The 140,384-nt window shown below is 48.9% G+C and overlaps 6 protein-coding genes and 1 pseudogene across 19 annotated transcripts in view; 3 read left to right on the top strand and 4 right to left on the bottom strand.

Annotated features, from left to right (window-relative positions):
- Window positions 1-7,154, top strand: part of SUN2 (Sad1 and UNC84 domain containing 2) — a 15,580-nt gene extending 8,426 nt beyond the window's left edge. For all 3 annotated transcript variants that reach the window (XM_070411142.1, XM_070411140.1, XM_070411141.1), the window contains 10 exons: window positions 475-729; window positions 1,088-1,165; window positions 1,619-1,662; window positions 2,156-2,321; window positions 2,628-2,849; window positions 3,120-3,204; window positions 3,589-3,704; window positions 3,804-3,971; window positions 4,327-4,419; window positions 5,618-7,154. In XM_070411142.1, coding sequence (XP_070267243.1) covers window positions 475-729; window positions 1,088-1,165; window positions 1,619-1,662; window positions 2,156-2,321; window positions 2,628-2,849; window positions 3,120-3,204; window positions 3,589-3,704; window positions 3,804-3,971; window positions 4,327-4,419; window positions 5,618-5,731 — 1,341 coding nt within the window. In that variant the 3' untranslated portion in view covers window positions 5,732-7,154. The remainder of the gene's footprint in view (window positions 1-474; window positions 730-1,087; window positions 1,166-1,618; window positions 1,663-2,155; window positions 2,322-2,627; window positions 2,850-3,119; window positions 3,205-3,588; window positions 3,705-3,803; window positions 3,972-4,326; window positions 4,420-5,617) is intronic.
- Window positions 7,155-8,262: 1,108 nt separating this feature from the next.
- Window positions 8,263-34,978, bottom strand: GTPBP1 (GTP binding protein 1). Its single transcript, XM_070411139.1, is given in 14 exon segments — window positions 8,263-10,746; window positions 11,545-11,745; window positions 12,304-12,482; window positions 13,034-13,169; window positions 13,903-14,085; window positions 14,211-14,355; window positions 15,974-15,996; window positions 15,998-16,089; window positions 17,210-17,333; window positions 20,729-21,077; window positions 21,623-21,803; window positions 28,185-28,296; window positions 31,420-32,409; window positions 34,754-34,978. Coding segments are annotated over 13 exon segments (2,010 nt in total). The 5' UTR covers window positions 31,612-32,409; window positions 34,754-34,978; the 3' UTR covers window positions 8,263-10,653.
- Window positions 34,979-35,454: 476 nt separating this feature from the next.
- JOSD1 (Josephin domain containing 1) lies at window positions 35,455-51,306 on the top strand. 5 transcript variants are annotated; one of them, XM_070411131.1, is made up of 6 exons: window positions 35,455-35,533; window positions 35,834-36,657; window positions 46,715-46,804; window positions 47,963-48,091; window positions 48,204-48,398; window positions 49,011-51,306. In XM_070411131.1, exons 2-6 carry the CDS (start codon window positions 36,473-36,475, stop codon window positions 49,108-49,110), a joined length of 699 nt encoding a protein of 232 aa, XP_070267232.1. In that variant the 5' UTR covers window positions 35,455-35,533; window positions 35,834-36,472; the 3' UTR covers window positions 49,111-51,306. The 5 variants fall into 5 exon arrangements, with proteins under 5 accessions (XP_070267232.1, XP_070267235.1, XP_070267234.1 ...); XM_070411133.1 differs by lacking the exon at window positions 35,455-35,533 and adding an exon at window positions 35,564-35,580; XM_070411134.1 differs by lacking the exon at window positions 46,715-46,804 and having other exon boundaries at window positions 49,011-51,072.
- On the bottom strand, window positions 51,276-53,216 carry TOMM22 (translocase of outer mitochondrial membrane 22). The gene is made up of 4 exons (XM_070411138.1): window positions 53,082-53,216; window positions 52,700-52,818; window positions 52,140-52,257; window positions 51,276-51,946 (listed from the first exon to the last, which is right to left on the bottom strand). The coding sequence occupies exons 1-4, from the start codon at window positions 53,196-53,198 to the stop codon at window positions 51,872-51,874; spliced, it is 429 nt and encodes a 142-aa protein (XP_070267239.1). The 5' UTR covers window positions 53,199-53,216; the 3' UTR covers window positions 51,276-51,871.
- Window positions 53,217-58,180: 4,964 nt separating this feature from the next.
- CBY1 (chibby 1, beta catenin antagonist) lies at window positions 58,181-65,402 on the bottom strand. Of its 4 annotated transcripts, XM_070407996.1 has the most exons (6): window positions 65,327-65,382; window positions 63,033-63,138; window positions 61,180-61,342; window positions 60,408-60,513; window positions 60,202-60,320; window positions 58,181-58,851 (listed from the first exon to the last, which is right to left on the bottom strand). In XM_070407996.1, the coding sequence occupies exons 3-6, from the start codon at window positions 61,255-61,257 to the stop codon at window positions 58,771-58,773; spliced, it is 384 nt and encodes a 127-aa protein (XP_070264097.1). In that variant the 5' UTR covers window positions 61,258-61,342; window positions 63,033-63,138; window positions 65,327-65,382; the 3' UTR covers window positions 58,181-58,770. The 4 variants fall into 4 exon arrangements, with proteins under 4 accessions (XP_070264097.1, XP_070264096.1, XP_070264099.1 ...); XM_070407995.1 differs by lacking the exon at window positions 63,033-63,138 and having other exon boundaries at window positions 65,327-65,402; XM_070407998.1 differs by lacking the exon at window positions 63,033-63,138 and having other exon boundaries at window positions 60,229-60,320; window positions 65,327-65,402.
- A 5,045-nt stretch (window positions 65,403-70,447) lies between these two features.
- On the top strand, window positions 70,448-128,472 carry FAM227A (family with sequence similarity 227 member A). 5 transcript variants are annotated; one of them, XM_070411127.1, is made up of 17 exons: window positions 70,448-70,523; window positions 75,156-75,225; window positions 75,946-76,022; window positions 77,915-78,061; window positions 81,613-81,714; window positions 82,603-82,707; window positions 89,362-89,485; window positions 97,079-97,186; window positions 98,954-99,033; window positions 103,160-103,244; window positions 103,772-103,878; window positions 106,177-106,334; window positions 107,508-107,660; window positions 110,380-110,520; window positions 119,224-119,325; window positions 124,725-124,780; window positions 126,650-126,735. In XM_070411127.1, exons 1-16 carry the CDS (start codon window positions 70,509-70,511, stop codon window positions 124,735-124,737), a joined length of 1,587 nt encoding a protein of 528 aa, XP_070267228.1. In that variant the 5' UTR covers window positions 70,448-70,508; the 3' UTR covers window positions 124,738-124,780; window positions 126,650-126,735. The 5 variants fall into 5 exon arrangements, with proteins under 5 accessions (XP_070267228.1, XP_070267226.1, XP_070267227.1 ...); XM_070411125.1 differs by lacking the exon at window positions 124,725-124,780 and having other exon boundaries at window positions 126,650-128,472; XM_070411126.1 differs by lacking the exons at window positions 97,079-97,186; window positions 124,725-124,780 and having other exon boundaries at window positions 126,650-128,472.
- Window positions 125,059-125,203, bottom strand: LOC139007906 (small nucleolar RNA SNORA48; annotated as a pseudogene).
- Window positions 128,473-140,384: the final 11,912 nt, after the last annotated feature.

Raw genomic sequence — 140,384 nt, 5'->3', positions numbered from 1 at the left:
TGACTTGTGTGCTATCTTCTCTGTGGGCGTCCAGTTCAAGAGGAAAAAGAAAGGCTTTCAGATTAGTGGTCTTTTAGCCGTAGTTACCGACGGAAGAAGTGGGAGCCATTGACAGTCAGCTGAGCCTCTGCCCCTCGCTCTGGCACACATGCACCGACCGAGGGAAGGGGGTGGGCTCACCCAGCCCCCAGTGGCCATCCATTCGGACCCTCTTCTGGGAGGGCCCTGTGTCCCCGTCTCCTGTCCCACGTGCACTCCTCCTTGGGGATCAGACCCCTCAGCCGCTGTGTGTCCCGTACCCTGTGCTGTGCTGTCACCACACCCACTGAACCCATTTAGCTGCTGCCACCTGTGGGGCAGAGACCGCCTGAGGGCCTCGGGCCCAGCAGTGTTCACGGGGTCTGAGCTCCTTCCCGGTCCAGGAAGCACTGTGGCTGCAGGCCTCTCCCCTCTGTGCTTCTCCCCCGCCTGCAGGCTGAGCAGCGCATTCTGTCCCGGGTGCATTCCCTGGAGCGGCGCCTGGAAGCCCTTGCCGCCGAGTTTTCCTCCGCGTGGCAGAAGGAGGCCATGCGCCTGGAACGCCTGGAGCTGCGGCAGGGGGCTGCCGGCGAGGGCGGGGGCCGCGGCCTGAGCCAGGAGGACACGCTGGAGCTCCTGGAGGGGCTGGTGAGCCGCCGAGAGGCCGCCCTGAAGGAGGACTTCCGCAGGGACACCGCTGCCCGGATCCAGGTGCGGGAGGAGCTGTGGTCTCCGCTCGAGCTGAGTGCGCGTGGGGGTGACACCGTGGGCGTGCGGGGGGAGGGGGAGACCCTGTGCACCCTGACGTGCGAGAGGCAGTCTCAGTTTCCTCCTCTTTCATACGACGCTCTCCTGTCTGCACCCACGCCCCTGCCCGGCTGGGAGCACGTGGATTACAGTGCCTGGCACCCCGTGGGTGTGCAGTGCTCCCAGGAAGCACTGTGGAGAGGCGGGAGCTGAGGGTGCCATCAAATAGGCCTGGATTGGGTTGCAGTCACACCACTTACTGGTGGTTAGGGGCCCTCTGAGCGCAGCTCCGTGAGACCCCGTCCTCCCGCTGTGCCCACAGGAAGAGCTGGTCACCCTGAGAGCAGAACACCAGCAGGACGCAGAAGACCTCTTCAAGAAGATTGTCCGGGCCTCCCAGGTGGGCTTGGGCACTGGGGCCACATGGGCCCTGACCCAACTCAACCTCCGTTCTAGGGCCAAGGGAGCACCTTGGCCGCCCGAAGGACCTGCGTAGACATGGGGTGGGGCGGGGGCGGGGTTGGGGGAGTCCCCTGACTTCTGCTTGAACTGAACCCACCTGGGCTGGAATGCTCTCCAGGGACACACTGGGAGCTGCTGGGACAGGAGGGGCACAGTCAGGTGGCCGTGGTGTTGGGGCTGGCGTGCTGAATGAGTGAGTGAGCGAGTGTATGAATGCCGAAGGGCACCAGATCGGGTGAGACCCGCACAAGGCCAGTTTGACATTTGCTGGAGCAGATGGGAGACCCTGGGGCAGGGAAGTGGTTAGGCAGACACCCCAAAGGGAACAGATCCCGAAAGGCAATTGCTCTGAGCTGACATCGCGCGTGTCTCTCCCTTGTGCCTGCAACAGGAGTCTGAGGACCGACTCCAGCAGCTGAAGTCCGAGTGGCACAGGTAACGGGCTGCCGTCTGGCCTAGGCCTGCCCCTCCCCCTGCCCTCTGCCTCCCACCCCAGGCAGGACTGGGGAGCAGCGCACCAGAGCCGAGTTCTGACTGTTTTAAGGAGAGGGAGGGCTGAAAGCCAGCTCAGGACCACGTGCTGAGGCCTGTGCTTGAGGGCAGTGGAGGCTGGGGTGGGCACGGCAAGAGACTGGGATTCGTGGGTTCACGTAGACACACCATCTTCTCTGCACACTCTCACACGCTGCCTCCCCTGCCCTGGACCTCTCTCTGCTCATGGGGGGGCGAGCGGCAGAGGCCGAGTGAACGATGGATCTGGGCTCAGGGAGGGAACGGGACAGGAATGAGCTCCCTGGGTCACAGCCAGGATCCCCCCGAGCAGGCCTTGCGTTGCCTGTGTCCGTGGGCACACCTCGCATCAGGAGCCAGTGAGGGGTCCTCTTGTTTTCCCCGCATCCAAGGCTCACCCTCCTCTCTCTGCAACTAGGATGACCCAGGAGTCCTTCCGGGAGAACTCCATGAAGGAGCTGGGGCGGCTGGAGGGCCAGCTGGCAGGCCTGCGCCAGGAGCTGGCAGCCCTGGCCCTGAAGCAGAGCTCGGTGGCGGACCAAGTGGGCCTCCTGCCGCAGCAGCTCCAGGCCGTGCGGGATGACGTGAGTCCGAGCCGTCCAGGTCCCTGTGAACACCCGCCCTCTGAGACCATCTGTCCTTGGCATCTGTAGGGGACAGTTTCCTGCCCCTGCAGCCTTAGCCCCACGAGCCCTGGCCCTGGACTTGACACAGATGTGTCTTCCTGTGTTGGGAACAGGGAGGGGTCATTCATAACTCTCTCATCTGTGTGGCCCGAGCAGGCACACGCTGGCCCTCCCCTCACAGGCCTGCACCCCTTCCCTGCTTCTCTCCCCAGCCAGACTCTGCCCTGCCGGCCTCCCACAGTGAGACCTCTTTTCGGTCCCTAGGTGGAGTCCCAGTTCCCTGCCTGGGTCAGTCAGTTCCTTCTCCAAGGTGGGGGGGCCCGCTCGGGGCTCCTTCAGCGAGAGGAGATGCAGGCTCGGCTGCAGGAGCTGGAGGGCAAGATCCTCAGCCACGTGGCCGAGATGCAGGGCAAGTCGGCGAGGGAGGCGGTGGCCAGCATGGGGCTGAGGCTGCAGAAGGAAGGCGTGATCGGGGTGACAGAGGAGGTGAGAAATTATGCCCTGGGACCCCCACTTGTACACACACTGCTTTCCTCCCCGGGAGCCACAGACCTGCATGTCCCCCACTGCCGGCTCCCTGTGTGTGCCATGCAGCAGGCGGAGTGTTGGCTTTGGGGCGGGTACGGGAGGGGGGAGCATGCCTGGGTGGCACGTGTGGCTGGACGCCAGGGTGGTGCAAGCACAGAAGGGCCCGGCAGGGGAGGTCCGAGGGTGGCCGTCTGCCTCCCGTCACCCCCGCTCTGGTGCCTGTTCTAGGAGGTGCACCGCATCGTCAACCAGGCCCTGAAGCGCTACAGTGAGGACCGCATCGGGATGGTGGACTACGCGCTGGAGTCCGGAGGTGTGTATGCCGCTCTCCTTCCGCAGCTGAGCCCTGGTCCCCGCACTGGCCGCTGGCATCTGCCGGAGCAGCCGTGTGCGAGGCAAGCAGGGCTCATCAGAAGTCACCCAACCCCGAACTCACCACAAAGGCCCGCGACGTGCCGGGCGCCATCCTTGGCTGGGATGAGGCTGTTCACAGCTGCCCTGGGGTCTGGGCTGGGTGTACAGGCTGGGCCTGGGCATCTGCCCTCCGTCCTCAGAGAGGACACGGGCAATAGTGGTCCCCCCTCGGGCGGCCTCAGCCCTTTAAGCCGGGTCCTTCTGGCTGCTGAGCTGGTTGTCTGGTCTCCCTCCCCTGCTCCCCAGGCCCCAGGCCCCCACACTCCTTTCTTTCCTGGGTCAGGGGCCAGTGTGATCAGCACCCGATGTTCCGAGACCTATGAGACCAAGACGGCCCTCCTCAGCCTCTTCGGCATCCCCCTGTGGTACCACTCCCAGTCGCCCCGCGTCATCCTCCAGGTAGGCACCAGGCGGGGACAGGAGTGTCCCGAGCAGTTGCCTGTGCAGCTGGGGCGGCTCTGTCCCCAGCCCTGCCCTGACCCGGCTCTTCCCTTCCAGCCAGATGTGCACCCAGGCAACTGCTGGGCCTTCCAGGGGCCCCAGGGCTTTGCCGTGGTCCGCCTCTCTGCCCGCATCCGCCCCACTGCTGTCACCTTAGAGCATGTGCCCAAGTCCTTGTCACCCAACAGCACCATCTCCAGTGCCCCCAAGGACTTTGCTGTCTTTGTGAGTATCTATCCCCCCTGTGCGGGCCCGAGGTGAGCTGCAGGAGGACCTGGGGGTCTTACTGAGGATAAAGTTGGGGGTCATTCTTTGGCTGGGGGCGGGGAGCAGATCTGGAAGAGATGGGGCCAGCGTGGGAAATGGGACTTCGATCCCAGTTGTCTCAGGCTACCAAGGGAAAAACAGGCCCAAGGAGTGAAGTGACTTGTCTGTCACAGACCCCACAGCGGCCTGTTTCCGGTGCTCAGGTCCCCTGCAGCCCACCAGGGGGAGGGGACAGTGGGCACGGAGGGAGGCACTCTCGGTGGCCAGGCGCATGTCCAGGAGCAGCTCTTGCCTCATCCTGTGCTCTTTCCAGGGGTTTGATGAAGACCTGCAGCAGGAGGGGACGCCTCTTGGCCAGTTCACCTACAACCAGGACGGGGAGCCCATCCAGACATTCTATTTTCAGGTACAGGATTCTGTTGTGCCAGCAGAGGTGGCACACTCACTTCCCTGCCCACTACCCGTGCCAGGCCCCGGGTTCAGACAGGAATCCACAGCGCCTGCCCTCCCGCAGCCCGAGGCATGGAACAGACTTCCCAGAAGTGCAGAGCCCCAGCTCCCCCAGGAGGCTGATTCCTTGGGACTGCTGGGGCCCAGGAACCTGCAGCCTCCCCCAGGGTGGGGAGCGGAGGACACTAGCGTGAGGTCGGGATGTGAGGCGAAGGGCCAGTGGCAGGAAGAGAGCCTGGACACCAGGCCAAAGAGTCTCAGCCCTCAGGGTGGGGTGGAAGGGGGTGGGCAGTGCTGTTTTAGGCAGAGAAGTGACAGTATGATGTGCAGTATAATATCACTGTGGCCGTGTACACGGTGAGTCCACGGGCGACAAGCCTGGAGACAGGGAGACAGTCGGGAAGTGGTTGTAGGAAAGCAAGCCAGAGTTGATGATCGGTGTTCACCCGGAGGATGGAGAGGTGGCGGACACAATAGGGAAGGGGAAGGTGGAGAGGGCAGCCAAGAGGCTAATGCAGACGGGGGCAGGCACCTGTCAGACGGTCCCGTGGAGCTGTCACCAGGCCTGACAGAGACTGAGCTGTGAGCTCCAGGCGATAACGAAGCCATGGAGTAGCCGGCGTTTCTCAGGGTGTGTGTAGACTGTGCCTTTAGGAGCGGGTGGGGGACAGGAGGCCGGAGGGGGAGAGGAAGAGCAGGAGACACTGTGCTGGGCATCGAAAGCTGGCTCAAAAACTGGCTTTTGGAGCATAGAAGACAGAGGCCTGATGGCAACTTGAGAAAGAAAAGAAATTCTGCTTCATTCAAAGAAAAGGGATTCTTTCCCAACATCAACACAGAGCAGCAAACTCCGTGAAGGCAGTGCTGCCGTCACCAAGAGCTCCTGTGGGTTGTCGGTTGGGATGAATTGGCCGGTGCTCAGCCACAGGCCTTCCTTCTGTGGCCCCGGGGGGTGGCCCCGGTGGGAGGCCTCTGGAGCCCCTTGGCCCACCAGCTGGACACTCCTGCAGGGTCTGAAGACAGGAGCTGAGAAGTCCAGGTCTCAGAGGCCCCAGGGCAGGGGGCCTGGCCCGAGGGGTGGCACCTCCCCGCCTGCCTGCTGCCAGTCAGGGCTGAGGGCTCCGGCACTCTTAACCTCTTTCTTCTCCACACAGGACCCCAAAATGGCCACATACCAGGTGGTGGAGCTGCGGATCCTGACTAACTGGGGCCACCCCGAGTACACCTGCATCTACCGCTTCAGGGTGCATGGGGAGCCCGCCCACTAGGCCCCCCTGCACTGCCGCCAGCCAGCGGGGAGGCCAGCCACGCCCCCTTCTCCGGGCGTCGGGGAGCAGCACCCCTGCACTTCCCCACATGCTTGATCAGCGCACTGACTTCCAGGAGCAGGAACCCTTGCCCAGTGGACATAGAATGTGCCGGGCTTTCCCAGCAGCGGCAGCTCCAGGGCTCAGCTGGCTCCAATCTTTCCATCCTTCGTTCTCACGCCAGGCACCAGGGTCTGCTTCCCCGCCTGGGAGGCTGTACATATGTAGCATATCATGTGGGACTGAGAGGCAGGAGAGGTGACACGTGGACATGTCCAGCAGCCGTGGGCAAGACCTGACTGACTGCCCCTTGCCCACGGCGGAGGGGCTGGCACCCAGGAAGCTCTGTTGGGAGGTGTGTGGTGTGTGATGCACATGCCAAAGCCACGGGGGCACAAGCTAGGGCTCGGGCAGGGAATTGAGGCCCCATGGGAGGAGGTTGCACGCAGTTCCGGTTGGGACGGGCTGCAGGCAGGAAGCTCCTGGGAGCGGGCGGCTGGGCTCTTGCCGAAGCCAGTTCCATCGACCCAGGGGAGCTTGGCCCACAGGGTCCTCCAAGGGCTTCTATACACTGTGCTTGTCCTGGCATGAGGTGGGCCGTGGGGCTTTTTGTACCTCAGGTCTGCTCCTGGGATCCTCGGAGGGGCCCCTCTGCTGGGGATACTAGTTGTTTCTGCTCGTCTGATGCGGGGATGGGGCCTGCCTGTCCCTAGCAAGTTTGCCACATCCCCCAGGTGCAGGGAGCCCAGACCTGCCCTCGGAGGCTGTGCGTCTGGGGCCAGCTGAAAGGGTGCAGGCAGAGGACCCCCTAGGCTCCCCTGGTGGCCCAGTGATGACAGGGTGATATTCAGGGTATCATGATGGGAGGACTGTCTGACTTGTGCCCCATCTCAATCCGGCCCCTGGGTCAGGGGCCCTCACCCTCAGCACCCCCTCAGGGCTCTTCCAGCTCTTGCTCAGTTGCTTCCTTTCTGGCTTTTTTCTATGGGGGGTGGGGGTGAGGGGAGGGCAGGGAGGGAGGCAGGTTTTTTTGCCTCAGCTGGCCCTGCTGTTATTATGTAAACACTTTTCAAGGTCATTTTTTAACTGAAAAGCTAAGGGCTTGATTCCTAGCCCCGTTCTGTGGGGTGCTGGGTGATTTCAGTTCCGTGTAACCCGGATGCCAAGAGGGGCTGCCATGCAGGCAGGCGCCCTCCCGAGGGCCGAGCCGGAGCTGGGCTGAAGGCCAGGCCCCAGGCCATCCTGTGCTCCTCCAGCACTGGCCCTGCACACCTCTGCCCCAGCTCTTCTGTCACAAATGCTGCACTATTGGGTTCTTACTTTTCTTATCTCGATTCTAATTTATACCTATGCAAAGAATAAATTGTGCCCAGGACTAATGGAATACGTGTTTGTTTGTTTGTGGGGAGAATACATGGTTTTTATCTGGCCATTGCACAGGGAATCTTCTTTTGGGAAAACGAGAATGAATTCTTGGCCATAGAAACCCAGGCCTCTCAGCTAAAACCCAGCTGTGGTGGGAGGTGGGGCCTGAGCAGGCCCTGCCCCAGTGATTCTGGGCTCAAGGATTGGCAGGAGAAAGTGGGGTGGCTTTAGCGGACCCTGACATCATATGAAGCATCTTCTAGAGCCACATGAGTAGAAGGTAGGAAGTTACCTGCTTAACTAGTGACCACATCTGCCTTCAGGGCTGCGTCCTCCTCCACAGGAGTTAGACATCTGCCCCTCGAGTCTGGGCTGGGCTGGGACACGGAAGTGGGTGCCCTGAAGAGCCAGAAGCTGCCAGCTCAGGTCCTGACCCTTCCCCTAAATACTCCCCAGTCAGTGTCTCTAACGAGCTGCTCAGAGGGCCAGGGGCAGTCCCCCAACCGGACCCTCCAACACACCTCATCTGACCATGACACCTGGCCCAGGGCCAGTCCCCATCACAGCTGAGAAAATAAAGGCAGGAACAAGTCAGTAGGAGGGGCTTGGGGGTCAAGTGCCACAGAGGGTGCCCGGTGGAGTGCAAATCCAGCCCAGAGGTTCTGGGCCAGTTCAGAACCCCTCAGCTTAGGGTCCCAGGAAAGAGCTAGTCCTACACAAGGCTCGTCCCCCACTGACTGCTCGCTTCTCTCCCGGTTCCACTCAACACCTGCTCTGCAACTAGCACCATTTTTCAACAAAGGAGACAGTCCTGAGCAGTACCAACGAGTCCCTGGAACTTACCACGGTCACAGGACGTAGGGCCTCTGCTCTCGCTCTCGGGCCAGGCACATACCCTCTGCCTGTCTGCACATGTTCAAATCCTACTGGCCCCTCACGGCACAACTCACACCATCTTCCCTGTGGTACATCCCTTGGCCCCAATCCAACGTGCACTCCCCGCCCATGTCACAGTCCTGCTGCCCTATGCTGTGCCGGAGGCCAGTCCGCAGAACAGTGGTGTGACGGGGTTAAGATGCCACCAACCCTACCACACACAGAAGGGTCAGGACTTGCCACGGAGATGATCAGATTAACAACTTTATTCTTCATCAACTACAAAAGGGCTGGTGTTTTGTTCCAAATGGAGAGTTGGTAGGCTGAGACCCACAGGGAACTGGGGTCATCCCCGTGGAGGACAGTGAAACGCTGCACTCGGTCTGCCCTGCTAGCAGGTGTGGCCGGTGGCCACACAGATCCAAACCAGCCTCCCGAGCATCTGAGGACAGAGGCCAGGTGGCGGCCACGGCTTTCTAACATCCAGTGGTTATGCTCACAGGGGCCGAGGAATTCCAACAAAACCAGGCACCACCTGCTCCAAGGTCTACCATGGCCACGCCCAGGGAAATACCAGTTTCACAGCACCCGCCGAGGGACAGAGCAGGGCGCTCAACCCTGGAGCCCTCTGATTACCAAGGATTCCGTGGGCAGCAGCCCTGCAAGCAGAATGAGCCAAAAAGCAAGAGGGAAACAGCCAGGAGACAAAGGAACAGGAGGGGCTGAAGGACGCAGCTGAGCGGGAATGGCTGGGCCAAGGGCCAGGGTGGGAACACCCCGCCTGCTGGTGGCACTGCTCCTCAGAGCTTGCATCCCCACCTAGAACAATGGCACCAACGCCACCTCCCTCAGACTATGACGTGAGGGAGACACGTGGCACAGCCCCAGCCACACCACAGACAGGTCGATGCCACCTCTCAAGCCTGTCCCCCAGCTCGGGGCCTCTGCTATGGACTTGGGGACCAGCGTGGGTATACGCAGCGTGCTGGGCACATGGGGCCTCACGTACATCCTCAATAAATTCTGACCCCCGGAGGCATTCACCTCTTGCTGTGGAGGAGGCAACTGAAGTCCAGAGAAGGCTGGCACCTTGTCCCGTGTCAGAGCTGGTGGGAGAGCGTGGGTGGTGAGGCCACGCCTGCCTCCCAGAATCTGGGCTCCCCCTCCCTGCCCTGCTCTCTAAGACTGGGGCTGGGGCAGGCAGGGCACCAGTGTTCTCAGTGGCAGCTCCTCCACCTATCAACGTGGACAAGCTTTCACGTTGTGTGCTGGTCTGGTCAGTCCGTGGCCATGGGCCAGTGGTAACTAGAAACAGCTGGGAGAGGGGAGTGAAGGACCAGCAGTCTGGGAGCAGGACAGAAGGGTTGGGGACAAAAGGGAGGCAAGGCTGAGGAAGGACCCAGCCAGCTGGGTGTCTGTCCTGGCCAGAAAGACACATCTCTGCCTGTTAGTGCACCCTAAACTGAGGGCTCCAGTCCACAGCTCAGCCAGGCTGGTTCAGGGCCCACGCTGCCTTCTGCCCCCCTCCCCGCCCCCGCCCCAGGCAGTGGTTTTTCCAGAAGGCTTCCTGCTCCACGGGGCCTGCACCTGCCTCCCCCTATCCCAACCGGGGCTTCCACACCTGGGGCTCAGGCCAATCCCTGTTGTGCTCCTGCAGCAGCCACGCTGGGGTGATGTGGCGGAGTTGTGGTGGGAAGGAGGGGTTCCCCTCCCAGCCTGGCTCAGAGGAACACCCCACACCACACCAAAAGGAGGTGCTAGTGAGCATGACCCTGAGCAGGCGACACCGTCTAGGTCATCAGTGCCCCAAGACCCAGTAAGATTCAAGGTCCAGGCAAGAGACAGCCCAGGAGGCTCAGCAGATGGCAGAGCAGGAGCTGCCCTGAGCAGCAGGCAAACAGGCTTGTCCCGGGAAGGAAAGCCACCAGCTGTCTTTGGGTCAGTGGAACGGGCCGGGGGGAAGGGCAGGGACGGCCCGACAACCCAATCGCCGCTCCCCTCCACTATCTACAGGTTACAATGTAAGAGCTTCTGGCATTCCTGTTTGGGGGTTTAAGGAGAAAGAGGGAGGGAAGAGAGGGAGCCAGTACTGTCAACCCTGCCAGAAGTCCCAAGTCCCAGGAGGAGGCTCCTGAGACGGAGCAGCAGCACTTATACCTGCAGCCCCCGCCCCGAGGCCAGCTCCAGAGAGGGCTCCGGGCACAGAGCAGCACTGGGAGGGAGGCCCTTCAGTTCCCGACAACCCCTAAAGGTTCTCACAGACACACACGACGGACAGCTCCTGGAGGCCGGGCCAGCCATGGAGGAGGAAAGGAAGAGAAGAAAGACTGCCAGGGCCCTGAGTGGCCATGCACACACCCACACACGCACGCACGCACGCACACGAGAGAGAGAAAATAAAAAGAATAAAAACTAAGGGCCCAGATGGACAAAAACTGAGTGAGGAAGAAGGCGGGCAAGCGGGTGGGAGATGGTAGTGCTCCGGAAGTCTGCCGTCGTCCTCGGCTATAAATTAGAGCCCCGGGAACCAGGGCTGGGGAATGATGAGGCTCTGGCTCTGGCCTGGGGAGGGTGGTGGCTGCTCTGGCCCATCGGATGGAGCGTGGCCAGAGCACGAGAATCCTTGGGTGGGAAGGAGAAATTCAGCAGCCAGTGGCAGGAGTCATGCAGGCCCCCTGGTTCTTCACCTTGTGGCGCTGGCCCCCTCGTCGCCGGCCCCCACTGCTGGGCTTGAGCTGAAAGAGAAAGGAGGAGCTTGAGAAGCAGCGGGCCACTGGGAGCTGGGTGGGAGGGGAGCAGGGTGGGGCGCAGATGAAGGGCAGGCAGTGTGGTCCCAGCCTCGCCTGAGCATGGCTCTGCTGGTCAGATGGAGCAAGGGCCTGCTCTGCCTGCCTGCGGGGCAGGTGGGTCACATGGCAAGGGTATGAGCTGGGAGGAGCACAAAGAAAGTAGGAACCAAGCCCTGCCACCACTGATGGTGGGAAGGGAAAGGGAATGGCGGAGCCAGAGGAAAGCGATGGGGAGAACAGAAAGAACAGGTGCAGCACAAGCTTCCTTCTCCAGAGGCGGGTCGGCTGGAGAAAGGCTCTGAGAGGGAGGAACCCGGGACAGAGCTGGCAGGGGTGCTGAGTGACAGCCACAGTGACACAGGGCCAAGGCCACCGGCCCCTCAGGAGGGGTCATGTTGGGGGAGGGGGCACAGGAGAGCCTCTAAGGCAGATTTTCAAACCCTTTGGACCTCGGTGCCCTCACCCACACACACAAATGCTATTTACTCTTACTAGGAACGGAAAACTCTGAAATGTGGGAAACTCTGAAATGCTCATCAGGACCAACTAAACTGCTTCTTTGTAGGCCGCACCTCCAAGTTTGAAAAACAGCGCCTTCGGAGGCCACAGCGCGTGCTCACAAAGCACCTGTGCTGGGGCTCTCACACGTCACCCCCACTGACTCTGTGACAGCCACACCCCATCACCCTGCCTGCACCCGCCCGAGGTGGTCAGGGGTCCAGGACGGCTGCGAGGCATGCTCACCGTTGGCTGGAGACTGCTGGATGCAGCTGACTGTGCAGCACCCAGAGAGCCCGCTTCGTCTCCAGGGGGAGGCACCCCTACGGCCGGCCCTCCAGGGGGGCCCCCATCTTCTCGTTTGGTCAGGGGGCCTTTTTTCGTTGACTGCATTTTAATCTGCTGAGGCTTGGAGTTCATTGGGGAGTTGTTGGTGGTCTGGAGGAGCTGCAGGAGCCAAGGGGTGAGGATGAGGCTGGAGCGGCAGGCAGTGCCATCAGCTGAGCGGCCGGCTCCCCCGCCCTCAGGGACTGCTCACTCCCAGCCTGGCTGGTCCTGGGGGGGCCCAGATGTTCTCTCCCCATCCAGAGCTCCATCCTGTCCCTGCTCTGGCTGTTCTTCCCGCAGCCAGGGATCCTTGGCCGCTCCCACTCAGCCCAGCTCCCAGATGGGGCCCTGCCTGCCTGAGCCTGGTGAGCTGAACTCCAGGCTCCCAGACAGGCTAAGACTCCTCAGAACATCAACTGCATCCCCAGCCCCAGGAACCAGAGTCTGGGGCAGGTTTTAACTTCAGGCCCCAGCAGTGACCATCCCGGCAGCCGGAAACATCGGACGTGTGGCTATCACCCAGGAGGAATGCCCTGGTCCAGCTCTCCCAAGGCAGGGGCTGGCTTTGGCCCAGCCAGTCAGGAGATCCCGCAAGGCCTCTCCAGAAGCACCTGCTGTGCTTGCGGGCCAGTGACCCCTGGTGTCTGCTGGGGGCAGGGGAGATCTGCCCAGCCATACCTTGGTGATGGTGCCCACGGCCTTGGTGCGGCCTTCCCGGAACACCAGCCGCTGGTCTATGTGCAGGTACTCGGGGGTCTTGATAAAGCGGAAGTGCACCGTGGCCTTGTCCCCGGTGCGTAGACAGTCCTTGTCCATGCTCAGAATGGTGGCCGTCTGCCTGATGCTCCCACAGTGCACTGCCAAGGGAGCCAGGTCAGACGCCTTGCGCCACCATGAGCCTCAGGGCAGGGGAGGCAGAGTGAAAGCATGAAATATGCTTGAGCTGCGCAGGCTAAGCCTGGGGAGGCCTAGGGGAGCCAAGTGAACGGAGGCTGCACTGAGATCTGGTCGTGCCTCGAACTCACCTACCTTTTCCGCCCGTTAGACCCCACCTGTCCCTGGGACCATGGTCCTTATTCCTGAATTCAGGGCACTATGTTTGCACGTGTCTCTCTAGCCTGCTGGCTTCCTGAGGGCAGGGCCCTTGCCTACCTGGCCTTTGTCCCCAGCACCTGGCAACACCTGGTTTCAGCGTGTCATTCAGCAGACACTGAGTAGGCACACAGCCGGCACTCGGTTTGTTTGCAGGATTGATAAACGCTACGGCTCGTGGGCGGAAAAGGGAGCATCACTAAGCAGGAAGGAGACCTCTTGGATGGAGCTGAAACTTGTGGGTTCGGGTCACTGGAGCACTTTGTAGAGAGCTAGAGTGGGGGGCTCCTGGCTGGCAGCCCCGTTAGACACCTACCCATGGCCTGGTAGCGTGGGCTAATCGTGGTGGGGTGGTGGAGGACGAGGATCTCGGCCTCAAATTCCCAGGATGCTTGGGGATTCAAACGCGGGGAAACCATCACCATGCCCTTCCGGATGGATGAGCGCTTAATCTGAAAGAAAGAGGAACCCCAGACTCAGGCACAATGTGCCTTCGGGCTGCAGCCCCTGGTTCCCAAGGACCAGCCGACCTTCTGGGAATGAGGACCGCCCCACTCGGCCCTGCCCTCACTGCAGCGGACCACAGGCCTTCTGGGCAGGTCTTAGCGCTCCGGGGAAGCGAAACACTGCTACTCAGGGTCATGCAGGAGCGGCATTTCAGCTGGGCCGTCAAGGATGGGTAAGAGCTAAGTGGGTGATGAGGGCGAAGGCAGGAAGCAATGGTGGGAGGAACAGGCGAGTATGATATGACTGTTGGAGGGATAGAGACAGCCTCATCTTGCTGGCTAACTTGGTTGGCGGAGAAGGTAGGTGATCCTAGAGCTGGCACTCACCCACTTCCTGGGGAAGGAGGTGGAATGGGAAGAGGAGTTGGCATGGACCCCAGTGGCCCTCAACACAGCAGGGAGATGCCTGTCTGACCTCACCACTGAGCTCAGCACACCCTCCTCAGGACTGGAGGGAGGAACAAGCTCAGGAGGCAGGCAGGCCTGGCTCAAGTCCCAGCTCTAGCACGTGCCACCTGTGCACTCCTGGGCATGGCACTCAGGCTGGCTCAGCTCCGTTTTCTCCTCTGTAGGTGAGGTCAGTAAGCCCTGGCTTGCAGAGCAGCCATGAGGATGGAGACGGCCCCGAGCCTAGTAAAACGCGGACTCTTAGGGGAGTTAGGGTATTATCGACACTCACCTTCTTCAGCGCAAAGGAGGCTGTCTGGCCCCCCCGCACCTCCTTGACAGGCATGCGCTTGCGGTGGATGGACTTCACAGCGATGGACAGGAAGTTCCCCAGAGGATCCGGGCCCAGCAGCAGTGTGTCATTCAGCTTGATCAGGCCCCTGAGTGTTGTCCCTGACACCACCGTCCCCACACCCTGCAGAGAAGACCCTGGCCCAATAAGTCTCTCCCCACTCAGCCCCTTTCCACCACACACTCCACCCAACCCCTGTGGGAAGTGCCCACCCAGCCTCCCACCCTGCTCGTCCGGCAGCCACGCACCGGCACAGAGTAAGTGTCATCAATCTGGAACTCCGCTGGCTCCTCCTCCCGGTAGCTGGTGCGGGGGGAGAGGAGGTTGAGGAACATCTTCAGCAGATCTAGGTTCTCGCCTGTAACGTTGGAGATCTGGAATATCGGGCACATCCTACACGGAGGGTGAATAAAAAGAAAGACAGGAGCTCAGGAGGCCAGCCTGGCCGACAGGATGGGAGCAGCAGGAGGGCTCCTGGGAGGGCCCCACTGCCCCGCATCCGCCTCCCAGGGCTCTTCCCCTCTGGCCCGACTCTAAGGCCTTCTCCTCTTACTCAGTTTTGTCTCTAACATCTGCCCCCTCCTCTCTGTCCCTCTACCACTGCCCCATTTCAGGCACTCGTACTGCTTCTTCCTAAAGTACACGCATGCTTGCTTAAGTCCTCAATCCCCTTCCCATTATGGAGAAAACAGCCTGCGTCCCTCCTCCCAACATCCTGAAGGTATATTTCTCTCAAATCCCTATATTCCAGCCAGACCAGAGGACTTACTTTCTTCTAAAAGCCTGGTTCTTTATGCTCCCCTGTATTTGTCCACTCTGATCCTCCTGCCTGAACTGCTTCCCTCTTATCCAACTACCAAATCCTCTCATCCTTCAGGGCACGCCTCCGTGCTGCGTCTTCCAGGAAACCCTTCCCAGATGGGCATTCACTCCTCTCAGCTCTTGAACTTTTTGTGCCTCTGTTACATGTAATTATGTCTGACTTGCCGTCATCTATCTCAAAGGCCTCTGTATCTCCATCCAGGGTTAATCAAACTCCTGGAGATCAGGAGTGATATATCCCCATGGCTCCTAGAATAGTACCTGCACAGAACAGGCTCCAGAAAAACTCAGTGAATTAAAATGGGGGCAGCTGCCCGGGCTGGTGTGGCTCAGTTGCTTGGGCGTCACCCTGTGCACCAGAGGTTGTGGGTTCGATTTCCGGTCAGGGCACATACCCAGGTTGCGGGCTTGATCCCGGGTAGGGGATGTGCACGAGGCAGCTAATGTTTCACTCTCACATCAATGTTTCTCTCTCTCCCTCTCCCTTACTATCTCTCTCTAAACACACACACACACACACATTAAAATAAGAAAATAATTTTAAGTAAGATAAAATGGGAGCAGCTGAAATGTACCCCCTCTGCTGGTCAAATGGTGGTACTGAAGACACTGTCAGGGCAGAACAGGCCAAATGCCAGGGACCTGGACTACAGACCAAGCCAGAAGACAGGTGGCTCTAAGCAGCCCAGAGACTCTGGGAGAAGGAACAGAGTTAACAAAGTTCAAAGAGCATCTCTGACCAAGGAGCTGACCACCTTGAAGACAAGGCTAGTGCCTGAGTCAACTCTGAAACCTCAATGCTGAGATGAAGAGCCTGGCACACACAGACATCCAAGTATATTTACAGAATCACAGGATATGTTAATGAGTAAAGGCCTAAAATGATTTGTGATTTCGAGAGCTTTTGAGGAACAACAGTATAAAAGTATAGAATCAGTTATAAAAATGGCAGCTTTCTATTACACAGGGGCCAGGCAGTTTCCAACCCTACGAGGGCCCTATGGAGAAGGGAACATCATTCCCATTTCACAGGCAAGGACACTGAGGTCTCGCTGGGATTCCAACCTCAGTGAGGCTAGCTCCTCAGAATCTGAGGCATCTGCCAGCCTGGGAGACCTTGTGCTGAGAGCACGAGTCCACTTCACCCCGTCTGTGCCCGCCCGGAAGTGAGTGCTCCCTACCCTGTTACCTCTCGGAGCTGAAGTTGGAGGCGGGTAACGATCACATCATCCTTGCTCTGCACCAGCACAGGGATCTTCCGGCAGCCTGGCGACTTCAGCAGGCGTTGTAACAGCTTCAGGGTTTCTTAAAGGGTGAAATGAACAGAATTAGGAGACACAGGCTTCTCTTTGGCCAGGCTTTTAGGGCAAGACAGGTCCACTCATCGCTGTTGCAAGCAGGAGACAGAGAATGTTAAATGCCACAATGCCTGGAGAAGCAAAAAAGAGGATCAAAACTTTGGGTGGATGCATGTTTGCTAGAGTAGAAACAGCACGGATGGGGCCTGTCTGCTGAGGTTACGAGTCTGAAACCATCGGATTTCTTTCATCTCTAGAAGACCCGCATCCTGTAAGTGATGGGAGAAGGCAAGTCGGGGGGAGGTGGGGGAGCGTCCACAGGGACAATGTTCTCAGAATGCTCTGCTTCCTTGGGGGGGAAAAGCATCTGACAAAAGGATCCCTAGCACATTCAGATGCCTGCAGAGGTCCTCATGAGGCCCCCCAAAGGACATCTCTCCATTTCTCTCCTACCATCTGCAGCCACGAGGGAGAAATGCATGAAGGCCTAGTCCTGCTCTTGTTTTGAAGCCTTTGGTGCTAAAACATTATCAGCCTGGCCGGTGTGGCTCAGTGGTTGAGTGTCAACCCCTGACCAAAAGGTTACCAGTTTGATTCCTGGTCAAGGCACATGCCCAGGCTGCAGGCCGATCCCCAGTAGGGAGCGTGCAGTTAACAGCCAATCTTTGATGTTTCTCTCTCATTGATGTTTCTATCTCTCTATCCCTCTCCCTTCCTCTCTTTGTAAAAGAAATCAATGAAAACATATTTAAAAAAACAAACAAACAAAAAACATTACCAGACCCTCTGCCCCAATGTTGCCACATACATCCAGCTTACATGGTAAAACCCAACCCCTTCTGTCTGAGGCCATCTGAAAAGAGGTACAAGACTAGAGGCCTCAAGAATCTTGCATTTGGAACCAGAAAGAACACAGTGCAGGGGGTAATTCTAGGCTATGCTCAGACCAAGAGCTGAACAGGGAGAAGGCAGAAGGTTCTGGGCTGATGGGAAACTCAGGCGAGGTCTGAGCACAAGATAAGGACGCTGAAGGCTCTGGGCTGAAGCCCTGGCAGCAGACCACCAAGGAGCCCAGGGGGTGGCAGCCCCAAACAGAGAGACTGCTGCTAGCTGGAGGCTTCACTTACCTTGCAAGATGTTAGCAGGACACATATCAATCTTGGTGACCACCACAAAAACAGGCACATTGAGTGCCAATGCCAAGCCCAGGTGCTCCTTGGTCATCCCCACGATGCCAGCATTGCTGCCCACCTGCCCCAACACAGAAAGAACTATCAGGGCAAGGGAGACAGAGGTTGTTGCTGGTGGCACAGAGACTTAACGACTGCTGACGGGAGAGCGCTCCCACCTCTGAGGCCATCAGAATTGGACACAGGGGCACAAGTCTCAGGCCAGGAACTAAACGGCTACAGATGAAAGCTGGGCTGGGCACAGATTGCTTTAACCCAATTCAACACTGTGGGCTATCAAAATCCGAGGAGACTTGGAAACAATAAAAGACAAGGCCACAGAGTACGGAATCTCGGAGTGAAGGTGAGGGAGGGTGAGTGGGAGGGAGATAATCAACCAAAGACCTTATATGCATATACGCATAACCCATGGACACAGATAATAAGGTGTCGAAGGCCTGGCATGGGATGGGGGCAGGGGCAGGCTGGAGGAGATCAACGGGGGGGGGGGGGGGGGGGGGGAGTGGACCTATGTAATACTTTCAACAATAAAGCTTTATTAAAAAAAAAAAAAAGACAAGCCCAGACAGTCTGGGAAAACAACTGTAGAGAGCTAGAGTGGGCGAACCTTTTGAGCTCGGCGTGTCAGCATTTTGAAAAACCCTAACCTAACTCTGGTGCTGTGTCACATATAGAAATTTTTTGATATTTGCAACCATAGTAAAACAAAGATTTATATTTAAATGCCATTTAACAAAGAAAAATCAACCAAAAAAAAATGAGTTTGCATGTCACTGCTGACACGTGTCATAGGTTCGTCATCACTGATCTAGGGTCATCAAAGTGAATTCAGTTTAACAACCCTGGCTCTCAGTGTCCCCATCTATAAACTGGTGGTGGTGGTGGGGTAATACCCATTTTAGAGGGTCACTTGAAGTTTAAATGTCATAACATGTCAGGGGTCCAGCACGCAACTAGCATGAGTAGGTGCTCAAGCAATGGCTGCTGTTATTACTGTTACTATTCCTTCCCATAATAATAAAGGTTTTTAAATATCACCACAGACGCTGGTTAAATGAATTAGGGCACATGTGCCAAAAAAGAGGAAACTCATCTACTGATGTGGGATAATCTCTAAGATGTTTTTAAGGGGAAAAGCAAGGTGTATATAGCACACCACCATTTAAAAAATGGTGACTGAGTTACTGTTGAAAAAAGCAGATGTATGACATTTGGGGAACATCTGAGAAATATAAACACTTCTGGACTAGATACTGGATGATTTAGGGAGCCCTCCTTCACCCTCTTGGCTGCAGGAACAGTAGGAGCCAGTTCTTACTTTTAGGAGCTGTGTGCTGAAGTACTTGGGGGTGAAGAGTCGAAATGTCTATAATCGACTTTTCAAATGCTTCAGGCAAAAAACAAAACCAAAAAAACCCACACATCCATCCATGTACAAATAAGTATAGCAAAATGTCAATTGTTGAACCTGAGTGGCAAGTTTACAGTATTCATTAGACTATTCTTTCAACTTTTCTGAATGCTTGAAATTGGAGGAAGAGAATATACACACTTTTGCTGGTATGATTACAAATATCTCTGGATACATAAGAAACTGGAAATATTACTTGACTCTTCGTGGAAACTGCACAGAGTGAGGAAGGGAGACTTTTCACTCTAAGCCTTTTGGTACCTTTTTACTTTTGTATCACATAAATGTGTTACTAAAATAAAATTAAATTAAAATTGTCATGAGATTTGATCATCATAGTTCACAGATGAGCCAACTACCAATGACACAGATGTCCCATACCTGTGCTTTCACCTACAACAAGATGCCGCCCCATCTTCCCTCCTAATTTTTCCTATTCCCTCCAACCTTTCCTATCCAACCCAGACTTGCTTTAGTTCTTCCCAACCTGGAAAAGAGAGAGCTCTATTGCTTTGCAGATCCCCCACCCTCCTGGAAATAGATTGCCATAGAATAATAATCAAATATTTCATTATTTTCTACAGAAAATTTTAATATTTGTATCTGGCCCAAAAGTCAGATAATATTTAACATTTCATATGAGTGAAGATGTTTCCAAAAATTGGCCTTTCTCACTGTAGCTCAGTTAGAAAAGTGTTCATTTTAAACTGACTGATATCTATACCTTTCTTTTTTTTAATTTAATATATTTTTATTGATTTCAGAGAGGAAGAGAGAGGGAGAGATGGAAACATCAATGATAAGAGAGGATCACTGAACAGCTGCCTCCGGCACACCCTGCACTGGGGATCAAGCCTGAAACCTGGGCATGTGCCCCTGACCGGAATCGAACCCAGGACCTTTCAGTCCGCAGGCTGACATTTTATCCACTGAGCCAAACCGGCCAGGGCTATACCTTTCTTAATACCACCCCCATGTGCCCTAAGGACCATCCATTGAAACCCCTTCTTAGAGAGCATGTTTCCCTAGCCCAGTCCAGGCTGGTAAGGCCCCTTGCAATGATCAAAGATACAGGAAATGAAACCACTCTGAGAGCCCAAGAACCCTGGGCAGAGAGCCCACAGAGTGTTCATCCAGATGCGCCGCCTCCCTTTAGTCTCGTCTGGGGAGACTTCGCCTGAGAGCCTGTGTTTGTGGGACAACCTGATGGCGCTTGCTCTGAACAGATGCTTGCGTTTACGACACTTATTAATGCAAGCAGCTGGAGGGACGGGGGCATGGGGCAGGGCCTCGAGGACTTGCGGACGGAACACACGCTTGCTGGTTCTGTCTGAGAAAGCTGTGAAGCTGCCACCAAGGTTGTGGGCCTCACAGATCCCCGCCTGTCCAGGGAGGAAGATCAAAGGGACCCAAATACAAGCTTAGCAACATGATCCAACACAGGCCTCTGCTGCCTTTCCTTTTCAGTTCCTCTACATAAATGAGCTGCTCAAAGATCCATTCCTACCGGGCTGTAAGCTCTCCGGAGCCCAGGCCGGCCCTGTCCGCTGCTGCCTCCCCAGGCCTGGCACGGTGTCAGGCACGCAGCATCCTCTCAACATGGACACTCATTCCAGGCTCCAGAAGAGGCCCCCTCTCAGGCGCCTCTTGACTGCTGTCTGTGCTCTCCTCCATTCCTTCCCCCGGACCCCCAATCTGAGGGTTCCACCTGGTGCCACCTCCTCAAAGTAGCCCAACCCCGGAAGAAAACGTTTCTAAAGGCAGTAAGTAACCCCCAGGAGAAACCCTCCCCTGTGTCTCTCCAAAAAATGAGAGGTCTGCAAATACCCTGGCTTTTCCTTAGGGGATCCCTTCCGAGCCTCACCTAGGAAATCAAGCTACATCCTTGAGATGACTGTAGAGCTCAGGGGACCCTGGCAAACTTGTCATCTTTACCCAGTGTCAAAGCCCCAAACCAACAGCTTCAGCCTCAGAACAATTTCAAACCCGTGCACAGCACCACACCCTCCACGTGCTGCTGAAGCCTGCCCAGGGGGCACACTTACCATGAGCATGCAGAAGTCAGGCAGGTGGCCCGTCATGCCGAAGACCGTGGTCTTCAGGTACTTCTCGTGGCCAGCCAAGTCAATGAAGGTGATCACTTTAGTGGATTTCTCACAAATCTTCGTCCACTCCAGGCTGCCCCCGTGGCTGTCTGGCTTGTTCACCACATTGCCTTCACTGTCAAAGCCCAGAATGTCGTTGCCCACACTGCTGGTGCGACCAGATTCGATCTCATGTTTGTGGCGGAAGAGTTTCTGGCGGGCAAAGCCTCGGCCATTGTCCAGCTCCCCGTGTGTCAGGACCCCCAGAAGCGTGCTTTTGCCAGCATCCACGTTGCCCACTACCGCTACCCTGCGGGTACATGAAGCCACACATCCACGTGAGAGTCAGTGGGTGAGTGAAGGGAAACCCACCAACGGTGTCTGTAGGGACAGGCTTGCTCCTGAGCCTCTCCAGCTCACTGCTCCTCCCACTCCTGGATAAGCACTGTGGGAACGTGCCTGGAGGTATTCTCCAGGGCGCAGGAAGGGTTATGCAGGAGGAGCTGGGCTCCCACCACAGTGGCTTTCTCCCTTAACTCCCACTCGCTTCCCCAAAGCTGCTGGAGAGGGGCCCCAGAGCCAAGACAGGCACAAAAGGCCTCCTCCATCACCCGGGTTTCTAGACTCACAGGCCGATAAGAAAGACAATGCAGCCCACAGAACGAATGGCTGGCCTCGCTCCCACTCTTCCCAAGTGGAAACAGTTAGGGATGGGGAAGTGCAGGAATAGAGAAAGGTGCTATGGTGTCTCTGGACACTCTCTCCATGACTCAAAGGGAAGGGGTGAAGCTGACACGCTAGGTGTCAGGGGCTCAATCACGACTCATGCTGCAGGGACTCCTGAGGCCTCCTCACCTGACCTCCAGGAAGTCATTGTCTCCCACTCGCTTCCGGACCAGGTAATCACGCACGCGGCCCCCCGCCTCCTGCCGTTCCCGCAGGAGGATGACGTCGGCCTCGATCTGCTCTGCCATGCTTTTCACTGTGGCGTAGGAGGCCTCCATGTCCGCTTCACTCAGCCCGTACTCAGTCCCATCTGGTGACAAGAGCCCAGACATCAGTGTTCCAACAAGCCAGACAGTCTAGCCCTAACCAAGGCCCCACCCTAGGTACCAGAGAACATGGCTCTCTCTATTTGACACTTTTAAAAACCTTGGGCACATGCGGAGTTAATAAATAATAGTGCCACAGGCCTCCCCATTAAGCAAGACACTCATTAATTCATTCAACAGTAATCACTGAGACTCTCCTGGGTTTCATGCTGAGTCCTGGGAATACAGGTGCCCTTAGCGAGCTCACAACCCAGTGGGAGAGACAGGAAATTAATTAATGGCAATACAGCTTGAATATTATACTACAGAACTGTACAAAGAGAATGTAAAGTTTGAGCAACTAGCACTGCCTGGGGAAGCGGAGGGCAGCTTTGCAGGGTGCTGCAGAGAAAGGAGGAAAGGTGTCCCAGGCAGAGAGGCTAAGCATGGAGCATTGCAGATCACAGCACATTCAGGGACCAGGAGCAGCTCGGTGTGCTGGGGAGCAGGATGGCAAGTGGCAGGAGACCACACAAGAGGTGGAAGCGGTTAAGCAGACAGACATTAGCAGCAAAACACGTGATGCACCAGGCAATGGGAAGCCTTGGGGGTTTAGGCAAGGGAGTAACATGACCCGATCGCTGCGGGTTAGAAGGATCTCTTGGGCAGCGGTAAAAAGTGTACACCGACAAGTGAGAGACCAGAAAGGGGAGCCCAGTTAGGAAGTCGTTCTCATAATCCCGGCAAGCAATAATGAGGACGGGAGACAAAGGGAAATGGGGAGAGTTAAGGATGATTTTAGAAATAGAATTTTGACTGAGGTAGCTCCAGTGAAATGTCCAGCAAGTAGATGGAAAAATGAGTCTGAGCTCAGGATGAGGAAGGGAGGAACCAATTAACCAATCATTTATTGAGAGTCTATTGATGACAATTCCCATCAGTGCTTTCCACTCAATGTCGTAACTTCCACAATAGCTCCTTCAGCTTCTCCTCCAGCCTCTGTCTCTGAGACACCCCTGAGCCTGCCCTAGGCTAGTCCGCCAGCAGGGGCCTAATCTCTTCTACTGCCTCCCAAACACCTTGAAGCACCTTCTCGCACCCTCTCTTCCTTTTCCTCCTCCTTCTCCCCGTATGGACAAGCTCAGTCATTCCTCAATTAGGAAAAGGAAACCCATCCTCACTTCCCCTGCTTGTCCTCTGTTCCTCCTTTACCACCGAGCATCTCAAAAAAGTAATTGAGACTTGCTGACTATCACCATCCTACCCGGAATCTTTTAACGCTAGAAAAAACTATGTAGTTGTCAAGTCATCAATGGCTTTCTAACCCCTCATCCGATGCCCCTTTCTCGACCACAACAGTATTTGCCACTGCTCGCCTCCCTCCACCCTGCGTGGCGAGCGCATGAACTCTCCTGATTCCCCTCTTGCTCTCTGGCTCCTTTCTCTGTCTATACTGTGGCTCTTCCTGCTCCTGTCCTTAAACGCCAGGCTTTTCCAGTAGCCAGTCAGGGGCCCTCTTCTCTATCCTCTGAGCATTCCCCTTGACTATCTCATACTGTGGCTTCAACTGTCATTTAAAAACCTACAAAATAGCCCTAGCCAGTTTGGCTCAGTGGATAGAGCACCAGCCTTCGGACTGAAAGGTCCCAGGTTCGATTCTGGCCAAGGGCACATACCTGGGTTGTGGGCTCAATCCCCATGAGGGGGTGTGCAAGAGGCAGCCAATCAATGATTATCTCTCATCATTGATGTTTCTAATTCTCTATTCCTCTCCCTTCCTCTCTAAAATCAATAAAAAAAATGTATAAAAAAAGTTATCTCCAATCTTTGCTCTCTTTCTGGACCAGGCTCCCCACCTAAATTATAAAAATAAATAAATAAATAAAAACCTACAAAATAAATAAATAACCCCTTTCATTTCTAGCCTTGTCCTCTTCTCAGGACTCTAGAATGAATTCCCAGTTGACTGGATGACTCTTAGAAGCCTGATGTCTAAAACAAACAACCCAAGCCCCTCCCTTTAAACAACAGCACAAAAACTAACACCATTAATAAATCACTTTAGTCCTCACTGCAACCCTCTGAGGTAAACAGAACCCAGAGAGGACTCAGAGCTGGCCGAGGGGCTGTGAGCTTAGGTCTTCTGATTCCAAACCCAGAGCTTTTCCTCTGGCCGGGGTTCCTCTTATGCCAGACCAGTTCCTCCTCTTGCCTTCCCTATTTCTGAAGACAGCACCATCCTCCCAGTCACCCCAACGGAATACTCATCACTCTGGTCCCGCTGATTCTAGCTTCCTACCTGCCCTTCTTGCTTTGTCCCTGCTCTACTCTTTTGGCCAACGCGCTGCCACAAGTCTGATTCAGGCCCTGATTCTACCTCAGTCACCACAACAGACCCCTAACTGGTCTTAGCAAATCCATCTCTGTTCCTCCAGCCCATCCTGCATGGACACAAGTCCGTGCTCCTAGACAAAGAAGCTCTAATGTTGTCACGCCCTCGCCAACGCCTGGGAATGGCTTCCCAGGCCCAGCAGGTTCAGTTTCAATTCCTTAGATGCCTCCCCACTGATTTCACCCCCGCCACCCCCTCAGTTCTGTCCCAGTGCAAGCAACCCAGTCACCATCCCTCCCATGTTCCCTGTACTTCTCCAGCTCCACACCTTTGCTTATGTATTTCCTCTCCTACAAAACCCACGAGCACATCTCCTACCTATCCAGCTCACTTAGGGCACTTCCACACACTGCGCCTTGTGGAACAGTGTTTTGGATGCACGTCTTCCCTCACTATCCATTAGCATCTCCAGGAAAGAAGTCAAACGCAAACATTCCCGGGATCCCCCAGGGATGCGTTTCCTACACGAAGTTCTCAGTGTTTACAAAATTCGAACCAAGTGCACAAAGAAGGAGCAGTTGGGCTGAGGAGTTTCTAAACGCAGGGCCAACTGAGCTCTGGACGTCTGGGTCAGAGAACTTGCTGGAAGTGTTCCTTGGAGAAAGCCTGCTAATCCTGCCATTCTTGCCAGATCCTCAAATTCTAGCCACTGTTTCTTGAGTCTGACCCAACGAAAAGCAATGTTTTCAGGTCCTGTGCCACACCTGGGAGCAATGACCAATACCACCTCGTCCAGCCAGAGCTCCGAGGTGGTCAAATGCCCGGTCACATTCCCCTCCTCCGCATGCACTGCAGTCCTCACGCGGCAGAAGCGGAGACAAAGGCCAAGGAGAAAAGCCGCAGCAGTCCAGTTACTAAAGGCCACATTCACCTACACCCGACCCTCAGTGCGACTTCAGTCCTGCCATCTGACTTACCCTTTCTACACGCACTCTCCTGCTCAACATGATGCAAGGTTCTCCGAACTTTCAGGATAAAAGCCTAAACTCTCTGGTATGGCACTCAAGGACTCTCCTGACTGGCACTGCCAGCCTCACACACTACACTCCTGCTTTACTGGCCCACCGTGGCCCACCACATGCTCCTCCATGGCCGCTGCCTCTTGCCTGCGGCTGCCTCTGCGTACACACACTGCCTTCATTCACCCAGAAAACTCCTGCTCATCCTTCAGAACCCACTCAAGGGTCACATCCTCTTTGAAGCTTTTCCTGACTCTCTACAAAGACTTCATACTCCTCCTCCTTTGTTCCCTGAACTTTTAATACAGAACCTGGCTCTTAGAAAGTTGTAACTTAATATCTGACAAATTAACAAGATTCTGCCCTCACCGGTTTGTCTCTGTGGATAGAGCATCGGCCTGCGGAATAAAGGGTCCTGGGTTCAATTCCGGTCAAGGGCATGTACTTTGGTTGTGTGCTCAATCCCCAGTAGGGGTTGTGCAGGAGGCAGCTGATCGATGTTTCTCTCCCACTGATGTTTCTAACTCTCTATCCCTCTGCCTTCCTCTCTGTAAAAATCAATGAAATATATATTTTAAAAAATTAACAAGATTCTTTTTGACAGCAATCTCATGGCAAATCAACTATACCTGGAACCCTTAAAAAAATTATTACTGCAACTATTAATAGTAGCTAATGTTTATATAATGCTCACTATGTGCCAAGTGTTAACCTTCACCATGACACTACTACTCTCCCCTTTTTAAGATAACTTAGAGCCAGGAGGCAAATTCAGACCTGCCAGACTCCAGACCCTGAACTAACTCCTGGGCCAGATCGCCCCTTTTATAAGATCCATCTTAGAGTACGAATGTGTACTTACAGAGCACATTCCTCTATGCTGCTTAGAATGTTTAATGCCAGTTTATTCATACAAAATGTCTCAGAGGGAGGGTGGGGAAGGATGTCATTATCCTCATTTTACAGGCAAAGGATGTGATAAACAGAGGTGTGGCGCCAGGCACACACAGGAAGCAGGTGCTGAAGCCGGCCCCTGGGGCCTTGCATCTGGTTTAGTCCTCTGTTTGATGTTCAGCTTGTTTAACTAGTTACGACCTCTAAATAATTCCAGCAGGAAGGAGTCACTGTGAATCTAATAACATCCAGTTGATAGATGCAAAGATAATGCCTGGGTGTGTAATGTGTTAATGAATGTTTGACATCACATGCTTTGCCATGAACGGGTTAATTAGTTGTCAGCCACCAGGGTACGGGAAAATTCACTAAGAGTCCACATTAAAGAACTGGGGGCAGAGGAAGGTGTGTTAGGGATCTGGGTCTTCAAAGAACATTCCCATCACTTGTCAAAACTGCTCTAGATGTGGTTTCTTCAGTTCCACAAGCAGGAAGTGGTCTCTGATGGTTCATCCTATCACAGCAGGCCTAGTGTGTACCTGCCACAAAGGTTTCAAAAAGCTAGCAATGACCTCCTAGTCACCAAATGAATGGCCTTTTCTGAACCCAACTCTCCTTGCTATCTCGCTAGCACTTGACAATGCTAACCAACTCCCCTTCCTGACATGCAAAGGGTGATAAGACCAAAACCAAGCGGTGGCAGCAAAGATGGAAAGGGAAGGATAGATAAGAAACACATTTCAAGCCGAAACCGGTTTGGCTCAGTGGATAGAGCGTCAGCCTGCAGACTGAAGGGTCCCAGGTTCGATTCCGGTCAGGGGTATGTACCTGGGTTGCGGGCACCTCCCCGGTGGGAGGTGTGCAGGAGGCAGCTGATCGATGTTTCTCTCTCATCGATGTTTCTGGCTCTCTATCTCTCTCCTTTCCTCTCTGTAGGATATCAATAAAATATATTTAAAAAAAAAAAAAAGAAAGAAACACATTTCAAAGGAAGGCACAGCAGTAACTGGAGATCGAGTCCTTCTTCTTTGTGTCACTTTTGACCATTTCCAAATACTATTCTCTACTGAGGTTATTTGTATATATGCTATCTTTCCTCCCTGGGACAGAGACCAGATTTTAGTATCCAAAACTACTTTGCAACAGTATCAAGCCCTTAGAAGATACTTAATAGGTATTAGCCAAATAAAGAATGATATTGAGATCTTCTCCATCTTAAACTCAGTCAACAAAGGAATTATTATCTGCCTTTACAAAGCCTACATTCACAAAGAGAGCTGTTCCTTTAATGAAGCACCAAGCCCTCCTGAGGCTTCCTGCAAAGATGACAGACCAGTTCTGGTTCAGGCTAAATTCATAATCATTATCAAGCCCAGCTGTCATTTCAGCATAATGCCATAATGAAGATAAAGTAAGTAGGCCTTGTATTGAAAGGATAGAGGAGGAATGACTCGGGGGGAAATACCCAAGATATAATGTGGGATTCTGTTATGGAAGCTGCCTTCCTCCAAAACAGCCCCATTACAACGGAATAAGCAGGCCGGAGTACAATAACCAGTTCCTTCCAGAACGCTACCACGTCTACATGTCTGATGGGATCTCATGGGGGAGAAGAGAGGGCTTCTGGTAGCACAACTACCCGCACTGAGTGGTCAGTGTGCAAGACTGAGCGGTCAGTGTGGTCTGGGGCAAGACAGCCTTGCTGAAGAGAAGAATTCCGGTGTCTCCTCCTTGCTGAGATCAAGAAGGACCACATAAGTTCTCTGCTAAGCAGACAGTCAGTAGCAATGGGATCTGTAAACGGGGTTGGAGGGGAAGACTAGAGCTGCCCAGGGAAGGCTGAATCCTAGGCCTGTGGCTTGCTCTACACCTGGGACAAGAAGTTTCCTGGCTTTGTGCTTCATTCCCCTTCATGCAGATGGAGGTAGAAAGAGGCATCTGTAAAACCGCTTGGAAAGTGAATCTTTCAAGTCAAGCATATTATGACCAGAAAGGTGGGGATGAACATGATCACATTATACTTTTATATCCTCCCAAACAGTTCTGCAGACACTGAACAACAAAAAAAAAAGGGGGTAAAAGATGGGAAATGTGCTCTAAATATTTTTTAAAAAATAAAGTGAAAGGAAAACTATGCTCACCTGATCCCTGCCCAATGACATATATGGTCTCTCCGCATCCCTCGTCCATCCTCTCCCACATCTGCCGAAGTAGGCTGTCATACTGCTCTGACGTAGGGCTCACTAGAACCAGCTAGAAAAGAAACCAACAGCCTTAGGACCACACTTACTACAAGAGCACCACAGCCAAAGCAAGTCAACAGCCTGACCGAGGCCCTGACTGAACCCCGCAGCACCCTAATCTACAACAGCTACAAAGCCCCTCCTGCCCTCTCTGCCACTCCTTCAATAGCCTTTGAGCCGAAGCCTTATATGAGTTGAGTTTCATAATGTACTAAAATGACTACGTGTGAAACACAACCCACAGAAAAGAGGGTGTGAGCAGCCTGCCTCCAGCTGCTTAACAGGAGGGGAAGGACCAACAATGACTGAGAATCTGACACTGTGGGTAGAAATTGATGAGCAATGCTTCATACTCACATGCCAAAGTCTTCTACCTACAGCTTGCAACTCATAGGACAAATACCTAAACTGCCATGTCCTCCACCCTAGACCAATGGTTGCCAAAATAACAAAAGAGTTCTGTTCCATTTTGCTTGGCTATCTTGATTTTTTCTTTTTCTTTAGGAATCGGCAGTAAAAAATGCTGCAAGACTCGTCTTCATCAACAAAACACCGTTACCACTAAGATGGGCATTAGCACGATCATTTTACGAATTTGTGACAATAACATTAAAGTATCAACCACTTATTTGGGGAGGCCATTTAACAATAGCCATTCTCTAACCATTCTTGTGTGACCTTGGACAAAGAGCTTAATCTCTCTCAGTCTCATTTTTTTCAATCTACAAAATGTAAGTAATACCACCTGCATCCTCAAGCCACGCCACTGTAAAGACCAAATACGATAACATGTAAGCATCTAGTCCAAAGCTCAATAGGTGGTAAGTACAGTTTTCTTCATAATCCTTTCCCAGAAAAAAACAAAAAAAACCTTCTTGGATGAAACTAGCCATTAACTGTTTCTCACTTTGGAAACTTTCAGAGCCTTAGATCTCCACATATAATTGTAGCAAGTGCAGAACTAACAGCTTCTAATCCTTTCCTCAAGACTCAATCTATCAACCCACTCCTTATCTCTCTCTACATGGTCATTTTTCTTTTCGATATCACCGATATTTATATACATACAGTTTCTCAACATCCCAGCTATGTGATGAAGAACCACTTCCCTACTCTGGAACATTAAATAAGTTGGTCAGGAAATGAAGGTATTACTCTCTTTGCAACACTGCCCTGCAATTTCCCACTGTTTTCAGGTTTCTTCAGCAACTTGACCATGAATTGACATCCAGCTGGCCTGCTTGAGTCAAGCACATCTCTTACAATTCTCCAGTTGACTCATCAGAGCTTGTACTTGTAACCTGAGTGCTGCCTGGGTCTTTTGCATCACGACACATTGCCTCACATATATCCCCAGACCTTCCCTCTCTCCCAGCGTGGCCATCCTCATTATGGCATTAGAGGCACCAGATAAGACCACTGGCTTCCAAGTGCTCAGCTGCCACTAAAGAGAGAAAGAGCCACTGAAACTTGGTTGCTTAGGTTGCAGGGACAAGTCTTCTCCAGTATGGGCCAAGTTTCATGCCATTTTGCCACCAAAGACTGTGTAAGGTCACAAACATCTCTATTGCAATTTTCCAGCAACAGGTAGGAGGGGGTACTGGTGCTCTATCTTCCATCGGCTGCTATTAAACTGCACAGGGAATGATCAGTTCTTCAGTTCACTTCATTTACTGAATAGTTATGTATTAGGCACCATACTAGGGGTCTTATAGGCATCTATCATTTTTACAACCATCTGTGCTTAAAAAAATCACGTAGCTGAAGAACTGAGAAGCCAAACTTTCCCAAGGTCACAGAGCCTTTGTAAGTGGCAGGACAGGAAAAGAATCTGTTAAAAAAAACAAAATTCAACCAAATAAGTTTAAAGATCTAATTGGCTTTATTAGTGATTCATGAATTGTGCAGCATCCCACCTCGTAAATAAGAGACCTGCGCTGAGTAGTATAAAGTGCAAGATTCTTATAGGAAACTGGGCCGGATAAGAAAGTTATTAGCACCCCCTGGCCATGGACAAGGAGACACATTATGGTGGGTGTTGCTATTCTATCAGTCAGGGACAACGTTAGTTCATCCTAGCTCAAAGCCTGTGATGGTGGCCAGAGCCACTCATGCCTGGGGTGCACACAACGATATGTATATGAAAAGTTATTAGCAAAAGAAAATATTGTTTCAGGCCAGTTGACCAGTGTTGGTGGGGAAGCGTGACAGGGGCTCCTATGCAGGTAACCTGTCTAGTGTCCACGAGGAAATTACAGTCCAAAATTCCACACCTGGGAGGGGCTGAAACTGCAATTAAGTCTTGTTTTACCCTCAAGGAAGCAAGTGATCCCACCTCGGGTCTGTTTCTTTCTTTTCTTTTTTACCAGAACCCAACCCTGTCTGGCTCCCAAGTTAGCATTCTTTCCATTTAGCACCTGCAAAACAGTCACATCTTATACTTAATTTTCATCCCCCACAATGCCAAGCAGGTGGTCAGACCTTAACTCCTGCCCACCTTCTCGGGAGCTCAGAGGACACCATTTGAAACGGCCTTCGTTACTGCATTCATACAGGTTGTGTTCCACTCCCAGGAAGGCGAGATGATGGGTCAAGTCCCTCCTTCAATTTTGTTTTGGGTGGATTGACAAAGTGGACACAGCTGGGACATCCTTCTCCCCGACTGAGCGACTACTTTCTGTTTCCTTTCCCGACACCAGGAAGAGCCGCCTCCCGCTTCGCTTCGGACGACCTGATCCTCCCGCGCCTCCACTCCCGCTCCCAAGCCACCGCCGACCCTCGCTGCCACGGACAGTGCAGCGGGCCCCCCTCGGTATCGGAGGAGGTGGCACCGCGCGGGGCGCTGCCGGTGTCGGGCACCCGAGTTCCACGTGGCGGAGCCGAGGGGTTGTGATCTCCCCGGGAGCCGGGCGGCGGGAAGCCGGGTCGGAGCCGCCGGGAGAAGGACGGCGGTGGGGGGCCGCACGGGGCCACCCATCGCCCGGGAATCCCCGGCGCTGTTCCCACCGGCAGGTGGGCGGGCTCGGCCCCTCCCGCCCCCGCCCCCGCTGTCGCCCGGGAAACGGCTCGGCCCACCGCCGGGTCCCCGGGGCATCTGGTCCCATTTAGCGCCGATGCCGGCGCCGGGGCCTACCTTGTTGGTGAGGTCCAGCTCCGGCTCGCCATTGAGCGCCTCGCCGTCCTCGCTGCAGTCCGAGTCGAAGCCGTCGTGGAGCCGGGCGGCAGCCGCCGCGGCCCTGGCCGCCCCCGGGGAGCTGGGCTCGGGGGCGAACATAGAGGCCGGGACCGGCGAGTCCATCGGGGAGCGACTCCGCTCCGCCGCCATCTTTAATAACTTAGGCTAATTCGTACCCGGCCTCGCGTCCCTCCCCTGCTCATTTGCCTAATCCATGCGTAGTCCCGCCCCACACCTTATCGGAATAATTTATGCGAAACTTTTTCGGCCGCGTAGAGGGCGACACCTATCTCTAGCTAAGAAACAATTGACCAGGCTTCCCAGCCACCAATCGCTGCAGCCCTTTCAAGGGTTAATGAATAATTAATGAGGCCCAAACCCCAACAACAAATATCTGAGACGTCACGCGCCCGGATCGCAACTTGGGCGGGGCAGCACTGTGTCCACGCTACCAGCCCGGAGCCTTCCCGCCAAGGGGAGCAGCGGAGAGTATGACTGACACAGTAGCCATCCAATGAGGAGAAAAATACACACAACGTTTACCTTCGCCAATCTTCACGCCCCTCGTTTCCAGAGGCGGTGCTCAACTTCCAAATCTTACGGCAAAACAGTCGGCGCCCAGCGCCGTCGGATGATGGACAGGGGCAAGGCCCAATCCGGTCACCGGATAGGTCCCGCGCCTTGGGCCACCGCCCACGGAGATAGTAAACTGCTCAAGGCGCGTCCCACTCCACTCAGCGACTCGGGGCAGTCCCTGGAAGACCGAGGTCCGACCTGCTGGCCATCTCCGGGAAATTTTGATAGTAGGATTGGATCGATGCCTGGGATACTGTAGCAGCCAGAGCGAGGCAATTAATGAAACGCTGACCTTAGGGAGAATTCTCCATTCACTGTCTTCTGCGGAGAGACAGAAGAGGCAGCCAGCTTAACAGAAGCCAGAAGCACCTGCTAAAAAGAAATAGACCCAAAATGGAGTCACTCTGGTAAGCTTCACCAAGACTCAATATGCAGTTTCATTCTCTCCCACGAGTGGAATTTTAAATCAATCAGCAATTTCCTGATCACTGGTGAGGTAAGCTGCCTGAAAAGATCCCTCTGCCTTCTCGCAAAGGAAGGTGACCTAGTCTGAAACAACACATTCTTTTAACCTCGTTGACCCACCCTCCTGCCTATAAAAACCTTCCGTTTTGTACAACTACTTGGGGCTCCCTTCTATTTACTAGATGAGTTGCCAATTCATGAATCATTTAATAAAGCCAATTAGAGCTTCAAATTTACCGGGGTTGAGCTTCTGTTCTTTAACACACCTCACCACATTTACGAACTGTGGAGCTGAGATCTAGCTAGGGTCTGTTTAAGGTAGTTTCCTACGGATGATTTTTTCAATATCACCACTTGTGGAAAGCCCCAATCCAAAACACCATCAACAAAGTTTTAGTATCTTGAATTCCTGTTTCAAAAATCTGAAAAGCTTGATGAAATTGGGGAGTAGGCCACTGGTCCCAGGTAGCAAGCAAGAAAGCAGCCGCCTGAGACGGTAACCTGTCCAAGATTTAGGGTTTGGAACGCAGGATTTAGTGAACAAAAAGGCAGGGTTCAAAGTGGCTTTCAGTGTCCGGGATCCACCTGAAAGGAAAGCGGCAACCTCGTCTTACGTGTGCAAACACAGCTGGGAACCCTGGGCAAGAAGTCACCCACCTCCCAGTGTCTTGGTAACAGTTCTTCAAATGGGTTTTTTCCTTTGTGATTCGCTAAGCTGTTCACCACTACCCTATATATTTCTCTTTGAGGTAGTTACAAATAAAATATGATTTGTCAGAAAAGCAAAATATCAAGGCATTGTACTTTAGAATAATTGATATTTAATATTTTACTAATAAACTGGCTTGTCCAGAAAGAGTTCAAGTTCAGAATGTGCTGGCACACGATGGGATACTAAAAATCATGTTCTTGCCCGGCAGGTGTGGCGCAGTGGTTGGACCAAGAGGTCACCCTTCCGATTCCCAGTCAGGACACAGGCATGAGTTTCGGGCTGACCCCCAGTAGGGGGCGGGCAGGAGGCAGCCGATCAAGATCAATGATTCTCTCTTTTTTTAAAAAATATATTTTATTGATTTTTTACAGAGAGGAAGGGAGAGGGATAGAGAGTTAGAAACATCGATGAGAAAGAAACATCGATCAGCTGCCTGCTGCACATCTCCTACTGGGGATGTGCCCGCAACCCAGGTACATGCCCTTGACCGGAATTGAACCTGGGACCCTTCAGTCCGCAGGCCGACGCTCTATCCACTGAGCCAAACCGGTTTCGGCGTGGATCAATGATTCTCATCATTGACGTTTCCTATCTCTCTCCCCTTCTCCCTTCCTCTTTCTGAAATCAATGGAAACTTTTTTTTTTAAAGCATGCTCTTCTCATCATAGGGCTCTGCCCTATTCGCAGAGTAGGTGTTTCTTAAATAGAGAAGTCCAAAGTCACATTTTATGAAGGGAATTCCCTACCCATCTTTACAACCGTTTTCTAAAGACAGGTTACCGTTGGAGCCTGGGTTCCCATTTGGATTCACTACTTACTAGCTATGTGGCCTAGAGCAAGTGAATTAACCTGAGCGTCAGTTCTCGCCTCTAAAAAGAAAAAAAAAAACCTATTTCACAGAATAGTTAGCGGAAAATAAGGTTATATTTTTTTAAAAAATATATTTTAATGATTTTTTACAGAGAGGAAGGGAGAGAGATAGAGAGTTAGAAACATCGATGAGAGAGAAACATCGATCAGCTGCCTCCTGCACACCCCCCACTGGGGATGTGCCCGCAACCAAGGTACATGCCCTTGACCAGAATCAAACCTGGGAACCCTCAGTCCGCAGGCCGATGCTCTATCCACCGAGCTAAACCGGCTAGGGCAATAAGGTTATATTTGTGAAGCACCTAGAACAGTGCTGGCAAGCCTCGATAACTAATCTTATGTAAATATATCTGTAACCCTTAGCAGGCTTACAAATTACAAACATTTAAGGTAATCCAAAAGTTGCCTGGAGGCTGGAGGACTCCCAACCACGTCGTGGGCCCTCAAACGTGTTCAGTGATAACTGTTGGGTGTAATGGTGTTGAGTGCTGTCGAAGCAGGATTACAGAAGTGACAGAATTGTAAGAGTGATCTCTTATTGTTTTTCTAATTTTCTGGACAAAATTCCAAAAGGAGGGCAGCTCAGGAGGACAGTGAATATGTGGTGATGCCCTCCTTCCACATGCCCTCGGGGCAGCCGGGGGGGAATCCACGCGGGACTGCGTTTACCTTCCGGCGCACAATGCGCTGGATGGACCTCAGGAAGCCCCGAGGAGCTCCGAGGCTGCCGCCGGGAGGACGAGACCGTGGCTGAACCGAATAGGACACCGAGGGCCGGGGATCGCACTCTTCCCTCCGCTCGAAGCGGGACAGCCTCAGCGCTCCCGGGCGTGCGGCGCGGCCGGGCCCTTCCCCGAGAGAATCGGCGCCCGAGTGCCGTGACGGTGCCTTGAAATCCTCCGGCAAACCGCTCGCTGGACTAACACAGAGCGGTCAGCGCGGGAGGAGCTGGGCCGGGGCGGCGGAAGCGCTCCGCCCAAGGGCTCAGGCCCTCAGCCAACCCGGCCCGGGCGAGAGGGGCGGGTGGGGAGGCCGCCAAGCGCCGCCGCGGGCTGGGTCACCGCCCGGGACGGCGCCGACGCCAGGGGGAGGGGCGGGCCAGGGAGCGGCGGGCGCCGAGGCGGGACTCCCGCAATCGCCCGCCCAGCGAGCCCAGGGAGGCCCGGAGCGGAGAAACCCCGCACCATTTCCACTCGCGGCCCCGCGCCGACCAGGTCTCCCAACGCTACAGGAGCCCAGCCAGCCGGCGCGCCGCGGCCGCGACCCCCACCGCTACGCCGTGACGTCAGGCTGCCCTCGACGTGACGCCGCGGTGGGGCGGGGCCGAGCGGCGCGGGAGGGCGTTTCCGGAGCACGCGCTGGGCGTGGGCGCTGACGTTGGGCTCAGGTGCGCGCGCTCCGGAGCGCGGCCCAGGTGGCGGCCCGCAGTCCAAGGGGCGGCCGGCCGCGGTGAGGGGCGGCCCGCGGCGCGGACGCGAGTGGGCGCGGGGGCCGGGGTGAGGGGAGTGCGGGACGGCCCCGCGGCTGGCACTCACGTGACCGGCGGGGAGGTCCGGGTGGGGGCGGCGAGACGGGTGGGCCCCCGAGGGTGAGGAGAATGGTGGGGCTCCACCCCTCGCGGGTCGGCCCGTCCCCGCGCAGGACCTTCCCTCGGGCCGGGGCCGGACCCGCCCCGCCACCTCCCGGCCCGCCTGGTCCTCCGCGGGGCCCGTCCGACCGCCGGAGCTGACCGGGTTGTCTCCCTCGCAGGGCCGCGCGAGAAGGTGAGAGTCCGCGCTTCCGAGGGAGCCGCGCCCGCCTCGGCTCGCGCCCTGCGGGGCCCACCGCACCCGCGGGGATGGAGAGGCGCCTCGGAGGCCCCGGCGCTGCCCGCCCTCCCACGCCGGCCGGCCCTCGCTAGCGGCTCGGATTTTGCGTTTTATACTCCACCGGGGCCTTGCCTCCCGAGCCAGTGGCGTTGTGGTCCGGAAGAAATGGAAGAAAAGGAGCGATGTGACCGGTTCCGCCCCGTCTTCCTGCGTTGAGGCCCGGTTGGCTCGTACAAAGGAAAACACAGCAAGAAAACCGTGGGGTTTTTTCCCGAGGGGGGCGGGTGGGGCGGGTGGGGGAAGGGAACAAGGGCTTAGGTTTTTCTATGGTTGTTTTTTTTTAAATTCTGCACTTTGACATTAGTGGTGAAAAACACTAATTCAAAAGTTATTTTTCTATCGAGAAGAGGTGGGTTGCTTTTCCTGTTGATTCCAGTCCTTTCTCCCCGTGACAAAGCATAAATCATGGGCACCGGAAACTAAGGTGGACCTCAGGAATCCGAACGGACTCCGAAGCTCGCCCTCTTCCTCGGGAGGGGAGGGGTGTTTTCAGCCCCCTCCGGAGCCCGAGACGGAAACCATGAGCTGCGTGCCATGGCGGGGAGACAAGGCCAAGTCGGAGTCCCCGGAGCCGCCCCAGGCCGCGCCCCCCCGGATCTACCACGAGAAGCAGCGCCGGGAGCTCTGCGCCCTGCACGCCCTCAACAACGTCTTCCAGGACGGCGGCGCGTTCAACCGGGAGACGCTGCAGGAGATTTTCCAGAGGTAGGGGACCCCCGCTGCTCGGTTCCTGGAGACTTTTTGCTATTTCCGTGGGTGGAGCGATGTCTCGTTGCCTTACACCTTCCAACCAAAAGTATCGTCGGCGAGATACCGTTAACAGGGATGAGTGAGGGACACAGAACTGGAGAGATAACCACTGCTTTTTATTGCACACTGACGGGCCAGGCACGGTGCCGAGAGCATCCGCAATGCCGTGGGACACATGCTGTTATTTCCACATCGTAGATGGAGGCAGGGCTCAGAGAAGCGCGGTGATTTGCCCAGGGAACAAACGCAACCAGAGATGGAGCCAGGTGTGAGTTCAGGTGTGTGCGGGCGCTGTTGACCGCTGTGCTATCTCATGCCTCTCGAGTCCTGCCCCTCGGGACTTTACCGCCTGGAAGGGGCCCAGATGAGTACTGCTCAGTCACCTGTCATGGGAGAGGGGATGTTGTGGGTTCTATGGAAAGGTGTCTATGAACTAGGAGGTCAGTTCGATTCCTGGTCAGGGCACATGCCTGGGTTGTGGGCTCGATCCCCAGTGGGGGGCGTGCAGGAGGCAACCCGTGAATGATTTTCTCTCATCATTGATGTTTCTATCTCTCGCTCCCTCTTCCTCTCTGAAATCAATAAATATTTTTTTAAAAAGGAAAGAAAGGTGTATACACGGTGCTCAGCCTTTCTTTGAGACCATGTGCTAGCCTTTGTGCTTTTCACATATTGTTTTGTGCTGCCCTCCCCACAGTGGTCTCCTGTTTCTATTTTACTGATGGAGAAACAGGCAGAAAGGTCAGGTCATTTGTCCAAATAGCTTCTAAGCAGCAAAGCTGTGATGTGAAGCTGACTCTTGATCCCCTCCCTTTTTTACTTTATTCTAGATACCCTTTCTTATTGATGCTGTCTGACAGGTTGATAGAAGTTCCGCTTTTCTCTCTCTGCTGTGATGTTCTGAAATTCTTTTATCAAAGGGTTTGAGAATTTGTTCCTGCAGAAGGAATTCTCTTCAGGAAACGGGGCCCTGGCGGGTGAGATAATACATCTCAGATCACCAGGTCATGTCAGCACGTCTGCAGCCCACAGCAGTGAGCCTGTCTGATTCCTCCAGCCAGAAAGTGTTAAGGCCTACTCAGCTCAGTGCAGATAAAGCGGAAGAATTCTTTAAGCAGTGCATATTGGCAGTTTCAGAAGACCCTTTTCTCCCTTCACTCAGAGATAAAATTATTGCGCCATAAGGGCCTGTATTACAACTGGAAACAATCTATTTTGGGGTGAAAGTCCATAGGTGTAGACTTTTTTTTTTTTTTTGTATAGCAAAGGTTGGAGATTTATTGAAGAACAAGTACAGACTCCCCCATGGAGAGAGGGAAAGAGTCCCACAGAGTGGACTCCCACGTAGGGTGCGGGAAAGGGTCCCCACATAGGTGTAGACTTTTTACCCAGAAAGAACCATAGACCTCTCTTAAAGGAATGTTAATCCCAGGGTGTTGACAAGATTATAATGAGAGTAAATTGTTTTCCTCTGCCAATAATAACCATAGTTATGCCTTAGCGGTGCAAATGTGTCATTTGTGTTATGGCCATTACCTGGCAAATAGAATTACCTCTCTTCAGGAATCGGGCCCTGGCAAGTGAGATAATTTGTCTCAGATCATCAAGTCATGAAACTGAAAAGAGTAGAAAGGAGGCCAGTCCATTACACTGCTTCCTTTCACCAGCCATTCATATTTTTTATTCATATTTTTTAATTGGATATTTGCGAGTTATTTTCTAACCTAAATCTAGGGAGAAGGAAAGGACTCACAGTGAGTAGTTGAATGTGCTTTGTACAGTACTTGGTGATATGTAGCAATCTGTTTGTTATCCTCACTATTGATTTTTTTTTAGAGAGTGGTAGGGAGGGAGTGAGACAGAGAGAATGAGAACCATCAATGTGAGAAAGATACATCGATTAGCTGCCTCCCACACGCACCCCAATCAGGGCCAGTGGTCTAGCATGCAACTGAGGTACATACCCTTGACTGGAATCGAACCTGGGACCCTTCAGTCCTCCGGCAGAGGCTCTATCCGCTGAGCCAAACCGGCTAGGGCAATATGTAGCAATCTTGCAACAACTTTATTATATTGATCCAAGGATTCAGTTTAAGCAATCTGCCCAGTTTCATTCACTAGTCAATTTCAACAGTCAAGATTCTGTGTGTTCATTCAAAAGTTTTTCACTTCTATAAATTTGGCCCCGATCTGAAATGATGACAATCACTAACACAGATGAACGCTCACTCTGTGCAAAGCACTGTTTCCTTGTGTTAAGTCATTCCTCACATTGATTTTAAAAGATAGATTCTGTTATTTCCCATTTTTTCAGATGAGAAAATCATGGCACAGAGCTATTTTTAAAAATATATATATTTTATTGATTTTTTACAGAGAGGAAGGGAGAAGGATAGAGAGTTAGAAACATCGATGAGAGCGACACATCGATCAGCTGCCTCCTGCACACCCCCTGCTGGGGACGTGCCCGCAACCAAGGCACATGTCCTTGACCGGAATCGAACCCGGGACCTTTCAGTCCCTAGGCCGACGCTCTATCCACGACGCTCTATCTGCCAAACCGATCAGGGCAGCACAGAGCTATTAATGGCAAGATTTGGACCCAAGCTTTGTAACTGCTGGGCCTCCTAACTGCTCTGTTGCTCCCTGAGTATTGGAAAGGAATGTCAGAACAATTATATCATCAGTAGCTGTTCACTCTGCTAGTAAGTTGGGTCTGGGTCTAAAGATGTGGACTATGATTATAAACTGTAAATAATAGTGGGGCTCTTTTAGCTCTGTTTTCCCTGAATGAAAGAATGCTAAATACTTGCTAAACATTAACATGGAACCAGAGTTCTATTCCTGGCTTTAAAGGAATAGAACTTGCTTTTAGCAAATTGTACTACACTCCCCACTTCCCTAGCAGCACAATGTAAAGATCCACCTTAAAGTAATAGCAACTCTGTACACAAAGAGAATATACTCTCCCCACTCCAAGAATTCTATATAGACTATTTTGTATGGAAAGATTCTGTGTGGATGAATAGAAACCAAAAAAAAAAAAAAAAAAAAAGCATGAAAGGGATTCGAGGAAAAAGCAAAGGAGAAGAGGTGAGAGAGAAAAAATTGAATTTTTTAAATAAACATTTACTGGCTGCCTGCAGTGTGCCAGGCACTGCTGGGCACTGTAGAGAAAACAAGTTGAAAAGAATTCAGCCACTGAGGAGTACATCTCGGAGATACACATTGGCCAGGCCTTCAGAACAGACTCAAATTAGAAGCATGGAATTTAGACAATCTAAAAGAAAAGATGATCTATTTGGGACCTAACAGAAAGAACAGTAAAGTTGACAGGTTTTACTAGATAACTTTAAATTCCCAGATCTAAAGTTCTTTGCTTTTTTGAAGATGTGACTAATGAATAGTATAAATGAGAAAAAATTTCATTAATGCCATTTGTTGAGAATGAAATTCTTCCTAGCAGTTGAATTTTAGCCAGATAAAGGAGAAATACAAAAGCAGGGTGGAGTTTCAGTACAGTTGTGCCTATGAGATGACTCATGTTTGGAATAAAAATGAATAGGAACTTAGAACTAAGCTAATGACTTGGTAGCAACATGGGGACGAGGAAGAGAGGAGTCAGAGGTGTGGCAGGCTGGGTCCAAGGTTTGGAGGTAGTGGTAGTCTACAGTGATAGCAAAAAGAGGCACGAAAAGGGTCAGTTTTCAACATGTGAAATTAGAGAAAAGATATAAGTAGTATTCATGTGGATATTTGATCTCATACATTTTATCATGTACGTCTATGCTTTGAAAAGAAAGGACTTAGCCGAAACCGGTTTGGCTCAGTGGATAGAGCGTCGGCTTGCGGACTGAAAGGTCCCAGGTTCGATTCCGGTCAAGGGCACTGGGGATGTGCAGGAGGCAGCTGATCGATGTTTCTCTCTCATCGATATTTCTAACTCTCTATCTATCTCCCTTCCTCTCTGTAAAGGATCAATAAAATATATTTAAAAAAGAAAAGAAAAGAAAGGACTTAGAAGTTAAATGATAAGGCAGCAGCTTTGCAAGGTTATTTTGAAAATCCTCAGGTCTCAAACATTTTCACTAGATTCATCTCAATTTTTTAATGATCAAGTGTTCTTGCAGCTAAGTATGTGTTTCCCTCTCAAAATAGCTGCTGAAATCTAAAGAGATGAAAATTAGCTTGGTACTAGGGAAAAAATCTAATGCAACCTGGAAAGAACAAAGTTTGTAGATATTGATGAGCAACCAGCATTCCCTACCATAGAGGGGAAGTCCTCCTGCCTTCCTATTAAATGGTCCCTGAGCCATTTAATAGGAAGGAGCCACATATAAAGGTTTGGTGGTTGTGCCCTGGCTGCTGTGGCTCCGTTGGTTAGAGTTTTGTCTCATACACCAAAGGTGGGGGTGCATGCGGGAGGCAATTGATGTTTCTCTCTCTTTCTCCCTCCCTTTCTCTAAGATCAATTTTTTAAAAAGTAAAGGTATGGTGGTTGTAAATTGAGAAAAGATGTTGTTAAGTGTTAACCCCTAGAGATTTGAATTATCTCATCCAAGGGCCAAACATCGTCACCATCTCTGTCATAGCCAACATCTACTACAGAGTACTTCTGTGATCTGTACTTTACACTTAAAAATTTAAAGACATCAGGAAGTCATATTTTCTAATGTCACATTTCTTCAGACCTGATAAAAAGGAAAATAATAATTATGGGAGAAAAGGAATATGAATGAATGTCTCCACATCTACTTTTCTTTAAAATCTGAACTCATCAGCATAGCCAGACACAGTGACAACCACGAGAGGATCTGGAACTTATCTGAGGTGTGAGACCTGCACTAGAGCCTATCTTCTCACTTGTAGATCACTTCAAATCTAACAACCTCTTGGCTGTGACAACAGTGAGAAACCTGCTTTGTGGCCCAGAATTTCTAATGAAATTAAGCAAAGTCAGTCCTGAAAAAGAATTTACCAGGGAGTCTCAAGAAAACAATCGATTGAAACAGAACAGGATCTTATGGAATTCAGTGGGGCCAGTGTATCGAAATATCCAGGAGGCTGTTCAGTGTAGCCTTAGTTCTGTTCAGAGTTAGGAAGTTGAATCCTACCTCTGCCCCTCACTAGCTGTAGATGACTGAGCAAATCACTGTAACTTCTTTGTACGTAGTTTCTTTATTTACACTACATTAAAGTAAGTGCTAGTGTTGTAGGTAAACTGGGTAGGCCCCACTTGTTCAAATAACCACTCTGGGAACGAGATGGAAGCCATCCTCAGCATTTCCTGTATTGGTCAGTTTGACCAATACATGTTTACTCAATTGCCAGTGCCTAGCTGTGAGGGATACAGAGTAGAAGAGCCATTTCCTTCAGGAATTTTCTATTTGTTTGCACATGTATGAAGAAAACTGCATTCTTCAGTGGTCCTCTAAGAGGAATCATTCCCATTTTTACAGATGAGCTAATAGTCATGGAGATTAAATCTCACAATTAGCATTGATGCTGCATGGAAGTTCCTCCCAGTCTCCCTCCTTTTTCTATTACAAAGGAGCCAGGAAAGATTCCATGGAGGAGATGGGATGCGAGGATGAGCCTAAAGGATTTGACTTGGAACAGAAAGGATGAAAGAGGAGAGGCCAGAAATAACGTTTGTGTGGTCAAACATGTCCTCAAGACTCAAGGTGAATACTAGCACATTAGGGGTTCAAGAAAACTTGCAGGAAACCTGTTTTCTTGTTTCATTCAGCCATTGTATCGAATGTTTTCTGTGGTCTGCTGGGAACACACTTGGGAAAGCTCAGCTCTAAGGTTTGAGCCTGGTAGGGACTTAGGTGGTGAAAAAGAAGGAAGACTCAGCAGTTTCTTTGTTGAAGTCTCCCTGCATCCACTGGCTAGAGACGACACTGAAAGGATGAGAAGCAATTGAAAAACTGGTGAAAGGAAAGGAACTGGATCTCTCTTGAGCTGGGCTTTTTTTCATATGCCTTTGCATTTAATCCAAGTGCCCAAGAACCCACCTAGAGCCTTTGTCCTATTAAGCTACATTTCAAGCCCAGGCCCCAGGGGCTCAGCTGGCCTTTCCTCTTATCAACCTACCACCACCACCACTCTGTTCTTGGGTCCTTGCTATAAGACAGGCACAACTGCCCAGTTGGTGTGGCTCAGGGTTAAGCATCAACCTTTGGACCAGGAGGTCATGGTTCGATTCCTAGTCGGGGCACATGTCCAGGTTGCAGGTTCAATTCCCAATGTGAGGCATGCAGGAGGCAGCCAGTCGATGATTGTCATCATTGATGTTTCTATCTATCTATCCTTGCCCTTCCTCTCTCTGAAATTAATAAAGACATTTTAAAAAAAAACCGGCACACGTTGGATTCCAACAAATCTGAGTTTGAATCCTCATTCAAACTTGAAAGAGAAGTGATCAGGGATTAGTCATTCAAACTTGAGTTTTTTAAACCTATAAAATGTAAATAATTCATAGCCTTATGGGCTTATTGTAAGGATTAAATTAGATACCTATGAAAGCATGTCATGGGCTTGGCACAGAAGTTTCCCATAAATGGTAGTTATTACAGAGAAAACAAATTTTGGTTGCAGAGTGGAATGTAATGTCTTCAGGTACCCTTTTGCTAGTTCTGGAGACAAGCACATAAACTCTTTTCATTTTAAGGGTCCACTGCTATTTTCAGGGAAAGAGATAACAAAATAAATCCAGAGAACATTTCAACAACACTCCTTAAGCACTCTTTGAGCCCAGGTGATGTAACATTCACAGGCTAGAGAAGGCCACTGCGCCCCCTGCTGTCATTGTAGTGGGGAAAACAGACAATCAAGACAGGTCCAGTAATAACAAGGGCTGTAATTAAAGCAGTATATACAAGAGGAAGTGACTGGGAGAAACCTAAGGTTGGACTGTCAGAAAAGGCATCTAAGGCAATAATACTTGAGACTCAAATAACGAGCAGACCAAGTGACGATCTAGGGCAGTGGTTCTCAACCTTCCTAATGCCGAGACCCTTTAATACAGTTCCTCATGTTGTGGTGACCCCCAACCATAAAATTATTTCTGTTGCTACTTCATAACTAATTTTGCTACTGTTATGAATCGTCATGTAAATATCCGATATGCAGGATGTATTTTCATTGTGACAAATTGAACATAATTAAAGCATAGTGATTAATCACATAAACAATATGTAATTATATATGTGTTTTTCGATGATCTTAGGCGACCCCTGTGAAAGGGTCGTTCGATCCCCAAAGGGGTCGCGACCCACAGGTTCAGAACCGCTGATCTAGGGGAAGAGTATTCCAGATTGTGGCAGCCATTGAGTACAAAGGCCCTCAGTGAGAAAGAAAGCTGGTGTGCTCAAGTAGCAGAGGTCTGTGTGGTAAGAGGTGCGATGAGGTCAGCAGGACCCCAGGGCCTTGCAGGCCAGAGGAAGTAGTGTAGGTTGTATTTAAGTGTTTGGAGAGCCGTTAGAGGGTTTAAGCAGTGGCAGGAATATGTTTTATGTTGAAAAAATGATCTGGTATGTTAGCTGTATATAGAGAAGTTTTTTACTTTTTTTTTTTTTTGCTTTTTGCTTTTTGTTTTTTATTGACTTTTTATTTATTTTTATTTTTTTAAATCTTTATTGTTCAGATTATTACATTTGTTCCTCTTTTTTCCCCCCATAACTCCCCTCCTTCCAGCTCCCACCCCACCCTCCGCCCTCACTCCCCACCCACTGTCCTCATCCATAGGTGCACGATTTTTGTCCAGTCTCTTCCCGCATCTCCCACACCCCTTTTCCCCCCAAGAATAGTCAATCCATTCCCTTTCTATGTCCCTGATTCTATTATAATCACCAGTTCATTCTGTACATCAGGTTATTTATTCACTTGATTCTTAGATTCATTTGTTGATAGATGCATATTTGTTGTTCATAATTTGTATCTTTACCTTTTTCTTCTTCCTCCTCTTCTTAAAGGATACCTTTCAGCATTTCATATAATACTGGTTTAGTGGTGATGAACTCCTTTAGCTTTTCCTTATCTGTGAAGCTCTTTATCTGACCTTCAATTCTGAATGATAGCTTTGCTGGGTAAAGTAATCTTGGTTGTAGGTTCTTGCTATTCATCACTTGGAATATTTCTTGCCACTCCCTTCCGGCCTGCAAAGTTTCTGTTGAGAAATCAGCTGACAGTCGTATGGGTATTCCCTTGTAGGTAACTGAGTTTCTTTCTCTTGCTGCTTTTAAGATTCTCTCTTTGTCTGTTGCTCTTGGCATTTTAATGATGATGTGTCTTGGTGTGGACTTCTTTGAATTCCTTTTGTTTGGGGTTCTCTGCACTTCCTGGACCTGTAAGTCTATTTCTTTCACCAGGTGGGGGAAGTTTTCTGTCATTATTTCTTCAAATAGGTTTTCAATATCTTGCTCTCTCTCATCTTCTGGTACCCCTATAATTCTGATGTTGGTACGTTTGAAGCTGTCCCAGAGGCTCCTTACACTATCTTCATATTTTTGGGTTCTTTTTCATTTTGCTTTTCTGGTTGGGTGTTTCTCGCTTCTTCGCATTTCAAATCTTTGACTTGATTCTTGCGCTCCTCTGGTCTGCTGTTGGGAGTCTGTATAATATTCTTTATTTCAGTCAGTGTATGCTTACTTTCTAGATGGTCCTTTATCACACCATCGAGGGTCTCATTAGATTTCCTGTACATCTCATCAAGTTTATCGACAGACTCTAGAAGCCTCTCAAGAGACCTCAAAAGTGTGGTTCTGAACTCAATATCCTCCCTTGATAGTTTTGTCCTGTTTCTTTGTCTCCGCATTTTTTTACGCTTTCTTGGCACACCCCCTAGTGGTCTTTGTGCGAAGTCTTGTTGTAGTTAAGCCTTGATTGTTATAGTTAATACTAGAGGGATTTGACCTCCAGGACGACTGGCTGTGATAATCAGCTGTGTTTGCAGTGGAAGAACTTGTGTCCTCTAGGGAGGTGCTAATCTAGCCTTCGCCTGAGGCTATCCGGCAAATGGCTCTGTCAGCACTGCACCTCCTCTGATTCTCGGTTCCTCCTAGTTGTAGAACTTCCATTCAGCCAGCCTTCCTGTGGTTCTGGATGATGTCCGTTCCGTCTTTTAGTTGTATTTTTGAAGTGGTTGTTCGAGGCAGCAAACTCCGGCGTTAACCTATGCCGCCATCTTGGTTTCTCACTTTTTTTTTTTTTATTTAAATTATTGTTTAAAGTATTACATATGTCTCCATTTTCCCCCATTGACCTCTTCCCGACCGTTCCCATCCCCCAGCACATGCCCTCACCCTCCTACTGTCTGTGTCCATGGGTTATACTTATATGCATGCATACAAGTTCTTTGGTTGATCTCTTACCTTCCCCCCTCCCCCGTCCTCTGCCTGCTCTGAGGTTAGATCAGCGGTTCTCAACCTGTGGGTCTCAAACCCTTTGGGGATCGAACGACCCTTTCACAGGGGTCACCTAAGACCATTGGAAAACACATATATAATTACATATTGTTTTTGTGATTAATCACTATGCTTTAATTATGTTCAATTTGTCACAATGAAAATACATCCTGCATATCAGATATTTACATGACGATTCATAACAGTAGCAAAATTAGTTATGAAGTAGCAACGGAAATAATTTTATGGTTGGGGGTCACCACAACATGAGGAACTGTATTAAAGGGTCACAGCATTAGGAAGGTTGAGAACCACTGCGTTAGATGATCTGTTTGATGCTTCTATGTCTGATTCTATTTTTGTTTATCAAGTTTTTTACTTTTTATAAGATTTTTTAAGTTTTTAGAATTGACTTAAAGTCTCCATCCTCTTTTGGAGATGACATTTAGCAGCTCCTATCTCTGCTTTTTGTTGTTGTTGTTGTTAATCCTCACCTGAGGATATTTTTCCCCTTGATTTTTAGAGAGTGGAAGGGAGGAAGAGGAGTGGGGAGAAAGAGGAGAAACATCAGTGTGAGAGACACATTGTTTGGTTGCTTCCAGCACTCGCCCTGATAGCCCCAGGATCGAACCTGCAAACCGGGTATATGCCCTTGACCAGGAATCGAACCCAAGACTCTTCGGGCCAACGCTGTAAGCACTGAGCACCACTGACCAGGGTGTCAGCTCCACATTTATTCCACACTTCCCTTCCTCCACACGTGCTGCCCTTTCCTTCAAGATGGCCTTTCCTCGGGTCCTGGCCTGACAAGCCTATGAAACAAAGTAATAGGACTGGAAATGCCTTCAGAACTGACCTTGCCTTCAGGGGAAGGAGTGGCTAAGAGGCCTGGCCAGAAGTGTCTTTCCGCTGGGTGAGCAAACCAGACTGCAGTTTTGTTTGGCACAAAAATTTCTTTCAATTGATTGTGTTTTAATTTTTAAAAATCCTTAAGTATATTACACATACACATGTATATTTGGAATGCTTTACATGGGTCATGCATTGCAGTTTCATTTAGGCCTTACTACATTTTATTGCTTTATACCTGGCCCCAATTCATACATTTATGTTACCTGCCTGGGCTCCTGTAGGCTTTTGAGTATTAAATGATTAATGATTATCAAGTGTGTAACCTTTAAATGGAAAGCACTTAAATATAAAAAAAAAAACAAGAATAAAAAATACTACCCATGCAAATGAAAATATCAAATACTATTTTCCAGTGGCTTGTATCAGGGCAGAGAAATCAGCAAGGAAAAGGCGGCAGAAGTGGGTAGGCTGGGGATAAACGAGACGCCTTCATGGAACACTCTTTGTGTCCATTGACACACGTTCTAAATGACAGGCAAAGAGGCTCCATCACTGCTGAATTATTATTATTACTATTATTATATTTTTGTTGATTCCAGAGAGGGGGAGAGAAAAAGAGAGTTAAAAACATTAGTGATGAGAGAGAATCATTGATCGGCTGCCTCCTGTACACCCTCCACTAGGTATGGAGCCCAGCAACCCGGGCATGTGTCCTGACCGGAAATCAAACGGTGACCTCCTGGTTTATAGGTTGACACTCAACCACTGAGCCACACCAGTCAGTCGTGAATTATTATTTTACATTAAAAAAGAAGTGATCCTTGGACAGTAAGAGCCCAGACTACAGAATACTTGGTTGGAAGCTTGGTTAGTTTACTTGAATGGGGTAAACAAACCTCTGGGGGACAGTGGCCTAAAGTGCTCTCTGTCTCTGGTAGTGCAGGCTCAGGAGGCGTTAAGCAGGTCAACAAGTCTCAGTTCTCCTTTCACATCTGTAGGTTGTCTCCAAACACCATGGTGACCCCCCACAAGAAGAGCATGCTGGGAAATGGGAACTACGATGTGAACGTCATTATGGCAGCACTTCAGACCAAAGGCTATGAAGCTGTTTGGTGGGACAAGCGCAGGTAATCTGAACCAGGCTTGACTTGATGAGAACTGGCACACAGGGGATGCGTGGGGAGGTAGATGGCCAGTTGTGTGACAGCCAGGGAACCTGACACCGTTCCTCTTCTGCAGGGATGTCAGTGCCATTGCTCTCACTAATGTCATGGGCTTCATCATGAATCTGCCCTCCAGCCTGAGCTGGGGTCCACTGAAGTTGCCTCTCAAAAGGCAGCACTGGATCTGTGTTCGAGAGGTGGGCGGTGCCTACTACAACCTTGACTCCAAGCTGAAGATGCCTGAGTGGATTGGAGGCGAGAGCGAGCTCAGGTGCCTGTGGTGGCTGTGGTGCTGGGTGGGCTCCTATAAGCTCATCTTTCATCATTTGGCAAAGGAATTGAAATTCCTAGCTTCTTGGACCTCTCCCTGCCTCACTTAGAATCATAAGGTCTCAGATTTGAAAGACCTCAATCTTTTATAGTCCATGAAGCTCCAGCTCCTGGGATATTGATCTTCTGGTCTGGCAGGACTGGCCTTGTAATTTTATCTACACTTGGCTGTGACAGTATAGCTGCCAGTTCAGAGGAAGGAAGACATTCAGGGCAGAGAAGACTAAACTTCCCAAAGAAGAAACCCCCACCCCCACCCCCCCAAATTAGAAGTCTTTTGCTTTAGACTTAGAGTACTTTCGGCTGGCTCTGTTTGTCACAGAGCTAGCTACTTTAAGCAATAGGAGCAGAAATTCATATTGGAAATCTTAACTAGACAGATTGAGGGGTAACCAAAAGTGGAACCCACCAAGAGCAGATCACCATGGGAGTGTTTTTTAGGATTGCCAAGGGTATAAATGGATGAGGTTACTGGTGAACATATGGCCCCAAGACTGGAATTTGCCATTTTAACAGCATCTCATTCTCTTTCATGTATTTTTTCCCCCAATAGGAAATTTCTAAAACATCATTTGCGAGGAAAGAACTGTGAACTCCTGCTGGTGGTACCAGAAGAGGTGGAGGCCCATCAGAGTTGGAGGGCTGATCTGTAACAGTTCTGCCAAGCTTCCCTCACCTCGACCCCTAAATCCTCCATGATGTGCTGTGCCCTATACATTGGGTCTGCCCTTGCCACTTCCCCAGACATCTCATCGGGTTTTTCCCTCAGATTTGACAGTGTGCAATAGGCCAGAGGTGTGAAATGTTACAAGAACCAACCAACGTTACTCATTCCTGGGAGAGGAAGGTAGGAACTCTGTGCTTAGGGCAAGCAATGTAAGACCCTTGTTTTGTTTGAAGAGACAAGGAAAAAGGTGGGGGGGTGTCCCCTAGCTTATTTTTCCCTTTCCTCTGAGGACTTGACAGAGGCTCTGCTGGAGTTCACTGCTGCTCTGACTTACCTGGAGATGCTGCCTCCATTTCCCCTTTCCTGGCAACTAGTGGGTCTGAAGACACAGGACATGCAAAGCTCGTGTGACTGGTTTGAAGGACCCAGAGCAAAGGCCTCTCAGGAACCATCTCGAAAACCCCAGCAGCACTACATCATGCCATCTGCAACCCTCAATGCCATCCCTTATCCTATTTTTAAGGATGGTTTATGGCTATTCTTGTTTTATAATGAAAAGTTCTCTACTATTTCAGAGTGGCTGAATCCTGCAGCATTCTAGCATGACAGGGTGAGCTAGATCCCTAAGAAGACATGGCCGAAACCAGGCGGGCATGGGCAACCTGTCTGCCTCATCCAGCAGGGTCCCTGCCATTTCATTAAGTTAGGAGGCTCTGGGGCACAAGATAAGCAAAAGGGCAGTTTTCCCTGTTGGCCCACTCTGACCAAATCAGGAAGAAGTGAGCCTGCTTTCGACATCAAATTGCACTAGTTTAAAAGAGTTGGGTGAGGAAAGTATTGTGAAGAGAACAGCTAGAATCGAAGTGCTAGGCTGGGAGTCACTACAGTGGGCAGAGTCCAAGTTAGGTGGTTGTGTGTATGACGCCAGAGGACTTGGGTCTGCCATCTTTCTATAGTTTTCTTTACAAATCAACTAAGAATTGATCCAGCCCTACCTCTAAATAGTTGTAGGCCACTTTTCTCCTAACTTTGGAAAACATGAGAGGAGGAGGGGAAGCACTGCTTGTCTCCAAAGTGGTTGAATTGCCTCAAGGCAGACGGGCAGGCAGGGATGGCCCGACCAGGCCTTTCAGATCAATGGTCTTGGCAGGCCCGAGAGCTGCTCCACTAGCCAGACTTCTCTCCAGCAGCAAAGCCAGCCTAGGGCTTGCATGTCAAACCTGAGCAAGTGAAACAGGATGAAGCTGAGGCTCTCTCCTCCCCACTGTGACTGGAGTGCATGTTTACACCAGCACTTTTTCTGCACATTTATCTTCAATCCAACAAGGCCGTTTTTTATGCAGAGTAACAAGAGGCCACCAAGCGGCTACTGCGTTACACTGTCTGAGCGACTGCAATCTCTTGCACCATTTTCTACATCAGACATGCTTGGCTCCACAGACGGCTCTTTATCCCTGCACAATGACATTCCAGCCACCACCAGCCAGAAGTTCCAGCCAGCCTTGCTGACTGTCATAAGCAGGAGCTTGGGTCCATTGGCACTGTCAGTGACAGATAGTAAGCCATTTCCTCAGAAGAGGAGGAAACTCTCCAGTGTGCTCGGGCCTGTGCAAGTGGCACTTCAAAGAGTCCCCATGTACTTGGAGTCCATGAGCCAATGGGATATGCAAAGATGCTTAAACATTTCAGGGCTGGTTTCTCTGTTCATATCCAATTCTGGTGCTTGGGAACAGGGACCCATGCTGATGCCTAAGGGCAAAAAGCCCTATTTCCTTTAAGGAAGGGAGCAGGCCTGACCCTGATGCCCTTAAGGGGTGACCCTAGGCTTTTTGTTTTTCTTGCTTTTATCTTCCCCTACCCCTGTTTTTGTTGGCCTTGTGCTGGGTTTGTTTACAGAAGATGTATTTTGTTTAACCAAATATTAAAAGTGGAAAACTCCATACATAAATCTGTCTGCCTAAATTCTGTAATTATGTACATAAAGGGGGGAAAAAAAGGTAAATGTGTGATGCTGCTTTAGAAGGAATTCACTAAAATCACAGGTCATCTTTTAGAGATAACGTTATGCTTTCGGGCAGTTCATGTCTTTATCCTTCTAAAATGGTCTAAGTTTTGAGGTGCATATCCAGAAACACATGCTTGACACTTGGCTGGAATCATTTTAAATATTTAATTTACAAAAGTGAGCACTGACTTTTTTTTTTCTTTTAGACACACAGGTCTAATGGCCAAAATGCACATAGGACATGAGCTCCTGCTCTGCCCTCCACAGTACCCATCCTGTGGTTAAAACTGCTGCTGGCCCTCCCTCGTTTCCAACATACAAATTCACAGTGGCTGCTTTTACACTACAGCTGTAATGCATTTTGTATTTCATATAGTGCATGTCAAAACAGAACCGTCGTTAATGGTCAGGGGTACATCCTTTCCAGTGGCATCAGTTCCTACTCCACAAGCAGACACTGAGGAGACCTTCTGGTGAGGAGTGATTTAGTGAGGGGATGGCCGGAGTTGGAGTGACCAACTGCATCGATGCACTCTGGTGTCAGAGTGAGGAGAGAAGCCAGCCAGGAAAGCTTGGAGGGCACAGCTGCAAGTTGGGAGTCTCCATGAGACAACGAACGGGACATTTTCCCAACCAGGTTTATTTTTTGTGCCCAAAAGAATAAGAAAAAAATCAGCAGTTCAAACAGTATTGAATTTTCAAACTTCTCCCGCCAAGACAGGTCAAATAGAGCAGTAACAATCTAGATCTTTCCAGGAAGTGAAGGTAGAGCCCCTGGCATTCCTCCTGACAGCCCTGTGTTAGGCCCTAGGAGTATCTGGAACAGAAAGGAAAGATGTAAGGCGCCGTGCAGACCTGGGGATCTCATTTTGCCTCCGATTTAATGGGGGCAGACAAGGTCTACAAAAGCAGTGCTGGCCGCACAATCAAGAACCTAAAGCACATGGGCCAGATCCCAAGCTCTACCCGCACGTTAATTGCTGGTCTTCTCAGGTGTTGTCTGAGCTCACCTGCCGCTGCTGCAGTTGCTGCTGTTGCTCCATTTGCAACTTCTCAGTCTCAAAGACAACAGGAAGAACCAGGATCATGAAGGAAGTTGTCCCGATCCACAAGGCTGCCCTGGAAAACCTACAAAGGGATTGTGAGCAGGATGGGAGGCAAAGCCAGACAGCTGCACCAAGAAGGAACCAAATTCCTCACGCCACCGATGCAATGTTTTTGATAAACATACTCTACCCAAGTCTTGCACCATACTCCTACCAGAAACAGGAGGAGCAGTTCTGGGAGCTGTGTAGCTAGTGACAGCAATTTTAACGTTCTCCTGAGTTCTTACAAAGATACCGATACGTTCATCATCTCACACAATCTGAAACGAGCCTAACAACGATCCTACCCAACAAGAATCCCCACTTACAGGGAAATTGAGACTAAGGCTAAGGGAACAGACGTTCAAGGTCACTCCACGATCTAGGTGGCAGGCGGGCTTCCAACCCAGGTATGATCCTTCCAACGCCCGCGTTCCCTCACGGCACCCCAGGCACCCCCCGCTGTCTTTGCCCTTGTCCCTTACCTGTACATTTTTTGAGCCACAAAGAGGGAGAGATCAAAAGTGGCTCCGGCCGCGGACCGGATCCTCTCCGGAAACATCTCCGTCAGACCCCAGAGTCTCTCCGACAGGGTCTCGTCTGGCTGTGGTGGAGGAGGCCGGGGTCTTGGCCGAAGCAGCGGAAAGCCCCCCGCGCGCTGGGGCACGCCGACCGTCCCCGGAGCCAGCGCACTCCGGGCCCAGCGGGGCCCCTAACTCCGCCTCCCAGGACACGCCTCCGCTCCGACCTCTCCAGGCTCCTCGACGCGCCAGTGTCCCGATCCCGCAGCACGCGGAGCCCACACCCCCGGGCCGGACGCTCCTGTGCGGACCCCCGCTCCCCGCCTCGCCCGCTGGGCCCCAGTACCTCGTCGTCGTCATCCTCTTCCAGCTCCTCCTCCGTCTTCTCCGCATCGCCTTTCGGAAGCATTTCGTCCGGGGGCAGGGGAGCACCGGGACCGGGGGCAGCGACGATGGCAGCCATGTCTGCAGGGGGGGAGGGAGGAAGGGAGGGACACCGGAACCGGAAGAGAGGAGGCGAATGTCGCGCTGAGCATAGAGCTGCCCTTCCGGGAGCTGGAATCAGGAGGGCGGGGCCACAGCGACCCCCTCTGGCCGGCAGTCGTCATCCGCCTTCAGCCCAGTCGGACGCGGCTGAGATTCCAGGGAAATAAAACCGGGGGATTTGCTCAAGTCTGGGTCCTTCCGCAGTAATTCTGTTCAGAGGGTTCCGCGTGGGCTCAGAAACCTGCATTTTAACAAGCTGCCCAGGGATCGCCCTTAGAGAAACACTCATCTAGTTTCATTTACCTGAGTGGTGTGCTGTTTGGTAGGAATAAGTTAGAGATTTGAAGGTTAATTGGTCTTTTGGGAAAACATCAAATAAACAGACCCAGTATACTAAAACAAAGGCAAGAGTTATCGCTTCCGGAGCGGGCACTGTGTGTATGTTGAGGTACTATTATCCTTACCTTAGAAATGAAGAAATTGAGGCACAGTACAGGGTTACTGTATTTTTGGAGGATAGATTTCTGGAAGTGAATTTGCTACCGAAAAGTATGACCATTTAAAATTTTGCTAGGTATTAGCTCATTGCCCTTGAAAGTATATAGTTTCACAATAGTGAATGAAGTGTCCTTTCCCCACACCCTGGGAATATGGTATTTGCCATATTTTAATATGTTGCCTATATGATAGATGAAAACGCTTCTTTTTATAATGTGCCCCACAAGTTGTTATATACAAGGATAATCTGATATACATCTTTAGCCAATGGACCGTGGAATGGGAGAATCTCAGGATTGCACCATCCAAATCCTTATCTGCACTTACCCACTCGGGGGTAGGAGGGCTTGCACTTCCTCCAGATACGGCCCTCAGTTTCCTTCCTCTATGGGCTGGGCAGCTCTGATTACAAAAAGTTTTCATGTCACAAAGGGTGCCTACTGGATGATTCTGTTATATAAAGTTCAGAAACAGGCAACATCTATCAATGGTGAGAAGGATAGTGATCCCTTTGAGGAGAAGGGGCTAATACTTGGGGAGGGGCGGGAGAGTAACGTTTGGGGGGCTGCTGGTGAAGTTCTTGCCCTGGGTGGTGTTACAGGGGTGTGTTCATTTTGGATAGTTCATCAGGCTGCACACTTATGATTTATGTTTTTGCATGTTAACCTTCTTATTTTTTTTAAGTCGGCTAGAGCTACATCAAGCATGTCAAACTCGCGGTCGGCAGGGCCGCGTGCCTCGTTTAGCATGTGGCCCCGCCAGGCCGGGAGTTTGACATGCTTGATCTACATCAATGCAAGGGCAGCTTAAGAACCCAGTGCCAATGGCTTTTGATTCTTTTACGGGCTCTTTTATGAAATGTTGGAAGACCAACATAGCAAAGGCAATCTTATGTGGAAAGTACAGACATCAGGACTTCAAGTAGAAAGTCACAATGCCAATGTGAAGAAGTTTTAGGAAAACTTTAACCAATTAAATTTGTTTATAGTATTCACAAGAGCAACGCATGATTTTTTAAAAATCCTGTGTTTGAGGCTAAAGAGCTCTTTCAACAATTAACAAATTGCCATGGGATAAGGAGAAAAGAGAAATCAGGCAGTGCAGAGTATTCAAAACCTCGGGAGTAGAGGAGATGATCTAGAAAAGGCAGAATGGGAAGAGAAGACAGAGGACAGAGCCCTGGGCAATGAGACACCTAAAGGTCACAGAGCCAGTGTGGCTCAAGGGGAGGGCATCATCCCATGCACCCAGACGTCCCTGGCTTAATTCCCAGATTCCTGGAGGAGACATATGCCTGGGTTTCAGACTCAACCTCCAGTAGGGGGCCTGCAGGAGATGTTTCTCTCTATTCTCTCTCTCTCTAAAAAAAAAAAAAAAAATCAATAAAATAATATTTTTTAAAAGGTCAGCAGAATACTTAAAAGCAAAGAAAGTAAAAAAGTGGTTGCCAGGGGCTGGGGGGAGGGGAAGTGGGAATTAGTTGAATAGAGAGTTTCAGTTTGTTTTTATTTTTTAAATATATATTTTATTGATTTTTTTTACAGAGAGGAAGGGAGAGGGATAGAGAGTTAGAAACATCGATGAGAGAGAAACATGGATCAGCTGCCTCCTGCACACTCCCTACTGGGTAGGTGCCCGCAACCAAGGTACATGCCCTTGGCCGGAGTCGAACCTGGGACCCTTGAGTCCGCAGGCCGACGCTCTATCCACTGAGCCAAACCGGTCAGGGCAAGAGTCTCAGTTTTACAAGATGAAGAGTTTTCTGGAGATGGATAGCGATGATGGTGGCACATTATACATGTACTTAATCCCACTGAGTTGTATACATGAAAATGGTTAAGATGGTAAATTTTATGTTGTGTATTTTTCCATAATAAAATGTTTAATTAAAAGCGTAGTCATACCTATAAAGATTTTTTTAAAGGCGTGGGGAGGTGGGGGGGCCTCTTCCCCCACACCAGGAGGTTCAGGAGCTGCTGGAGAGGAGGAGAACCAGGGAGGGTGGCTACGGAGGGTTTGACGGAGAAATGCTCAATGGCAGCAAAGGAGACGTGTGGGCTGATGCCAGGTCACGCAATTTAGGGTACAACCAAGTGAGCGATGATGGCCCGTGCCTGGTGCACAGGGGACTGCCTTTGGATGAAGATGGGGTGTTCTAAAACCCCACCCCTGAGCTCTTCTCATTCCCTGTCCCTCAAATCCACGATTTCCACCATCCCTGCTCCTGTCCTGTTAAATTTGAAACGGGCAAAATAGCTCTTAATTTGGATTGGTGGAGGGCAGAGATCCCTTTGAGAATCTCAGAAAAGATAGAAGCCCCCCACCCCCCACCCAATAGAAACACACACTAGCTCTTATCAGGATAGTTCTGCATATGGACCCCGTGCTAGGCCTCAAACGGTAAAACTCCCTGACTATTGCCTCTCATCCTGCACTCACTCCCCTCACACCACCAGGACTTCCTACCGCAGCTCTTCCATAACAATGCTTCCCTAATCTGACACTCGGCACAGAAAGCCATGAAATTGTTGTAGTGATTACAAGAGATGATAAATGTCCCCTGGATAGCACTCTTTACTCGGGCGCCCCGTGAGCAGTAGATTTGGTTAATACAGGCTTTGAGGAGGAAGAATTTTAGCCAGAACCTGAAGAATGTGTCTGCCTAAAAAGGTAAGATCTTGAAAGTATATAGCATCTCCATGGGAGGGGGGCAGGGGAGGGTTAGAGTGGTGATATGGGTAACTTTCCCTCCCTTTCACTTAAGGGACTTTCGTCAATAGGATGATTTTTGACTCAGCTCACACCCCACAGCCCATCAGGGGGTTCCACCTTCAATGCATCTCTAGAATCTGCCCACTTCACTCCCTCGCCTGTCACTTCCCTGGTCCCAGCCTTGCCCCCTGCAGTCTGTTCTCACCTTAGGAGCCAGAGGGAGCCTTTGGAAACCAAGTTGATCACAGCATTCCCCTGTTCACACTCGCCGACGCCTTGCCTCCATGATCGCTCCCAAGTCCTTCTTCCCCGCAGGGTTGTCCCACATTCCGGCTCCGGCCGGTCAGGTCAGGTGCCCGTGGTGGTGGGCATGGGGACCCACATCACCGTGACAACCAAATCCGCTCTCATGACTCCCAAGGTTTAGTCCCGGCTCTATCCCTTCCAGCTGTCACCTTCTGGGATGCTTTCTGCAGCTAAACGCAGGGGATGATACGATGGACGAATCCTCGTGAGAATTAGAAATAGGTACCTGGCATCAAGGGTGCTCTTTTAATGTTTGCTAACCATAGTGGCCTAGGAACAAGCAAACTCCATTGCCCCATTGCCCGCACCTGGAGACCTATGCCCTGTGTATACTTGTATCCTACGGGCTGGAGCTTCTACCCATCCCCCATCGAGTGGGCAGTAGGATGGACTACAAACAGCAGCGCTAGGGCCGGCCCCCACCTCGCTCCTCCTCCCCTGTGGCTGGGAGTCTATGATCCTAGCCCAGGTTCTGAGACTCCTGGAGTCTGGTTCCTTGTCTGCAAACAGCCATGCTGACAGTCTGTGCTCCACAGGACTGAGCTGAGGAGGAAGTGAGAATGTGTGCAAGGACCGAGCCCCCCAGGCAGGTACCTGCTGCCCATGGTCGCCATCCCTGGGCGCTGTCCCCACCCGCAGTGCCCTCCCTCTTTGGCAGCTGAATGTCTCTGACTGGCTGGCTGGCTCCTTCCTCCAGCCAGCGCAGCTCAGCTCAGACTCAGGCACCAAACTGCCCCTCCAGGAAGCCAGCCCAGGTCCCTGCCCGAACCAGGGTAGTCCCAGCTCCCCGGAGAGCGGGAACTGGGGAAGATGGCCGGCTTCTGTCCCAGGGCAGCCTCTGCCAAGGCCCCAGACGCCGGAGTGCTCCCCCTGCAGCGGAGACGTGTCCCACAACCTGAAAATCCTACCTCTGGTGGAACAGCTCAGGCTCCAGGTTCCACTTCTCCAAGAACTGATGCTTCTTTTTTCCACTCCGGTCACGGAGATTGTGTCACGTCATTTAATTTAAAGAAGTATGTGGCTCAGGGGTTGATCACTGAGCCATGAGCCAGGAGGTCAGAGTTCAATTCCCATGTCTGAGTTTCAAGCTCGATCCCCAGTGGCGGGCATGCAAGAGGCAGCCAATCAATGATTCTCTCATTGATGTTTCTCTCTCTCCCTTCCTCTCTCTGAAATCAGTAAAAATATATTTTATTTTTTTATTGATGATTAGAGAGAGAAAGGGAGAGGGAGAGAGAGAGAAACATTGATGAAAGAAACATCATCAATCGGCTGCCTCCTGCTGCCCCCACTGGGGATCGAGCCTGAAACCCGGGCGTGTGCCCTGACCAGGAATCGAAACTCAACCCTCTTGGTTGCTGGATCGACGCTCAATCACTAAGCCATACTGTCTGGACAATAAACTATATTTTTAAAAAGTACACTTTGTTTTTATTTTTTAAATCTTTATTGAAAAAAAGGGGGGAAAAAGTACTATAAACAAGAAAGTAGCAAAAAATAGTGTTGCATAGAAGACTGGTGATGCTGCTGAGAAACCGAAGCCAGAGGACGTGGATTTGGGGAACAAACACTCTTTAAAGCACACAGAGGGGGGCCTGAAGGGCGGAGGTCAGCGCTCTTTGGAACTGGGGCCACGCCCCCAACACCAGTGTGTGTGTGTGGGGGGTGCTCTGATAACTCCCGCTGCTTCTCCCAAGAGAGTCCGTCCAATGAGAGTGAAGCTGGGACAAGTGACTGGAGAGCACCCAGAGTCTTAGCACAGCTCCAGACCTCAGAGGCCTGTTCACAGCCCGGCCTCCCTGAGCTGGGCAGCCAGAGGACATTGCTGTGTGCTGCCCTGGCCTGGAACCCTGCTTGCCTCCAGGATGTCATCACCTTTCCATTGCCAGCTCAAGGGTGCCAGTGCCTTTGGCCCCATTTGGGGTCCACTCTCCAGGGGCATAATCTACCATTTCAGCTTAAAAACCTCCGCTATATTCCCCTCCTCCGATCAGCCGAGTTCTCCCTCTTCTCCTAACAATGTCTTGAGGTCTTCATTTCCTTCTCCGGTTGACACTCTTCAGTTCTTCCAGTTCCCTCTTCATTATTTGGAACTCAGCAGTGGTCTCAGAGAACTGGAAGGAAAGCAGCGGGCTGTCAGAGAGGAGGGCATTGTGGCTGCGTTCAGGTCTGCGAGGCTGGCCCTGCCCACGGGGAAAGGCGCTTGGCGTTTCTCTACCGCGGCCTGCCAGCGTCGGGGAAGGAACCCCTTTGTGACTGGGCAGAAGGTGACCACCTCAAGTACTTAAGAGCATTCACAATCCACTCTGTCAATGGTTTTGACCACTAGGATCGCCTGGCATTGACCTTGTTCAGGACAGCAGGCCCCAGGGAACAGAAGGCTGGGGGCACGCTGCCCTCCCGCCGCCCCTCTTTCCCCCGGAGCACTGCCTCTGCCTTTCCCGCTCCCAGGCTCCCAGGGCCCTTCCTTTGCTTCTGTCACTTGTTTCCTGAGCCCACACAGCCCAGCCGCTCACTTCTACCTCCGTAAATGTCTAAATAAACTTGCTCTTATAATTTGAAAAAAGAGAGAAGGCAGATACTGGTAATTCTAAGCTAAAGGATTGGTTGCTTCTGAGCCGCAGCTCCCATAATGATGCTTAAAAAAGAACGCCACTTTCCTCATCAGGATCTTTCAATGGACTTATATTCCCGACAGGGACAGAGCCATCGTCGCTAAAGGTCAGTTGCTGTGAAAGAGGAGCTACATTCCTGAGCAATCCACGAACGCTCCCAGGGCTTCACTTGTACTATTAACTTCACAGGGCGCAGCCGCCATCATGGCTATTTTATTGCTGAAGAAACGGAGTTCTTCACGCAGATCAGGAGTAATTTGCCTAAAGACACAGGAGCAGCGTGGAGCTGGGCGAGGAGCCAGGATGCTGAGCTCCCGAGCACAGGCTCTAACCACTCCATGCCCGCTCTCCTGCCTCTCAATCAGCGTTCACCTGTACTTCCAGGCCCAGCAGGCTGCTGGCTCTTAACAGCCACAGGAAACGGAGGCCGATGCAGAGCGCGTGTGGGCAGTGCCGCCAGGCACTGGCGAATGCCCGTGAGGCACGGGACATCTCCAGTTCAGGAGCAGGCGGTCCTCCCTGGACTGCGTCAGCCCCGCCCCGCCCTCCTCTTATCATTCCACATTCAGCTCAAATATCCCTTCCTATGTGCGCCCTTCTGTCTCGACAGTCACTCTCTATCACGTGCTGACCCCAGGCCCTACCGAGGCACGGGCATTGTGCTTGCTGCCCCCTCCCGCTGCCTGTGAGTGCTTAAAGGTAGGGACTGTGCCCGAATTGCCTTTGAATCTTTGGATTCAATGTTCCCGGGCCAGCGGGCACTCGGAGGTACGAGCTGGACGGACCGACCAGGGGCGGAGGCTCCCGCCAGAGCCAAGCCCAGGCAGCCCTTCCCATCACCGTCCTCACCATGTCAAGCAGGACCTCCACCTTCACCTGCAAGAGGTTGTTCTCTTCCTCCAACTGCTGGTTCCGCTTCCGGAGGCGCTGAGCCTCCCTCTGGTCCACACCTCCACTGATCCCGGTCTCTGGGGGCAGACAGACCAGCCGTTACCAGGGGGTGGGGGGAGTCCCTCCATCATCTTGTTGGACAAAATGGCAGGAAATCAGCCCACCTGCTACCCAATGGCCATTTTCAAACTTGAGGCTTTGTCCCGCCAGGTTCATCGTGGGGGTTCCATAGTCAAGGCCCAGCTCCACTTCGCGGGTGGACCGATCCAGCTGTGGGGAGACGCTGCGTGCTAGCTCACAAGGCGCCGACACCGGGGCTCCAGGCCCAGCGCCTCTCCTAACGACAGGACCCCAATAACTCACTTCTTTCCTCTAGTCATCACCCAGCACATTTAGTATTTTTAAAATCAGACAATCAAGTAAGTGCAACAAAAAATTCTAAACTATAAGAAACACACTGCTTGATACACCAGGATGTTTTCCAAAAAAGCTCTGTATGTATTTTTAATGTATTTTTCTGATGTTTCTACAACGCACGGAGCACCCACCCGCATCAGAACCAGTCCTGGGTGCTCAGAGAAGCATGTGACCACTCCGCCCTCGAGGAGCTTAGAAATGGCCTCTGGAGCTATGACATTAATGGTGGCAAACATCCTTTCAGGATGATTTGATTCTTAGACACGACTAAGTCGACTCCTGGCCACGTCCTGGGACTAAAGTGAAGTCACACTGGGTAATATTTGGAGCCAGAAATCATCACAAGGTTGACTGCTTATTAGGCTCTTGAGCAAGTAGGAGTTAAAACTGATTTTAGCCACAGCAAGAGGAGTGAAAGGGTGCTCTCCTACTTGCGCGCCTCTGGAGAACCCCACTTCCCAACAGAGACCTGACAACCCTGTCACGTGCACACCGGGCCGACCGAGGACCGACACTCACGTTATGCAGGTTGGAGAGAGAGGCAGACTTCCGAGGGGGCGTCTTCTTCGGACTGAACGTATTCCCAAAGAGAGGCATCTTCGGCCTGACGAGGCACCGTCAGCGCTCCGTCAGCACACGTCAGGGGAACAGACAGCCGGGTCCGTGATTTTATGTCACTGTCCTGAAACCGGGAAACGTACACCGTAGGTGGCTACTCACAGTCCTGGTAACGGCTCCCGCGTGTTGATTGCTCGCTACGTGCCAGGTCGGCAGTACGCTAAAACCTCTGCAGGCAGTATCTCAAGTCTCGCCGTCCTTTGCTTAGCTCCCCTCATTCTCCCCATTTGACAGATCAGGTTCAGAAAGACTAAGGTCCTGAGCTGGAGCTGGATTTTGAACACAGGTGTGTGTGGCTCTACAGGTTATGTTACCCACAGGCAAGTGCCTAACTTGCCGGTCTTAAATTTTGTCACAAGTTGACATCACCAGGTTTACAGTCTGGGAGCAAGGAACATATTCCCATACACCGGTAAGAATCACACTAGGCGCCGAACCGGTTTGGCTCAGTGGATAGAGCGTCGGCCTGCGGACTGAAGGGTCCCAGGTTCGATTCTGGTCAAGGGCATGTACCTTGGTTGCGGGCACATCCCCAGTGGGGGGCGTGCAGGAGGCAGCTGATCGATCTCTCTCATCAATGTTTCTAACTCTCTATCCCTCTCCCTTCTTCTCTGTAAAAAATCAATTAAATATATTTAAAAAAAAAAAAAAGAATCACACTAGGCAATTGCCACTGCATAGACTCCATTTTATTATTATTTTTAATTAAAAAATATATATAGAGAGAGGAAGGGAGAGAGATAGAGAAATATCAATCGGCCCACTAGGGATCAAACCCACATACCAAGGTATGTGCCCTGATGAGGGAATCAAACCCACGACCTTTCAGTGTGTGGGATGATGCTCCGACCAAATCAGCCACCCTGGCCAGGGCTTTCCTATCATTATTTTATCATTCTGGAAGATACGTGGTGGTATTACATTGCGTTTCATTTGCTTTTCCCTAGTAACTAATTAAATCGAACACTTTTTCATATGCTCACTGGACATTTGGATACCCTCTTTTGTGACATGCTTATTCAAGTTTTTGCCTTTTTTCTTTTGGGTTGTCTATCTTTTTTATTTTATTTTATTAATTTGTAAGGGTTCTTTACATATGATGAATACAAGTTCTTTGTTGTGTATATAGGGAATACTGAAAATATCTTCTCCCAGTCTGAAAGTTGCCTTTTTGTTTTATTGGTTTCTTTTTGATGAAAGAAGCTCTTGATTTTCATGGAATTTAATTTACCATGTTTTTTTTAAGTTAGTGTTTGTGTCCTATTTAAGAAAATTTGTCTACTCCAAAAATGACATTTTCATATATTAATTTTTATTGTTTAACTTTCACACTTAGGACTATGATCATCTGGAATTAACTTTGTATATTGTGTGAGACAGCGGTCAAGGTTCATTACTTCCCATACATTACCCAGTTTTAACTCATAACCCACAAGTAGCTTAAAAATATTCCAAGAAACTGTAGACAGACGATAACGATAGTGAAAGCACAGGGAGCAGAAGAAAGGAGCAGAGAGCTCTCCCGGCCCCTAGTCCTAGGTCTGAGACCTCCTTTCACCACTTTATGAGCTACAGCAGGTCCTCGGGTTACGTCGGAACCCGCCTACATAAGCACCTAGTCACTCACATGGGGCACATACACAGCAGTAATGAAGTGAAACAGTAAAAAAAATGTAAAAGAAAGATAACAATTCCTGACCTTTTTTACTTGTGGTAAATAAATAATAAAAAACATAAAGCACATATGTACATACGTCGAAATGACGGAACTTTCTTTTTTTATAAATGGGAGATGGCAACGTAACCACGAAATGACGTACGTTGAGTCCGACGTAACCCGAGGACTGTCAGTAATCATATCTGACAAGAAGCAGACCAAAAAAGAAGGGAACTTCAAGACTATTTGAAATAAGGTTTTATATCAACTATCATTAAAAAACAACTCAGCCCTAGCCGGTTTGGCTCAGTGGGTAGAGCATTAGCCCACAAACTGAAGGGTCCCAAGTTCGATTCCGGTCAAACACACGTACCTGGTTGGGGCAAGGAATCAATGTGCCTCTCTCATATTGATGCTTCTCTCTCTCTGTCTCTCCCCCTCCCTTTTACTCTCTCTAAAAATCAACGTAAAAAATATCCTCGGGTGAGGATTAACTAACTAACTAACTAAATAAATAACTCATAGTATAAATCCATCACAATTAGCAAGACATCTTTTCAATAAAAACATGTAGAAAAACTGCTGTTTTCAGTGATGTAGAAATTAATAACGCCAAACTGGTTTGGCTCAGTGGATAGAGCATTGGCCTGAGGACTGAAGGGTCCCAGGTTCGATTCCGGTCAAGGGCACGTACCTTGGTTGCGTGGTTGCGGGCACATCCCCAGTGGGGGGCGTGCAGGAGGCAGCTGATGGATCTTTCTCTCTCATCAATGTTTCTAACTCTCTATCCCTCTCCCTTCCTCTCTGTAAAAAACCAATAAAATATATTTTTAAAAAATAGAAATTAATATCATTAAAATTAATGATAAAAGTTTAAAAGTTTCTTTGGACGTTTTACAATATATGATATAGAGTATATGTATATATGATTTCTAAATAAATGAAAGTAAAGATATTTAGGGGTGTGTGCTCATGAGCGTTTTACTGGTAGGTGTGTGTTTGTAGACACACGGGCTATGGAATGAAGGCCGCTGGGCCTGGGCATGGCACTTTAGGACTTGGACAAACCGGAACGCTTGCAGCTAGTGGTGGACGGACAGCAGTGGGGATCAAGGTGCTGAGGGCGTTTTAAGCTGTGCTACCACGTCATCCAAAACTCCGTGGAAGGCCCTGGCATGGCTTCTGCTGGAGAAAAAATAAAACGGGTGGAAGAGGGAGGGCAATTAATTTTATGTCTGTAGTGGGCAGAACAAGAATGAAACAGGAATATCCAGAAAGAAAGATTTTAACTCAAAAAAGAAAAGGGCACAGTAACAAACACTAACTAGTATTGCTTCCTGCGGGGCCACTATGGCTGGGCCCAATGCTGGATTTCTTTCTTTTTTTCTCTTTTTAAAATATTTTTATTGATTTCAGAGAGGAAGGGAGAGGGATAAAGAGAGAGAAACATCAATGATGAGAGAGAATCATTGTTGGCTGCCTCCTGCCCGCCCCTATGGGGGGAGGGGGGAGGATGGAGCCCATAACCCAGGCATGTGTCCTTGGCTAGAACCGAACCTGGGACCCTTTAGTCCACAGGCCGACACTCTATCCACTGAGCCAAACCAGCCAGGGCGATGCTGGATGCCTTGTATATAAGCAGCTAAGGAACCTGCCCCCATCACACCATGGGAAGGTGGTGGGACTGGGCTGCAAGAGCCGGCCTATTCCTCCGCGCTGGTGCCGACCACCATTCATCACTGTGCAGAGCTTTACAGTTTGCAAAGGGCCACAGTGTCCATTATCTTATTTTAGTCTAACAAGAAGGCGAGTCTTTGGCTTTCATCGGGTTCTCAAAGGGATCCGTGTCCACACACACACACACACACACACACACCCGCCAGTTCAGAGCCAGCCAAGCAGGTACATGCCCCGCAGGTACAAGGCCGCCGGGGCTGGTGGATGCTCCTGACGGTAGAGAACAAACGTTCCCTTGCTCGCCCTTCACAGCCAACCCAAAGCGGGTGATCACACGCGGCCGGTGTGGCGCAGTGGTTGAGGGCTGATCCATGAACCAGGAGGCCACCTTCGATTCCCGGTCAGGGCACCTGCCCCGTGGCGGGCATGTTTCTACCTCTGTGGCTCTCCCTCTCCCTGAAATAAATCATATATACACACACACACACACACACACACACACACATATATACATATATACATCGATATAAATGAATAATCGCTATCCCAATTTACAATCAAGGAAACACACTTGGAGGGGGCGGCGGCCACCTGCGGTGAATCCGTCCGTCGCCCTCCGTCCGTCCCGCCGTCCGGCTCCAGCTGGCCGAACACCCTGGTCCCCGGGGAACGCCCGGCCTCAGGCCCTCGGGAGACCCCGGGGCGGAGACGTACCTGACCCGCCGCAGGAGCCGGGTTCCAAACCAGCGCCGGGACCACCAGCCGGCCCGCCGCCACCGCCGGCCCGCGCGTGCGCAGTCCCGCCCGGGACCTACCACCGGGAAGGGGGGGCGCGGCGCGGCGCGGTCCACTACACGGGCCTTCGAGAAGCACCAGGAACGCACGAGGGCTCCCCTCGCTGGGCCAGAGGGATCCCGCAAAAGGACTGTCCCCTGGAGTCACTGACAGGTCCCCCCGATGCAGGGCGGGACGGGACCGACACTCGCCCTCCCCGCAGACCCGTTGGTCTGGTCTCCCCCGGCCGCGGGCGCCGTCGCCATGGTAACCGCGTCAGGCAGCGGCTCGCGAAAGTTCCATTGTGTGGGGCAGGGGGGCGTGGAGGTTGCGCCGGGCGTTGCCTGGAGAACCCCAGGACTCACAGTAGCAAAATGGGGCTCCTCTCCCTCCTCCCCCCAAGACCACAAAGCAAAGGGCACCTCTTCCTGGTGGATGTGGGGGCCACGGGGGTCGCCTGTCTCACCCAGAACCTCGCAGGGCCCCCTGAGGGACCCGGGACGAAACCCGCCCCGAGTTCGTCGGATTCCGCCCAAGTCTTCTGGTGAGACGGACCGAAGCACGGTAACCGCCCGCCCCCATCTGATCGGGCTCTGCAAGCAGCGGAAACTGAGGCTCAGGGCCGCGTCGGGGCCTCCCAGGGAGCAAGGGGCGGAGAGCTACTGGAGAGCCGACGCTAGATCCCCGGGGGCCTAACGGTGTATTTATTATTAGATGAATGAGGAAACAAGCTCAGGGTCACTGAGGGGGTGTTTACTGGGTGCGTAGTAGGTGCGCCGGCAGGACCCGTGGGTCTCCGGCTCCAACTGTGATTTTCTTCCAACCACACCTCACTGCATCGTCCTGGGACCCAAATCTGCACGGTCCAGCCCGGCACTGCCCGATGGAAACATGTGGGCCACATATGTCCTTTAGAATTTTCTGGTAGCCATGTTTTAAAAAGTAAATAACAACAACAAATCAGGTGATGTTCATTTGAATGATATTTTATTTAACTCCAAGTGTCTCAAATATTCTCATTTTTACATATAATTAATATATTCGGATTTATGCTGCTTCATTTTAAAATTAAAATAAAAAGTTTAGTTCTTCACTCACATTAACCAAATTCCAAGGGATGACTTGTCACCTGTGGTTAGTGACAGGTCTAGCCTTTTCCTGCATTTCTCCTCTTGCTCCCCTCTGCTTAGAGCAGTGGTTCTCAACCTTGGCTGCACATTAGAATCACCTGGGAATCTTTTTAAAATCCTGATCTCTGAGCCTCATCCTCCGGAAATTCTGTTTCTTTGTTATGGGGTGAGGCCACAACATTAGTAACAATGTTAGTAACTGCCCTGGGCACAGGGCAGTTAGTCAATGAAGCTAGTTCCCTGCACGTCCTTCTTCCCTCCTCTAGCACTGACGACAGAAACGTGCCGTGTTTCAGAGAATACTTCTGAAATGGCCCGATGAACATTCAGCAGGGAACAGAGTACGTATTTTAAACATTTCTCTTAGAAAGCACAATATTCAGCTCTCCCGTGAGGCAGGAGTAATCATGTTAAACTAAAGCAAGAGGCTTTGTGACAGGGTCGCCCTAAGCCTGGCTTGTCAGAGAACATGGTGTAGTTTGCCCGTCATGCTGGGGAGCGGGTAGGAGCAAAGTGAGAAGCCCTGCAACGCACCTGCCCTCTCCCCCTCGCCTGTTTAACTCAAGGCTAGGAGCAGGAGGGAGGGCCTGGGCCAGCTCTTCCTATAATCCAGTTGGCTTGGGGTAGCCCCAAATGGATAGCCTCTCTGGCCTAGAAAGAAGTGTGGTGAGTGAGTCTAAAATGGAAACAAATACTGAATGAACATAATCTCTACGGAGTAATTTGCCTAATGGGGAAAGCTGTAGAAGCAAATAATTCCAGTTCAGTATTTTAAGTTCTGTAAGCAGAATTCTGGGCTTCAGGGCGGACAGGTGGTACTAATTGGCTGGAGTAATTCAAGAAGGCTTTCCGATAGGGAGGTGAAGGCCTGCCGGGGCGGGGGGGGGGGGGGGGGGTGGAGGGCAAACTGGACGGGGTCAAGGGGGGAAAGGGGGACACATTTTTAAAAAGAGAAGGTTTTCCAAGAGATGCATCACCCGGGCTGAGCTTTGAATAGAGGGAACAGCAGGTGTAAAGGCACAAAGCATAGCATGGAAGGGACCAGAAAGTAGTTCAGTGGGGCAGGCACATAGGACAGTGCTGGGGAGAAGCGTGCGGAGCGGAAGGCATGAGCAGAAGGAGAGGAAAGGAGACTGGTGAAAGGGCACCTTGGTGAAGTTTTCCACCAAACTTGACCTTTTCTCTCTCCTTCCATTATGTATGCGCTGCCTGAGGGCAGATCTTTTATTTCATTATAATCAGGCTTCTACCACCCGGCTCTGGCCGTGGAGGGCCCACAGATAGTAGTGCTGAGCAAAAAGCAAGGACCCAGGACAGCAACCTGGCCCTAGCGTTTCTATCCAGGAGGAAGGGGAGTGATGGGGCCAGTGTTTGAGAAGGAGCAGAGCCTTGGGCAGATGAGGGCCCTCACAGGGAGGAGATGCCTTCGCATCATAGAATCATAGCATCGGAGAGCGGAAAGGGGTCTTAGAAACCTCACCCACAGCTCAGGTTTCCAGGGGAGGCTCAGAGAGGCACGAAAGATTTGATTTCATTTCTGATTTGGAAACTCGCTTGCCTTCTCTTCCTTCTGATTTTTAAATAATATTTTCTTTTCTCTAGCTTACTTGGTTGTGAAAGTACAGTATATAAAAATATAACATACAAAGTATGCGTTAACCCACTGTTTATGCCAGTGGTAAGGCCTCCAGTCCATAGTAGGCTATCGGTGGTCAACTTCAGGAGTCAAAAGATACGTGTTGATTTTCGACTGCGTGGGGGTACCCTTCCCTCATCCCCGTATTGTTCAAGGGTCAACTGAACAACAGTTTCCAGTGGGGCCGGGGGTGGGCATCAGCAGATAGAAAGCACACGTGTGCATGCCTTGAAACCCTCACTTGACCACGGGCTTCTCAGACAAAAGCCTTTGTTCCAGCAGCCCTGCCCGCCCGCGGAGCAGGCTCGTGTTTGCTAAGACAGTTCTGTGCTGTGTGTGATTTCCAGGAGGCTGGATGAACAGCGAACAAGATCGGAGTGAGAAATGACAGGCTGTTAGCAGTGGAAAGCCACTATTTGTCAGTTGACAAGAAACTGGACAATGGCTTATTTCAAGAACATGGTTGTCATCAATGTCACCGCCTTGCCAATGGTGCCAGTGGGGGAGGGCCTGCCACCGAGTGCGACGCAGAATGCCGCAAGGAAGACTCTGGAAGGCCATGTACCTTGTATCCTTCTGTGGTGCCGTTTACAATCGAGACCAAATATACCGGCCCCCCCCCCCCCCCCCGCCAGGGGTGCAGCCTGTGTGAAGTTCATAACATGCGTTACTTGTTAGCTCGTTCCTTATAAATTCATTACGTTTTTCATTACTTACGTTCTACCTGTCCTCTAAAAGAATTTGAGACTGGGAAGGATTATTTGACTTGGAATTTTTTTTACTGAGATCATCAGAAAGAGCGAAAAAGGAGGAAGTACTGGAAATTTGTTGAAAGAATCAGGAAGAAGAGAAAAAGCTTTATTTTTTTTCATTGTCTCCTCCTTTCCCTTTTCTCCTCCAAAACAATGACAATTATAGATAGCAACTAAAAGGTCGGTGCCCAGTCCTCGAGCCTCAGGTAAGTAAACTTAAGACCCAATTTAAAACATTATTTTCCTCCAGCTGACCTCACCTCCGCTCACCTGCCAGCCCTTTTGCCCGGGCTCAGCGTTGGCCCCTTCTGGCACCATCCTGGCTCTACCGGCATCTTACTTCTCTAGTCCTGCCTTTGTCCATCCTCTTCTCCCTTCTGGCCCTGAGCTGTATCCCAGGGACCCACAGAATCCCATCTCCGGAGGACTTAGAGTTCATCCAGCAAATGACCCTCTCAGGTTATAAATAACTGCAGCTCATTTCCCTTCAAGTCCCGCTGCTGCCGGCCCCACGGCACTCACCCGTCTGCGTCCCCTTCTCCCCACGCCTCTCAGAAAGCCCCTCAAATGAGCCTGTGATCCCACCAGGACCTGCTTCAGGGTCTCGCTTCCCTGGGCCATTTCTGACCGTTCCCTCTTTCTTCTTCATCCCACACTCATCTCAGCCTAACTGACCCATAGGAGTGGTCGTGCCCCCCCCCCCCCCCCCTTTGGCATCTTCATTTGCCGAGTATCCTCCAGTCTGTGAGAACACTCGAAGGTAATGGAGAAAGCGTGAACCTTGCTTTCTGTGAAGGTGGCGAGCGGAGTGGTAGGATTATGGCGCTTTTACAGAGGATTTGTCTTAGGCCGATTGAAGCTCAGACAGAAATTCAGGCCTAGCGAGGGCAGCAAGATGGGCCATTGGACGGAGCAGAGATTTCAACAGCGATGAACAGGTTGAGATACACTTTGATCCAGTCATCCGGAACCTAAAATCTCTCCTAAAGGAATAACCCAAAATGTGGAAATAGAGCTTTGTGTGACTATGTGTATAACTTGCAATTATTTATAATTGCCAAAAGTGATAAACAACTTAAATATTCCATAACCAAAGAACAGTTAAGTGCATTAAGGTGCGTCCTCTTCACGGATTCGTATAATGCCATTTAAAATATTGCGAAGATCATTCCGCTTTGTGGAAAATGATCGTATTAGTGAGTGGAAGAGAAGTCAGAGGAGTAAAATAGACATACACTGAGATTATAATTATGTGCAAAAGGCTGTATGTAAAAAATACTGGCAGGAAACCTCCCTAAATCCTAACAAGAGTTGTTATGGTGGTAGCATCATGGGTGATTCTTTCTATATCTTCCAAGGTATTTAGAATAGATTATCACTTACCATTTATAAAGCAGCTAATTTAACACAAGACGGAAGGCGTGTTGAATGTTTGGAAAGAAGATAATTCAGTGGAGCGACAGCACAGGGAGGGAGTGAGCCCGTGTCCTTGCCAGGCTAGCTCGTCCCAGCGTTTCCTTAGCGGACTTTCCTTAGCGTGTCTTGTGGGCTCCATCCACCAGGTGAACGAAAGGATTGCTGAAGTGGACCTACCTCCCAAGCCGATGGACAACATCCTGGTGAGTCAGGGATGTCGGGGCTGAGGCCAGGCTTCCAGGAAGGAAGGGCTCTGGAGGTCCCTCCATGTATTTGAAAGAACATTTGTCCAATAGGGGCCTCAAAACTATACTAATAAAAGGGTAATATGCTAATTAGACTGGGAGACCTTCCAGACAAAGCTATGGTGGCAGGGCTGAGGCAGAGGCAGGTTAGGGGCGATCAGGCCGGGGGAGGGGGGTTGTTGGGGGTGAGCTGGCCGGCTGGGGAGGCAGTTGGGGATGAGCAGGCCAGTGGGGGGGGGGGGGGGAAGTTGGGGGTTTTTAGGCCGGCAGGCCGAGTGGTTAGGGGAGATCAGGCAGGCAGGCAGGTGAGCAGTTAGGACCAGCTGTCCCAGATTGCAAGAGGGATGTCTAACTGCCTGTTAAACTGGCAGTCAGACATCCCCCAAGGGGTCCCAGATTGGAGAGAGTGCAGGCTGGGCTGAGGGACAACCCCCACCCCCCACCGTGCATGAATTTCGAGCACCGGGCCACTAGTGTGTGTGTGTGTGTGTGTGTGTGTTTGTGTGTGTGTGTATTTGCAGAGAGGAAGGGAGAGGGGGAGAGAGCGATAGAAACATCAATGACGAGAGAGAAGCATTGATCGACTGCCTCCTGCACACCCTTTACTGGGGATTTAGCTGCAACCCAGGCATGTGCCCTTGACTGGAATTGAACCCAGGACCCTTCAGTCCGCAGGCCGACGCTCTATCCACTGAGCCAAACGGGCTGGGGCTATATTTTTAAATTAATGAACTTTATTTTTTAGAGCAGTTTCGGGTTCACAGCAAAATTGAGCTGAAAGTATCGAGTTCTCGCTCGTCCCTGTCCTCACGTGCACAGCCGCCTCACAGCACAGTGGTGCGTTGTCATAACTGGGGAACCTCAGTCGGCACATCATCATCACCCCAAGCCCACCCTCTGCATTAGCGGTCTCTCTTTGTGCTGTACATTCCGTGAGTTTGGACACATGTGTGTCAGCATGTACCCACCTTTGTAGTGTTGCACAGAATAGTTTCACTGAAAATCCTATGTGCTCCTGTTCATCCCTTCCTCCCTGCCAACCCCTGATAACCATGGATCTTTCCAGAAATGTCATATCGTTGGAACCATACAGCATGTAGTCTTTTCAAATTGGCTTCTTGGCTTCTTTCTCTTAGTAGTATGCATTTAGGGTTTCTCCATATGTTTTCATGGCTTGACAGGTAATTTCTTTCTTTTCTTTTCTTTTTAAATATATTTTTATTGACTTCAGAGAGGAGGGGAGAGGGAGAGAGAGACAGAAACATCAATGATGACAGAGAATCACTGATCGGCTGCCTCCTGCACACCCCACACTGGGGGGTCAAGCCCGCAACCCAAGCATGTGCCCTTGACCGAGATCGAACCCTAGACCCTTCAGTCCACAGGCTGACGCTCTATCCACGGAGCCAAACTGGCCAGGGTGACAGGTCATTTCTTTTTAGTACTGAGTGGTATTCCATTGTCGGAATGCTCCACACTTTATTTCTCTGCTCACCTACTGAGGGACATCTTGGTTGCTTCCACGTTGGGTAATTATGAATAAAGTTATGATACATATCCACATGCAGGGTTTTTTGTGGACATGGTTTTCAGTTCATGTGGGTAAATACCACGGGGCAGGACTCCTGGACCATACGTTGAGTATGTTGAAGTGTAAGAAACTGCTAAAGTGGCCGCACCATTTTCATTTCTACCAGCAATGAGGGATAATTCTTGTTCCACGTCCTTGTCAGCATTTGGTGGTGTCAGTGTTCTGGAGTTTGGCCGTTCTAATTGGTACATAATGATATCTCATTTTTTAGTTTGAAATTCTCTAATGATATGTGATAGTAAACAACTTTTCATGTGCTTACTGGCCATCTGTGTTTCTTTAGTGAGGTGTCTGTTAAGGTCTTTGCTCCATTTTTTAATTGAATTGTTCGTTTTCTTATCGCTGGGTTTTCAGAGTTCTTTGTATATGTTGGATAACAGTCTTGATCATGTATGTCTTCTGCAAGTATGTTCTCCCAGCCTGTGGCTTGTGTCCTCATTCTCTTGACATTGTCTTTTGCAAAGCAGACACTTTTCATTTTAATGAACTCCAGCTATCAATTGTTTCTTTCATGGATGGTGTCTTTGGTGTTGGATCTGAAAAGTCATCGCCGTACCCAAGGTCATTTCAGTTTCCTCCTGTTACCCTGTAGGAGTTTACAGTTTTACACCCTATAGTTAGTCTGTGATCCGTTTTGAGTTACTTTTTATGAAGGGTGTAAGGTCTGTGACTTGTTCATTTTTTTGCATGCGGATGTCCAGTTGTCTTAGCACCATTTGTTGAAAAGACTGTATGTGCTCCATTGTATTGCCTTTCCCCCTCTGTCCAGGTTCCGTTGTCTGTGTAGTATTTATGTGGGTATGTGTCTGGGCCGAGGTTTGCCCTGCCCTTGTACACCCAGGCCTTGATTGGGTGGCCGCTTCTCCTGGGTCCGCACCTGCAGCCAGATTGGTCTCTCCAGCCTCCGTCCTGCCCTGCTGGATGCTCCTAGCACAGTGCCTGGTGGATGAGAAGTCTTAATAGATCAGCACCGACACCTGAGTGGGCCGCCTCCTTTTGAGGCTCAGTTCCTCCTCCTCCCGTCCTGTCCTATTCCTTCCCTCGTGTCCTAAGTGTGGGTCTCCCTCCAGGCTCCGGCCAGGAGCCGTGCGTGGCTCTTTTTCCAGTTTCCCTGACAGCTTGTTCGCCCACCGCTTCACTACTCACTTCCGGGTGGGCATTCCTTCCTCCCTGCCTGCGGGCCACTAACTCTGGGAGGCCTTCTCGGCCACTCCACCCCAAGACTAGTGCTCTTCTGGGCCCCCTCCTGTCATCCTGTCCTTCCCACCACAGCGCCTCTCAGCTCTTGATCATCAGCTTCCCCCCACTCGTCTGGGAGCCCTTGTAGGGCAGGGATGGCATCACTGCTCCCTGCTGCATCCTCACATGGGCCCAGCGCACGGCTTTTAGTCGGTGCCCAGGGAATACCTGTGGCATGAGTAATGCATTTGCAAATTGTCTCTTCTCACCTGCAGTTTGGGCTCACGTTCCAGCTACCTAGAGGAATGATAGCTAAACCTAACGAATTGTCTGACTGCTGGGAGCGTTTCAGAAACTAAAAGTGAAAATTTTAGTTTCCACTAAATTTGCTCCCATTTGAACGAAATAACTCTGAAAGGCGGTGAGAGAAACTAAGGGTATTGGGTCAGGGGTAGAAAGAAGACTTTTTACTGTGCTATTTGGTTTTGTAGCATGCAAATTACTGTGTGTGTGTGTGTTTAAATAGAAAACTATTCAGGAGTCACAATAGACAATTCAGGACCCAACACAGACCCAAGGAATAAGCCTCTAATGAGTCTGAATATCTGGATAATCCCCTGCGATGCTGGCCATCAGCCAGGCACAGCCCTACTGGTAGGTCCTGCTGTCACCCCAACGCAAACTCAGCCAAATGCCGGTCTCATCATTTCCCCCCTAAAACTTGCTTTCGTTCCAATGTCCTGCTCCCCTTTCTGTTCCCTCCGTGTGCAGGGCTTGTCCCTCCTTCCAAGGCCCTGACAGTATTGGCTGCAGGGCATCCTGGGAAGGACCAGAGGCCTTGCTGTTCTGCTACATTGACACCCAACCACCAATTCATCCATCATGCCTTATCCCTGTGTTCTGTACTGGAGCAACGTGTTGACACATACCGTACCAGTGTGAGCCCTTTCCCCACGGACACACACCTGCACACATGCCAGTTCAGGAGAGAGACAGGGGAAGGCTCAGAGGCACTTCACCCGTCAGCAAGCTCAGGCGACAGAGGCCTCATCATTTCCCCACTCCTGTGCCACCTCTTCCAGGCAGTCCTCCGTGACTGCTCCAGCTCACATTAACCTCACTTGAGTGAAACCTAAATTTACCAGTTTAATTGTTGACTTAGCTTCCAGAATAGATTGTAAGTTCCTTGAGGGCAAGAACACAGAATCACACTTCTTTGTTAACTTGGTTATCTGGGCACGGTGGCTAACAATCAGTACAACTTGTTGGGTCACTCACATTCATTTTTCTTTCCTTTTCAGGAGGGTGTGTGGGGGGAGGAGAGGAGGAGTCAGAGGTCAAGAGAATCTTTTTGAGAGGTCAGGGGTACGATGACCAATAATAATAATAGTTACCCTTTATTGAGCAGCTCCTACGTGATAGCCTCTGTGCTTGTGTTTTAAGATGCAGTAAATACTTTGTATCTGATCCTTGTAAGAACCCTGAAAGGTAGGTATTATTATTCCCCTTTTCCCGAGAGATTAAACAGTACCTTGGATCTGCTCCAAACCCTACTCCTCAGAGGCGGAGCCGGGAGGTGCAGCGGGGAGGAGGAGCATCGTGGGAGGGGGCAGGGTTGGGGGATGTATTAGTGGTGACACTGAGGATGAGGCCAGTGGCCACCAAGATCATACCACCTGGGGGAGACAGCAAAGGCCGTCACAAACTTTGCTCCAGGCCTTTTGCACGCCAACGGGCGAAATGGCCTCGTCCCTGACCGCCCGCCCCGCGCCAGGATTTGCATCGCTCCCTAATGCCCCGTTTCTTTTTGGTTTTTGAAGGCAATTGAGAGATTTGAGATGGAGAAGAAGGCTTTAAAAGAGAAAAGCCCCTGCAGCTCGGAAGACAGAGGTAAAATCCTTTCTCATCGCCTTTCTCATAGGGCAGTGATGGCGAACCTATGACACGCGTGTCAGAGGCGATACGCGAACTCATTTTTTTGGTTGATTTTTCTTTGTTAAATGGCATTTAAATATGTAAAATAAATATCAAAAATATAAGTCTTTGTTTTACTATGGTTGCAAAGATCAAAAAATTTCTATATGTGACACGGCACCAGAGTTAAGTTAGGGTTTTTCATAATGCTGACACGCCGAGCTCAAAAGGTTCGCCGTCACTGCCATAGTGTTTCTCTGGGGTTTGGCTTTCTAGTATCTAAAATGCGTTCAGTAGGGATCCAGAGTTTCAGATGAGGGTATTTTTGTAATCTTCTGAAGGAGTCTTAAATCTGACTTCTTGGCATTGGGCAACAAAGGAGGGAAGGGCAATACCATTCAGAGACCGCCTACTATGTGCTACACTGCACCAGGCGGTTTGTACATATTTCCCTGCCAAGTCTTCACAAGGCCCCCACCGGTGAGGTGGGCACCACGGAATATATTTTATAGATGAGGAGCGGGCGGGGGGAGGGAGGGCGTAACAAGGCAGCGCGGGTGCGATCTCGTAAGACTGATACTGCGAGTGTCACAGGCAGTTCAGGTTGGCCGAAAAGATCAGTTATAATGACGGCCCAGCGGTGGACAGACCCTGCGGGTTCTCACATCCCATTTCTCCTCTCCCGTTCTTCTGCAGGCAAAAGTCAAAGAAAAGCACCGGACACTTGCAGTGGCTCGGTATCCAGGAATGTCCGATCTATCTCTATTAAAAGGGTAAGGGATCCTGGGTGTGTGTCAGACTGGTTTCTGCTAGGCATGAAATCGGTTTTATTCCTGGGAGGGGGCCGCGGGCGGGGCGGAATAATGGGCACCTGGATGGTGACGGTGCAGGAAAGCCCAGAGTTCCCTCTATAGAGGACCTCCAGGTATTTTAAGAACGCTGGAAGTTCTCACACACCCTGGAAAGAGCAGAATGGGGAGTGTTCCAGGGGCATCTGCCTGTTTACCTGTAGAATGTAGATGTTTGCTCTTAGGAACAATGAGTTCAGATTCAGCTCCCACCGAGCTCCAAGGGGCGTTCACACAGCAGGGCTGGCCCATCAGTCCCTGCAGACGCCCGAGGAGCTGGGATTCAGTAGTTAGATGACCGTCCACCATCACGCAGAGTTGATGGGAGAGCCCCACTTCCCGCTCGGACCCTGGGATCCACGGCCAGACCCCACCCTCTCCAGCAGCCACCCCAGTTAAGGTTCTCCTAAGCTTGCTCTTTAAACTACTCAGGTCATACGTATTCAAACCCTTTAGATGCCGGAGAATAGGGACAAGAGTGTTATCTTCTCTTCACCTGTTAGCCTAGGAAATGCCCACGCGGCATAAAGTCCAGCAGTTGGGAGTCAGCATGGAAGCTGCCGTCTGACCCGTGACGGTGGCCGAGCAGATTTAAATGTCCTGCCCAAGGTGGCACAGCTACTAAACGGTGGAGCTGACGTCTCTCCCCAGGCCGCCCGACTCAGAGTCAGTGCTTGAGTCACTGAGTTCAGCCACTGTCAAGGCCATAGTCCAGTTAGAGAGCAGTTCAGTCCCTCCACGTGTTTCCAGTTGGTGCCTTTGGGCGATGGTAAATTTTTAAAAAAATTTATTGATTGATTTAGAGAGAGAAACGTTGATTTGTTGTTTCCCTTATTTGTGCATTCGCTGCTTGCTTATTGTATGTGCCCTGACGGGGGATCGAACCTGCAACCTTGGCATGTCAGGGCAGTTCTCTACCCACTGAGCTAGCTGGCTAGGGCCAGGTGATGGTAATTAGTTTCCTCTTCCTACTTTTCTGTATTTTTACATTTTTTATAGTTATATTTTATTTTTATTCTAAAAATCCATTTAATGATGTATATTAAGAACCATAGGGATAGCCATATTCTTTGACCTAATATTGCCATTTTGAGAAAGTATTACTAAATAAATAATCCAAAGAAAGGGGAAATTATATGTTCCATGTTATTACTAATCTTAAAAATGTAATGGCGCCCGGCCTGGCCTGGTTCAGTGGTTGAGTGTCCACCTGGGAACCAGGAGGTCACGTTCAGTTCCTGGTCGGGGCACAGGCCCAGGTTGCGGGCTTGACCCCCAGTGTGGGGAGCGCAGGAAGCAGCCAATCAATGATTCTCCTCATCATTGATGTTTCTCTCTCTCTCTTCCCCTCTACCTTTCCCTCTGAAATCAGTAATATATATATGTGTATATATACATATATGTATATATAATGGCAGTAGTATTAATTGGAAGTAATTGACTATTAATTAAATTATAGCCCATTAATAGGATATATTATTATAGATGATAAACTCAGACAGTGTAGCAATGTGAACAATCTAAAGTTAAATGGATAGAGCAGGACATAAAAGTGTGTGTGTGTGTGTGTGTGTGTGTGTGTGTTAAAATGAAGTTTCCTAACACACCTGTAGACATGTGCTCCAAGCCCGAAAGGGAAAACAGAAATCATGTGAATGGGTGTTTGGTGAGAGGTGCTGGGGTCATGGACGCACCCTCCTTTTCCCCAGCGCTCTGTAAGGTTGTTTTATTGTCTTTATGACATAAAGGGGAAGATATCTTGTCTTAAACTGTCGAAATGATGCACCCCATTTTCCTATCCTGCCCTTCTGCTTCAGAGAACAGCAGATAAAAAGCTGCTGGCCGAGCTCTACCAGTGCCCCCAGTTTAACGACTCGAAGCCGAATGAGCTCCCAAACGGGGTGGACTTCTGCGACATGGTGGCCAACGTGGTCCGGTCTGAGAGAAACCCCGTTACTGGCAAGGTAAGCAGGACGTGCAGCTCCCCTCTGTGCGGCCAGCGCGGGCGGCGGCGCCCCGACTGCACAGCCACCGCTGCTGTCCCCGTCACACCCGGGAAACGGAGTCAGTCACCGAGGGCCACACAGCCTGGAGCTGAGATTAGACCCCAAGCCCGCGTTCCCCCCAAAACCTAGATTCTGTCTGCAGAGTACCGGTCTCCAGATCGTTGTGACCATGTATTCCACCCGCAAAACATGGAGCACACGCCCTCATGATACATGCTTTTTAAAAGTATAATCTACATGCTCTGCTGTCAGTTGCCACACTGTGTATCACTAAACTTAACTTCTCTTTTTTCTTAGACATTAGTTAGAACAGGCTCTTCCCGTGGTGAACCGTGGGGGGAGTGGCCCACGTGGAGAGCAGACACACTGGGTTCCTGGGGGGGCGGGGGGGGGGGGAGTGTGCTACGGCCACTCAGGAGGCGGGGATGGTTGAAGCAGGTGTTGGGCGGGGGAGCCCAGAAAACGGCCTGGCCTTGGCACCCCTACAGCTGAGCCTCATTGCCCTTCGCAGCTCGTGTCCCCAAAGCAGCTCGGTCGTCGTCCCCTCGGCTCCGGCCTGGTCATCCCATCCCTGCTGCCTGCTTCACCTGCCCCTCCCCCCCTTCTCCCTCTCCCTCTCTCCCCTCTGTTTTCTTCCCCCTCTTCTTCTTCTTTTTCATGAGTTCTCCCTGCTGCCTTCTCTCCACCTAGGTCTCTAGTTCCGTTGGCCTCCAGCCTGTCTGAATGTGTTGCATTCAGACTTCCTAAAAGTGATGACCTGTTTGTGCCAGTCACTGCCCGTGTGACAGTGGAGTTTGCTGGCCGCTGGGCCAGGCAGGGGTCACCCTGGGCGTGGTGCCTGGTCCCCGGCTGCGCTCAGCGGGCATGGGGAGCAGCAGCACTCGGAGCATCGTGTGCTCCCCAGGAAGGTGGACCAAGGCGTCCACACGCTGTCGTTTGTGGCAGCAGGAGCCGGGCGGCAGGACTCTGGTGGCTCGGTGGCTCTGGGCTCTGGGGTCTTCTGTCAAATAGGGAGAGCAGCAGCCTCTAACTTGAATTTGTAAAGTTTAATAAGGATGCGAATAAAAGCACTTAGTCATAAATTCCAAAAAATGGTAGTTTTATCATCAATGTGATTAGAGAGTTTAATGACCAACAATGTTACAGTACAGTACAGCCATTTTTGGTATATATATCATCCTTAGCCATTAAAATGAATGTTCATAAAGGGAGCATCTTAGCGTGCCATACTGTGTTGTTGGATAAAACATACCAGCATGTAAGTTCTCTAGATACAGTGTCACGTAAGCACACGGGAAACTCGGGTGAAACCATGCATGGATCTCACCAGTGTTCTCTGAGTGATAAGACTATAGTTTTTTCCGTCCTCCTTTTTCTTTCTGGAATTTAAATGGATTGCGTGTTTCCTGGATCCACTATTCCTATGTGACCTTCCAACCCATGTCCTTCTGACCCTCGTCAGGCACAGCCGCACGTGCTCACGTCCTGTGTCCTGTGAGGGGGAGGACAGTGACTACGGCATGACTGAATGTCCCATTTTTGAGGTCTCCTTGTGAATGTTTCCTTAGGCCCCGATCCCAAGAAAAACTACACATCTCCTGGGATGCTGTTAGCCTTATAGCTGATGCCAGTCTCTGCTTCTCTTTGGTTTCCAGGAAACTGAAGGAAAATTGGTACCTTGCCTTTGAAAAAGGACCCTCTTCCATCCTGCTCAGGGGTCATCCCTAACTTTCACTTGCCTTCTCAAACCCTCTCCTCCACCCTGCTCTCCCTCCACCCTGCTCTCCCTCCACCCTGCTCTCCTTCCACCCTGCTCTCCCTCCACCCTGCTCTCCCTCCACCCTGCTCTCCTTCCACCCTGCTCTCCTTCCACCCTGCTCTCCCTCCACCCTGCTCTCCCTCCACCCTGCTCTCCCTCCACCTCCCCTCTCCCTCCACCCTGCTCTCTCTCCACCTCCGCTCTCCCTCCACCTCCACTCTCCCTCCACCTCCGCTCTCCCTCCACCTCTGCTCTCCCTCCACCCTGCTCTCCCTCCACCTCCGCTCTCCCTCCACCCTGCTCTCCCTCCACCTCAACTCTCCCTCCACCCTGCTCTCCCTCCACCTCCGCTCTCCCTCCACCCTGCTCTCCCTCCACCTCAACTCTCCCTCCACCCTGCTCTCCCTCCACCTCCGCTCTCCCTCCACCCCCACCCCACCCTTTCAGAGCCATTGCTAGTGGCCATCCCAGGGTCTGTTGCAGGGCTGACATGAAATCCTGCGAAGGGAAGCAGGAGTATGAATAAGCAGTAGCGCACACTTTTAGCAAGTCCTAGGCGCCTGGCATTGTCCTGGGCACTTTGTATGTGTCACTCGTTTAGTCCTCACCGTCATTTCCTTTTTCGGGACGAGGACTCTGAGCACACAGGTCCAGTACCGTGGCTCAGGGTCGCACAACTAGCAAGCATACCAGCTGGATTCGAATCCAGGCGGCCTGGTACCAAAGTCTGCACTCGACTGCCTCTCGAGGGGAACGTGAGGGATGGCGACAAAGACAGAGTCAGGCACGGGGCTCAGAGAGCTGCTTGCCACCGGAGGCTTGCTGATCCGTGCGCGGTGTCCTGGGCTGACGGGTAGGCTTGAGGGGAGCGCCTCTCTCCCTTTGCACCCAGGAGGGTGGCAGGGTGGCTCTCTCTGCTCTTCCTCATGCAGCCTGTGCCGTCTCTGGGGGCACCCTACTTGCTTTGAGCCTCCGGGCTGTGTGAGCTGAGGCCAGAATCTTAACCTTCTGATCCTCATTGCCTCCTCTATAAATGATAGCACCTCCCACTCAGGTAGACGGAAGAGTAAAGCGAGGTAAGGAAGGAACCTGCTTAGCCCGGTGCCAGGTACATGATAAGCATTTAACAGAATTTCCACATGATGGTGGTAGCGGCTGGGGAGTCGGCACAAGGTTCCGGACCCAGCTGCGTGGTGACGAAGGCTGGATTTTCTGTCCCTCAGAGTTCACTGATAATCCTAGAATGCCACGTGCTTACAGCTAACTTAGCAGAATCTTAAGGTCTAGGGATGTGCTTTTGTATCGTTTCTGTTTGCCGACATTGAGGACTGTTAATTGGATGTAGGTGAGGGCGTGGAGCCTTATTAGAGCTGTGAGTTCCGACCCTGGCCCTGCCACCTGCTGGCTGTATTACTTCGGACGGTAACTTCAGCTCTCTAGCCCTTGGCTTCCTCGTCTGTAACAGGGAGCGGTTAACGCAGCCTCCTGTGATTATTAGGGGCGAACAGAGAACGTGTGAAAGTATCTGGCAAGGCAGATAGTCAACATTCACTATAAAGTTGGGTGTTTGTTATTTTTTTAAGTCGACTCCAAAAATGACGGGTGGGAAACGGTGTGACTAGCAGTAACCAGGCGTGGGGCCGAGGGAAGGCAGGTTTTGAGTGGAGATGATTATGAGTCTGGCGGCGGCTCCCGGTGAATTAAAAAACAGCAGCGGCAACAATAACTGTGAACTTTGTTTCTTTTCAAGTTTTTCTGTTCACATAGAGACTTGGAGAAGTTTCTCTCCTCTCCCCCTGTACGAGCCATGTGGCTGGACAGCTTCTGGTGGATCTTCCACGAAAGGTACCAGGTAAAGGCAAGCCTGATGGCTTCTCGCCCTTGCTCAGGGCTTTTCCTGTGGCTCAGATCCTGACCCTGCACCGTGGGCTGACGGCCCTCGGACTCCATGGACTGCCTCTGCAGCCCCCGCCTCACCCCACCCCTTCCTCACCCCACCCCTTCCTCACCCCCCCATTCCTCACCCCCCCTTCCTCACCCCCCCATCCCTCACCTCCCCTTCCTCACCCCCCCTTCCTCACCCCCCCTTCCTCACCCCCCATTCCTCACCTCCCCTTCCTCACCCCCCGCCTCACCCCACCCCTTCCTCACCCCCCCCATTCCTCACCCCCCCTTCCTCACCCCCCCTTCCTCACCCCCCATTCCTCACCTCCCCTTCCTCACCCCCCGCCTCACCCCACCCCTTCCTCACCCCCCCATTCCTCACCTCCCCTTCCTCACCCCCCCTTCCTCACCCCCCTTCCTCACCCCCCTTCCTCACCCCCCCCTCCTCACCCCCCCCCGTTCCTCACCCCACCCCTTCCTCACCCCACCCCCTCCTCACCCCCCTTCCTCACCCCCCTTCCTCACCCGGGCCTCGTCCTTATGCCCCGCCCGTATGCCCTTGCAGCTGCCCTGACTTGTAGCAGCTATTCCATGTCACAGGGCTGGTCAGGGGCAGAGCAGGAGGAAAGTCAGGACGCCCTGGCCCGGAGTGAGGGTGCTTCCTTCAACGCTCTGCCCTTCTGTGCATGTTTCATAAATCATATAAAATGACTACTATTTCCTAACTATTAATTGGTTAAATGTCTTGAGAAAACGAATTTTTTTAAATGAGAGAAAATTTTATTTAAGAATCTCAGCCCTTGGCTGTTTCAACAAGAGACTCTAATAATTCCTGCTCTGGTTTTATTCCTGGTAGCGAAACAGAGAGGTCCAGAACAAGCTGTTCGAGCGGATATCCCAGCAGTACGCTTCGCTTCTGTTACGTGGGGCCAGGCCCGACTCGGAAGAGGCTATCTTAAAAGTGAGTATCAACCTCTGTTTAGAAAAAAAAATCCCATTAGGGAGTAAGTAATTGGTTAGCTGTGATGTATTCATACACTGACTTGTAATGCTGCAGTTAGAAAAATGAGGGAGGTCTGGATATACGGGGTGGAGCCAAAGTAGGTTTACAGTTGTTTGAGTGGAAAATAATACAATAATTAATAAATAATAATACAATAATTAACTATTTCAGCCCATACAACTGTAAACCTACTGATTGGGAAAGATTTTAAGTGAAAAACAAGGCAATTTATACAACTCTGTGTTAAAAAAATATATATATACTTAAATGTGCCTATGAATAGAAAAAACTCCAGAAAAAAATTTACCAAACTCTCAGCAATGGTTATATTCTGAGAAATAAGGATTAAGAACTTTCTTTTCTATTCCGTATATTTCTGTAGTATTTAAATAAGCATATAATTTTAAAATTAAAGGTAGAATATAAAATAAATTTTAAAAAAGTAGAATATACATATTTATTTTTTATATTTGAGTATCTATATATATAAAAAGCCAGCAACCAGAATGCTGTAATGACCAGAATAACCAGTCACTATGACGCCCACTGCAGCCAGTGAACCAGACCAATTGGGGGGTGGGGCCGGCCGGCCAACTTCCCTCGGCCCCTCCCCACAGCTGGCCCCGCCCCTGATTGGCCTCTCCCACCCCAATCGAGGGCAGGGCAGCCAGCCAAACCCCCGAGGCCCTTCCCCTGAGCCACCCCACCCCTGATCGGCCTGCCCCACCCCAATAGGCCTGCAGCCCCTCCCACCGGCCATCCCCACCCCTGATTGCCCCCCCACCCCAATAGGGGGTGGGGCCAGCCGGCCAAACTCCTGCAGCCCTGCCCCCACCCCACATCGGCCCGCAATCCGATCAGGGCCCCTGGCCAACCGCCTGTGGCCTGTCCCCCCAGGCAGGCCCCGCCCCTGATGGGCCCCCCTACTCTGATCAGGGGCAGGATCATCTGGCCAACCACACATGGCCCCTCCCCCAGGCCACTGGCCCCTGATCGGCCACCCCACCCATTTGGGGGTGAGGCAGCTGGCCAAACTCCTGCAGCCCCTCTCCACAGCCAGCCCCACCCCTAATCAGCCCCCACCACCCCATCAGCCCATGGCCCCTCCCCCCATCCAGCTCCACCCCCTAGTGGCCCCACACACACTAATCGGGGGTGGGGCTGGCCAGCCAACCTCCCATGGCCCCTCCCCATGGCTAGCCCCGCCCTCAATCGGCCCCCTCCACCCCAATCGGGCAGGGCCCACCGGCCAATCACCAGAGGACCCTCCTCACAGCCAGCCCAGCCCTGATCAGGGCAGGCTGTCCAGCCAACCTCCCTCTGTCTCCTCCTCCCGACAGGCCCAGCGTGGATCTGCCCCAATTAGGGCCGGGCCAGCTGGACCCCACCTGTGCACGAATTCGTGCACTGGGCCTCTAGTATGTATATATATACTAAAAGTATTGCTAGAAAAACATCTGAGTGAATATTTACCTGATGTAGGGGTGGGGAAGGACTTTTTAAGTATGACCCCAAATAACCATAAAGGAAAATATCAACTGATTTAATTACATACATTTTTAAAAAGTTACTACAAAGTTAAAAGACAAATGAGAAACTATGCAAAGGTACTGGTACCATATATGTCACACAACATGAAAACCTCTTATAAATCAATAAAAAAAAAATGAAACACCCCACAGACCAATGGACAAAGTACATAAAGTAGAAATTCACCAGGGAAGAAATACAAATGGGAAAAGGTTCATCTTTAACAATAATAAAAAATAGGAATTAAAACAATAATAATTCAATACCCTCTTCACCTGTTAGAGAGCATAGATTAAAAGGATATAGGGAAATGGCACTCGGACAGGACGAGTGGGGAGTGAATTGTGCTGTAAGGCACTTAAGCTATTTAAGTGACCACTTAACAATTCACTTAGGTTTTCTGTGCCTCAGTTTCATCACCCATAAAATGGGGACAATAATGCCTCTCTCACTGACTTGTCCTAAGGATTAACTGAGAAGATATTTGTAAGGCATCTGACATATCTCCCAGCATACGATAAGCCCCCAATATATCAGAGCTGCTATAATTAATAGTATTACCATACCATCTTTTGGAAGACATATTTAATATACAGGAAAAGCTGCTTTTATTCATGCATGCATTCATTCATTCAGCAATTTTGACTGTCTAATATGTGCCAGTGAGATAGTTTAACAAATAAAAGTTATTATTCAGCATAATTTGTAATGCAAAGTCTTAGAAACCAATGGGGGATATTTAGGTAATTTTGATATGGCCACTCAGCATATATATATCTACACTAATAAAAGAGAAACATGGTAATTGGCGTACGACCGCTACCCTTCCCATTGGCTAATCAGCGTATCCTTATGCAAATTAACTGTCAGCCAAGATGGCGGCCAGCAGCCAGGCAGCTGGAAGGGAACATGAGGCTTGCTTGCTCCAGTGACTGCAGACTCCAGCGTTCCCCGCCTGTTGCTGCCTGCCTTTGAGCTGGCAGTTTGAAACATTCTAACAAATATAGCCGGGATCTCAGAGCTGGAGTTATACATTGTTTCGATTATAGAACGCTCAGCAGCGGAAGCCTCAGAGCTAGAGCCAGAGCTAAAGCTGGCCCAGAATAAAATAAAAAAAAGAGAAAAAAAAGGAGCGGTTGGAAGCTTCAGTCAACAACCACCAGCCTGAAAGCAGCCCTCAGCCCCTCACCCAGACTGGCCAGGCACCCCAGTGGGGACCCCCCACCCTGAAGGGTGTGTGACCAGCTGCAAACAGCCATCATCCCCTCATCCAGGCTGGCCAGGCATCCCAGTGGGGACCCCCACCCTGATCCAGGACACCCTTCAGGGCAAACCAGCCGGCCCCCAGGCCTCTATCCTATATAGTAAAAGGGTAATATGCCTCCCAGCACCAGGATCAGCGGAGCCGCGAGGCCTCCTGGCACCGAATCAGCGTGACAGGGGGCAGCGCCCAAACCCCCTGATCGTCCTGCGGCTCTGTGTGTGACAGGGTCGGGGCCACAACCTCCCTATCCGCCCTGCTCTGTTCGTGACAGGGGAAGGCGCCCCAACCCCCTAATCAGCCCTGCTCTGTGCCTGATAGAGGGGAGCTCCCCAATCCCCTGATCGCCCTGCAGCTCTGTGTGTGACAGGGGAAGGTGCCCCTGAGTGTAACAGTGGCGGCGCCCCAACCCCCTGATCCGCCCTGCTCTGTGGGTGACAGGGGGCGGTGCCCTAACTCCCCTATCGGCCCTACTCTGTGCGTGACAGGGGGGAGCTCCCCAACCCCCTGATGGGCCCTGCTCTGTGTGTGACAGGGGGGAGCTCCTCAACCCCCTGATCGGCCCTGCTCTGTGCATGACAGGGGGCAGCGCCCAACCTCCTGATTGGCCCTGCTCTGTGCGTGACAGGGTACGGAGCCCCAACCCCCCTGATTGGCCCTGCTCTGTACGTGACAGGGGGTGGCGCTGCAACCTCCCCATCGACCCTGCCTTGAGTGTGACAGGGGGCGGTGCCCCAACCCCCCAATTGGCCCTACCCTGAGCGTGACTGAGGGTGGCATCACAACCTCCCAATCCGCCCTGCTCTGTGCATGACAGGGGGCGGCGCCCCAACTCCCCAATCAGCCCTGCTCTGAGCCCGACCAGGGGCTGCACCTAGGGATTGGGCCTGCCCTCTGCCACCCAGGAGCAGGCCTAAGCCAGCAGGTCGTTATCTCCTGAGGGGTCCCAGACTGCAAGAGGGCACAGGCCGGGCTGAGGGACCTCCCCTTCCCTCCCCCCACCCCCCTAGTGCACAAATTTTTGTGCACCGGGCCTCTAGTATATCTACACTAATAAAAGAGAAACATGGTAATTAGCGTACGACCGCTACCCTTTTCATTGGCTAATCAGTGAGTATATGCAAATTAGCTGTCAGCCAAGATGGCGGCTAATTTGCATATGTCGGCTCCAAGCCACAGACTGAGGCTTTAGGCCTGGGTCAGGGAGGAGCCAGCCAGCGATTGGCTGTGGTGGGAACTGGGGGTGCCCCGGCCCAGGCCTAAAGCCTCGAGCAGAGGCTTTAGGCTTGGGCCAGGGAGGAGCCAGCCAGCGATTGTTGATGGCGGCGGAGGCAGGGAACCAGGTGGAGCCGGGGAACCAGGGTGGAGCCAGCCAGCAATCGTTGATGGCAGCAGCGGGCAGCTGGGGGTGCCCCAGCCCAGGCCTAATGCCTGGGCCAGAGGCTTTAGGCTTGGGCCGGGGAGGAGCCAGCCAGTGATCCTTGATGGTGGTGGCGGCCGGAACCGGGGCTCAGCCAGCCAGCGATCCTTGATGGCCACGGTGGCTTGGAGCTGAGGGTGCCCTGGCCCAGGGCTAATTACTCGCCAGAGGTGTTAGGCCTGGGCAGGGGCCAAACCAGCAATTGGTGTGAACTACAGAGGAAACACCTTTTCTGACCTCTGATTGGTTAAGCATCCTGTATGCCACTGGTGATATTCTTAGTAACTTGGGTAATAAGAGTCCAAAAAGTGATCTAGGGGTTTTTTTTACCACACTCCTGGAGAAAAAAATGAAGGTCTGCTGCTGGAGGGTTAAGAAATGTCATATCCTGTCCTAGCCAGTTTGGCTCAGTGGATAATGCCTCGGCCTGCCCAACGCAGATTCTGGGTTCAATTCTGACCAAGGGCATGTACCTAGGTTGCAGGTTCCTCCCTGGCTCCGGCCCAGGTCAGGGCTCATGCAGGAGGCAACCAATCAAAGTGTTCCTCTCACTTTGATGTTTCTCTCTGTCTTTCCCTTTCTCTTCCACATTCTCTAAAAATCAATGGAAACATATCCCCAGGTGAGGATAAAGAAAGAAAGAAATGTCATATCCTATGAAAGACACTTCTTGAAAATGCCTAAAGAAAGTTGTCATTTTTTCATGGTAAAGGGACTGGAGTCCGTGTTGATGAAAACACCTTGGTGGCTGCGGTGACTGGCAGTGGCTGCACCAGCGGGGTGATGGGGCTGGTGCCTTCCCCTGATCAGCCCGGTCGCCTTCCACAAAGGGAGGCCAGACTGCAGCTTAGGCCCGCTCCCCAAGGGGAGCAGGGAGCAGGTAGTAGGATATCCCCTAGGGCTCCCAGTATGTGATAGGGGGCAAGCTGGGCTGAGGGAACCCCCTCCCCAGTGCACAAATTTTTGTGCACCGGGCCCCTAGTATATATATAAAAGCCTAAGCGACCGGCCGACCACTTGACCAGTTGCTGTGATGCGCACTGACCACCAGGGGGCAGACACTCAATGCAGGAGCTGTCCCCTGATGGTCAGTGCGCTCCCACAGCAGGAGCACCGCTCAGCTGACCAACGGGTGCCAGACGCAGGGCTCACAGCTGGCTGCCGCAGCCTTAAGACCACAGTGGAGCAGCAGTGAGCCTACGGAGCAGTGGCAGCGGCAGGTACAGTGGGGCTGGGATGAGCAGGAGCGGCAGGCAGTGTTAGACTGCCAGTTTCAGCCTGATCCCCGCAGGCCATACCAAGGGACCCCACTGGTGCACGAATCCGTGCCCCAGGCCTCCAGTAATATTATAAAAGTTATTTTTGGGAAAAGAATCCCAAAGAGGTTTATAATAACTTGGAGAAGTGCTTATGTTATAACTAGAGGCCCAGTGCACAAAATTCATGCACTCAGGGAGTGGGGAGGTCCCTCAGCCCAGCCTGCACACTCTCGTAGTCTGGGAGCCCTCGGGGGATGTCTGACTGATGGCTTAGGCCCTCTCCAGACATCCTTAGCGCTGCCGCAGAGGCAGGAGAGGCTCCCGCCACCGCCGCTGCGCTCGCCAGCCCTGAGCCTGGCTTCTGGCTGAGCAGCGCTTCCCCTGTTGGAGCACACTGACCACCAGGGGGCAGCTCCTGCATTGAGCATCTGCCCCCTGGTGGTCAGTGAGTGTCATAGTGACGGGTTGTTCCACCGTTCAGTTGATTTGCATATTGGCCTTTTATTATATAGGATGTAAATGAATAAAGCCAAATATAAATGTATAATTTGAGCTGAAGCATAGTTAAGAAATGACAGTACCACCTGTGCATAGGAAAACCCCAGTGAGTGGTATCATTTCTGGGGGTCACAGGTATCTTGTCACCTTCTGGACTACTGTTTGGCTGCTTGTAGAAGGGGCTAGTGGAAGGGTTGCTGACCAGCATAGCATGTTTGAGACATGCTCCCAGGTAGGGGAAGGAGTTCACCAGGCTGTGGGGCAGTGCAGGTGGAAATTGCTCCACTCATAACCAGGAAGGCAGCATGCTGTCGGTAGAGAATTTAAAAAAATATATATGTTTTTATTAATTTCAGAGAGAGGAAGGGGAGGGAGAAAGAGATAGAAACATCAATGATGAGAGAGAATCATTGATCGGCTGCCTCCTGCATGCCCCCTACTGGGGATGGAGCCCACAACCTGGGCATGTGCCCTGACCGGGATTCGAACCATGATCTCCTGGTGCATGGATTGACACTCAACCACTGAGCCACACTGGCTGGGCACCAGGTAGAGAATTTTATCACAGGTCCTTTCTGATGTCAGGGGCTCTTTGCTGGGTCTAGAAATGTCCAGAATGTTGCCTAAGCTCTGCTTGCTCCCAGAGGTTGCCATCGCTTCTGAGTAAAGGCCTGTACACCAGCTTCAGTTCCTGCTTCCCACAGTCCTGGCTCAACACTCACGAATTCAAGTCTGATATCTGTAACACCATGAGCCTGTGGATCTCAGGTGAGAGCTGGCTTGGAAAGCAATTCTGGAAATACTCCCTCCGCCTGAGTGTGTTCTCGTTTGCCATCCCTTCATTGAGGCGGTTGTCCTTTCCTCTCCTTGACATTAAAGAAAAGTGTACTCTTAGAGCCAAGGTACCAATTTCCCTGCTTCCTCAGAACAGCTCTGAGCCACTCCTCGTCCCCTGCTTGTGTCCAGCTGCGTCTGCAGGCCGCAGGTTTGAGCTCAGCCCCATTTGCTGTGCACAAGCTGCCGTTGTGCTGTGAGCTGACGGACCCAGAACTCAGGAACCCAAAAGCCGTATGTGGGTTAGAGCATCCCACCCTTCCACAGCCCTCGCCTGAGAGATGCCCGGCGGCCCAACGGCGTAGTCTCCCTCTGTCGGCAGCACACACAATGCCAGTATGACGTTTGCTTTTATTTTGTTTTGTTTTTTAATATATTTTTATTGATTTCTGAGAAGAAGGGAGAGGGAGAGAGAGAGAAACATCAATGATGAGAGAGAATCATTGATCGGCTGCCTCCTGTACGCCCCCTACTGGGGATTGAGCCCACAACCGGGGCATGTGCCCTGATGGGGAATCGAACTGGCAGCCATTCGGTGCACAGGAGACACTCAACCAACCGAGCCGCACCAGCCAGGGCTCAGCACAGACACGTGAAGGTCACTAAAAGCCACCGTTACCGAGAGGTTCCTGTGCACCAGGTACTCCGCTAAGTGAGCACCTGTCACATTTCCTGCTGCGCTGGCGGTCTCCAAGCTTACTCCCCATGAGGAGACCTGCTTAGAGAACTCACCGGTGTGTCCATGGCTGAGATGTATTACAGCGACGTGGTAGGATACGCAGCGGATCGCAGGGGAGAAGACAGGCAGGGTTGGGAGGAGTCCGTGAGGCTTCCGCATGCTCCCCCTCCCGGGAGGGGTTATGCAGAACCCTCTCCTTCTGCAACGAAAACGTAGCCGCCTGCCTGTGACGTTCCTGCCCGAATCCCACTAGAGAAATAGCACCCGAGACTTTTGGGGGCTGGTCGTGCAGCCACCTCTGTCCACATGTCCCAGGTTCCAGAAGAGCAGAGGTTCAGCCTAAGCCACATCATTTACAAGCAGTCGAGGCACAGTGACCCCCTCTTGTCCACACAGTGGTTCTCAACCTTCCTAATGTCGCGACCCTTTCATACAGCTCCTCATGTTGTGGTGACCCCCAACCATAAAATTATTTTCGTTGCTACTTCATAACTGTAATTTTGCTACTGTTATGAATCGTAATGTAAATATCTGATATGCAGGATGTATTTTCAGGGGGCGGGACCCACAGGTTGAGAACCACTGCACTAGGGAAAATGTTTCCCCCCAGCTTTATTGAGATGTAACTGACATGTAGCCCTGTGTAAGTTTAAGGTACAATGTGATGACTTCATACGCGTATATACTGCTAAGAGTTTACCATAACAAGGTTAACTAAGGCATCCTGCACCTCACATAATTCCCATTTTTTGTGGTGGTGGTTATGATGAGAACATTGAGGCTTTACTCTCATAGCAACTTTCAAGTAGACAATACAATATTGTTAACTATAGTCCCAATAATGGATATCAAATCCTGAGAACTTGTTCCTCCTATAGCTGGAAGTTTATACCCTTGGACCAACACCTCCCCATTTCCCCACCCACCAGCTCCTGGCAGCCTCCATTCTACTCTCTGCTTCTGAGTTCAGCTTTTTAAGATTCTAAGCATAAGTGAGATCATACAATATTTGTCTTCCTCTGTCTGACTTCACTTAGCATAGTGTCCTCAAGGTCTGTCCATGTTGTCACACATGGCAGGATCTCCTTTTCGTGGCTGAATAACATTCCATTGTGTGTATATGCCACACTTTCTTGACACCTTCAGCGGTGGATGGACATTTAGGCTCCATGCCTTGGCTATGTAACTAGTCTGCACTGAGCATGGAGTGCAGATATCTCTTCAAGACAGTGATTTCACTTCCTTTGGGTATGTATCCAGAGGTGAGATGCTGGGATTGTATGGTGATTGTTTTTACTTTTTGAGGAACGTCCATACTGTTTTCCATAATGGTTGTACCAATTTACATCCGTACCAACAGGTCACAGGAGTTCCCTTTTTTCCACATCTTTGCCAACATTTGTTATTTCTTGTCTTTTTTATAATAGCTACTCTAATGGCTATAAGGTGACATCTCATTGTGGTTTTCATTTGTATTTCCTGTTTTTATTTTATTTTTTTTTTAATTAAATCTTTATTGTTCAGATTATTACATTAGTTACTCTTTTTTCCCACCATAACTCCCCTCCACCCAGTTCCCACCCCACCCACCGCCCTCACTCCCCACCCAGTGTCCTAATCCATAGGTGCACGATTATTGTCCAATCTCTTCCCTCACCTCCCACATCCCCCCCCCCAAGAATAGTCAGTCCATTCCCATTCTATGTCCCTGATTCTATTACAATCACCAGTTCATACTGTTCATCAGATTATTTATTCATTTGATTTTTAGATTCACTTGTTGATAGATGTGTATTTGTTGTTCATAATTTGTATCTTTACCTTTTTCTTCTTCTTCCTCTTCTTAAAGGATATCTTTCAGCATTTCATATAATACTGGTTTGGTGGTGATGAACTCCTTTAGCTTTTTCTTATCTGTGAAGCTCTTTATCTGGCCTACACTTCTGAATGATAGCTTTGCTGGATAAAGTAGTCTTGGTTGTAGGTTCTTGCTATTCATCACTTTGAATATTTCTTGCCACTCCCTTCTGGCCTGCAAAGTTTCTGTTGAGAAATCAGCTGACAGTCGTATGGGTACTCCCTTGTAGGTAACTGATTTTCTTTCTCTTGCTGCTTTTAAGATTCTCTCTTTGTCTTTTGCTCTTGGCATTTTAATGATGATGTGTCTTGGTGTGGTCCTCTTTGGGTTCCTTTTGTTTGGGGTCCTATGCGCTTCTTGGACTTGGAAGTCTATTTCTTTCACCAGGTGGGGGAAGTTTTCTGTCATTATTTCTTCAAATAGGTTTTCAATATCTTGCTCTCTCTCTTCTTCTGGCACCCCTATAATTCGGATGTTGCTACGCTTGAAGCTGTCCCAGAGGCTCCTGACACTATCTTCGTATTTTTGGATTCTTTTTTCATTTTGCTTTTCCGGTTGGGTGTTTTTTGCTTTTTCGTATTTCAAATCTTTGACTTGATTCTTGTGATCCTCTGGTCTGCTGTTGGGAGTCTGTATAATATTCTTTATTTCAGTCAGTGTGTGCTTAATTTCTAGTTGGTTCTTTATCACAACATCGAGGGTTTCACCAGTCTTCTTGAAGATCTCACTACATTTATCGGCGGCTTCTAGACAGTTCTTTAAAGACCTTAAAAGTGTGGTTTTGAACTCTATATCCAGCAGTTTTCTTTTCTCCAATTCTGTCGTTTGTGTTCTATTTCTTTGTCTCGGCATTTTTTATGCTTCGCTGTGTCGATAGAGTGCCTTTCTGTGCTAAGTGTCCCAATTACCTGAGGTAGACACTCTTGGTGCACCCCCTTGTGGGCTTTGTGCACAGTCTTGTTGTGGTTAAGCCTTGATTGTTGTAGTTATCACTGTGAGGAATTGACCTCCAGGCCAATTGGCTGTGGGAATCAGCTGTGTCTGCGGTGGGAGAACTTCTGTGCTGGAGACACCCCTCTGGGGCTAGACTTGCTTCAATGGGGCTTTTGTGCTCACTGAGTCTGCCCCCTGAGTGTGTCTTTTATGGTTCCACGGAGCTGCAAGCTGGATGGTCCCACTCTGACCACTGGGCTTCCTGGCTCCTGGATCTCTAGGGAGGTGCTAATCTAGCCTTTGCCTGAGGCTATCCAGCAAAAGCCTCCCTGCAGGGCTTGGGCGGGGCAGGTCCCATGGGATCAACAGGGCGGGATTAGCAATTATGGCTGCTCTCAGTCTTGCCCTCAGAGGCTCTGCTTCTCAGTGTCCCAGTAGTCGCTGCAAGCCCCACGGAGAGAAAGCTGCCCTAGGGTTCTGAGCGATGCCAGACAGTCCCGCTTCTCCCGTATGAGTGTGGGTCCTTAGAGACTCGCCCGGAACTGGAGCTCAGAGCCTGAGACTCCCTCCCGATTGAAAACGACAACCGCGCCCTCAGCCTCCAGCCCGCTCCACATGCACTCCGAACCTTAGTATTTTACTTCAGCACTGCGCCTCCTCTGAGCCTCGGTATGCTTTTCTCTTTCCTCCTAGTTGTAGAACTTCCACTCAGCCAGCTTTCTTGTGGTTCTGGATGATGTCCGTTCCGTCTTTTAGTTGTATTTTTGAAGTGGTTGTTCGAGGCAGCAAACTCCCGTGTTTACCTATGCCACCATCTTGGTTTCTCTGTATTTCCTGTTTTTAAAAAAATCTTTATTGTTGAGAGTATTACATATGTCTCTTCCCCCCCCCCGCCCCCGCCCCATTGACCCCCTCCAGCACACCCTTACCCCCATCCCAGGCCTTCACCACCCTATTGTCTGTGTCCAAGCGTTATGCATATATGCATACAGGTGATTTGTATTTCCTTGGTGATTACTGATGTTGAGCACTTCTTCATGTACTTATTGGCCATTTTAAGTATCTTTGGGAAAAATGTCAATTCAGGTCCTCTGCCCATTTCCTAACTGGATTATTTGTTTTGTTACTGAGTTGTATGCGCTCTTTCATACTTTGAATATTAGCCCCTCATCCGATAAATGATTTACAAATATTTTCTCTCATTCAGTCGGTTGCCTTTTCATTTTGTTTTCTTTTGTTGTGTAGATGCTTTTAAGTTGGCTATGGTCCCACTTGTTTATTTTTGCTTTTGTTGTTTGTGCCTTTGGTGTGATGTAAAAAAAATCACTGACAAAATTAATGTCCAAGAGCTTTCCCCCTAGGTTGTATTCCAGGAGTATTATGATCTCAGGTCTTACACTTAAGTCTTTAATCCATTTTGAATTGACTTTTGTAAGTGGTGTAAGACGGGTTTCAATTTCATTTTTTTGCACATGAATATCCAATTTTCCCAGCACCATTTATTGAAGAGACTATCCTTTCTCCATTGATTATTCTTGGAGAAATAAGTGTCACTGGGCTATGACACTTGAATTTCCAATATTAGTTAACTCTATCCGTGTGGGTTTATTTCTGGGCTTTCAATTTTGTTTCATTGATCTGTGTGTCTGTGGATTTCTGTTTTTTGCCAGTACCATACTGTTTTGATTTCTGTAACTTTGTAATATAGTTTAAAATCAGAGAGTGTGATGCCTCCAACTTTGTTCTTTTTCAAGATTGTTTTAGCTGTTCAAGGTCTTTTATGAATCCATACAAATTTTAGGATAGTTTCTTTCTATTTTTGTGAAAAATGCCTTTGGAATTTTTATAGAGATTACATTGAATCTATAGATGGATTTGGGTATATGGACATTTTAATAATGTTAATTCTCCTGATCCATGAACATGTGATATTTTTCTATTTATTTGTATCTTTAATTTCTTTCAACAATGTCTTATAGTTTTCAATGTATATACATTTTAATTCCTTGGCTAAATTGATTCCTAAATATCTTATTGTTTTTAATATTATTGTAAATGGGGTTGTCTTCTTTATTTCTTTGATAGTTTTTTGTTAGTGTATAAAAACATAATTGATTTTTGTGTGTTGATTTTGTATCCTGCAACTTTACTGAATTCATTTATTAGTTCTAACCGGTTTTTTTGTGTGGAATCTTTAGGATTTTCTGTATGTAATACCAAGTAATCAGCAAAAAGAGACAATTTTACTTCTTCCTTTCTGATTTGGATATCTTTTATTCCTTATTCTTGCCTAATTGCTCTGGCTAGGACTTCCAGTACTGTGTTGAATAGGCGTAGTGAGAGCGGGTACCTTAGCTTCGTTCCTGATCTTAGAAGAAAATATGTCAACCTTTCACTGTTGAGTATGATGTCGCTATGGGCTTGTCATATATGGCCTTTATTATGTGAAGATATGTTCCTTCTGTACCCACTTTTTTTAGAGTTTTTATCATGAAAGGATGTTGAATTTTGCCAGAGGATTTTTCTGAATTTATTGAGATGAGCATGTGCTTTTTAGTCTTTCATTCTAGTAATATAATGTATCACATTTATTGATTTGTGTGTGTCATACTCTCCTTGCTTCCCAAGGGTAAATCCCACTTCATCGTGGTGTATGATCCTTTTAATGTGCTGTTGAATTCTGTTTGTTAGTATTTTGTTGAGAATTTTTTCATCTATATTCATCAGAGATATTGGCTTATAATTTTCTTTTCTTATGGTATCCTTATCTGGCTTTGGTATCAGGATAATGCTAATCTTCTATAATGAGTTTGGGAGTATTCCCTCATCTCCAATTTTTTGGAAGAACTTGAGAAGGATTGGAGTTAATTATTCTTTAAATTTTATTAGAATTTATCTGTGAAGCCATCTGGTCTTGGGCTTTTGTCCTTACTCATTTGTCTGTTCAGATGTCCTATATCCTCCATGATTTAGTCTTGGTAGGTTGTATGTTTCTCGGAATTTATCCATTTGTTCTTGGTAGTTAGGGAAAGTTTTATATCAGTGGAAGGAAATGTTCACCAGTCAAGGTCCATCCCAGAGGCCAGCTAAGGGCCAGACTTGCAAGCGGACCTTTGTAAGGACAATGGTCCGCACGCCCATTTAATCCTCTCGGCATCTGCAGGATCCAAGAAATGCAACAGCAAACTCATGGGGGAGCAGCACCAGGCAAAGCTGAGTCTTTGGCCCTCCTGCCACTCTGCCTCCTGTCCCCTGACTTCCTGTCCCTCCTTCCGATTCCCCTTTTTGTCCAAGGCTGTGCCTCCTTTTCCTGATCCATCCCCAGCAACAAACCTCCTGTCTACTTACTCTGTCCAACAGAGACAACAGCTGTGCATTGAGACTCACATTTCTCAGTTAATCCTGGGTCTTTTCTTTCCCAAACCGAAGAACCGAGGGAGACAGTGGAGTCCCTCTCATGTCTGCGGGTTCAGGTTCCAAGAAGCCAAGACTCTGAAACACATGGTTTCCTTAAAAGGGGAGCATTGGCCCCATAAACATCACCACCGAACCCTGGGGCGAACCCCTCCGTCACTCAGTTGAGTGTGATAATGTGCGGAATAAAATTTACCCAATCCCTGTTTCTCATGTTCCAGGTCCAACAGTCAGCCCTAGAACAGGAGGTGGAACGAGAAATCAGACCTGCCCTCAGCGAGCTCATAGTCCAGTAAAAGCAGAGGCGACAGGCGTGAAAACAAACATTGCAACGCCTTCCCCCCTGTACAGCCCTCACACCTGCACAGCACGTCCCAGGGTCCCTTGTCTGTGCTGTGATCTGATCCTCACACCCACGCCGTCCAGAGGGCAGGGTGGGCGTCACCATCTGCATTTTCCTGATGAGGAAACCAAAGCCTCTTAGCGAGGACGTCCCGAGACCACGGGGCTGTGGGATGGGGATGGCGCTTGCTGGAAGCCCAGCCTCCCTGGGACCAGCAGGGGCAGCTCAGAGGCCTCTGTCCTCTGTTTCCTGCTTCGTCCTCTTCGGCAGTTTTCAGGATCATGTTTGCCTTCCCCTTAGGTATATATCCCAGCCCACTGGGCTATGACACTTGGGACTACTCGAACCTGGACCCTGAGAGGTTCCGGAGAGAAGGGTTAATGTCGAGGAGAAGACAATGGAGAAGGGGTAAGGTCCCGCTTACGGACTCCTGTCCGCTTTGCCCGGGTCACGCCCAGCCACCATCTAGCTGGGGCAGGGAAAGGCCTTTGCATTGAAATCCTCAGGCCAGGTTCTCTCTCATGGATCCCCAAACCAGCCACCAAACTGACTGACATGTTCATTTAGGAGCCACAGTTAGTCAGCGCAGCGTCATTGTTGGCCGGGGGGGGGGGGCGGTGGGGGGGCGGTATTTTATATTATAATAATAGATGCCAGTTATGGCCTGCTGCGTGCCAGGCACCACGCTCAGCTCTTCATCCTCTTTATTGAATCTTCACCACACCGAGCTGAAGGACACACTGAATCCTCAGATGAGGGGACTAGAGTTCAGAGAGCAACTTTCCCAGGCCAGCTTCCTTCCTGCAGTCAGCAGGTGCATGCAGAGCACCGTGTGCCGGGCCTGTGCCAGGCAGACACGCGGATCCCCCGGGGAGGCCAGCGCAGCCCCCGCCGCGCAGTCCTGTGGGAAATACGGGCAACACGATGATGCCGCAGTGAACGGGGCACTGAGACGGGGAACACGGTGCTGAGTGGCACGGGGTGGGGCACCCAGTCCAGCCCTGAGAGGGTCAGTGAGCGGCAGGTAGGCCGAGATTTACAGGATGTGTGTTTTAGGCTGCAAAAGGGAAGACGACTGTTCCAGACAGAGGGAACAGCAGGTGAGAAGACCCAGAGGCATGCGGGGAGCAGAGAGGCATTCCTGTGGCAGCAGTGGGAGGACCGGGAGAGATAAGCAGCCATGGGTGGCTGAGGCAGGATTCAAACTCAGGACTGCGGAGTGTGGTCCAAGGACCTGCAGCTCAGCATCCCTCTCAGCGGTTCTCAACCTGTGGGTCGCGACCCCTGAAAATACATCCTGCCTATCAGATATTTACATGACGATTCACAACAGCAGCAACATTACAGTTATGAAGTAGCAACGAAAATAATTTTGTGGTTGGGGGTCACCACAACATGAGGAACTGTATGAAAGGGTCGCGGCATGAGGAAGGTTGAGAACCGCTGCTCTAGCTGCCCTGAATCAGACTGCAGTCTACCATGATCTGCTGTGATCGACAAGCACGTTCTAGTTGGAGAAGCCCTGGTGCAGGGCACAGGGAAGAACAAACCGACAGCCTTGGCGGACAGTGCAGCTGCGGTGACCGGCTGGAGATGAGGATTCTCAGAGCCCGGCACTGCTGTGTGTTCCTTTCCTACGTGTTTACAGTTACTGGCTCACATGATAGGTTTGCTCTCCCAGCAGTGGTCATGGGCACACAGGAGTTTCAAGGTGAAAAGAAAATCTAACCTGTAAATTGTCTTCAAATGTAATGACATTTCAGTTAATACTAATTTTAAATCTTATGAGATTGATAGGTTGTTACTTTTTAAAGCATTTAACCCAACATTTATTCATTTCAATTTTGCTGGGTTCTGAGGGTTTGGTTCTTCTTTTGAAGTTTTTTTTTTTTTTTTCCTGTGCATTGAGTGCTTGTCCTGTGTACTCTGCATACATATTTCCTGTCATTGGTTCATTGGCCCTGTGAGGTAGTTAGTATTCATACCTTTAATGGGATCGGAAAGGTTAGGTAACTTGCCCAAGGTCACTCAGGAAGTGGTTCTGCTTTGCCTGAGACTGGTTCTTTTGCTGTTCTATTGCCTCCAGGGAGAGGGCAGTCTGCAGACCAAGGCTCCTGGTCTGCAGTGTCACCCAAGACATGAAGGAACTGAGGAACAACTTTTTCTCTTCCCTAGGAAAACAGATGTCTTTCCTCATTCCTAAGGCATACACTTCTTACAAGGCTGTCCATAGCGGGAGAGTCCCCTGTTCTCAGGTGAGTGGGGAGGCACAAACCCAGGCCCCTTGGAGCCCCATAAGCTCCAATGCCTTCCGGTTAGTCCCACATCTCTGCACTCCTCACCCCACCTTCTTGGGCGGCGGGGGGGGGGGGGGGGGGCGCGTGGATTTTCCCAAGTTCCAGAGCATGGGCACGGTGCAGGGCCTGGGCACGGTGCGGGGCCTGCTAGTACCATATCTCAAAGCCCAGGCCCCTCTCAGGTATTTCTGGGCATCTCCGGATTGACTCTCGCGTTGTCTCCTGCTTTCCTGGGTCCTCAGCGTGCGCAGTCTGAGCAGCAGGGTGACCACGGGGGGTAGAATGGTTCCATCTCTGTGCTGTGGTGGGGAGGGGGCCCCAGAGCAGTCTTAATATATATATACTAGAGGCCCGGTGCACAAAAATTTGTGCACTGGGGGGAGGCGGGGAGGGGGGTCCCCCAGCCCGGCCTGTGCCCTCTCAAAGTCTGGGACCCCTCGGGAGATAACGACCTGCTGGCTTAGGCCTGCTCCCGGGTGGCAGAGGGCAGGCCCAATCCCTAGGTGCAGCCCCTGGTCGGGCTCAGAGCAGGGCCGATTGGGGAGTTGGGGCGCCGCCCCCTGTCATGCACAGAGCAGGGCAGATCGGGAGGTTGCGATGCCACCCTCAGTCACGCTCAGGGTAGGGCCGATTGGGGGGTTGGGGCACCGCCCCCTGTCACACTCAAGCCAGGGTCAATGGGGAGGTTGCGGCGCCACACCCTGTCACGCACAGAGCAGGGCCGATCAGGGGGTTGGGGCGCTGCCCCCTGTCACTCACAGAGCAGGGCCGATCAGGGGTTTGGGGCTCTGTACCCTGTCACACACAGAGCCGCAGGGCGATCAGGGGGTTGGGGAGCTCCCCCCTATCAGGCACAGAGCAGGGCTGATCAGGGGGTTGGGGCGTCTTCCCCTGTCACAAACAGAGCAGGGCGGATAGGGAGGTTGTGGCCCCGCCCCCTGTCACACACAGAGCCACAGGGCGATCAGGGGCAGGGGCAGGGGCAGGGTCAGGGTCAGGGTCAGGGTCGGGGTCGGGGTTAGGGTTAGGGTTAGGGTTAGGCGGGGAACATTGGAGTCCGCAGTCACTGGAGCAAGCAAGCCTCCCTGTTCGCTTCAGTGCATGGCTGCCGGCCGCCATCTTGGCTGACAGTTAATTTGCATAAGGATATGCTGTTTAGCCAATGGGAAGGGTAGCGGTCGTACGCTAATTACCATGTTTCTCTTTTATTAGTGTAGATATTATTGATTTCAGAGAGGAAGGGAAAGGGAGAGAGAGAATCATTGATTGGCTGCCTCCTGCACACCCCCTACTGGGGATCGAGCCCGCAACCTGGGCATGTGCCCTTGGCCGGAATCAAACCTGAGACCCTTCAGTCCGAAGGCCAACGCTCCATCCACTGAGCCAAACCGGCCAGGGCGCAGAGCATTCTTATGTTACCCCCATCCCAACGATGTCACCTAGCTTCATACACTCAAGGTAGTTGCTGGTCACAACATAAGAATAGATAGAAAAGTAATTGGACAGTCCATCGTGGGCAGATTTTCTTTGCAAATATCCTCTCTAGTCCTTACAACGTTTCTGCAAGGTCGGTAATGATTATCTTTTTTAATAATATATATTTTTATTGATTTCAGAAAGTAAGGGAGAGGGAGAGAGAGAGAAACATCAATGATGAGAGAGAATCATGGATTGGCTGCCTCCTGCTTGCCCCAATACGAGCCCGAAGCCCGGGCATGTGCCCTGACCGGGAATTGAACTGTGACCTCTTGGTTCATAGTTTGACGCACAACCACTGAGCCATGCCAGCGGGCGGTAATGATTATCTTTATTCGGCAAAGGAAGACATGCCTCCCAGAGCTGAATCACTTCCCCTGGGCCACACAGCTGACTTCAGCTGACGTCAGGACGCTGTCAGCCTGGGCTCCTTCTGCATCATTATGCTGCCTCTCCAACAAACAGGAGAGTCTAATAACGCAAACCAAGCCGGTCTCTGCATTTGTTCTCTGCTCTACTGTCAGGCTCACTGAGGCCTGTTAAGAATGAACGTGATGCTTCATTGAGCCCTGGGAGTGTTTTCTCTCTAACAAATCCCAGTCACCACTTTAAACTATAAACATCAGTATCTGTCGCACAACCAGCTGCATGGTGTATGGGAAGTCCTTTCAGCTCTCTTCTCTCTAATCAAATATCATCTCTATATGTTAATATATATATAAGCCTAAGTGACTGAACGACCGAATGACCGATGGACCAGTCGCTATGATGTGCACTGACCACCAGGGGGCAGACGCTCAATGCAATGTGCGTCTATGTGCTCCCACAGGGGGAGCGCCGCTCAGCGGACTGATGCTGGGCTCACAGCCGGCGAGCACAGCTGCAGAGGGGCAGCGGGGCCAGGATGAGTGGGAGCGCATGGCGCTCGGCCGCCTGCTGCTTCGTACAGGACTACATCCCCCGAGGGGTCCCGGATTGCGAGAGGGCGCAGGCCAGGCCGAGAAACCCCACGGGTGCACCAATCTGTGCACTGGGCCTCTAGTATTTTTATAAAAGCAAAGTGGCAGTTGTTGAGACTGGTGGGCTGCTCGTCTGCCACTTGGTGGGCCATCTGTTTAGCGTCACTAAACTCCTACTCATCCTTAAAGACAGAACAGTGTCTTCTCCCCCTGGAAACCCTCCGGCTCTCCCAGCCGAGTGAGTCCCCCAGACAGAACCCAGCATTCCCACTCTGCCTTCTTATGATGCGCTGCTCGCACTGCGTCCGGCTGCTATCGGTTGGGCCGCAGTGTCTGTTCCCTTCCTCTATAGGAGAGAACCTCTGATTGTCATCTGGGCACTTACGTGGCCAGATACAAGATTACTTCCTAGCCTCCCCGACATGGGTCGCCATTCGACGACCCAGTTAATGAGATTCGGGGGGTGAGGGTGCCGGGGGGTGTCCCGGGAGCCTTACGGAAAGAGCACAGTGAGTCCTTTGCCTCTGCTGTTCTCTCCATTCTGCTCCCGGAATGTGAGTGTAAGGGCTGGAGTGCTAGCTGCCCTTTTGGACCCTCAGAACAAGGCTTCTATCCTAGGGAGGGTGGGACCGTGTGCTGGAAGAAGTCGGAGGCCTGAAGGGCTTATCTCAGCAGAAATACATAAAGTGGGGCCTTGACGTACGAGTTTAATTTGTTCAGTGACAGAGCTCGTAACTCAAATTACTCGTATGTCAAATCAACAGTGAACGAGTGAGACACGTGATGCTGGGCTGATGTTGTGGCGTTCACTGTGACGTTCGCTGCGCCAACTAGCGGTGGGGTGTCTGCAGCTGGCTCGTAACCCGAATTTTAGCTCGCGACTCAAAGCAAAAAATCGGCCGGGAGACGGCTCGGATCTCGAAAAACTCGTTAGTCGGGACCCTCGTAAGTCCAGGCCCCAGCGTACAAGCCCTGCGCTGTCTGCCTTCGGGCTGTTCTGTGGGAAAGAAGTCCCTCCTAGTTTGAGCCGCTCTGTCACTCACAGACGCACCTGATCTCTCATAAATGCGTGGCACTTTTCACGCCTCAGCATGCCTGTCTGTCGCTGTTCTCTCCCCTGCTAGCCTGGGCGCTCCTCTGCGGGGACTGGGTTCCAGGTGGCCCCGGTGCAGGCACGGTAGCCGTGGCTCGGTGAAATGTCCCCTGAAGGAGGTGCGGTGATGGCGCGGACAGCGGTCGCTGTTTTCACAGAGCTCTGCCCATGAGCAGCCACCCCTGCACTTTGCACGCGATAGCTGCCTTACTCTCACAAGAACCCCACGAGGAAACAAAGGCATCGAGAATCCGGTGACTTGCCCAGACCGCCGGCGGTCGCGCAGCAGGTCCGGGACGGGAACCCGGCGCCTCAGTCCCCAGCCCTTGCATTTTCTACATTAGCCTCTTCTCTCCACCAAGTTCCCGGGATGAAGGCCTGTGTTGTCAAGCTGTGCCTGAAAGCTCTCCCTCTACGAGAAGAATCAGAAATACCTAGGAAATAGCATGTCATCCATTAATTACAGGGCCAACTAATGGCCAAAATTTCATTACCTTTTTGTATTATTCTCACTGCCAGTTTGACTGAATTTGTTTTTCCTCCCTCTCCCCTGCAGTGGACTAGTGGACATTTAAAAAGCAGGAGAAGCTGTTTATCCAAGAATTCAGAGGACACCTCACAATCACAGAACACCTCGCAAGGTACAGGAACTAGCTAAAAGGGAAGTGTCAGCTTTCGACTCAGTGATGTCTCCAAAGCCCTCCTTTCTTGAGTTTGTTTCAACATAATTTGTCACCCTAGTTTGCCCCCTTCTAGCCTGGGCCCTGGCACCAAGTACTATCTTATGAGAGGACATGATTGTCTTTCAGTTCAACAAGCACTGATTTAGTTCCACTTTTGTAGAGAACTCTATCATGGCACCTGAGTTAGCGTTACACTTATTACTTGCATGCCTTTTTTTTCTCTCACTAAAATATGAGTTTCTTGAAGATAATCTACTTTTAGCACATAGTAGATGTTCAGTAAATGTTTCTTGGATCGGTGGATAGCTTAATAAATGGAAAAATCTATGGCCATAGGTGTATATCTGTATAAAATGCAAGTTAAGTTGTATAAATTTACCTAACCTATTTCCCCTAGTATTTCCCAATGATCCGAATTCACCCAGGAAACAGAGATCTACCATGGCTGACCAACTCCCAATTATTATTATTATTTTATTTTTTAGCTAATATTACTTTGACAGATCATGGTCAGACTCAGGCCTTGAGGAAAGCTACACAAGTCAAGAAAAGATCAGAAGCAAGAATATATGAGAATATGCTTCCTAAAAAGGTGAGCACAGAATTGGAATTTAATAGTAGAGGTGATTTAAAAGGGGCCAAGGGATATAACTACAAAAGCTGGCACTGTTGAGACGTCAGGGTAAGAATTTGGGTACTTCCAATGGTAGATTCAGGTGACGCCGCCAGGAAATCGCCTAAGGCGGTGGTCGGCAAACTGCGGCTCACGAGCCACAGGCGGCTCTTTGGCCCCTTGAGTGTGGCTTTTCCACAAAATACCGACTTCTGCGCATGGGCCACGAAGTTTCAATCGCACGTACAGTGGTATTTTGTGGGAGAGCCACACTCGAGGGGCCAAAGAGCCGCACGTGGCTCTCGAGCTGCAGTTTGCCGACCATGGGCCTAAGGGCAATTCCTGGCTGAGGTGAGCACAAACGAAGTAAATGTTTTGTCTGGATTTCTCTGGGCGTTTAAATGCTTGAAATTCAAGAGCCTGGGTGTCCTGGGGAGAGAGCACGGAGTCCCAGTTTGCTGCTCTGTAAAATGGAGACAGTAGTTCCGCGGTCATGGTGCTATGAGACTTACCTGAGGTGGTGGTGATAATTATCACGCAATAAGCCCTCCATGGCAGGTACTTGCTAACCCTGTGCGCGCAGTACTTGTTGCTTAACTGCCTCTGTCCTGTGAGATCATGACTCTGCTTTTCTTTAGTTTATTAGTGAGGAAGATGATGCTCAGAACGAGTACTCATTTGTCCAAGTTCACAAAGCAAATAAGAGAGAAAGCCCTGCATGCAGGTCTGTCCGGCTCTGCGCCTGAGCTCCTACCCATGGAGCCTTGTCACGGCACAGTCCACGGAGCACAGGAGCCCCGGGGCCGTGTTCTCGTCTTCCCCTCCCCGCCCCCCCATGCGCCCCATGCGCCCCATGTGCCCGGTAGTTCCTATCAGTGGCACCTGCCGTGCTGTGTAGGGGAGAGGGGCCTTAGGGCCCTGCACAGGGCAAGAGTTTGGGGGCTTTCCCAAGATACCACCGAGCAAAGGACTTATACCATGGAGTTTGGGCAAGGACAGCGAGCATTGCAGGAGGCTTCTTGAACCTTCTTCATTTCTTCGTATTTACTACCACTGCCCGTTTCCTGTCCGCGCTTAGCAGGAAGCTTTTGAGAAGTAGCAGAGCATGGTGGCAAGAACAGGCAGCATGGGTTCAAATCTTGGTGCTGCCTCTCATCAGCCGTGCTACTTGAGGGAGTTGTTTAGCTTTTCCGACCTTTTTCTATAAAATTGGGGAAAATGAAGCCCAGCATTGTTATGGTTTCATTTTTATGTTTTAAATTAAATCTTTATTGTTGAAAGTATTAAATATGTCCCCTTCCCCCCCCCCCCATTGACCCCTTCTAGCCCGTCCCCCCTCCCCGCCCCAAGCCTTCACCATCCTATTGTCTGTGTCCATGGATTATTTCATATAATTATTATAGTTCTTTTATATAAAATATGTAATATTATCTACTCAATCTTGCATCTTGATTATTTTAATCTATTACACCTAAAGCAATATTTTACTACCAACTCTTCATAAATATATTATTTTTATTTTGTTAATTCTCAACCGAGAATATTTTTCCCGTTGATTTTGAGAGAGAGTGAGTGGAAGGGACAGGGAGAGACAGAAAGAGATTGGTTGCCACCCGCACTCACTCCAACCAGGGCCAGGGATCGAGCCTGCAGCCTAGGTACATGCCCTTGACCAGAATTGAACCCGAGACCCTTCAGTCCTTGGGCCAGCGCTCTAACCACTGAGCAACCAGCTAGGGCTTCATAAACATTTTAATAGTGGCATGCTATTCAACAAGCACCGATTAACTGTTTCTTTGGTTAGGGATAGTAATGTCTTCTTGAACATTATTCTAACCTTTTGTTATAGCAAAACAACATCTTGGTGCCTAAGCCGTTTTTCTTTCTTTTGGGTAACTTCCTTAGGATAGCATCCTAAAATGAGAGTTACCGGCTCAAAGGACAGGAATGCCTTTACTTTTCTTTTCTTCTTTTTTTTATTTTAAAGATTTTTTAAAAATGTATTTTTATTGATTTCAGAGAGGAAGGGAGAGGGAGAGAGAGATAGAAACATCCATGATGAGAGAGAATCATGGATTGGCTGCCTTTTGCAAGTCCCCCACTGGGGATTGAGCCCACAACCCGGGCATGTGCTCTTGACTGGAATCAAACCTGGGACCCTTCAGTTCCCAGGCTGACGCTCTATCCACTGAGCCAAACCGGCCAGGGCCCTTTACGTTTCTTAATGCTGTAAAATTGACAGTACCCTTTATTTCCCCCCCTCTCTTTCCTGCTCAGTCCCACCCTGCCTGCAAAATCCCCGAGATGTCTTCCAACCTCTTCAACATTTACGGGAAGAGTCCTCTGGTTGTTTACTACCTGCTGAACTACGCCACCCTGCGGCAGTGTGGCAGAGACGTGCTGATGACCAGGACGGAAATAACCAGGACCGTCCCATATCCTTCCCCGCTTCCTCTTCCCAGGGCATCCAGCCCTTCATACAGCGCCTGGCACATGGTAGGCGCCTGTCAAGGGTGGCCATTGATAGAAGCCCAAGGGTCAGGATCTTGCTCGTTTTAGTTCCACATCTGCCTCATGAACTGGCTGCGGGACCCTGGGCAAGTCGAATTGCCTTGTGTAGAAAGCGTCTTCCCAGTCCCAGGATGAATGGGCTAACCAGGTCCTCGAACATTGCAGCTCAGTCACGCCTCCCGGATGCTCACTGACCCTGGAGTGTGTGTTGGTCAGGAATTTTGGGTGTGTTTCTCCTAACACACATCCCTTCTCCCAGACACATCAGCAAATTCCTGGCCCCATTGACGTTTATCCTAAAGATCTGGGAGAAAGCTCAGATCTTAAGAAAACAGGTGTGCCATGTGCTGGTGTCCTGAGTCTTAGCAGTTTACCACAGAGGGTCAGATATGGATTCAAACAGACCTGGCTGAGTGAACTTAGACAAGTTCTAGCTTCTCTCTGGGCCTCATTTTTTCGTCTGTAAAATGGGGATAACAGGCCCTCCTCGTAGGACTTTTGCAGAGTACAAGCGCAATAGAGGCAAAGGCTGAGCATGGTGGCTGGCAGGTAACGAGTGCTTGAATGGTACCTATCTACATACAGCTCCGCACCAAGAGGCTGCCCAAAGCACCTCATATCCTCAAACCTCTTCTGTCACATTTCATGGAGCTTTATTGTTTATGAAATGCTTTTCCTTCTATCACCTACTGTTCTGTAAAGACAGTGTAGTGTAGTGGGAGGAGCCTGGCTGGGCACACACAGGCCTGGGACAGAGGGAGACAAAGAAAAAATTTTGACATACAAACATGAGCAAGGGATTGAGGCCTTGGTCCTGAAAGGAAAGAAAAGATGGAATTCCTTCCTATTTACCACTATGATAACAGTAAGAATCTTAGATGACAGTGTGAAAAAAGTGGCCCTTCTATCAGCAGGAAGAGAGAAGAACTGTATTCACAGACAGCGAGTGGCCTAGCCGTGGTGGGGATAGCCTCTTTCCAAAGCAGGCCCACTCTGCGTCTCCCGCCCTCCGCCCCCTGCACCAGGCACCTGCCTCCAGTATGCTGAGAGGCAGTAGCGACCGGCAGGGAGGGGTTTTCCTTGACCATGAAAGTCACTGAGTCCAGCCTGACCTACGCTGATGTCATCAACCTGACCCTGTGCAACATGAAGAAGCGAAGGGACAACCTCCTGCAGCTGACCCAGTTCCGGTGCAATGAATGGAGTTACTTTGACGAGTACCTAGCAGAGCTGCAGGACAACTTCCTCAAGTGAGCAGGGCATGGGGGGGGGGGGGGCGGGGGGGCGGGTAGGGAGGGCGGCAGAGTTCAGCACCTGTCTGTCGTAGGTGCCAGAGTAACTCTGATGCGGGGGCTAGCCCCATGCCATCCTAAGCACATTCAGCTTTCCTTGTGGCCAGAATGTAAACTCCACGAGAACAGAGACCAGATTGTCATTTCATTCAAACATTGACTGGGTTTTAGATGATATTAAGGAATTCCTTTTGGTGTGTTCCTTCTTAAAAGGTATTATAATAGTTTTGTAGTTGTCTTATTTTCTAAGAGTCATATCTTAAGGAGATACATAATGAAGTATTTATGAATGAAATGACATGGTGTCTAAGATTTGCTTTAAAATAACCCACTAGGGGTGGGTATTGGTGTGGGGACACAGGGAGTGATAGGTTAGTTGAGATTGGCCTTATGTTGATAACTGCTGACGTTAGAGAACAGGTAAATGGTGTTCTATACTCTTCTTGCTCTTTGATCATGGCCTGCCTACTTTATTTACTTTTATATATAAATTTTATGTTATAAAATTTCAGATAGATTTTTAAAAAAATGGTGGACATAACAAGAACAGTGGTGACACTGTTGATGTGGAATATTCCATGCAGATGGGCTGGGCCCTTTCGGACATGAGTCACCACTCTTTTCTCTAATAGAGCACATCGGTTAGGACAGTGGTTGGCAAACTCATTAGTCAACAGAGCCAAATATCAACAGTACTTCTTCAAAATAGACTCGCCCAGGCCGAAAACCGACTTCTGCACATGGGACACGAAGTTTCAATCGCACTGTATGTGTGCGCCCGCGTGGTATTTTGTGGAAGAGCCACACTCAAGGGGCCAAAGCGCCGCATGTGGCTCGCGAGCCGCAGTTTGCCGACCAGGGGGTCAGGAGCACTGGCGCTGACGCTGGACGGACTGTAGCTCCGGCTCCCGCTCCCTCATTCTGTGTGAACTCGGTCCCTCAGCCCTGGGGGCTTGCGTGCCACCTACATGACAGGGACATCGCAGTAGTGCTCATGGAGTGGTTGTGCGAGTGAAAGGTGTCCAGCTCAGTGCCTGGCTCAAAGGAAGTGCTCAGTGAATGACGCTATTAGAGAATACACACAAGCCCATACCACGAAACTGCGGGTCCAAAGGAAAGTATGCGGTGGCAGGCCTGGAGCAGCCCGCCCTCCCCCTCGTCCCCCCAGGGAAAGGCAATCCAGCAACTGTTTTGCAAGGTTCTCTGCTCTGAGTGAGGAAGAGCCTCCTTTGCACACGCAGGTGGAGCCGTGCGGGGAAGGAGCAGGGACAGTGCTGCTGGAGAATTCGTTTTCTTGTGAGTCGGAGGCCTGGTCCTCACACTTGTCTGGGGCAAGCATCCACAACTCGGAGGGCTTTTTGCAGAGCTCTCTGAAACGTTTCCACACAGGACTCTTCTACAAGCTCAGGATCCTCTGACTAGTGGAAAGCAGGAGCCGAAGACGTGTGCAGGCTGCCACCTCTCAAGAAATGACAGCGCAGAAAATATTATCCAGGAATTACATCCAAGATTTTCCGTTAGAAAACGTGATCATGACAAGGACAATTGGCCGCTGGTTTCGATCTCTTCACTGCGAGCAGAAGCAGGCGCCGGAAAGTGGAGACAAGGTTGTGGCAGAAGATTGCGAAGATGAGGATGTTGTGTAACAGTTCTTCCCTTTGACTTGGGAAAAGACCCCCATCGTTGGAATAACTGCTGGTGTAGGCACAGCTCGATGCTAGTTTTTAAATATCTGTCCTACATCTATCCTCCCACAGCAGAGAAGAATAGGACGACACCTTACTTCACTCTGACATATATTTCCTGCTATTTTGTCTGCCTTGAACACCCATAACCTGCTGCTCCATCAAGCAGGTGTCCACATCTCAGAAGTCAGCTGGTATATTACCCAACTCAGCATTCCCACTGTGCACCCCAAGCTTATCTAAAGACAGTCCACTGAAAACCTCCTGTGATGCCAGCAGCAGCAGCCACCATTACCGAGCACTTCCTGTGTCCCACGCACTGTGCTAAGCAACTGGCCTGTGGTAACTCAACCCTCCGCACGCCTTAGGTCAGCGGTTCTCAACCTGTGGGTCTCGACCCCTTTGGCGGTCGAATGACCCTTTCACTGGGGTCGCCTAAGACCATCCTGCAAATCAGATATTGACATGACGATTCATAACATTAGCAACATGACAGTTATGAAGTAGCAACGAAAATAATTTTATGGTTGGGTCACAACCTGAGGAGCTGTATTTGAAGGGCCAGAAGGTTGAGAACCGCTGCTAGGAGCTATTATTCCCATGTGGAGGTGAGTACTCGGCGTGGAGAGGTGAATTCATTGGCCCCAGGTCACACAGCAAGTGCAGAGCTCTGACTTGAATTCAGCCGCCCTCCAAGCTCACACTTCAGCTTCCTTCCGGGTGGTGGATCCCTCGCCGCCTCCTAATTGGAGGATGTGTTCCTTGGGTCAAGGGCCGCCCATTTTGCTCTCTGTTCCCAGGGCTGCTGGGACCTCAGTCACACAGCAAGGGCTGAGCTGCTGCTCCGCGATTAGCTCTCTGTTCATCAGTTTCTCTTGACAGGTGTCATGAATGAATATGTAAATACTTGCCTCTCTTTACCTACGAAGATAGGAGAGAAACGTTCATACGGGCTCTGTAGTCTTTTTCCCTATGTGTCTTTTCTCCCACAGGGAGACGAAGAATTTAGACCAAAGACAAGCCGATAAAAGAAGGGCAAACCGCACATTCATCCCACCTCCAGCCTTTTATGAGGAAACCCTGGAAAAGAAACCTAAAGCCAACCAGGAGAAGGAGACCGAATTTCTTCTAAGGTTTGTTCAAAAAAAAAAGATCAGGGGAAAAGTAGAAATCTGAGCAATGTAAGAATTCTTAATGGAAAAGTACATCGAAGTTCACTCACTCTTCTGTGCCCTCAGTTCTCATTTTTAAAGTACTCATGGTGGCAGAAAGAGTTGCCAGTGATTTTGTACTTCCTCCGTGTCAAGTGTTTGTTCTTTCTCAGATGCATGGGTCAGAGCTCTTTGGTTGCAAAGGCCAGGAAACCAGCTCAAACTAGCGTGAGCAGGAAAATCTAGTGGCTGCAGTAACCAGGCAGCCCACAGGTAAGTTGGCTACAGGCACGTTGGTCCTAAAGGCTCAATGATATTTTCAGGATCGCTTAGCATAACACTCTCCAGGTCCCTCCATGCTGTCTCAAAGGGTAAGAGATCCTTCTTTTTTTACTGCTGCATAGTATTCCATGGTGTAAATGTACCACCGCTTTTTTATCCACTCATCTACTGATGGGTACTTGGTGCTGTTTCCAAATCTTAGCTTCTAAATCTTAAAAAAAGATAATTTCACCCTAGATGTTTTGGCTCAGTGGCTAGAGTGTCAGTCTGTGGACTGAAAGGTCCCGGGTTTGATTCCAGTCAAGGGCACATGCCTGGGTTGCGGGCTTGATCCCCAGTAGGGAGTATGCAAGAGGCAGCCAGTCAATGATTCTTTCTCATCATTGATGTTTCTATCTCTCCCTCTGCCTTCCTCACTGAAATCAATAAAAATATATTTTAAAAAATAAATTATCTTTTTTTTAAATACATTTTTTATTGATTTCAGGGAGGAAGGGAGAGGGAGAGAGAGATGGAAACATCAATGATGAGAGAGAAACATTGATCGGTTGCCTTCTACCCGCTCCACACACTGGGGATTGAGCCCAAAACCTGGGCATGTGCCCCGACCGGGAATCAAACAGTGCCCTCCTGGCTCAGAGGTAGATGCTCAACCCCTGAGGCACACCAGCTGGGCTTCTTTGTTATCTTTTTAATGTCCGTAGGATCTGTAGTGATGTCTCCTCTTTCATTTGTAAGATTAGTAATTTGTGTCCTTTCTTTTTTTTCTTCTTAGTTAGCAAGGCTAGAGGCTTATCAATTTTATTGATCTTTTCAAAGACCCAGCTTTTGGTTTTGTTGATTTTCCCTATTGATTTACTATTTTAAATTTTATTTATTTATGCTCTAATTTATTTGTTTTTAAATTTTTGAACAGTTGGGTTTATTTTGACAGCAAATGTGAAACTCATGCTTTAGGCAAGAGTACTACAGTAATTATATCAGGAATAGATGATTTCATACACTGTGCTCTAACTTTTTTTATTCTTTTCTTTTGCTTACTTTGGATTTAATTTTTTGCTCTTATTTTTCTAGTTTGCTCTTATTTTCTAGTCAAAACTTAGATTGATTTTAGATCTTCTTTGGCAATATCTATTATATAAAAAGCCTGTGGTCATCACACCATCATGCCTTAATGACCAATCAGCAGGAAGCTGCATGCGTGGGGTGGGCGGGGCTGCATGCACAGTGAGGCGTGTGCAGGTGGGCAGGGACTTGACTCTGGAGGACTTGGCAGGAGGTGTGGGCGGGTTTCTGGGTCCCGCCTCCCGCCATGGGACTCTTTCTGGGTCCCTGAGCCACAGGACTCTGGGTCCTGGGTCTCACATGATTTTGCGCGCTGGGCCCTTAGTATGTATATAATGCTATAAATTTCTCACTAAGCACTGCTTTCAGCATCCCCCAAATTTTAATAAGTTGTATTTTCATGTTCATTTAGTTCAAAGTATTTTAAAGTTTCTGTTGAGATCTCTTCTTTGACCCACGTGTTACTTAGAAGTATGTTATTTAGAACAGTGGTTGCCAACCTTTTGTACCTCACAGACCACCAGTGGTCCGAGGACCACTGCCTGGTGACGGCTGATTTAGAAGCACGCTCTTTCTCTCTCTAGATCAGGCCCATGGCTTTCCCCCATCTCCTTCCCCCAGGCGTGTTTTCTTTGGCTTTCTTTTTCCTAAGCTCCAAGGACCCTTCTTTTGCCTCTGTAGCTTGTTTCCTGAGCCCACGCAGCCCAGCTGGCTCACTTCTTCCAGGCTCACTTCTGGCTCTGTGACTGTCTAAATCAGCGGTTCTCAACCTGTGGGTCGTGTCCCCTTTGGCAGTCGAACGACCCTTTCATAGGGTTCACCTAAGAGCATCCTGCATATCAGATATTTACATGATGATTCATAACAGTAGCAACATTACAATTATAAAGTAGCAACAAAAATAATTTTATGGTTGGGTCACAACATGAGGAACTGTATTTAAAGGGCCAGAAGGTTGAGAACCACTGGTCTAAATAAACTTTTACTTGTATTTGGCGGGGGAGGTATGTTATTTAATCTCCAAGTATTTGGGGGCTTTCCAGTTCTCTGTTATTGATTTCTATTTGATTCCATTTTGGTCTGAGAACAGACATTGCATGATTACTGTTCTTTTAAATTTTTTTTTAAATCCTCACCTCAGAATATATTTTTCCATTGATTTCCAGAGAGAGTGGAAGGGAGGGAGGAGGGGGAGAGAGAGAGAAAAAACATCTTTTTTGTTGTTTTTAATATATTTTTATTGATTTCAGAGAGGAAGGGAGAGGGAGAGAGAGGAGAGAGAAACATCAATGATGAGAGAGATTCATTGATCAGGTGCCTCCTACACCGCCACCCCCACCCCCCCACCCTCGCCCTGGGGATCAAGCCCGCAACCCTGGGATGTGCCCCTGACTGGAATCAAACCCGGGACCCTTCAGTCCGCAGGCCTACACTCTACCCACTGAGCCAAACCAGCTAGGGCAGAAACATCTTGATCAGCTGCCTCCTGCACCCCCACAGAAGCTGGGGAACCTGCAACTGAGGTACAATGCCCTTGACTGGGAATCGAACTTGCAACCCTTCGGTCCATGAGCCGATGCTTTAAGCACTAAGCCAAACCGGCCAGGGTTTAATTTCTTCAGGTATATTTTTTGGCCCAGAATGTAACCTGTCATGGTATATGTTACAGGTAAACTTGAGGAGAACATATATTCTACTGTTGTTGGGTGGTGTGGTCTATAGATAACAATTATATCTAGTTGATTGATGGTATTGCTAAGTTCAGTTATGTCCTTACTGACTTCCTGCCTGCTGCACCTGTCATATTCTGATAGACAGTGTCAAAGTCTCCAACTGTGTAGTGGATTCATATATTTGTCCTTGCCGTTCAGTCAGTTTTTGCCTCATGCAGCTTGATGTTCTATTGGTAGGAGCATACACGTTAAGGATTATGTCTTCTTGGAGAATTGACCTCTTTATCATGATATAATAACCTTATTTATTTATTTATTTATTTTTAAATATTTTTTTTATTGATTTTTTACAGAGAGGAAGGGAGAGAGATAGAAAGTTAGAAACATCGATGAGCTGCCTCCTGCACATCTCCCACTGGGGATGTGCCTGCAACCCAAGTACATGCCCCTGACCGGAATCGAACCCGGGACCCCTCAGTCTGCAGGCCGATGCTCCATCCACTGAGCCAAACCGGTCTCGGCTATAATAACCTTATTTATTCCAGATAACTTTCCTTGCCTTAAAGTCTGCTTTGTCTGAAATTAGTATAGCTACTTCTGCTTTCTTTTTTCTTTTCTTTTTTAATTAAATTAATTTTTTATTGTTTAAAGTATTACATATGTCTCCTTTTTCCATGATTGACACACCAGGACAAGTTGAGAGATCTTTTTTTGTTATTTTGTTTTATTGCTTAAAGTATTACAAAGAGTATTACATATGTCTCCTTCCCCCCCCTTGACATTCCCTCCCCTACCCCCCAGTGTCTTGTGTCCATTGGTTATGCTTATATGCATGCATACAAGTCCTTCGGTTGATCTCTTACTCCCCCCACCACCACCACCACAACCCTCCCCGGGCTTCCCGCTGTAGTTTGACAGTCCGTTCAATGCTGCTCTGCCTCTGTATCTATTTTTGTTTATCAGTTTATAGTGGTCTGTATTATCTATAAATGAGTGAGATCATGTGGTATTTTTCTTCCATTGACTGGCTTATTTCACTTAGCATAACGCTCTCCAGTTCCATCCATGCTGTTGCAAATGGTAAAAATTCCTTCTTTTTTACAGCAGCATAGTATTCCATCGTGTAGATGTACCACTGTTTTCTAATCCATTCATCTACTGATGGGCACTTAGGCTGTTTCCAAATCTTAGCTATGGTAAATTGTGCTGCTATGAACATAGGGGTGCATATATCCTTTCTGATTGGTGTTTCTGGTTTCTTGGGATATATTCCTAGAAGTGGGATCACAGGGTCAAATGGGAGTTCCATTTTAGTTTTTTGAGGAAACTCCATACTGTCTTCCATAGTGGCTGCACCAGTCTGCATTCCCACCAGCAGTGCATGAGGGTTCCTTTTTCTCCACATCCTCTCCAGCACTTGTCGTTTGTTGATTTATTGATGATAGTCATTCTGACAGGTGTGAGATGGTACCTCATTGTTGTTTTGATTTGCATCTCTCGGATGATTAGTGACTTTGAGCATGTTTTCATATGTCTCTTGGCTTTCTGAATGTCTTCTTTTGAAAAGTGTCCATTTAGGTCCTTTGCCCATTTTTTGATTGGATTGTTTATCTTCCTTTTGTTAAGTTCTATGAGTTCCCTATAAATGTTGGACATTAAACCCTTATCGGTGATAACATTGGCAAATATGTTCTCCCATGCAGTGGGCTTTCTTGTTGTTTAGTTGATGGTTTCTTTTGCTGTGCAGAAGCTTTTTATTTTGATGTAGTTCCATTTGTTTATTTTTTCATTAGTTTCTAAGGCCCTAGAAGCTGTATCGGTGAAGAAATTGCTTCGGCATATGTCTGAGATTTTGTTGCCTTTGAATTCCTCTAGTATTTTTATGGTTTCCCATCTTACATTTAAGTCCTTTATCCATTTTGAGTTTATTTTTGTGTATGGTGTAAGTTGGTGGTCTAGTGTCATTTTTCTGCATGTATCTGTCCAATTTTCCCAACACCATTTATTGAAGAGACTGTCTTGATTCTATATTCTTGCCTCCTTTGTCAAATATTAATTGAGCATATTGGTTCGGGTCAATTTCTGGGCTCTCTATTCTATTCCATTGATCTATATGTCTGTTCTTGTGCCAGTACCAGGCAGTTTTGAGAATAGTGGCTTTGTAATACAGTTTGATATCTGGTATTGAGATCCCACCTACTTTGTTCTTCTTTCTCAGGATCGCGTCAGCTATTTGGGGTCTTTTTTTAATTCCAGATGAATTTTTGGAGAGTTTGTTCTAGGTCTGTGAAATATGCCGTTGATACTTCTGCTTTCTTTTGATTAGTGTTAGCATGGTATGTTTTTCTCCATCAATTTACTTTTAACTGCGTTCTCCTTTTTTTATTATGATTATTGATTTTAGGGAGAGAGAGAGAGAAACATTGATTGGTTATTTCACTTATTTATGTATTCACTGGTTGATTCTTGTCTGTGCCCTGACCAGGGATCGAACCTGTAATCTTGGTGTATGGGAATGATATTCTGACCAACTGAGCTACCCAGCCAGGGCTTAACCCTATTCTCTTTTAAGAAACATTTCCAGAAGTCCCAGACATTTCCACATATACCTCATTGCTAGAACATTCTACATGACTACAACATCTTCCTTTTTAAAAAAATATCATTTTATTTTATTTTATTTTATTTTTTTAAATATATATATTTTATTGATTTTTTACAGAGAGGAAGGGAGAGGGATAGAGAGTTAGAAACATGGATGAGAGAGAAACATCGATCAGCCACCTCCCGCACACCCCCCACTGGGGATGTGCCCGCAACCCAGGTACATGCCCTTGACCGGAATCGAACCCGGGACTCCCCAGTCCCGAGGCCGACGCTCCATCCAGTGAGCCAAACCGGCCAGGGCAAGAAAATATCATTTTAAAAAGCATTTTGAGCCCAGCCAAGTGGCTTAGTGGTTGAGCATTGACCTATGAACCAGGAGGTCATAGTTCAATTCCCGGTCAGGGCACATGCCTAGATTGCAGGCCCAGTGTGGGGCATGCAGGAGGCAACCAATCAATGATGCTTTCTTATTGTTGATGTTTCTATCTCTTGCTCCCTCTTCCTTTTTCTATGAAATCAATAAAAATCTGTTATTTTAAAAAAAAAGAAGCACTTTGAGTCCAGCTGGTGTGGCTCAGTGATTGAGCATCAACCCATGAACCAAGAGTTCACCAGTTCAATTCCTGGGTAGGGCACATGCCTGGGTTGTAGGCTCGATCCCCAATGAGGGGGGGGCAGTGCAGGAGGCAGCCAATTGATGTTTTTTTCTCATCAATGTTTCTATGTATCTATCCCTCTCCCTTCCTCTCTCTCTAAAAATATCAATAAAACATTTTTAAAAATTCAGCTTGCAAAAAACAAAAAACTATTCTGAATGCTCTTTTATAATTATATAATTACTAGAGGCCCAGTGCACAAATTCGTGCACCAGTGGGGTCCCTCGGCCTGGCCTGGGGGATTGGGCCGAAACTGGCTCTCCAACATCCCCTGAGGGGTCCCAAATTGCAAGAGGGTGCAGGCCAGGTCAAGGGACCCCACCAGTGCAAGATTGGGGCCAGGAAGGGATTCGGGAAGTTGGCCAGCCAGGGAGAGACCGTGGGAGGGCTTCAGAGCATGTCCAGCCCACCTAGCTCAGTTCCGATTGACCAGACACCAGCAGCAAGCTAACCTACCGGTCAGAGCATGCCCCCTGGTGGTCAGTGCACATCATAGCAAGCGGTTGAGTGGCCTTAGCATATCATTAGCATATTACGCTTTGATTGGTTGAATGACCAACCAGTCGACCGGACACTTAGCATATTAGGATTTTATTATATAGGATTACTATTTTATAATTTTGTTGAGGTATAATTTACTATAAAATCTGCTCATTTTAAGCGTACAGTATTTTTTTAGTAAATTTGTATAGTTTTGCAACAATTACTACAATCTAGTTTTAGAACTTTTTTTATCACTCCAGAAAGATCCTTATGCCCATTTGTAGTCAAGCCCAATTACCTCCCCCCTTTTTCATAATCTCCCTGGAAGTACCATATTACATTACCACTTTATTTCAAGGGCCAGATATTAGTCACATTAGTTTCAAAGAAGGCTGGAAAATATAGGTGTTTTTATTTATTTTATTTTAATTTAATTTAATTTAATTTAATTTATTTTATTTTATTTTTTTATTTTTATTTTATTTTATTTTATTTTATTTTATTTATTTTATTTATTTTATTTTTTATTTTATATTTTATTTTATTTTATTATTTTATTTTATTTTATTTTTTATTTTATTTTATTTTAAATGGGCTCATTGATATCTTAAATAAAAACTGACTCCAGCCCTAGCCAGTTTGACTACTCAGTGGATAGAGCATAGGCCTGCAGACTGAAGGGTCCTGGTTCGATTCCGGTCAGGGGCACATGCCTGGGGTTGCAGGATCAATCCCCAGTAGGGGGTGTGCAGAAGGTTGCTGATCAGTGATTCGCTCTTACTATTAATGTTTCTATGTCTTCTTTCCTCTCTGAAATCAATAAAAATATATATTTTTTAAAAAAACTGACTCGATTGCTAAAGAAAAAGGGGAGAGTGGATGATGGGTTGGTAACTAACCATATCTACCACAGATAGATGGTGTTATATTCTTTACTTTAGAAATGAAGTAATCAGATCTTAGTGAGTTGAGAAATTTAACCAAGGAAACCTTGCAGTCGTAAACCTTCTAATTTAAATTTTCCTTCAAACCAGAAAAAGGCCACAATGTTTTGATAATAGCAATTTAGCCTGAGACCCACCTGTTTGAGCCACGAAATCTTATAGGATCAATGGTGGCTCATTAGCAGTCTTTTCGATATTTATTTTAGATTCTCAGAAGTATAAAAAGCCAGCTCAGTCGAATTCACCAATATGATTGTTGTTCCCTCAAACTTGACTAGCCTTCAACTACTTCTTAACCAAGCTAACCCCTTGAAACCCCGCTCAGGGGTCACCTTCAGGAAGTCTCCTTGACTTGCCTACTCAGGGTACCCAGCGTGTACCCTGTGCTTTCCTGATCACACTCCACAGAGCATAGCCTGCTCTAGTCAGAGTTTTGTTTGTTCATCTCCTAGATTAAAGACTTGTTCTCGAGGTTGGGAATTTTGTCCTAGCTGACCTTGTTTTCCCAGGGTCTAGTCTAGTGCCTGGCACCCAACAGGTCCGCAGTCAGTGCTTAGAAAATGAATGAGGGAGCCCTGGCCAGGGAGCCTCAGCTGGTTGAGCATCACCCTATGCACGGAGAGGTCACCGGTTGATTCCCAGTCTGGGCACATGCCCAGGTTGCGGGCTTGACCCTGTTGGGGGCGTGCAGGAGGGAGCCTATAGATGTGTCTCTTATTGATATTTCTCTCTCTCTCTCTCCCCCTCTCCCTTCCTCTCTCTAAAAAATCAATAAAAACATATTTTAAAAAATGAATGAGGGAGTCATTGCAGTGTGTTCCACACTCTGCTTCAGTTGTTTGCTATTGCCAACGTTATTGATTGATTTGTAAACTTTTTCTTTCAACACCTATCAAGGTTCTGGTGACAACTTTGAAGAAATCACACTGAATTTTTGAGCTGATTTGTGTTGATGTCTTTTTTGTTTTCCCACAGGAGGGAAAAAGAGGAGGAAGAGAGACAGAGACATAAGTTATATGACTCTTCCTTGCCACTTTCAAGTCATCATGAAAGCTCCTATGATGATTCTGATTTCAGGTAGGTAGAACAACAATAGGAGAAAACGAAAATTGTGGCCAAAGACTGAAAAATAACAATAATGATTCCCAGGAGAGAGGAGAGAGTTCATTATAATTTTTTGTAGGCTGAGTGAAAAACAGGAATGAGGAGTTTTTTACTTGGGTGACTACATTTATTGATGCATTTAGTCTTTTACCCATTTTTTCATATTATAACTGATAATTATAACTAATAATATTAAATTATAATATAACTAGTGGCTGATGCATGAAATTTGTGCACATTAAAAGGGAATTAATTAGAGAGTCAAGTCCCCTCACACCTGTGCAGGCCTCAAAATCACTTGAGACCCAGACCCAGCTGGCCCCACCCCCACGGAGCAAGACCCAGACCTGGCCAGCCACAGCCCCCCCCACCCCACCCCCCACCGCAGCGTCACGTCAGTGCTGGGAGGGGACACACGCAGACAGCATCATATCCCAGGCCGGGACGCATGCAGGATGGGGACACAGGCAGGCAGGGTCACGTCCCAGGTCAGGGACACAGGCAGACAGCGTCACATCCCTGGCCAGGGATGCAGGCAAGCAGCTTCACCTCAGCACTGGGTGTAGCATTAGCACTGGGCAGGCCTGGGCGTGCCCCACTGGGGGCGGAAGTCCCCACCCCCTAGCTCCTGTGCCTGCACAACCTGTTGACTGGTTGTGATTCAGACACCGTTAGGACCAATTAGCATATTACCTCTTTATTAAATAGGATAATGACTACCATTTATTAACTGGTTACTCTGTGCCAAGCATTAAGCTAAACAGGTTAGGAACATGGCCCCATGTTAACCTTTATAACAGCCAGGTATAGTGGAGATCACCCACTGTGTTTCTACAGCAGCGGGCCCAGGTGCGTAGAGGCTTCACAACATCCCTGCAGGAAACACTGGGTAAAAAACAGTAGCTCAGACACAGTCCCTGTCTTCAGGGGCTCACATCTGTTAGAAAGAAGGTGGATGTATCAGCAAGTAAGTTCCAGAGGTGCTGTTCCACAGAGGGGACAAAGACGGCAGCAGCCTGGAGCCACACGGAAACACTGTAAAGAAGTGTGCTTGACCTGAGTAGGCACCTGCCAGGCAGAAGGCAGGGGATGAGAAAGGGCTGGTGGCTCAGTGGGTGGAGCAGTGGAGGCAAAGGCTCCAAAGCAGGAGGTCACGGAGGTCCGTGAGCGGCTTCAGGAGAGCCTGGAGATGATCCCTGGACAAATCATGAAGGGATTTCCATGAAGCACTTGATTTCCTAAGTCGTGGAGTCACAGAAAGTTATCAAACAGGGAAACCGCATGGCCATAGCTGGACTTTAAAAGTCTTGATGTGCCCTCGCTGGTTTGGCTCAGTGGGTAGAGCATTGGCCCTCAGACTGAAGGGTCTTGGGTTCAATTCCAGTCAAGAGCACATACCCTGGCCCTGGGTGGGGTGTGTGCGGGAGGCAACCACATGTGTCTCTCTCACATTGATGTTTCTCTCTCTGTTTCTCCCCTTCCCTTCCACTCTCCCAAAAAATCAATGAAAAATTATCCTCGGGTGAGGATTAACGAAGAAAATAATAAAAAAAGTCCTGATGGCAGATGGTGGTCTTCACAAAGGGAGGATATATGTATTTTGGGGGATTTGCAAAGTCTCCCATAAAGATTTACCTCTGTGTGGAACCCTAGCTATACCTCTTGACCAGTAGTCCCCAAGCTTTCTTGATCTTGTCTCTCTCAGTAAAATATTTATGAGAATTCAGCCCCTAATAATACATTAATTATTTAGAAATTATCCTATCTAATAGAGGAAATATGCTAATTGACCCTCATGCTGTCACAAAGATGGCGGCATCCACGGCCAATAAGGAGGGAATATGCTAATTGACTGCCCGCCCTCAAAGATGGTGGCGCCCACAGCCACAAGATGGCAGCACCCAGTCCCCTCAGCGCCGCCGGGGTGGCAGGCACGTGGCAAGGCCAGGCCTGCCCCCAGGTGGGCCCAGCCGCTCCGCACGCCTGCCTCTGGAGTCCCCAGTCCCCTCAGCCCCCCAGCCACCCAGGGCCGCCCAAGGCTCAGGTAACCAGGGCCGCCCGAGGCTTGCACTGCTGGCAGTGGCAGCAGCAGAGGTGTGATGGGGGCGTTGCCTTCCCCTGATTGCCGGGTCACCTCCCACCCCTGAGGGCTCCCAGACTGTGAGAGGGGGCAGGCCATGCTGAGGGACCCCCTTTTCAGTGCATGAATTTTCATGCACCGGGCCTCTAGTATATATATGTAGGTGTCCCCTCAAAATGTATACATACTCTGAATTATTATAAAGTCAGTGTTTATTAACATACAGTTCATTTTCAAAATTTAAAAGAATCTATAGAAATAAATAATTTTTTTTTGTCATCACGTGTTTTCAAACTGATGACCTTTCTGGTCTAGGCACTGCTTATAAATAACATGAAGCAATGGAATCATAAGAATCAATTTTTTCAATATTTGCACACCCTCAATTCTTCAACTTGTTGCCTGTTTTGTACCGTAAACTTTATCTTTTATGTATCTCTATAAAAAAGTCTAGTAGATAAATTTTCTTTGTTCAAAGCTTAGTCTGGCTTCACCCATTATTTCAAATCAGTTTAACCGGAAAAGGAGTGAAAATTAAGTGAGTTATCAGTTGTTAAAGTGTGTACACGCTTTTGGGGACACCCTATTTATATATATATATAGTATGTTATATATTAGATATAAATATATATTTCCATACTAATATAGTATATATACTATAAAACATAGAGAAAATAGAAATTAAAAATGATGCGATAATAATACATAACTAGAATTTCCAATATCTTTACCTTTATAATGGCTCTGCTGTGGACCTATCTGTGGTAGAGATAACCACTTGGGACCAGCCCCCACAGGTAAATATCAATAAGGTAAAGGTTTCCCCCACAGGAAAAGATGAAGCAGTAGAAGGAGCTTTAACTCTAAAAAGATCTGGGGTTTCGAATCTGCTGCGCCCCCTCTGTGACTTTAGGTCAAGTTACAAAGTTCTCTTGGCCTGTTTCCTTGGCCTTAAAGAGTGTGGCTGGTTGTTATGTATAAAAGAGCTAACCCATTTGAAGAGCCTGGCATAGAAACTGCCAATACGAATAGTCATTATATTATTTTCCCCGAAAACTGCTCCATTCCTTACTGCAAAGCCTTGGGCCTCCTGTTGGAGAGCCTGGGCCAGCTCACGCGTGGGGGCAGCCCATTCCCTGCTCACTCACCGCTGGGAACTGAAATGGCGAAACTCCAGAAAAGGCACAAGTTTTACCCGCAGGGAAGCGCCCTCACGCTCCAAAAGGCACCTTCAGACAGCGTACAGCCGGGTCCAAAAACATCCTCCTAGACACCGCTACCGAAGTCACTGAGGATCGGTGACCCCAGCCCTCTAGGGGCCTGAAGAAGAGCAGACTAGCTCCTCCTGTTGCAGATACCGAGAGACATTGAGGACAAGTGGTCTCCCCTGTGCTGACCACACTCCATCAGTGTCCCATTAACGTCTCAGAAAAGTCCCCGGAGGTAGATGTCATTGTTCCTGGTTTTCAAAGGAGGCAGCTGGGGTCCACTTGAGTCGAGGCAGGCTCCTCGGATGCCTCTCAAATACCCATATCTCATCAGGCTACTCTTTTGCTTAAAACCTAGTTTCTCCCCATCCCCTAAGGAACCTCGGAGTAAAATCCAAACTCTTAGACATGAGACCACCATGAGGTGCCCCTACTCCTCCCCTCTTTCTCCACCCACCACCTCTCCAGCCAGATTGAGCCCCTGCAGCTGCCCTAAGAGGCCCAGCTCCTCCTGCCTCCAGCCCTTGCTTGGGCCAAGCCTCTTCCTCTGCAGGAAATGCCCTTCCCCTCCCACTCGGCCCTCCTTCCCCAGCCGGCCCTGCTGCTGCTTCAGAGTCAGTGCAGAGGACATCTCCTCCTCCAGGAAGCTTTCCCTGACAACACCCGCCCCTCCCCCCAGAAGGTAAGGTCAAATTCTTCTCCTCTAAGCTCTCAGGTTTTTTATAACATGAAAACTCACTGAGCCCAAAGCAGTGCAAGGAACTGCATTGGAACATTCTGGGTTGGGCGATCAGAGCAGACCCATTTTGAAGAAAGCAGCCGGTCAGTTGTTTCACCGAGTTACTGCTCTAGGGCTGAGCAAGAGGCAGGCTGCACGCGCAGATGGAATAAGAGTCAAGGAGCAGATGCTGACCCATTCAGGGCGTTTTCCGGAGCTCTCACCGCCCACATTCTACCATCTGTCGGGGACAAGGCAGCCAGAAGTCATAGTGCTCCTTGCAGAAGTCCATAAAAATCTTACCATTTTCAATTCTGGCACCCAGTAAAGGACAACGGACTAGCACCATGGTCAGCAAACTGCAGCTCACGAGCCACATGCGGCTCTTTGGCCCCTTGAGTGTGGCTCTTCCTAAGCCTTAGGAGCACCCTAATTAAGTTAATAACAATGTACTTACCTATATAGTTTAAGTTTAAAAAATTTGGCTCTCAAAAGAAATTTCAATCGTTGTACTGTTGATATTTGGCTCTGTTGACTAATGAGTTTGCCGACCAGTAGCATAACGTGAATTTTTAGTATATCTGCAAAGTTTGGTATCTTAAATTAAAATATCACCTAATGTGTTAAGAACTCACAGCGAGCCCTGGCCGCCTGGCTCAGTGATTACAGTGGCAGCCCTTGGACTGAAGGGCCGTGGGTTTAAGTCCAGTCAAGGGCAGGTACCTCGGCTACAGGCTCGATCCCCATCACATGCCGGAGGCAACCAGTTGATGTGTCTCTCTCACATCCATGTTTCTCTCGCTCTGACTCTCCCCCTCCCTTCTACTCTCTCTGAAAATCAATGCAAAAAATGTTCTTAGGTGAGAATGAATAACAACAACAAAATCACAACTAATGTTTTACTTAATTATAACTTTTTCTTATTCATTAGTTGCTATCACCTTGAGCAGTGGCATACAACAGAGTTTCCATAGCGAAAACTCACTCAGTGCTCGGCCAGGGCCTTACTCTGCCCTGAGCATGATCCGTGTATTATTCAGTTCTCACAGCTTTCCTGCGAGATACGGGATGTCATTATTCTCATTTTACACCTGAGGCTTGGGGAGGCTTAGTGACTTCCTCAGGCTCCCTCCCTCTCTTCCTTTCTTCTTTTCTTATCAGTCCTCACCTGAGGATATGTTTATTGATTTGAGAGAGAGAGGAAGGGAGAGAGAGAGAAACATTAATCAGTTGCCAGGGATCAAAGACTCTCTAACCAACTGAGCCACCCTGCCAGGGCTGGCCTAATCTTAAGAGAAGGCCTAACAGATAAACTTAATATGAAGAAAGTTTTATGAGTTGTTTTGTTTTGTTTTGTTTTTTAAAGAAACAACCACTGATACTGACTTAGAGCTGTATGGTTTGGACTATGAAACCTTCCAGGTTAGTAGGAGCTTATAAATACTATTATTTTTAACATCCATTTTACAATGGAAGAGGAGACCAACCGGTTCAGTTCATTTTAACAAGTATTCATTGCTCTTTCCTCTTCCTTGAACATGGTATAGACCAGTGATGGCGAACCTTTTGAGCTCGGCGTGTCAGCATTTTGAAAAACCCTAACTTAAGTCTGGTGCCATGTCACATATAGAAATTTTTTGATATTTGCAACCATAGTAAAAAAAAGATTTAGATTTAGATATATTTTTTAAAAAAATTTTTTATGTGCCTCAGGCATGAAACAGCTCTGGCCACCGACACAGGCATCAAGCTAGGATGAACTGAGGACTGTACATCTGCTTTGCCCCTGACTGATATAAGAGCAACACCACCAATCAGGTGTCTCCTTGCCCATTGCCAGGGGGTTGATTTATATTTTTGATATTTATTTCATATATTTAAATGCCATTTAACAAAAATCAACCAAAAAATGAGTTCACGTGTCACCTCTGACATGCGTGTCATAGGTTCGCCATCACTGGTATAGACACTGTTTTTAACTGGCTAATTCTTACCTGACCCTTAAAGCCCAGCTCAGGCATCACTACCTGTTTTGTAGTCTGTGTCTGTCTTCCTCTCTGTACTGTAAGTCTCCCAAGCTCAGACACTTTGTCTCATTCAGCATTGAATAACCTGCGCCTGCTCACGTGGCAGCACATAGTAGGGATTCAGCACATTTGTAAAATGATGATGATAACGGTATGTACAGCATAAAGTTGTTAGGAGGATTAAACTGGTTAAAATTTTTAAAACAGAATAGTGCCTGATGCAGAGTAAACATAAGTGCTATTTAATAGTTCTACAAAGCTTGTTCCAAAAAATTGCACTCCCCTGGACCCCTTCCCATTCCCCACAAACAATACTTTCCACTTTCTTAACAGATTATTTTAGTATTTGATTTCCTTTTTACGTCTTAATTCCATGCTGCTCTGCTCCTTGATTTTTCGGTGTTAGGCTTTATCGAGTTCTCACTAGGAAAGGTGAGGACAGGGCTCTCTCTCACACGCACACACTTCCCATCTCCCACCCTCCCAATGTGTTTCTGCTGTGGGCTCATTAATCAGCTTTATTATACCATCAATACCATTGCCATGAGCCACTGAGTGTACTATGGTTATTTTTCTTTTCTTGCAAAACTATTTGCTATCCCTGGAACCAAGTCTCTCTCTTTTTTAATCTGCCTGTTTTCTCCCCCTTTTTTTTTCTTATGTACTTAATCGTAATTTATCTCCAAATTCCACTTGGTTGCATAAATCTCCTCCCAGTACATTCAGACACTTTACAATTCAAGCACGTCAAACTTAAACAAGGCATGCGGCCCGCTGGCCGCGAGTTTGACATGCTTGCATCGTCAATCAGCCTCACCTTCTGACCTGCTTCCCTCTGGGCGGTTGGTTTCTAGCTGTTTATGTCATCCTGGGGATTCCCTTCTTCATTCTCTAGATCACACTGGCTTTTAACACTCCGGTGTGGGGTGAATTTCCCGCCAAAATATAAGCTGGCGCGGGCAATTATTTAGTGCCATAAAGTGTTCTCTACTTACAAGGGATTTTTATGATACCTATTACCCCAATGGGTATGAAACGGTTCGCATACGCAGGTAGGTATCTTTGTGAACGGCAAACAAACAAATATTTGGTAATACGCAGTTACAATCGGCCCGAGTTTACACGTTTCCCGCACTCCACCGCAAATCTATGAACCGAGTTAAGACGGCTCCCGCGGAGTACGCGCAATTCACGCGAGCCGACTTTAACTCGTTTCCCCCACTCCAAGTGTTAATCTGTTTCCATTTGTGTCTTTATGGTTCAGCCACAGAGAAATGAGCAAGTCGAAAGCAATGCAGAAAAAGACAGCCCCTAACCTTCTGGCCAATCTGGAGGAATCCTTGGCCAAGAACTGGGAGAACTTTCGGGATGAAGCCTGCACATGGGCTTAATCTAAAACAGAAACAAGACAAACAAAAAATAATACTTCAGCACATCTAGTCATTCCCAGTCGTGGGAAAAAGAATATTAAAGTTCACTCCTACCCTGGGCCAAAGTCAAGATGTAAAGTGAAGTTAATTCACCTCCATTCATTCATTCATTCATGCATTTACTTACTAATTTTTTGATTCACTTGTTTTTAATGACACCATGGAATATATAATATTATTATGTACCATAGTAATCATAGGAGACATCATTTTATTGAGCACCTACTATGTGCTGAGTGCTCTGTTAAAGTGTTTTTAAACATTATCTCTGTTACTCCTCCTGTGCCCCTCACCCCACCCCCGAGATGGTACTGTTACCTCCATTTCTCCTAGGAGGACACTGGGGCTTGGAGAGGTTGAGCAAACATTCAGTAGGTGTCTATTCAGTGCCATGCCTGCATTTGTCACTGTGGAAACAGAGATGAATAAAGACCCAGTCTCAGCCCTAGCTGGTTTGGCTCAGTGGATAGAGCATCAGCCTGCAGCCTGAAGGGTCCCGGGTTCAACTCCGGTCTTATCTTGCCCTGCATGTGATTATCTGTTTCTGTATCTATCTTCCCTATGAGATTTGTGCCTTCTTAAGAACAGATCTGTCTCCATCTCCATTTCCAGCAGAGAGCTGAGCCATGTGTTTAATAAATGGTGCTTATATAAACTGTCATGCGCATGCCTGTTTAGGTAGCTACGTGCCAACTTTGGAGTTTTTCAAACTTGGAAATAAACCTAAATAAATGAGAAAGCCCCAAATGACTGATATATATGTGTATTACTGTATTTGCCTGTATACTCCTCTGTGGCCCCAACTAGGGTTTGTATCTTGTTTGTTGAATTCCTAGCACCCAATACCTAGTACAGAATCTGACAATCTTTTGAATGAATTAAATATGTGTAAGGGGAGATGTACCCAGTGAAATTCTTTTTTTCAGGATGACCCTTCATTCTTTAGTTCTCTACTAGAGGATTTCTCAAATTTGAGCTCTTTAAACTCTAAGATTATATATCTATAGGCATCAGTTTGAGGAATCATATGCATCTGTTGATTATAAGGTGGTTGTCCACAGAGGGGCAATAAGGTGTAATGGTTTAAAATTCAGATCTTAACTGTAATCCCACTGCCTGTTGTTGTTTTTCTTAGAATATCATAAAAACGACAGAAAACTTTTTAATTTTATGGAGAATTTGTTGCCTTGCTGAAGGATTTGAGAAACTGTAAAAACTAAGTGATACAATTACTAATTGACAAAAAAGTTCTGGATTGCCCTGCCTCTATATCTAGCACTTTCATTATTTTACTGTTCAGATTTAATTTCTTGCTCCATCTGGAATTTATTCTGGTACAAGGTGTGAAGTATGGTTCCAAATTTATTTTCCTTCCAGATGACTACCTAGTTGTTCCACCAACATTCATTGGACTCATCACTTCCCCACTGATTTGAAATGTCACCACAATATTCAGAATTTTTATCTGATATGGAAGACATCTTTTTTTCTGATTTGAATGGCATCAGAATGAATTTTAATTACCACGGGGTTTTGCCCTACCTGGTTTGGCTCAGTAGATAGAGTGTTGGCCTGTGAACTGAAGGGTCCTGGGTTCGATTCCAGTCAAGGGCACATGCCCAGGATTGCGGGCTCAACTCCCAGCAGGGGGTGTGCAGGAGGCAGCCATCATGATTCACTCTCATCATTGATGTTTCTATCACTCTTTCTCCTCTCCCTTCCTCTCTGAAATCAATAAAAATATTTTTAAAAAATAACACGTTTATTTATTTAAACATTTAAAAGTTTTATATAACCATCAATATCATATTGAAACAAGATTAAAACATTAAAACATTTAAAAGTTTTATATAACCATCAATATCATATTCAAACAAGATTTTTATCCTCACTTCACAAATTTATTACAGGCTCCTTTCAGTTTCTTTAAGTGTACTGCACACAACCTTCAAATATTATGAGCATTTCTCTCTCCCAGCTGTCACTACACCAAACTACATATGTTCTACTTCCCTAAATCCTCTTGCTGCGCTCTTTGCAGCTCTTCTGTACAGTTGATGTCTCCATGTAACAAGTTGCTCAGAAATCGCTATAATTATTTTAGGTGAGTCCTCAAAGTGAACGCCTATTGTCACTATCCAGTTCATCCCAACAATGAGCATGAATTTCAATTCGGCATGGACGACAGGCGATGTTTCTGGAAAACAACAGGTTTTGGAGAGCCATTTGTTAGCTCTTTAGACAATCACCCTGGGGGAGGGGAGCCATGCCCTACAAAATGACAACTGCTGTTGTGGGGATTTGTTTGCTATTGGTTCCAGCAAAATGGTCCAGACACTGAAGAATAAGGGTCGCCCTGTACTGGGTCTTGAACCCAAAAACTGTTTGTACAGATATTCAGCCAAGACACATCACAGCCTCCACCTCAACAGATGCTCTTTCAAATGTTTCATGACTCTCTCTCCTCAATAGTCAGCATTTAAGAGAAAGCTCTGCTGACATGAAAGCTGGCTTAACATTTCTATTTAAAAGCTGGACCAGACTGTGTTTGGCTTCTGTTGTGTATTTAACATTTCAAGTTAACGTTGTGGCAGGTCTTCGCGTCGCCAGCATATCAGCCAGTACCGGCGGCGGTCCAAAGTGCTGAGCAGCCTCCCAAACTCCATGTCGGTGCCATGCTTTTGAGAAAGAACGGATAGAATGTGCACATGGAATCCGTGGCATCCGCACAGAGAGTGCGAGAGAGAATATGATGACTTCCTAGAAGGCCTGCTTTGCAGAAAACGAGGATGACCCGGTGACCTGTCTGAGTGCCATCCCGTGGCAGCCGGACAAGCTAATAACGGAGGGGACTACAGCCTCCACCCACCTCCAGGAGAGGGCATCCGAGAGCAGCTGCCCGGGGTTGGAGACTGATTTTCATGTTCCTCTGGAAAGTGCATGTACTGACAACTGACACTGTGAGCGTCTAAAAAGAAAAGATTGTGCCCTGGCCGGTTTGGCTCAGTGGATAGAGCTTCGACCTGCGGACTGAAGGGTCCCAGGTTCGATTCCGGTCAAGGGCACATGCCCAGGTTGTGGGCTGGATCCCCCGTGGGGAGCGTGCAGGAGGCAGCCGACCCATGATTCTCTCTCATCATTGATGTTTCTATCTCTCTCTCCCTCTCCCTTCCTCCCTGAAATTAATACAAATATATTTAAGAAAAAGAAAAGATTGCGCTATCCTTTAATTAATTAAATTTCAAGTTAAGGCGAAGAAAACTTACTCTACATCCTGAATGGGCTTTGGGTGCCTCACTCGCAAGCTAGAGAGTGGCAAGTGGCGAGAGAGTCACAGAGAAGAAAGAGACATTAGGAAACCCTGCGGTTATAGTGAAGCCAGTTCTCAGTGCCAGGAATGAACAACTGGGAGTGAAAAGAAAAGTCTTGAGCAGGAGGAAAAGAGCCCCGTATTCGTCGTCCTAACCGCAGTCCTGAGCAGGAAAAGGCAGCCACCTCCCGCAGCACCGCTCCTCCGCCTTGAGGTCTGCCACTTGGCGTCCCCTCCGCAGGGGTCTCTTCATCCCGGGCGGCCCCCACCTTAGGGCCTTCTTTCTCACAGCTGCCTGCCTCCCCCCCGCCACCCCCGCGCCCGCCTCAGTACTAGCACCTCCAGATTTCAACGGATGCTCTCAGTGCCCCTGGGTCCGCCCCGCCCCCGCGCGCAGCCCCGCCCCCCGCGCGCAGCCCCGCCCCCGCGCGCAGCCCCGCCCCCCGCGCGCAGTCCCGCCCCCGCGCGCAGCAGCCCCGCCCGTCACGCACAGCCCCGCCCCCTGGATCCTCCGCGTGCCAGTTGCCGCCGGTTGGAACCCAACCTCCTGGTCGGCGACGCGCGAGGCGCCAGTCTCCGGGTCCGGGTTCCAAGTCAGAATTCCTGCGGACTGGGAAGCCCGCGTGGGGGGCGGAAGGGATTCACTTCAAGAACCTCGAAGACTGTGGGTACGAGCGGGGTTTGCAGCAAAAACGGACGCGTGTGAAGAATCTGAGGGAAGGCGCCTGGGTTCCTCCGTGCTTAAGGCTCGGTGGCGGTGGCAGGGCCCTCGCCCCGGGAGGGATTTCCAGCCTCCGATGTTAAATCCGGTCGGGCCTGCGTCCTGCAGACCCTCAGCCTCCTCCTGAGGGAATCGGTCAGGAAAATGTCCGCCAAGCGGGCCAGGCCGCGCCTGAGGGTGCCGGCCGGCGCTCCCCTCACCCCGCGCTCCCCGCACGGCCGCCTGGGCAACTCACCCCGCGCTCCCCTCACCCCGCGCTCCCCGCACGGCCGCCTGGGCGCCTGGGAGCCCTCCTGCGGTTCAGTCCCTCACTTGCTACCTGAGAAGGAGCGAGAACAGCCTTTTCGTTTTTTCAGGGGGAGAAGAAACGGGTGATTTTTGTTTTCGTCCGGGAGGGCAGTCTGTGGAACTTTGGGGAATAATGTATATGATTAACTGAGGGACAGCGTCCAGGAGACCCCAGTCCACGGCCTCTCGTTTCCTCGGTGACTGGGCGGTGTAGGTGGCAGCAGCCACACCTCAGCGGTTGGTTCCTTTCTGCTAGGCCCCAACCCCCGACTTAGTATTAAGTCAGGAGACGGAATAGACCCCCAAAAAAGGAATTACTAGGACCACATCTTATTCTAATAAATACGGCCATGGCTTGTAGATTCCTGAGGTCTTAAAACAACAGCTACAGTGTTACATGGCTGTTGGATTCTGTTTCTTGGCCCTAATGTTATCATATGCTCGGCCTGCACACTTTGGCTTTGTCCAGAAGGACATCCGGAAGGTCGTCAGGCTGCCTGGTCTAATTAGCATATTATGCTTTTATTATTATCGACCACAGGCCCGATGCACAGAATTTGTGCATGGGTGGGGTCCCTAGGCCTGGCCAGCCATCAGGGCCGATGGGGGCCTTCCGTCCGCGCCGCCCCCTGGTGGTCAGCGCACGTCATAGCAAGTGCTCGAACCCCATCCAACTCCCAAGGGGACACTGCATATTAGCCTTTTATATATAGAGAGAGAGTAGCCACTGTAATTTTAAATCTTCATAAAATTAGCAAATACAAAATACACCTAATCTTCTATGAAGCAAAAAGATACATGTTACAAGAGAGCCCATTCATAATTAACTAGCAGAAAGGTATTCATATTTTGAGGAAAATAACATCTGTCTAGTGAGGGTAGACTAAGTTCTAGGAGCCAGGGAGGATACAGGAAGAAGGACACAAGGTCAAAGTTCTTAGAGTGTTATTAACCTAAACATGAAAGGTTGAATAGCAGTATGCAATTCTAGATAACATTTCAAGATAACAAAAAAGATGTCAGACAGTCATAATTAGCTGTGCTAAAGGAAATCAAAAGATATAAAAATAAATGACCAGTTTGGAGGAGAGAGAGAAGAAACTCAAATCCCCACCCCACATACATCCTCATGAAGGAGATAATGCCACATGCTCAGCAGAAAGAATATCGGCCGGCCAAGCCATTCCAAACTAAATGTTTCTCTAATTATCCTTCTGGACTTTGAAGTAAAATCAAGGCGGCCTCTGGGCAAAGGATTGTGTACTGTATAATCTATGACTACTTCTTAAATCATATTTCTTATTTCCCCAGAATTGGGTGTTGTTGTTTTTTCCTGCTGCTCTCCTTTCAATATGAAGGAGGATCAAGTTGTGCTGGAGGAACCAGGATTCCAAGATGATGAGGTATGGCAAGAATATTGAAAGATATGCAGACAGTCATGCCACAAAAATGAAGTTCCCTCTGTTAGCAATGATATTTAGAAACTGAATAGAAATAAAACCTAGTTCTAGAGAGAGGCAATATTACAAATACGTAACAACTTGTTTAGCAAGGGGTGCTAAGATTAGCTACTTAGCAACTGGCATGGGATAATTGCAATAAATCAACCACTGTGTGGCCACACTGGTTCCTGTGCATACCAGTAACACATAGCAGAGGAAGGAGTGCAGGGTCTGGTGGGGAAGAAAGTTGAGAAAACATATTTTAAAATAGGTTAAATGTTGTTCCATTCCTGTGGGTGAAGGTCTTAGGCTAGTGATGGCGAACCTTTTGAGCTCGGCGTGTCTGCATTTTGAAAAACCCTAACTTAACTCTGGTGCCGTTTCACATATAGAAATTTTTGATGTTTGCAACCATAGTAAAACAAAGATTTATATTTTTGATATTTATTTTATATATTTAAGTGCCATTTAACAAAGAAAAATCAACCAAAAAAATGAGTTCGCGTGTCACCTCTGACACGCGTGTCATAGGTTCGCCATCACTGTCTTAGACCATGACAAAACTGTTAGATTTTTCTACCTCTTTGGATGTTAGCTCTTCTAAGTATGTAACAAAGTGCTTGTAAAAGTATTATTGATCGTACCTCTGTCTGGAGAAGTGGAATTTTAGGAATTTGGAGTGACCATAATATTGAATTAACTCTTTAAAAGGTGCTAAACAATGTAATATGAATAATCAAAACTTCATTTTTTTCTGTTTGCTCTCCTTTAGGAATCTTTGTTTCAAGACATTGACCTGTTACAAAAACATGGAATTGTAAGTATTTTTTTTTAATGCTATGTGAAATTGTCCAATTTAGGGTTTCTCAGCCTTGACCCTATTGAACATTTGGGACTGGGCGATTCTTTGTTGTGGGGAGCTGTCCTATGCATTGTAGGGTGTTTAGCAGCATCCTAGCTCCTAACCACTCACTATATCCAGTAGCACAACTAAAATTTGTCCAGACCTTGTCCAGTATCCCCAGGGGGCAAAACTGCCCACGTTTGAGAACCACTGGTTCAACTGGAGGTATTCCAAGCTCTCTGCACCTACTGTCTTCATCAGCAGAAAATTCACTTCTGTGTCAGATGGTTAGAGTAAATGATGTTTACAGAAATCCAGACTGCAAATAACAAACTAAATGAACTTCAACAGCAATTAGTTGATAGAAAACTTCTGTGACATTATCTTTTGAAGCCTCACATTTTATCTCTTTCGGTTAGATTTAGAAAATAGGAGCAAGAGAAAATTCTGGTCCTTTGGTGATGTAGTTATTTGCATTCACCAAGGGTAGAGGGGGGGAAAATCCTTAAAAAATTAAAATAATATATTAGTAATGAAGTTTTGTAGAAGGAAGGAGCTGAACTGAGGGGGTGAATGTGTGATAAATTAGCTAGCTTTTCTACCAATAGACTTTTCTTTTGAATTCCTTGTTACATTGCCATGGTCCCAATATTCTTGGGAAATCAGGGCACAGCCAGAACATTTGGCCGTGTGCTGGGTATGTTCTACTCGTATTTCCAGAACATTTGGCTACATGGTGGGTGGGTTCCACCTGGTTGCTTGTATAAAATTGGCATCACGGTGGAAGGAGATGGACACAAAAGTGTATGACATACTATGGGAATTTTTCAGGCCGGTATTTTATCAATCTGCTCTATTCTTTTATTTACAGAACGTGGCTGACATTAAAAAACTGAAGTCAGTAGGAATCTGTACCATCAAAGGGATACAAATGACAACAAGAAGAGCCCTATGCAATGTCAAAGGGCTCTCAGAAGCAAAAGTGGACAAGATTAAAGAGGCAGCCAACAAACTTATTGTAAGCAAAATCCATTCTTTGTTGTTTTTAGCTTAGAAGGGCTCTGTGACTTTCTGTAGCCTTTTTCATTATGAACACTAGAAACCATTGTGGAACTCTTAAGTTACTATAGATCATAGTGTACTATTCTCCCCGATTAATTTCTGAAAGATTGAGGCAGGATTAAGAGACCTAGAACACTATGAAGGTAATTATTTTTACCAAACTTTCCTTTTTGTCTCTTTATATTTCCTTTTCTCTGCCTTTTCTTCTCCTTTTTATTTTATTTTTTATATTCCTCCTCCTTATTTTTGTTTTGTCTTCTCAAATGTATCATAGCTGTTGCAATGCACTCAGCACCAAAGAAGTTACTTTCTCCTGGTTTAGACCAATTGATAAGAGAGCATTGGGTTAGAAAAAGACTGACAATGGATGTATACAGTTGAGATAGATAGGACCAAGAATATGCTCACTGTGGCAGCTGAGCCAAACCCATACCTTGTAAGTGAGCCCACAAAGTGAGAGGTCCATGCTGCTGTCAGGCTCCAAGCAAAAACATATGCTTTGATTCAAGCTTTTGTGTAGAGCTTTTGGGGCCACTGAACCTAGGTAGGGTGGCTCAAGAGCCTGTATTCTTAAACATGACCTTGTGCTGTCTTCAAAGACAAATGAACTCTACCTTATATCAAATAATAATCCTGATAACCAAGTCTATAGTTTTCAGCAGTATTTAAAATTAAAACCATCATCTTATACTCTTTTAAAACCCTTCCTTTTTGTCTTTCTGAAGGAGCCAGGATTCTTGACTGCATTTGAGTATAGTGAGAAGAGGAAAATGGTTTTCCATATCACCACTGGGAGCCAGGAATTTGAGTGTGTATCTCATATATTTTATAACCACTAAGCACAGTCTTTGAAATACTATATTTATTTTTCTCTATCTGGCTGTTGTTTCTACCAAAGGTAATAGAAATAGCTTCTTCTTTTGAAGTAGTTTTTTGTGTGTGTTTTTTTTCAAAAGGCAACTGTAGCAAATAAATTTTAAGCTACTTCTGGAAATGATTAAATTTCTTACAAGAACTTCAGAGCAAAAATATATAGTTTCTGGAATCAGCCTAATTTTTTAAATTAGGCTAAACTAAATTTTAAAATCATTTAAAAAATAGTTTAACTTATCATTTCCTTTCTCTTAATATCTACTTTTCATGTTTCTCAGTATATTTTTAAAAAATTGAATAGTTAGTTGATTTTTAGAAACATAGTTCCAGCACAATATGAAAAAACCCAGTTAATAACAAGACTATTTAGTCAAACTCCAATTCAGCTCTAAAGACCAGAACTGAGACATAAGGCTTATAATGCCCATTTCCTATTGGTACCAGAAATAAGAACAGCAGGGCTTACAAGTTGTTCTGTTGATCCACCAGCCTTCACACAGCAGAACCTGTAATTTAACAGGTGGTGTACCATTTGTTCAGCCAAGAATTCCTGTTCCTGTTGAATAGATATAGATAGACAGATAGATATAGAAAGAAATGATATTAATGCTTTCTCCTTTCTTGATTTCTCTGTTTCTGTTCCTGTTACTAATGCTTGCTTTCTATATCCAGTAAGTTGCTAGGAGGTGGAATTGAAAGTATGGCAATCACAGAAGCTTTTGGAGGTAAGCAGAACCTTAATATTTTGTTATTGGGGAAAAATTATACATATATACATATATATACACAAACATATGTATATAATTAAATAAACAACCAATAGGAAATTATATCTAATTTAGAACTTATGTTTAAATATCAATTCTCATAATACAGGATTATTCTATGCTATAATTAAAATATATTCCAACATTAATAGATGGGTCTTACTGACATTTTTCATTGTTTCATCTCTGACTTCTATAGAAGATAGTAGAATTTTTTTGCATTCTTTCAAAAGATAGTTGAATAATGAAACAGATCTTATTTCTAAGAAATGCATGTTGAGTGAACATAGTAGATTTTCTCTTCCCTGTTTACATCCTCTATTTTTTCTTCAAAACGATTCATACATAACTATGTTACATACTATGCCTGACAATTCCAGTACTTGCAGCCCTGGGGGAATTAAATATGTTGTTTAGTTGATGTTTTTGTTGACTTAGAAAAGTATATCTGGTTTTCATTATTTCTATTTTTATTAACTTAGTCTTAGTGGCTTATTAACTTAGTCTTAGTGGCTTATTGTCTTGTATATGTATTGATATTTGTGAGATCATTGCTTGACTTTAATCTGTGGGAGTTCAGTGGGCCGAAAGTGGTGAGAGGGCAAGTTTTCCTCCAGAGAGAATTTGCTGTTTTGGTGGCTAGGGCATACCACCAGTATGAGACTACTTCAGTTCCCCTTTGAGGATCTCAGTTCAGTGGGAGAACCCCAGGCTCTCCTATGGTAGGTAGGGTCTTAAACTCTCATTTATATGACTATTTCTAAGGAAAACTTTGTTTAACTTCATCTTTAAAAGTCAATTCTGTGAAAAAATACCTTTAAAAGCTATTTTTACTACTGGTATTCATATATGCAAATTCCATTCATGATGTGGTACTTTATGTGTAAAATTTGACACTTGGAAAAGAAAACTATACTCTGAGGCCATGTTTTATTATTTATGAAAATATCTAAAAATTAACTATGTGTTTTTTGTTTTCTATATTTTCACAGAATTTCGTACTGGAAAAACCCAGCTCTCTCATACACTCTGTGGTAAGGATACATAACAACAGTAATAACAAAGCCCCAGCCAGTTTGGCTCAGTGGATAGAGCATCAGCCCTCGGACTGAAGGCTCCCGGGGTTCAATGATGGTCAAGGGCACATACCACAGTTGCAGGCTCCATCCCTGGCCCTGGTCAGGGCACCTGCAAGAGGTAACCATTCGATGTGTCTCTCTCACATCGATGTTTCTCTCTGTGTCTCTCCCTCTCCCTTCCACTCTCTAAATCAATGGAAAAATATCCTCTGGTGAGGATTAACAACAACAACAAATAATAATAATAACAAAAATAATCATAGCTATCACTTACTAACTTGTGCCTGATACTTAGTTTATTTATTTTTAAATATATTTTTATTGATTTTAGAGAGGAAGGAAGAGGTTAGAGAGGGAGAGAGAAACATCAATGATGAGAGAGAATCATTGATTGGCTGACTCCTGCACGCCCCCTACTGGGGAATGAGCCAAAAACCCAGGCTGCACCCTTGACCAGAATCAAACCTGGGATCCTTCAGTCCGCAGGCCATTAATCTATCCCCGTGATGGCGAACCTATGACACGTGTGTCAGAGGTGACACGCGAACTCATTTTTTTGGTTGATTTTTCTTTGTTAAATTACATTTAAACATATAAAATAAATATCAAAAATATAAATCTTTTTTTTACTATGGTTGCAAATATAAAAAAATTTCTATATGTGACACGGCACCAGAGTTAAGTTAGGGTTTTTCAAAATGCTGACACGCCGAGCTCAAAAGGTTCGCCATCACTGGTATCCACTGCGTCAAACCAGTTAGGGCGTGCCTGATACTTTATATAATCTCATGTAATGTGAACAGATTTACAAGGAAAATAAATCTCAGAGAGGTTAACTGCCCATAGTTACACAGATACCAAAGCTAGTCTTTGAAGGTGTGATGTTTGAGGTGATATGCTGCACTCTGTACACCTGTATGGAAATAGGGATGAGGTAAGTGGGTATATGAGTGTGTTGGTGGGGAGAGGGTTTCACTGTCTCAATTTTTCCCATTCTATCTTCTATGTTGTATCTTCAAGAATGTCACAAAATCTATTGAGGCCTAGAATCCCATGGAGTAAGGTTAGCCCTAAGACAGACTTAAAAATAAATTTTTCTAAAACAGAGTAAGTAAAACACCTCCTTTTGCACAAAGACATTACTGTGCATTTCTTTGACTTAAGTACAAGGGGCATGGCAAAATGGGTAAGAAAGGGGTTCTGGAACCAAAATACCTGGCTTCATTCTTGACTCTACCATTAATAGCTGTGTGACTTGGGCAAGTTGCTTCACCTTCCTAATTGTCCCCATCAATAAAATAGGAATAATGATAGTACCAAATTTACAGTTGTTTTGAAAAAATAAGTGAAATAATGCATGTACTTAATGTAAAATAATTCCTTAGTATGAGCTACCACTACATAAGAAAGAAAATGCATTTTAAATTTTGACTAAAATTAATCAAAATATTAAATGGATTATACAACATAAATTATATTTGTGATTATTTTTTGTAGGAAGAAAGTTAGTAAATTCTATTTTTATTTTTTAGGAGAACTATCTTTCGTGAATATCTCCCCATGTGAGAAATGTTGACATTCTCTGTTGAATTACTATTCTGCTGGCAGAATGCTTTAATTTTGCCATTGCTTAGTAATATAAAAATATAACATGCTGATTAGAAACTAAAGGATCATGATTCTTTGCTAGCTTAACTAAAGAACTGCAACCAGCATAAATCCCAAGTTAATTTATATATTTATTTGTATAAAGTGTATTCATTCATATTAATATTAATTACTCTTAATTGCTTCCTAGTGACAGCTCAACTTCCAGGAGCAGGTGGCTACTCAGGAGGAAAGATTATCTTCATCGATACAGAAAATACTTTGTAACCTTTTTATTTAAACAACTTGCTGTCAGAGTAGTGTGATATAGTACTGTTACTATAAAATAGTTTGTTTAAATATATCGTTTTTATAATCATCTCGGAAACCAGCAATAATGAGAAAAGCCAAGGGGAAAACAATTGCTGGTCAAGGTCTCAAATCACTTTTTTATTTAAAAAGATTTCATTTCTCTGGAAGGATTTGCTGTGAAATTGACAAAACAAATACATGAGAGTAAAATACATATTCATTTTTAATCCTCTTCTCCAAATATTCTATATAATAAAAGGGTAATATGCAAATCGACCGAATAGTGCAACGACCAGTCGCTGTGACATGCATTAACCACCAGGGGGCAGACGCTCAATGCAGGAGCTTCCCCCTGGTGGTCAATGCACTCCCACAGGGTGAGTGCCGCTCAGCCACAAGCCTGGCAGCGCTAAGGATGTCCGACATTCCCCGAGGGCAAAAGGACAGGCCAGGCTGAGGGACCCCCATCCCCACCCCAAGTGCACGAATGTTTTACACTGGGCCACTAGTTTTACTTATAATTAGAAGATTATTGACTCACTCAGAGTATGGTCCAAAATAAGGGGAAATGTATGAAAGGAACACAAGCACAGAAGGGAAAAGGGCAGAACCTATTTAGATAACAAAGAATTTGTTTGAAGTGGAAGGTATTCCAGAATGCAAGGCTGGTAAGGTGATTTGGGTCTTAGACATAAAGGGCTTTAAAACCAGATGGATGGTGAGTGTAAATTAGATACTTTTGCAATATTCTAGGCAAGTAGTGAGAACTTGATCTAGGTTGGAAGCAGTAGGAATAAAAAGAAAAGGACAAGAAATATTAGGGAGGAAAATTGATAGGACTTGATGACTGTATTTGATAGACAAAGGAAAGGTGAGAGAAACCACACAAGGTTTTTTGTGTAGATAACGGGAGAATCATGACGCTAATGACAGAATTGAGCAGATCATGTTTCAGAGAAAAGGTGATTTTTCATTTTAATGTGTTGAATGTGAGGTACAGGAAGACATTCAAATGACAATTGCAAACATTGGACTCAGCTTAAGAAAGGGATAGGACTCCGAGATAGGGATGTAATAGCCAAGGGGACAAGAGAACTTAGAAGAGAGAACTGAGAACACAACTTTGGGGTATGCCAGTATTTAGAAAGAAGGACTTAAAAAGAAGAAACCATGGAGATAGAGGAAGTAGGAGGAAATCTGGATGTGAAGGATAAACAAAAAGAAGAGTTTCAATTATTTAGACTTAACTATTAAGACTCTCCTTTTCTTTATTCATTATTGTTT

Source organism: Myotis yumanensis, unplaced genomic scaffold (assembly GCF_028538775.1).
Source record: "Myotis yumanensis isolate MYYU_CA2020_CCGP unplaced genomic scaffold, mMyoYum1.0.hap1 SCAF_3, whole genome shotgun sequence".
NCBI lineage: Eukaryota > Metazoa > Chordata > Mammalia > Chiroptera > Vespertilionidae > Myotis > Myotis yumanensis.
Note: the sequence above shows the minus strand (reverse complement) of the source record. Positions and strands in the feature narration are given on the sequence as shown.

Bases quoted from the DNA above. Each gene is read 5' to 3' on its own strand.
- TOMM22 (XM_070411138.1), bottom strand. From the start codon at position 53,198: ATGGCTGCCATCGTCGCTGCCCCCGGTCCCGGTGCTCCCCTGCCCCCG. The intron at 52,819-53,081 runs GTACTGGGGCCC...CCTCCACCACAG, and splicing joins AAGAGGATGACGACGACGAG to CCAGACGAGACCCTGTCGGA. The intron at 52,258-52,699 runs GTAAGGGACAAG...ATCCCTTTGTAG, and splicing joins GTGGCTCAAAAAATGTACAG to GTTTTCCAGGGCAGCCTTGT.
- JOSD1 (XM_070411131.1), top strand. From the start codon at position 36,473: ATGAGCTGCGTGCCATGGCGGGGAGACAAGGCCAAGTCGGAGTCCCCG. The intron at 36,658-46,714 runs GTAGGGGACCCC...GGTTGCTTCCAG, and splicing joins CTGCAGGAGATTTTCCAGAG to CACTCGCCCTGATAGCCCCA. The intron at 48,399-49,010 runs GTGCCTGTGGTG...TTCCCCCAATAG, and splicing joins GGAGGCGAGAGCGAGCTCAG to GAAATTTCTAAAACATCATT.
- CBY1 (XM_070407995.1), bottom strand. From the start codon at position 61,257: ATGCCTCTCTTTGGGAATACGTTCAGTCCGAAGAAGACGCCCCCTCGG. The intron at 60,321-60,407 runs GTGGGCTGATTT...GTCTGCCCCCAG, and splicing joins AAATGGCCATTGGGTAGCAG to AGACCGGGATCAGTGGAGGT. The intron at 58,852-60,201 runs GTGAGGACGGTG...CTTTCCTTCCAG, and splicing joins TGGAGGTCCTGCTTGACATG to TTCTCTGAGACCACTGCTGA.
- FAM227A (XM_070411125.1), top strand. The intron at 76,023-77,914 runs GTAAGGGATCCT...CTTCTGCTTCAG, and splicing joins GATCTATCTCTATTAAAAGG to AGAACAGCAGATAAAAAGCT. The intron at 97,187-98,953 runs GTAAGGTCCCGC...TCTCTTCCCTAG, and splicing joins GAGAAGACAATGGAGAAGGG to GAAAACAGATGTCTTTCCTC.